This window comes from Carassius auratus, chromosome 1 (genome assembly GCF_003368295.1).
Source record: "Carassius auratus strain Wakin chromosome 1, ASM336829v1, whole genome shotgun sequence".
Taxonomy (NCBI): Eukaryota; Metazoa; Chordata; class Actinopteri; order Cypriniformes; family Cyprinidae; genus Carassius; species Carassius auratus.
Genome location: NC_039243.1, coordinates 16,657,126 through 16,795,847, shown reverse-complemented (window position 1 = coordinate 16,795,847; position 138,722 = coordinate 16,657,126). Strand labels below are relative to the sequence as shown.

General features: G+C 40.4%; 1 protein-coding gene across 5 annotated transcripts; it reads left to right on the top strand.

The window, feature by feature from the left end:
- The first annotated feature begins 62,521 nt into the window (after positions 1–62,521).
- Positions 62,522–132,464, top strand: crfa4 (cytokine receptor family, class I receptor 4). Of its 5 annotated transcripts, XM_026255923.1 has the most exons (11): positions 62,522–62,750; positions 69,621–69,751; positions 71,078–71,209; positions 107,501–107,595; positions 116,796–116,913; positions 117,113–117,282; positions 119,346–119,524; positions 119,651–119,804; positions 120,178–120,265; positions 129,918–129,987; positions 130,721–132,464. In XM_026255923.1, the coding sequence occupies exons 4-11, from the start codon at positions 107,508–107,510 to the stop codon at positions 131,330–131,332; spliced, it is 1,479 nt and encodes a 492-aa protein (XP_026111708.1). In that variant the 5' UTR covers positions 62,522–62,750; positions 69,621–69,751; positions 71,078–71,209; positions 107,501–107,507; the 3' UTR covers positions 131,333–132,464. The 5 variants fall into 5 exon arrangements, with proteins under 5 accessions (XP_026111708.1, XP_026111717.1, XP_026111641.1 ...); XM_026255932.1 differs by lacking the exon at positions 69,621–69,751; XM_026255876.1 differs by lacking the exon at positions 62,522–62,750 and having other exon boundaries at positions 69,253–69,751.
- Positions 132,465–138,722: the final 6,258 nt, after the last annotated feature.

Genomic DNA, 138,722 nt, shown 5'->3' with positions numbered 1-138,722 from the left:
CACATCTCTATGTCACTATGTGGGAAGATTTGCTAAATGCCACCCAAATGTTCACGCAAAGAAAGAAGGCATACCTTTTATTCTCTCTATTGCCACTGGCGCCATTTCAAGGAGAAGCTGTGTGTTTCATTGTAATAGTGAAACTACCCAGCAAACACAGAAGGTTGTGAGGACGTCGCCAGTTTTGTAAACTTGAATATAAACCACTGTATAAAGTTTAACGTTAATGGGGAGCGTGGTCCGAACAGAGGGTGAATTCCCGTCCCAGGAGATTATAGCGGAGGGTGAGGACGGCCCACCTGATGGCCCAACACTCCTTCTCCACGGTGCTGTACTTAGTCTCTCTCTTAGAGAGCTTGCGACTAATGTACAGCACTGGCCGTTCCTCCCCCTCTATCTCATGGGCCAGGACAGCACCCAGCCCCCTGTCCGACGCGTCCTACTGCAACAAAAAAGGGAGAGAGAAATCAGGAGAATGAAGCAACGGCCCGCCACATAGAGCAGCCTTCACCTGGGTAAACGCCTGCTGCCATGGCTTCTTCCACTGAACTGTCTCTGGTGCTTCCTTTTTAGTGAGATCAGTCAAGTGGCTGGCGAGGTCCAAATAATTAGGCACAAACCTTCTATAATATCCCGCCAGCCCCAAGAACTGTCTCACCTCCTTTTTGGTCTTGGGATGCGGAAAGGTCGCAACTGCTGCAGTTTTATCAATTTGGGGACACACCTGCCCATGTCTCAAGTGAAAACCCAGATACTTTACCTCCACACGCCCAATCGCACACTTCTTTGGGTTGGCCGTTAGCCCAGCCCCTCTCAGCGACCTCAGTACCACCCTCACATGCTGCATATGCCGCTGCCAGTCATTACTAAATATAATGATATTATCGAAATAGGCAGCAACATATGCACCATGGGGCCGCAACACCCAGTCCATCAGTCGCTGAAACGTAGCTGGCGCGCCGAACAGCCCGAACGGGAGTGTAACAAATTGGTGTAATCCAAACAGCGTCGTGAAAGCGGTTTTTTCTTTGGATAATGGAGACAAGGGGATCTGCCAATAACCCTTTTGTTAAGCCGTACCGAGCTGGTCAAGCAATTCGTCAACCCGTGGCATTGGATATGCATCGAATTTCGACACAGCATTCACCTTGCGAAAATCCACACAGAACCGCACTGAGCCGTCCGTCTTAGGAACCAAAACTATCGGGCTCGCCAGTTACTGTTGGATTCTTCTGTTGGATTCCCATTTCAAGCATCCCACCTAATTCTTCCTGAACTATTTTTTCTTGTTGAATGAGATTTGTATGGCCAGGTATGGGAGAAGACATGTCAGCAAACTCCGCCTGTAATGTAGTCAAATCAATGAGCTGGGAGGGCGAGAGATGATCTCCCCCGGGGACCAGAGCGGGAGATTGTTTTTTTATATTCGCTTCTGGTCCAAGATCATCCTCTCCACTAATCACCGTCGCCAGCATCACTGATTCTCCCTCATTTCATTTTTTTAGGAGATTGAGGTGATAAATTTGACGCGCTCCTCTCCTATCTGAGCATATTACCTCATAATCGAGCTCTCCAACTTGCCGTGTGACCTCAAACGGTCCTTGCCACTTTGCAAGTAATTTTGAACTTGACCTTGGGAGTGATACAAGCACTTTATCTCCCGGTGCAAATTTATGCAAATTGGTTCCCCTGTTATACAGCTGGCTCTGTTTGTCTTTGGACTGTAACAAATTCTCCATAGAGAGCCGCCCCAAAGTGTGGAGTTTTGTTCTCAGGTCCATCACAAACTGAATTTCATTTTTAGATTGAGAAGATCCATTCTCCCAAGTCTCTCTTATGACGTCCAGCACCCCCCTGGGCTGGCGACCATAGAGCAAATTGAAGGGGGAAAACCCTGTGGAGGCTTGCGGGACCTCTCGCACAGCGTACAACAGAGGTTCCAACCATCTGTCCCAATTTTTGGTGAAAGATGCTGGTTCGAATCGATTTAATGCCCAATTCGTACAGTTTGTGTAATGTCTGTGACATAAATGCTGTGCCCTGATCAGTGAGGATTTCCTTAGGAATCCCCACTCGGGAGATTAAAGAAAACAGTGTGTCAGCAACGCTCTTAGCGGAAATGTTGCGGAGAGGCACTGCTTCTGGATATCGTGTTGCATAATCCACAATGACTAATGCAAAACGATGTCCTCGTGCTGATCGCTCTAATGGCCCGATCAGGTCCATGCCAATTCTCTCGAAGGGGACCTGCATTAATGGGAGGGGGCGCAAAGGCACCTCTGCCGACTTTTCAAATAAGTCCAGAAATGTCTCCAGGTCGTCCTCAGGCCCCATTTTGTTTAGAGGGAGGTGGGCGGGCACAGCTTGTTGGACCGTGGCTCCCGACCGAACCTCCCGGTCCATCCAGCTCCGGAACCTCTCGCGGTCTTCCTGCAGGGTTTGGAGTATGGCTTGAAACCGCCTCTCCTGATCGTGACGTATGTCCAGCAGGGCCTGGTGTTGATCGTGTTGCATGACCGCGAGGGATGTAATCAGCTCCGCAAATGGTGCAGCGGAGGGCACAGGCATGGCGGCGGCATCCATCTTCCTTCCCGGGTTCCGGCACCAGTGTAACAATGTTCGTTGTGCAGGAAGGAAGACGGCAGGGTCGGCTGTTACTACTGACTGCTTTATTTAAAAAAATAATAACAAAACAAAAGGGCACGGAAAATAACAACTGAAACATAAATTCTGTGGTCCAAGAGTGTAGCAGCCAGCAGTCCTTCTCTCTCTCTCCCGCTCCTGTTTCTCCAGGTGTTTTATACTATCCACGCCAATTACTGCAAGCAGAGACAGGTTTTTGTTATTTGTGCTTAACCCACTCACTCAATGCGCGTCTCCTGACGCTCTCCCCCGCTGCAGGGTTCGCTAAACCACGCCCCCCCTGCCACATTTAATTAGACAGAGGCTGACGAAATCATGTTCAATGTACAGTACAGACCAAAAGTTTGGTCATAGTCATGAAAATAAAGAAAACTCTTTGAATGAGAAAGTGTGTCCAAACTTTTGGTCTGTACTGTATGTGGGATTAATAATGTCCCCCTTTCTGCCTCAAGTGACAGGCCTGTAAATTCTGTCATCTCCTCATTATTGGCGTTAACAGTGTTTTTCACATGCATGCTTTTTTAATGCTAGTTTAATTTTCAAATAGATCTGTTAAATTAGTTAAAAAAATAAATTAACAAAACGTTCAAATTTTTTAGGTCCTGACTGCCACAAGTTGAGTCAATGATTAAAGCTCCAATATGGAGGAATTTTGTAATAAAATTTCCGAAAATAACAGTGTGATATATTTCCTCCAGTTGTGTACTTACAATATCTCAAAAGTCTCCAAAGATTTTTTATTTCAGAGAAATTCCGATTTTAAATAACTGGCCGTCCTGGAAAAGAAATGTCGCCTCTCAGTGACGCAATGTCCGCTCTATACTTTGTTTCCGGTGTAGACCATGTGATGTTCCACCACACAGGAATATCACATGGTCAAATGCGGAAGTGGTGGTTATGTTATAGCCGCGCGTATGGTTTGGTTGTCGTTGTTATGGATCACGATTACTCTTTGGCGAGTATTGAAGTGCCAGTAAAACGTAAGCGTACATATTCGGATACACGCAGACTGTGTGACAAACGAAGGAATAAAACCAGGATAAATATCGGCCAGGCGTTTACGAGATGGAGAGAGCTGCGCAAAAATCTTGGACTTGACAGAGACTCTGCTCTCACGAGTGTATTGATAGACAGGTAAGCAAATCAATTATTTATTTTGTTATTGTACAAGTAACGTAATAGTTACAGTAAAGATGATTTGGTAACACTTTATAATAACTGCACACTATTAATCATTAATTAAGCATTAGTAAACATATAATTCATAATTTATAAAGCATTAATAGACAGTAATAATCAGTTTATAAATACAGATATAAACAGTGTTGTAGTCGAGACCGGCTCATTCGAGTCCGAGTCCAGATCGAGTCCAGAGATGGTCGAGTCCGAGTCAAGACCGAGTTCAGAAAGGGTCGAGTCCGAGTCAAGACCGAGACCAGAGAGATTGGGTCTGAGACAAGACCTAAAGAAATCTTCAAGAGTATGTAAAATGTATGATAGAAACAATAAAGGGTAAAAGGGCCACATAGTATGTGGTGTAAAGGTAATTTTATTAGAATTATGAATTGTTACTTGTCAATATTAAGTGCTCATTTTCACATAACATCGTTGTACCACTATACACATCCATATAACCTTTCTAGTACTAGTAACATTACTGTACGATTCTATATTGTAATTCCACATGTGTATTTTTTTTAGTTACGGAGGGCATACACACAAGAGCCGACTGACTGTCCAAGAAAATTTCATGCAAAAGTGTGTATGTGCAAGGGGAAGAAAGCTGGTTGAAATGCCATATAAGTTCAATGCCTTCTGTCAGACATTTTTTGGGGGGGGGAGATGTTTAGTGTTGAGACAGTCAGTCTGTGTCTGTATTCATTATATAATTTAATTAAACAATATTTGTTTTTTTTCTGTGACCATTTTGTCCTACTTTGTAAAAATAACACAGTTGAGAGAAATAATGTATAATGTGGCTTTCTGGAAAGTGGGATCACTACAGGCGGATGGCAGGAGGGTAACTTAGGCCGGTGACACACTGGCTGTGTGGCGTCTCTGCTGCGTGCTAGAAGCGTGGTGGCTGCTTCGCGTTTTCTGTGTCTTTACACACCAGAAGCGTGTCTGATGCAGCGCTGGCGCGCTGCTTCTGCTATAGGTGACATAGAGAGAGGCCGCCGAAAAACCAGGCTCTTGCAAAACAGAGTATGTTTGACAGGTGCAATATTTGAAAATCGATAATTATTTATTTATTTTTTTTAATTACATTTATATCTGAATTTATGCCAACCTATAGACTTTCAAATATCAAAATGTCATGAATTAATATGTATTTGTGTACATAATGACACAAGTGACATATAAACATATTTTCCTAGTTTATTTTGCCTGGAAACGCTTCCAACATGCGCGTGTTCGCGTGAAAATAGGCGTCGGTTCTATTTCTAGCATGCACGCGTTTTCCGCGCGGCTCGAGCTGCGCCTGGGATGCGCGTCTCACGCAGGCAGTCTGCAAGCTCTAACCTGTTAACATGGGAGCCGAATTAAAAACAGACACGCCACGCAGCTGAGACGCTTGCGCCATGCATCCAGTGTGTCGCTGGCCTAACGTCTCACGTCAAAAGAAAATCACCAGTCATTGGATGTATCAAACATACATCAATTTAAATAAACATTAACATACAGTAATAATCATGAAATATTTTGATTGGGACTCGAGTGGACTCGGGCATAAGTCCGATTCCTAATATGTTCGAGTCCGAGTCAATACCGAGTCAAAATGCACACGAGTCCATGACAAGACCGAGACCATTAAAATACGGTCTCGAGACCGAGTCCAAGACCGAGTCCGAGTCTCGAGTACTCAACACTGGATATAAATGCTTTATTTTTGATTTAAAAGCATATCTATAATGTGTAATTTCATACTTTATTCATGATCAATTTATCATTTCTCAATGAAGTATAGCATTATTTACAAACCAGTTATTTAGGAGTTGCCAGTGATTCATAAGATCACAAGAAATGTAGTAAATTCAGGTAGTTATAAAGAATCACAAAGTTGTTTTTTTTTTACAGGATTTTAAAGTTTTAAATTGGTTTTACCATCAAGAAAATACGAGCATTTCACACATAGACCATCCGTATATATATATATATATATATATATATATATATATATATATATATAAAGGATTTTGATGAGTGAAGTTGCTGTGGTGTGAAGGAGTGGATGCCGAGTTGCCATATCCTTCATACTGATATTAATTATATTATTACATGATTTCTTGTTTGACTATTAATCAAGTTATGGCAAGAGTGAAATGTGTAACCTTATGTGCGCTGTATTTCTTTTCCTCAAGATTAATGTCCACATATTATGTGTGTGTTTCCAGCTGTAATGATAAGACATTCGCCAGTGCTAGAAAGCCTTGAATTTTAGATAAGTTCTCTGTGTATGTGTGTTAGTATCTGTCTGTACAGGGAAAAGCTCAGACAGTCCCAGGACAAATGATAAACTGCCAGTGTCCAGCATATCAGTATATAAATCATATCAAAATATATATTTCAGTGTTCCTGTAGCTCAACTGGTAGAGCACTGCGGTAGCAAGCAAGCAAGCGCAAGGTTGGGGGTTCGATTCCCCGGGAACACATGATATGTAAAAATTGATAGCCTGAATGCACTGTAAGTCGCTTTGGATAAAAGCGTCTGCTAAATGCATAAATTTAATTTAATTTAAATTTAATATCAGATATACGTCTTTGGAGAGTTTATCTAGGTTTTGGAACAATCAGAATTTTGTTGACTTATGTATTGACGCAATTAGTATCCTCTGTCAGGGTATAACTGTGGTTGATTTTGAGTTGTACGGGAGCGGCCTGCGAACTCCTTTGAGAGTGTTGAAGCTGACTTCTGCTGATGAAATTGCAAACTATTTTCTTCAAGTAAAATTATTATTATTAATTGAACTCATCTCTGAGTCCTGGTCTTCATTGCGACATATCTGGTCCTTGGGTTTTAACTGTAAATTCCCCTACAGGTGAATATGAAATTTAGCAAGAAGTCATAATAGGTTAATAATAAAATATTAAATAATTTTGTCTTTTTGAATATTAAAGAAGCCAAACAGTACATCCTTAAAAAGCCGAGAGAAACCTTGCAGCACACTGCGATTGATAACACATAGAAAATTCAATCCAAAATAGATGTGTATGTGGACAATCCCAAAAGATCCACAAAAAGAAAAGTTTGTATCCATGTCTGATTTAAACCTTTTCAAAAACATTTTAGCTGGGTAAAATCTGTGTAATAATTTGAATGAGATTTCTCTAACCTTGTTAGTTATTATATATATTCAGAAGACAGAGTCCATTCTTTTTTTCCAATCAATATGATCAGTCGTATTCCTCCAATAAGACACCACATGGAGTTGATACAAGCTCCTTTTGAAAAAGCGATCTAATCTTATAGTAACGTGATGAAGGATGTGACAAAAAGTATAGTTTTCTTAATGGCATTTCAAATGGGTCTAAATATAAAGATAAAGTGCTTGATGATCTGAACTGGTTTCGTCTGGTCAGAGGAGAACTGGCTCCCCAACTGAACCTGGTTTCTCCCAAGGTTTTTTTCTCCATTCTGTCACCGATGGAGTTTTGGTTCCTTGCCGCTGTCGCCTCTGGCTTGCTTAGTTGGGGTCATCTACAGCGATATCGTTGACTTGATTGAAAATAAATGCACAGACACTATTTAAACTGAACAGAGATGACATAACTGAATTCAATGATGAACTGCCTTTAACTATCATTTTGCATTATTGACACTGTTTTCCTAATGAATGTTGTTCAGTTACTTTGACGCAATGTATTTTGTTTAAAGCACTATATAAATAAAGGTGACTTGACTTGACTTGATCTAATGAGTCCCTTAAAAGCATAACAGCTCCTTTAGGAATAGCGTCCATGACAATGGGAAATTCTTTTGGAGTTACTGGAAAATTACATTTACATAAGAATTCTTTGTAACCTAAAATAAGACCTTCTGAGTTATTTGGGAAACAACTAAAAAACTTTCTCAAACCAGTTAATAAAAAACAAAGATTTTCTCTTATATGAAATGTCTTGATTGTTTCAAATGAAATACCATTGAGGGGTGCTTAAAAACTAATGACCATGCAAGTAATGCCTGTTTATGAAAGTTAGATAAATTGTAAGGATTTCTAGCAATATTATAATTACAGATCAATAGGAAAGGGAGACCACCTCATTTGGAAAAGTAGTATAATTGGGGATAAAATTTCAGATTGAGTTTGGATTACACAAAAACTGTCTAATCCAATTAATAAAGTGTTGTTCAAAGCAGAAAAATCAAGGAAATTAAACCCACAATAATCACGTGTTCATTAATAAATACTCTTTATTACCTTTGTTACAACATTCAGTGTATAGAAAATAACCATCATGCCAGAAATTCACACATTTATAAACTGTAAGAAGTAAAAAGATACAATTTGAGACCAGAAATGCAGTAACTGTAAGAGTAAATATTAATTATAATAATGATGATAATGATGATGACTATGCACCCATTTGTAAGGAAGCTTGTAAATTAATTTCTCTATCCAACGCTGTCACATCACTTGACAAAAGACCGAACAATAGATTAAAGCTTTTTATACAGTCTTTTTATTATTATTATTATTATTATTATAAACAATATCCTGATCCTGGAGAACCATGTTCTGCAGAGTTCAGCTTCAAACAGTTTGCTACATTGCTACTGATCTTGAAGACCTTGCTTAGCTTAGGTGTGTTTATTTGGGGTAGCTAAACTTTGCAGGACACTGACCCACCAGGAGCAGTACTGAGAGCCCTGACAGTTATACAGCAATGCGAGTTAGAGGAGTCTGAAGATCTGAGCTTATAATTATGTTCAAATATGTTTGCTTTCTCAATTTTCAACCTTACAGGCAACACCTTACACCCAGATGAAGTAAGCCTTTTAAATAAGGGTTTGAGTTTTGTCCCTAGTAAACCTGCTGATTCCTTTGTCACCAAAATAGAACTGTTTAAATTTTTCCGCAATCTGAGACTGAAAACCTATTACAAGGACACTACAACTACCTCTTCTCAGATTTACAACAAACAGGAACGAGGTAAATTTAAACCTACAAGCACTTGTTGCCCTCCCATCTTTAACCCCTCATTGGATACTTTCTGTAGACTTGTTGAACGTGATGTTGAGCAGGTTTTTAGCAATGCTCATCCTCACAATGGCATGAATAATTTGACATTTTCTGAAAGACAGGCCCTTGGCAAAGTCATCAGCTATTAGATGAAGCAGGAGGGGGAGGAGGAGGACAAAGACGTGAGGAAAATGTTTTAAAAAGCATGCAAGAGTTAGATAAATTGTTAATTTTGATATGGCAGTATGACATTTTAGCAGTGGAGATATTAGCAAAGAAGGAAGATAGGAGTGACTGATACACATTAAGGTCATTATTATTTTTGGATTTGCACCACACCCTTTCAGCAGCTCTAAGCTTATAATGGTGTTCGCATAGAACATCAAATAACCAAGGGGCAATGATGTATGATTTGTGAGTAGCAGGTCTTGACACTGGGTTGAGATCAAAAGAGGCAAGCAGAGTGTGGAAATCAGTATACAGAGGTTTATCTAGTTGGATGTTGAAATCTCCAAGCATAACTAGGGGAGTACCATCCTCAGGAAAGTTTGAAAGCAGTACACCTAATTCATCCAAAAAGTTACCTAGTGGTCCTGGGAGTCGATAGACAACTACAAAATGTATTTTAACAGGGTAAGTAACAGTAACTGAATGAGACTCAAAGGAGCTGTTGATACCCAAAGATGATATCAAAGATGATAAAAGATTAAATTTCCAATCATTAGAGATGAGCAGACCAGTACCTCCACCTCTTCCAGTCAAACGGGGTGAGAAGTGGGAAAATGGGAAATTATTGGAGAGTGCTGCAGGTGTAGCAGTGTCCTCCGGTGTTACAGTTGAACAGTCCACAATTCGTTAAATAAAGTCTGCGCATCCTTAATAAAAGACATGTGGACTGTTCGACTGTAACACCGGTTGACTGCAATGACAGAGCTTTGAATAGCCAGGACAATTTTTAATATAACTGCGACTGGATTAGTCTGAAAGAAGAAAGTCATATACATCTAGAATGCTTTGAGGGTAAATAAAACACAGGCTAATTTTCATTTTTGGGTGAGCTTACCCTTTATTCTAAAATGACAAAATGTATTGCAGAGCATTTTACATGGATATGGTGTAGCAAAATGACTTTAGGCTATCCAGGCTAATAACAGTATAGCTTACATGGCTTGACATTAACATCTGCCAACCCGCCAAAAGTGGGTGGATTTTGCACATAGCGGGTAACACAGTGGGCCCTATCTTGCACCCAGCGCAATTGACTTTTTTCACCGACGGATGTGTCATTCCTATTTTGCACCCGCTCAAAGCGCACTTTTCCCTCCACAGAAGCACGTCGCTAAACTAGTGAATGAACTTGCGCTCCCTGGGCGGTTCAGCGCAAAAAAGGAGGCGTGTTCTGGCGCAAACAATCCCTGGTGCTATTTTGCTGTTCCATTAAACAATTGCGCCACTGACCAGAAAAAACCTAGTCTAAAGTCAGTGGCGCGTTGCGCGTTGTTCATTATGCTATTTTAGGGGCGCATGCTTGACCATCGCGCTTTGACACTTGCATTTCAGATCGTTAAAATTTGGCAGGTTGAATAATTGTTGTGTTTTAAAAGGCATCTGAAATAAGCCATATTGCAGTGTGACACTACGACACTACAACTCCCATGTGTATTACATGCACACTAGTGATACACGGGTCTGGGTTTTTTCTAACCCGCGGGTCCCACTTTTATGACATTATTTGGCCCAACCTGCAAATAAAGTAACATTTCCTTACACACCCCAACCTGACCCGCAGGTAATGAGGTGGCCTATTATAATTCAGCTATCAAACTGCCCAACTGTTTCACTTCAACACCGCATTTCACACATGCGTGCACAAGTGAGGATTAGCGCATGTAGCTGGTGAAGTCTCTATCCACAAACAGACGTACATTGTCTGCAGATATAAGGTATTTCATTGCACTTTAACAAGTAATCTGAATGGCCTATATATAAGTGCAATATTTTAAACGAGCCCTCACTAACTGAGTTTAATGCCAGAGTTATCTTAGAATGCATCTTATTCTTGTTTCTGTGGTGGCGCGTCAGTCTCGTCTTACCTGTTTTGAATAGCCTACTTTATATTTAACATGTTCGTTTATGTCAAATATTAGTGTTAAACTGTTGGACTTCAAATGAAATCTACTAGTGATTTCCACCATTGACTGATTTTGCAGAACATTTAGACTCATAACTTCCATGCGCAGATGTGGCAGATTTGTCACAGGACGCACGATATGACAGTTGCGTCTGACTATATATAAACTAGCTAGTTAGCTGTTTTAAATACAGTATTTTTATATGTGTCACACACCTGGACTCATTTAATGTGTTTTTGCCCGTGACCCAGTTTCTGTCTTTCCGTGTTTGATTAGTTCCCAGGTGTGTCCATTCTCTTCCTCATGTGTTCCATGTCCCTGCTAATTTATGATTCCATCCACCTGTGTTTCCCCAATTATCCTTTGTACTTAAGCCTTGTCCTTTCAGTTCTGTTTTGTCGGGTCTTCGTTTGCACTTGCTACTTACGTGTGTCTACCTCTGTGCTCCATGTTGGATATCCCCTGTGTTGGATATATTAAAAGCCTTATTCCGTTTATCCTCGACTCCGTATTCCTTCAGGCAGCGTAAGACCGTGACAGAAGACCCGACCTAATAAGAGAAAATAGAAAACTGCGTGTTCTTCCCTCCGTTTTGTTTTTGTGTTTTCAAAGTCTTTTCTTTTCTTAGTGTTTCTATGGATCCCCTCTATCGTCCCGAATTCCTCATCCTTCTGCTGAAGCAGGAAGAACGCTCTCTCGAGGACCACACCAGATGGTTTCTCCTATTAGCAAATGCCACCAGCTACCCGGACGGCGCGCTCTGCACCTTCTACAACACCAGCCTGAACTCCAAATGCAGAGCGTTGTCGTCCGAAGATGGTCCTCGAGAGAATTTCGCCGCATACGTGGAGTGGACTCTGGCGAGAAATGGCTCATCTTTCACCATCTGCCCCATAGAGGATCTCGCCAGTCCCACTCCCGACCCAGAGGCCAGCCAGCCACCATCACGCCACACGGAGCCAGAGCCCACCGCAGCCGCAGAGTCCGAGCCATCCACTGACAGGGAGCCGGATCTCGAGAGCGCGACTGACCAGGTGTGTGAGCCGGCAACACTGTGCATCGTGGGAGTCCTCGTGGAGATCGAGGGCGTGGAGGAAAGCCCTGCCCACACTCCTGCGACTGAGGGTGAGCTATATGCAGTCTCTGAAAGTCATATGGAGCAAGTTCTGGATCTGATGGACTGGTCTATGGAGGTAATCCCTAATTTTCCTGTTTCCCCGCTGGTTCCGTCCAGCCCTGATTCCCCTGTATACCCTCTCAGTCTCCCACTCCTACCTCCTCCAGTCATTTCCTCTGCTCCATTTCTGCTGGTTCCGCCCAGCCCTGAGTTTTCTGTTTCTCCGCTGGTTACGCCCAGCCCTGAGTTTTCTGTTTCTCTGCTGGTTCCGCCCAGCTCAGAGTTTTCTGTTTCTCCGCTGGTTACGCCCAGCCCTGAGTTTTCTGTTTCTCCGCTGGTTACGCCCAGCCCTGAGTTTTCTGTTTCTCCGCTGGTTACGCCCAGCCCTGAGTTTTCTGTTTCTCCGCTGGTTACGCCCAGCCCTGAGTTTTCTGTTTCTCCGCTGGTTCCGCCCAGCCCTGAGTTTCCTGTATCTCCGCTGGCTCCGCCCAGCTCTGAATCTTCTGTTTCTCCGCTGGCTCCGCCCAGCTCTGAATCTTCTGTTTCTCCGCTGGTTCCGCCCAGCCCTGAGTTTTCTGTTTCTCCGCTGGTTCCGCCCAGCTCTGAATCTTCTGTGTCTCCGCTGGTTCCGCCCAGCTCTGAATCTTCTGTGTCTCCGCTGGTTCCGCCCAGCTCTGAATCTTCTGTGTCTCCGCTGGTTCCGCCCAGCTCTGAATTTTCTGTGTCTCCGCTGGTTCCGCCCAGCCATGATTTTTCTGTTTCACCACTGGTTCCGCCCAGCCCTGAATCTTCTGTGTCTCCTGTATTCCCTCCCAGCCTCCCTCTCCCGCCTCCTCCCAAACCTGCTGGTCCCTCTACTCTTTCGCTGGTTCCGTCCAGTCCTGATCCTCCTGTCCTTCCTCCCATCCTTCTCCTCTCTCCTCCTCCTAGACCAGCCAGTTCCTCGCCATCCCTGCTGGTGCCAGTCAGTCCCGCAGCTCACCCTCAGTCCGCGCCATCGGGGCGCGGTGGTTCGCCGCTGGACTGCCAGTCTCCAGCTCCGCCTTGGCGTGTTAAGGCCCTGTCTCCGCCTCCAGCCTCCGAGCCCTGGACTCCTCCTCGGTCCTTCGACCCAGCGGCTCCGCCTTGGCTCTTAGCTCCCTCGTCTCCACCGTGGCCTGTCATCCCACCTGCTCCACCGGGCTCCCTCGTCCCTCCGGCTTCACCTTGGTCAGTCGTCGACCATCCGCCACCTCGGGACTCCTCTCCTCTGGTTCCACCTCGTCACTCCATCCCTCCGGCTCTGTCAGGCTCCTCCTTCCCTCCGGTTCCACCTCCATCCTCGGTCGCTCCGGCTCCACAGCGGTCTGCCAGGACCCCGCCTCTGCCTTGGTCGCCTGAGCCTTCTGCTCCACCTAGGCCCTCCGGAACCTCATCGTCACCCTGGCTCTGCGGCTGTGCTGCTCCATCTTGGGCTCCTCACCCACCGGTGCAGTCTCCGCCTGTCGGCTCCCTGGTGTCGTCGACCCTTCCTTCACCATGGCTCCTCCCGCCGTCGACTCCACCTTGGATCTCCGTCCTGGCTGGTCTCTGGTGGACCATCTGGCTCTTCCTGCTCCTGTCTCCTCCCTGGCTCCTTCCTCCGTTGTCTCCTCCTTGGCTCCTCCTTCTGTGGTCCCTGTCTGCTGGCCCCCTCCTGGAAGTCCGTCCTCCACCGGAACCTCCTCCCAAGTTCCCACCTACGCCTCCCCCTGTTGTTTCTACGGTGCGAGGACGCACCTACCGGGAGGGGGGAGTACTGTCACACACCTGGACTCATTTAATGTGTTTTTGCCCGTGACCCAGTTTCTGTCTTTCCGTGTTTGATTAGTTCCCAGGTGTGTCCATTCTCTTCCTCATGTGTTCCATGTCCCTGCTAATTTATGATTCCATCCACCTGTGTTTCCCCAATTATCCTTTGTACTTAAGCCTTGTCCTTTCAGTTCTGTTTTGTCGGGTCTTCGTTTGCACTTGCTACTTACGTGTGTCTACCTCTGTGCTCCATGTTGGATATCCCCTGTGTTGGATATATTAAAAGCCTTATTCCGTTTATCCTCGACTCCGTATTCCTTCAGGCAGCGTAAGACCGTGACAATATGTAGCATTAGTTTATCAGTATGTTTGAATGTATTTTTTTCGATTATTAGCAATTCCATAGGCTATCTCCCGGGCACCTGCGCGGTTTAAAACACCAAATAGTTATGCTATGACAAGAACAAAGAGTCTCTCTCTTGCTTCACCCATGCACGATAATATCGTGTATCGTGGATCTGATCTGATTTGAAAAATTACCATATTGCCCAACACTACAACATATATGGATTTTTTTTTTAATGACCCGCCCCAACACGCCCCGCAAATAAAGTGACAATTTATTTACCCACCCCAACCCGACCCGCGGGTAATGAGACGACCCTCGCATCACTAATTCACACAGTGTTGCCTTGCACTTGCGCTCTAGTAACAGAAACGAAGAGAATGCTGCCCTGCTGGAGTTACGTCGTTGGATGCCGGTGGAGCTATGTGGCGACATATAAAAGCTGTAACAAAACCCAGTGAGCAGACAACAAACAAGAGAAAACCTTACGATGAAACCAAAAAGGAAGAAGAGACAAAGGAAAACAAAAGTCTTTTCAACGAAAAGTGGAAGTCAGGTCGACAATGGCTGGTGTATGATATGAGAGTGTATTCACAACAACAAAAATGTGGCTAGTAAAAGTGCTGTGTGGCTAGTAATTTTGGAAAACCACTAGCCACATTGGCTAGTGAGCAAACAAGTTAATGTCAAGCCCTGAAAGCTTATAATTGGCAAAGTGAAGGTTCAAGACAATGCAAGAAAGGATGACAACAGCCAGAATCACAAACGTCTGTTAAAAGTATGGTAGAAGTAAAGTGATTATCTGCCAATATCTTTGAATAGCTTGGGTCTATTCATATTAGACCCATCAGGACTATGTAAACTCTAATGCAATGAGAAGATGTACATACTTTCATGTACATGTACAGTCTGGCCAGTGTGACCCAGGGCTTACAGTGAACCGGGCGGGGCTTATAGCCTCGGACCTCTAGAACAGAGGCCGAAATCATGCTGCATTTCCACTGTCGGGCCAGTAGCCTCACAGCACTCCTGTAAAACACGCCCTAAACACGCCTTCACTGGACGACGTCACACAATTCAAAGTTCCACCAGGCGAGAGGGACATATTATAAGTTTTCATTTAGACTTTATTTACAAACTTGGGCACCACACGTGGCTATTGACTGACAACGAATAGGAAATAGAACTAACTTGTGGCATTTTTGATTCTTGCCGTCTTGCTGTAATCTGTTACTGTAATGCATTACTGTTGCAATGCGTTACTCCCAACATTGCAGATCTCTGCATATTTGGACAGAATGTGTACAGAAAGGCTTCTTGGTGAAAGCCTGCCCATTCGTGACATCAACAGCAGTGAAAACACAATATGTTAATAGCCAGCACCCCGAAGCCCTCATCCTGAACGCCCTTCAACTTGCACGTGTCAGTGTTTATGAATAGATTAAATGAAACGGGACAAATTTAATCTTGACCAACTATGTATCATTATAAAGATCTAAGCCTCAAGCATCGAAGATCGCTGTTCTTCAATAGAAAAGACTGTATTTTCTACATTTGTGTAAGCAGTACACATAAAAACATGAACATTAGAAATGCAGTACAGTAAATACCAGATCCGTCGTAAAAACAAGTCATAAATACATCCACAGCTGTAAATCCCGGTTTAGTTAGAAAGGTAAGTGTCCGCTGAACGATATCTCATGAAGCAAGTTTAGCCCAACGAAGCAATAAGGTTGTAATATGGATCATAATTCCTTTGTTTACGTTTCAGTTCTTCAGCGACAGAACTGTTTTTGTCTGTTATGGAATAACTCACGGTCGGAAAGTGCGCCTTGGTAGTAAAAAAAACGGCATGGTTTTGCAGCGTACAGTGTCACAAACAGAATGAGACGATCCACTGGAAAAAAGAATGAATGAAAGATAGGCGAAAGATAGTATATTTAAATTTTGGCGCTCCCTCATGAGGGCTATAGACGTGCTCTGACGCACCTGTCAGCTGATGGAGGCAGAACTTATAGTGATCGCCTTTTTCTTTGTTTGTTTTATTTTTCAACAGTTTTTATATATGTAAGAGTGTGTTTTATGTTGAATGTGAATGTATCTGCATGATTACCATCTGTTTGAGTGCAAATCAGCCCAAATCAGCTCGCTATTACTGCATGATCACGGCTATCAATGTGAACTCGTATATATGAAAAGAGAGAGTGGATAATTTACTTTATGGCACATTTGTGTTATTACCATATGTATAAATGGCCATCAGCACATCAGCACTTATTTACATCATAATTCATTGTAAATGCTGCATTTCTAGCAATCTCAGGATTTTCTGTAATTGGCAAACAAAGTTTAATTGTTTCTTATTTGTCTTATTATTCTTACTCAAATTATTCTTATTGTATTTTTCTAGTGCTCAAATAAATCACTTATACGATGTGTAAGTTTCTGTCTAGTGTTTTATAATTGAAAAAAAAAAAAAAACTATGCAGTGGTTTGTAGAAGCCTTCAATACTATTGGGTAATATATTTTCTTATATTTGGGGGGTGGGGGGTGTAGACCTAGTCTAATAAAAATATTAGCAGGAGTCTAATTTTTGAGCATTGTCAAATCTGGTTGATAAAAAGTAAAGCCCAAAGGGTAGCTAACAGGTTTAAAGCTGCTGCAATGACACACACCTGTGTCCTTTTACTAACAGTGGTGGATCGTCAGGCGAGGCACGGCTTCCCCAAAATTTTGAGATGAAAATGGGAAGAGGACTATTTAATGTAAATATAATTCACAATTAATATTAGTTCATGTTTCAGAATGTGTATTTTTTGTTTGTAATTTCACAGCTGTAAAACCATAACATGTTACTTAAGTTGGAAAGCTCCACTTTTCTATCATGAATGTGCTGAATCTGCTGATGTAATTGCAACCGCTAATGTTAAAGAAGGGGAAGTGGGGCTGGGGGAGTGCTGAGCACTCGTGCCTCCATTGGTAAAAAAAAAAAAAATTAGCTAATCAGCATTGAGTGTTCGCTTTCATCCCTATACAATCATGGGAAAGACTGCTGATCTGATAGTTGTCCATAACACAATCATTGACAGCCTTCACAAGGAGGGTAAGCCACAAACATTTATTGCCAAATAGACCGGCTGTTCACAGAGTGCTGTATCCAAGCATGTTAACAGAAAGTTGAGTGGAAGGAAAAAGTGTGGAAAAAAGATACATAATTAACCGAGAGAAATGCAGCCTTATGAGGATTGTCAAGCAAATTCAGTTCAAGAATTTGAGTGAACTTCACAAGCAATGGATAGAGGCTGGGGTCAAGGCATCAAGAGCCACCACACACAGACGTGTCAAGAAATTTGCTGAACCACAGTCAACGTTAGAGGCGTCTTACTTGGGCTCAGGACGTCCAAAGTCCTCTTTTCAGATGAGAAAAAGTTTTGTATTTAATTTGGAAACCAAGGTCCTAGAGTCTGGAAGAAGGGCGGAGAAGCTCATAGCACAAGTAGCTTGATGTCCAGTTTTAAGGTTTCACAGTCTGTGATGATTTGGGGTGCAATGTCATCTGCTGGTGTTTTCTGAAAACCAACGTCACTGCACCCGTTTACCAAGAAATTTTGTAGCACTTCATGCTTCCTTCTGCTGACCAGCTTTTTGAAGATGCTGATTTCATTTTCCAGCAGGATTTGGCACCTGCCCACACTGCCAAAAGCACCAAAAGTTACTTAAATGACTATGGTGTTGGTGTACTTGACTGGCCAGTGAACTCATCAGACCTGAATACCTGATAATACCACCTCAGCAGTGCCACAAACCGATCACCTCCATGACAGGCCGAATTGAGTCAGTAATTAAAGCAAAAGGACCCCTACCGGGTATTGAGTACATGAACAGTAAATTAACATACTTTCCAGGTCAACAAATGAAAACATTTTCTTTTCTTTTTTATTACTTTATTTATTTATTTATTTTATTGGTATTATGAAGTATTCAAATTTTTGTAGATAGTGAATTGTGGGTTTTTGTTAAATGTAAGCCAAAATCATTACAATTAAAAGAACCAAATACAGAACAACTGAAATAAATGAACTTTTCCACGACATTCTAATTTATTGAGATGTACCTGTATTTTGAATTGAATAGCACGTGCTCTATTACACATGTGTATCACACTTATGATTCTCTTGGCATGATCCCAAACCAAATCCCAATATTTGCTACAAATATTCATTGTAGAAACACCTTCAGATAACTGGCGAAGGCTTTCTATGTCTCCTGGGGTTAACTGAACATAACATAAATATGAGATTTTTGTCTTGCGTCTTATAATAATATTACCTCAAAAATTTAAATATACAATTATCATTATACAATGTGATCTTTTTGCAAATGAAATCCCTTAGCTGCAAATACATGTAGAAATTGTGTCTCGAAAGGTTAAATTTAGCTTATAATTGTTCAAAAGACAGATGTTCGGAACCCTCAAATATGTCTTTTAGACCAGAGTACCAGAGATTAAAGCCTGAATTTTCAGTGCTAGGAGGAAAATCAGGATTATTTTGCATTGGTGCTGAAGTAAGATGAAGCCTACCCTCTTGACTTGAAAATAAAAATAAAAAATTATGTCATTAGTAACTCACTCTCATGTCATTCCGAACCCGTGAGACCTCCGTTTATCTTCGGAACACATTTTAAGATATTTTAGATTTAGTCCGAGAGCTGTGTGTATGGTATACTGTCCATGTCCAGAAAGGTAAGAAAAACATCATCAAAGTAGTCCATGTGATATCAGAGGGTCAGTTAGAATTTTTTGAAGCATCGAAAATACATTTTGGTCCAAAAATCGCAAAAGTGTCTTCTCTTCTGTGTCTGTTGTGAGAGAGTTCAAAACGAAGCAGTTTGTGATATCCGGTTCGCGAACGAATCATTCGATGTAACTGGATCTTTTTAAACCAGTTCACCAAATCAAACTGAATCATTTTAAACAGTTCGCGTCTCCAATACACATTGATCCACAAATGACTTAAGCTGTTAACTTTTTTAATTTGGCTGACACTCCCTCTGAGTTCAAACAAACCAGTATCCCTGGGTAATCCATTTACTGAAACAGTACACGGACTGAACTGCTGTGAAAAGAGAACTGAAGATGAACACCGAGCCGAGCCAGATAACAAACAAAAGACTGACTCGTTCTCGAGTCAAGAACCGTTTCTGTCAGACGTCTCCAATTCAAGATGCTACTTTTATGAGCCCAGGTAAACCAAAGGCTTGAATCAAGGACAATCATTGCCAACGTCGCCATTACGTCGAGCGCAAAAGAACCGGTGAACAGTTTCCTTCAAACGGTTTATTGAATTGAACTGTCCGAAAGAACTACTGGTGATCTGAAAACCTATGCAACCGGTTCTTGACTCGTGAACAAGTCAATGTTCATTATCTGGTTCGGCTTGGTGTTCATCTTCAGTTCTCTCTTCACAGTAGTTCAGTCAGTGTACTGTTTGAGTACATGAATTACTCCAGGATATCTGTTTGTTTGAAATCAGCAGGAGTGTTAGCCACATTAAAAAAGTTAACAGCTTAAGTCATTAGTGGATTAATGCTTATTGGAGACGTGAACCATTAAAAATTATTCAATTCGATTTGGTGTGCTGGTTCAAAAAGATCTGGTTACATTGAATGATTCGTTCGCGAACCGGATATCACAAACTGCTTTGTTTTGAACTCTCTCACAACAGACACGGAAGAGAAGACAATGCTGAATAAAGTTGTAATTTTTGTTATTTTTTGACCAAAAATGTATTTTCGATGCTTCAAAAAATTCTAACTGACCCTCTGATGTCACATGGACTACTTTGATGATGTTTTTCTTACCTTTCAGGACATGGACAGTGTACCATACACACAAACTTTCAATGTAGGGACTGAGAGCTCTCGGACTAAAACTAAAATATCTTAAACTGTGTTCCGAAGATAAATGGTCACGGGTTTGGAACGACATGAGGGTGAGTTATTAATGACATAATTTTGATTTTTGGGTGAACTATCCCTTTAAGGTTGTTGGCGGCTGTACTGCGTTTGAGCTCCGTCACTATATTCTTTTTATCAACTATTTTTAACTTAAAAATCTATTTTATACACCATCGTTTCCGTTTATATAACGTGTGAATATAGCCTCTATTTTATTCTACAACAAAAACAATCAGAGTGCCTCGCTATCACTAGTTTTATTTTGATCTCCCGGGTCCGCTATTAGCTTATAGCCCGTTAGCATCAGCGGCGTGGTTTCAGCTAACTGCGCTTACATTGCTAATACTCTATTCACACACATTACCACTGCTGTACTCACTGTCACTTGCTTTAATGACGGATGAATGTCTACCTTTGATTGCAGCTGGGGACACGCTCGAGCTGCATTCTGTGCAGATTCGCGACCTGGAGGTGAGGCAGGCCCAGCTGAGAGCGGTGAGCCACGCTGGAATCATCCCAGGCTGAAGCTCACAAGTCCGGTGTAAGTATACAGTGTGCTGCTAACAGTCCCACCACGTCTACTCCGTGTGTTTCTCTGCACAGGCCTGATGCACCCAGGACGCGATCTTCCCAGATGTCCATCACTCCGACGCCGGGACACCACGGACCCTGGGTGCATCCACAGCGGAGGACGCGAGCCGGGCCCCGGGCGACAACTTCTCCCCTTCCTGCCTTCGAGATCTCCATCCGGAACTGCTTCGCTCCCCTCCGCGAGACAGGACGCGACGCTGTGATCATCGGAGACTCCATTGTCCGACACCTCCTTGCTACGTTAGCCGAATGTAAAGTGCACACTCATTGTTTGCCTGTTGCTCGTGTTCTCGATGTTTCTGCACAGATACCCGCGATCCTGAAGGCTGACGAGAGCCCCAGAGCGGCCGTGCTCCACGCCGGGGTTACGCTGCGGCAGACGGAGATGCTGAAGAGGGACTTCAGCAGCCTCATCGAGACGGTTCGCAGCACGACGCCCGCAGTGACGATCATCGTGTCAGGACCACTGCCCACGTATCGACGAGCACACGAAAGGTTCAGTAGATTTTTTGCTTTAAATGATTGGTTGTTGTCATGGTGTAAAGAACAGAAACTGCTATTTGTTAATAACTGGAATCTTTTCTGGGAGCGTCCTAGGCTGTTTCGCACTGATGGATTACACCCCAGCAGAATCGGAGCAGAGCTGCTTTCTGACAACATCTCCAGGACACTTCGCTCCATGTGACTAGTAAGACAATTCTCAAATAACCATTATGATGAGTTTTGTTCCACCCGCTTAAATGATAAAAGTACTTGCGCTGTAAAAACTATTAAGACTGTGTCTGTTCCCCAAATAGTGAGGTCAAAATATAAATATAATGTAGGATCTAGAAAAACTCTTATCGTAATTAAACCAGAAAAATGTAAAGTAAATTAACAAAAACAATTTTTAAAGTTTGGGCTCATAAATATTAGATCACTCACACCCAGCAGTTATTGTAAATGAAATGATCACAGATAATAGTTTTGATGTACTCAGCTTGACTGAAACCTGGCTAAAACCAAATGATTATTTTGGTCTAAATGAGTCTACTCTACCAAACTACTGTTATAAGCATGAGCCCGTATACAGAATTCCTAAAATAATTTGCAGATTTCCTCTCAGACCTTCTAGTTACAGTTGATAAGGTGCTAATCATGGGAGATTTTAATATTCACGTTGATAATACAAATGATACATTGGGACTTGCATTTACTGACCTAATAAACTCCTTTGGAGTCTGGAATAACCTACCTAACATTGTTCGGGAGGCAGACACACTCTTGCAGTTTAAATCTAGATTAAAGACCCATCTCTTTAACCTGGCATACACATAACATACTAATATGCTTTTAATATCCAAATCCGTTAAAGGATTTTTAGGCTGCATTAATTAGGTAAATCGGAAGCGGAAACACTTCACATAACACCCTATGTACTTGCTACATCATTAGAAGAATGGCATCTACGCTAATATTTGTCTGTTTCTCTCTTGTTCCGAGGTCACCGTGGCCACCAGATCCAGTCTGTATCCAGATCAGAGGGTCACTGCAGTCACCCGGATCCAGTACGTATCCAGACATGATGGTGGATCAGCACCTAGAAAGGACCTCTACTGAACTGAAAGACAGCGGAGACCGGGACAGCTAGAGCCCCAGATACAGATCCCCTGTAAAGACATTGTCTCAGAGGACCACCAGGACAAGACCACAGGAAACAGATGATTCTTCTGCACAATTTGACTTTGCTGCAGCCTAGAATTGAACTACTGGTTTCGTCTGGTCAGAGGAGAACTGGCCCCCCAACTGAGCCTGGTTTCTCCCAAGGTTTTTTTTCTCCATTCTGTCACCGATGGAGTTTCGGTTACTTGCCGCTGTCGCCTCTGGCTTGCTTAGTTGGGGTCACTTCATTGTAACAGAAATGACTCAAACCAGACGAATTAAAGAGTCTATCAGGGCTGTGTTTGAAACACGGAGCCGAATTCCTCAGGAAGCCACAAGTCCCAAGCAAGATGAGCAACCAGCTTGTTAACACAACAGCTTTCAACATTAACACCACTAGAACAATTATTTACAATTTTAATTTGAAGAAGAGAAATTTGGTGTCAAATGTGTTGTTCGTAATGGAAATGCAACACTGGACATCACATGTAAACCCATGAGATCGAGTTAAACACTTCCATTGACTTCCCCCCACCTAGCAGAACCAGACTGAAATTCCTAAGGGGGGGAAGGGGCTTTGAATCTCTTCACAGAACATCCCTATGTCAGAGAATGACAAAGAAACTGCTTTTTGTACATATATATGGACCAGAATGAACTCAAAAAGACTTGAATGAATCAGTCCATCGCTTCACTCCATATTCATTTATGTGTAACCCACAAATTTGACTATCATGTTATAATCACTTATTGTGTATGTTTTTTTTTAAATAACTATGGCATAGCTTAACGATTCATAATTATGTTTGGTATGTGTGTGATCGAATTTGCTTGCTTGAATTAGCACAGACAATAATTTATTTGTCCCATGTATCATATTCGTGTTATAGGAATCATGTCCAAAATTACACCCTGCCAGAGCAGGAAAATTCGGACCACATGCTTGGTGAGATAAACATATGATTTATGATACCCCCGAGCCAAGACAATATCTGATTGGTCAAGACAACATTTGAGGTGTGGCCAACAGGCCAGTTTAAATACTTAGGACACCATAAAATCTTGCTTTTAGTTCTAGCCTTGCTTTTGCTATCAGTCATGCCAGCTTTTAGCCTCTAGCTGTGTTTCTGCTATTAGCCAAGCTGTTTAGTCATCACTGTTCTTTGAGCGCGGTTCCAGCGTGCTTCGGCCTGCAAGCCTGCTGCTACTTAGCCACGATGAGAAGGAACACAACCTTGTCTCATCAAACTTTATTTCTTTTCTTTTCCGTTTGAGAGTTTCGTGTTCTGAGTTAAGTTTTGTAACGTCGACCTCGTCTGCGCGTTTCAACTCCAGCCAGCCACACAACTCCATCTTCAGCCAACACCCAACAACCACGGGCTTCCCAAGACGTCACTTCAGCGACTACTGAACTTCCAGCCAATCAGCGACACCGGGATACCGCTTTCAACGGGACTCCCTTTCACAGGAAACCAAGGCAATGTACCCTCAGACATTTGTGCTGGTGTATCTAATATAATTTTAACCCCATTGAGGAACTCAATGCGAGCGTTATTTAAGTGATTGATGGTTGTTCATGTCTATGCAATTTAACGTATTGCTGTAAACTTGGGATTCCATATTTCCATTCTCTTAAACTCATCTTTTTCTAACTTTCGATCTTCCTGCAACTTGTGTGAATGTGTGAGTGCGTGTGTTTATGTGTTAGATTTACTTATATGTCTTAGATTTATCTAATAAAGCCTTATTCATATTGAAAATACAAGTATCTTGTGTTTTGTGCTTACAAGTTAATGTCTTAAACTGCCGATCTTGTTACTGTGCTAATTGATAGTGTTTCACTATAGTTTGGATATTAATATCCAGCGCAGATTTGATGTTAAACGGCTCGTTCAGTGAATCGCAGGGCTTCTCAGTGATCAGCCGTGAATCAGTGATTCTCTTCAAATTCCCTTTAAATTATTAAATGATTCCCTTTGAGCTAAATTGACCTGTTTCCATTACATCATCTACAGCGATATCATTGACTTGATTTCAAATAAATGCACAGACACTATTTAAACTGAACAGAGATGACATAACTGAATTCAATGATGAACTGCCTTTAACTATCATTTTGCATTATTGAGACACTGTTTTCCAAATTAATGTTGTTCAGTGCTTTGACGCAATGTATTTTGTTTAAAGCGTTATATAAATAAAGGTGATTGATTGATTGATTGATGGAGTCAAGCAAAATGTCACCGGGCCCACTCATCGTTTTAATCATACACTAGATTTAATTATATCTCATGGAATCGATCTTACTGCTATAGATATTGTACCTCAAAGTGATGATATTACAGACCATTTCCTTGTATCGTGCATGCTGCGTATAACTGATATTAACTATATGTCGCAGCGATACCGTCTGGGCAGAACTATTGTTCCAGCCACCAAAGAAAGATTCGCAAATAACCTGCCTCATCTATCTCAACTGCTCTTTGTACCCAAAAATACACATGAATTAGACGAAATGACTGACAACATGGGCACTATTTCCTCTAATACATTAGAAGCTGTTGCCCCCATCAAATTGAAAAAGGTTAGAGAAAAACGTACTGTGCCATGGTATAACAGTAATACTCACTCTCTCAAGAAAGTAACTCGTAGTCTTGAACGCAAATGGAGAAAAACTAACTTTAAGTTTTTAACTTCTAAGTTTTTAGAATTGCATGGAAAAACAGTATGTCCAGCTATAGACAGACTCTAAAAACTGCTAGGGCAGAGCATATCCACAAACTCATTGAAAATAACCAAAACAATCCAAGGTTTTTATTTAGCACAGTGACTAAATTAACAAATTACCAGACGCCACCTGATTCAAATATTCCACCAACGTTAAATAGTAATGACTTTATGAATTTCTTCACTGATAAAATAGATAACATTAGAAATACAATAGCGAATGTAGATTCTACAGCGTCTAACACTTCAGTTTCATCCATCGCACCCAAAGATAAACTGCAGTGCTTTACAACTATAGGACAGGAAGAGCTAAACGAACTTATCACTGTATCTAAACCAACAACATGTTTATTAGATCCTGTACCCACTAAATTACTGAAAGTGTTGTTACCTGTAGCTGAAGAACCGCGAAGAACTCGTCATTATCTTTAGGTCACGTCTCAAAACCATTCAAGCTGGCGGTTATTAAGCCTCTTATTAAGAAACCAAAACTAGATCCTAGTGTACTGGCAAATTATAGGGCTATTTCAAATCTTCCATTTATGTTTAAAATTGATCCTGCATAAAAATGATCTGTATGAAGAATTTCAGTCAGGTTTTAGGCCCCACCATAGTACAGAAACTGCACTTGTTAAAATTAAAAATAACCTGCTCCTTGCGTAAGATCAAGGCTGCATCTCATTTCTAGTCTTACTTGATCTTAGTGCTGCGTTCGACACCATAGATCATGACAAACTCACAGATCGATTACAAAACTATACAGGTGTTCAAGGGCAGGCTCTAAAATGGTTTAGATCCTACCTGTCCGATCGCTACCATTTTGTTTACTTAAATGGGGTGTCATGTCATTTATCATCAGTAAAATATGGAGTGCCACAATGATCCATCTTAGGTCCCCTTCTTTTTTCAATATACATGTTGCCCCTTGGTAATATTATTAGAAAATACGGAATTAGCTTCCACTGTTATGCTAATGATACTCAGCTATATATCTTAACGAGACCAGATGAAACTTCTCAATTTTCTAAGCTAACAGAATGTGTTAAAAATGTAAAAGATTGGATGACAAATAATTTTCTCCATTTAAATTCGGATAAGACAGAGATATTAATTATTGGACCAAAAAACACTACACAGAATCTTGTAGATTACAATCTGCAACTAGATGGATGTACTGTTACTTCCTCTACAGTCAGAAATCTGGGTGTTATATTAGACAGCAATTTGTCTTTTGAAAATAATATTTCCAATGTTACAAAAACTGCATTCTTCCATCTTAGAAACATTACCAAGCTACAAAACATGTTATCTGTTTCTGATGCAGAAAAGCAAGTTCATGCATTTATGACCTCCAGACTGGACTATTGTAATGCACTTCTAGGTAGTTGTCCTGCTTCTTCAATAAAAAAGCTACAGGTGGTCCAAAATGCAGCAGCTGGAGTCCTTACGAGGTCAAGAAAATATGATCATATTAGCCCAATTTTACAGTCTCTGCACTGGCTACCTATTAAGTTCCGTATCAGTTACAAATTATCATTACTTACCTATAAGGCTCTAAACGGTTTAGCTCCTGCATACCTAACTAGCCTTCTACCATGCTACAACCCATCACGCACCCTAAGGTCACAAAACGCTGGACTTTTGGTAGTTCCTAGGATAGCAAAGTCCACTAAAGGAGGTAGAGCTTTCTCACATTTGGTTCCCAAACTCTGGAATAGCCTTCCTGATAATGTTCAGGGTTCAGCCACACTCTCTCTGTTTAAATCTAGATTAAAAACGCATCTCTTTCGCCAAGCATTCGAATAATGTACAGTATTGTTCAAAATAATAGCAGTACAATGTGACTAACCAGAATAATCAAGGTTTTTAGTATATTTTTTATTGCTACGTGGCAAACAAGCTACCAGTAGGTTCAGTAGATTGTCAGAAAACAAACAAGACCCAGCATTCATGATATGCACGCTCTTAAGGCTGTGCAATTGGGCAATTAGTTGAAAGGGGTGTGTTCAAAAAAATAGCAGTGTCTACCTTTGACTGTACAAACTCAAAACTATTTTGTACAAACATTTTTTTTTTTCTGGGATTTAGCAATCCTGTGAATCACTAAACTAATATTTAGTTGTATGACCACAGTTTTTTAAAACTGCTTGACATCTGTGTGGCATGGAGTCAACCAACTTGTGGCACCTCTCATCTGTTATTCCACTCCATAATTCTTTAACAACATTCCACAATTCATTCACATTTCTTGGTTTTGCTTCAGAAACAGCATTTTTGATATCACCCCACAAGTTCTCAATTGGATTAAGGTCTGGAGATTGGGCTGGCCACTCCATAACATTAATTTTGTTGGTTTGGAACCAAGACTTTGCCCGTTTACTAGTGTGTTTTGGGTCATTGTCTTGTTGAAACAACCATTTCAAGGGCATGTCCTCTTCAGCATAGGGCAACATGACCTCTTCAAGTATTTTAACATATGCAAACTGATCCATGATCCCTGGTATGCGATAAATAGGCCCAACACCATAGTAGGAGAAACATGCCCATATCATGATGCTTGCACCTCCATGCTTCACTGTCTTCACTGTGTACTGTGGCTTGAATTCAGAGTTTGGGGGTCGTCTCACAAACTGCCTGTGGCCCTTGGACCCAAAAAGAACAATTTTACTCTCATCAGTCCACAAAATGTTCCTCCATTTCTCTTTAGGCCAGTTGATGTGTTCTTTGGCAAATTGTAACCTCTTCTGCACATGCCTTTTTTTTAACAGAGGGACTTTGCGGGGGATTCTTGAAAATAGATTAGCTTCACACAGACGTCTTCTAACTGTCACAGTACTTACAGGTAACTCCAGACTGTCTTTGATCATCCTGGAGGTGATCATTGGCTGAGCCTTTGCCATTCTGGTTATTCTTCTATCCATTTTGATGGTTGTCTTCCGTTTTCTTCCACGTCTCTCTGGTTTTGCTCTCCATTTTAAGGCATTGGAGATCATTTTAGCTGAACAGCCTATAATTTTTTGCACCTCTTTATAGGTTTTCCCCTCTCTAATCAACTTTTTAATCAAAGTACGCTGTTCTTCTGAACAATGTCTTGAACGACCCATTTTCCTCAGCTTTCAAATGCATGTTCAACAAGTGTTGGCTTCATCCTTAAATAGGGGCCACCTGATTCACACCTGTTTCTTCACAAAATTGATGACCTCAGTGATTGAATGCCACACTGCTATTTTTTTGAACACACCCCTTTCAACTAATTCAACTAATTGCCCAATTGCACAGCCTTAAGAGCGTGCATATCATGAATGCTGGGTCTCATTTGTTTTCTGAGAATCTACTGAACCTACTGGTAACTTGTTTGCCACGTAGCAATAAAAAAATATACGAAAACCTTGATTATTCTGGTTAGTCACATTGTACTGCTATTATTTTGAACAATACTGTATCTCTTAAATTGTGAGTGTAGTTGCATCTGATCAAATGTGCATTTTTATTCATTAGCTTGGGTTAAACTAATTTTACTTTGTTGGATCAGCAGCTATGCTAATGATGTCTCTATTTTGTTTCTATGTTTTGCCACGGGATGTAGGATTTACACAAGCTCCAGTCTGGATCCAGAACACCTGAGAAGAGATGACGCTGACCCTCAGAGGACCTCAGATGATGCTTACCCTGAATCAACAAACAGAACTAACACTTATTGCTACATGTGTGACTGCATCATATAATAACTATTAATTAATAATATTGGTAATGTTCATCGTCTAGCTGACTACGTCTTGTATTATTTATTTATTTATTTTTCTAAAATCCTGTCAAACTTGCACAAACTGACAGTCACCACCATAAGCTACTACTAAATATTGTAGAAACATAATTTTCTGTAAAGTTTCTTTGTAACGATTTGTATTGTAAAAAGCGATATACAAATAAACTTGAATTGAATTGAAAATTGAATTAAGGCTCAAATGCAAGCGTTGGGAAAGATGTATAATGTACTGTACATAGACCATTGATGAAAGTGTGATATTGTACAGTATATCAAGATGTTGGAAAAAATCTGTGATTTGACATTGTAAAACCCATGATGATTTTTTGCTCTTTGTTTTCAATAAAATAAAAAAAAGTATCTATAAAAAAAGCTTCAGAGAGCTTTACTGCCAAGTATGTTTACACACTAAAAGGAATTTATTATTGGTGACAGGAGCTTCCAGTGCAGAACAACTTACAGACAATGCAGAGAGACATACTGTAGCAATAAAGGCAAAAGGGAGCTCTTGGTTTTGGAATGAAAAAGAAAAAGAAAACTAATCTAGCAATATGGGTTGTTTTATGGGATGTTGCATGTCTGTCAGAGCTGTTGATAAGGTGTTTTTTTTTTGTTTTTTTTTGTTCTGTTGGTTCAGACCAAAAATGTTTTTGATAGAATCATGTATATTTTAACGCAGAATGCTGGATGTGTGATACTCAAATGTGTCTAGAGCTGATTAATCTGTGATTTATAATCATTCATCTATTAATAACTGTCCTGTCAATTTAATGATTGAACAAAACCACACATGAAATGTTAAAATGATGAGAGAGAGACATTCAGTATCAGTGTTGTAACAATTTTAAATAAGATGATATATAGTTTGGAGTTCCTGTAATTAAACAGTAAAGTTAATGATTTTTAGCTCTTCTTCATTCTGTGAAATAAAAGTCTGACCATTATCCAGTCAAAATGCTGTTTTTCAAACAAGCCTGTGTGTGTTTGTGTTTTGGAGAATCATGTTCAATAAGTTACTTGATGGATTCTTTTTTAATGCTTGTCAAACATTCATCATATCCTGGCTTTTTCATACAGATTGTGATTCTGTGTACCGTGATAATGCGTCTGTCTTTAGTGTGTTCAGTGATAAACATCCATACTGATTTTTTCAGTATGAGAATGAACTGATAATTACAGCATCATCTGCTCACGTGCATCATTACTGGGTTATTTTAAATCTGGCTGGTCTAATGAGTTACCTCCATCTGACAACTACACACGTTACTTTCAATCAAAACCTTTTAAAAATGTATTTCAGACTGTGGCGTAAATTAGGAATCGTAAAATACTTTGTCTGGGTTTTTGCTCTCTAATACATCTGTATCCACTGCAATGTTTAATTTATCACCAGGACCACAGAGCAAAGGTAAGAATCACATTATTACTGTTTTTAGCTACTTTACTTGATGCAGCTGTTTGAATAATAGCCTGCATGTAAAGTCTTTCACATCACCTTCCTTTGAAGATGTTGAGTACTTCACTGACATCTTAGACAGACTCTGAAAGCTTCATGATACTGCCATTCTGCTGTAGTCTGTAGTACGTCTCTCTGATCCATGTGTGATGTTCAATGCTTTCATTGTCTCGCTATGTGTTTTATGCTTATATGTACTCAATAACGTGTCAATAATTCTAATGGAATCTTAATTTTAACTCATATAAAGTTGTTCCGGCATCATACAGTACTTTTGTTCGTTATCTGGCTCGGCTCAGTGTTCATCTTCAGTTCTCTCTTCACAGCAGTTCAGTGAATGTACTGTTTGAGTAAATGAATTACTCCGGGATATTGGTTTGTTTGAACTCAAAAGGGAGTGTCAGCCACATTAAAAAAGTTAGCAACTTAAGTCATTTGTGGATTAATGCGTATTGGAGAGGCGAACCGTTTAAAATGATTCAGTTCAATTTGGTGAACTGGTTCAAAAAGATCAGGTTACATCGAATGATTCGTTCGCGAACCGGATATCACAAACTGCTTTGTTTTGAACTTGCACAAGACACGGAAGAGAAGACAATGCTGAGTAAAGTCGTAGTGTTTGCTATTTTTGGACCAAAATGTATTTTCGATGCTTCAAAAAAATTCTAACTCACCCTCTGATGTCACATGGACTACTTTGATGATGTTTTTCTTACCTTTCTGGACATGGACAGTATACCGTGCACACAGTTTCAATGGAGGGACTAAGAGCTCTCGGACTAAATCTAAAATATCTTATACTGTGTTTCGAAGATATACAGAGGTCTCATGGGTTTGGAACGACATGAGGGTGAGTTATTAATGGCATAATTTAGATTTTTGGGTGAACTATCCCTTTAAGTCAGGGTGTCTTAGAGGGGTGATGTTTCTAAGACACAACAATCTGCTACTAGGGTTCCTCAAGGCTCAGTACTTGGACCACTTCTCTTCTCCATCTACATGACGTCATTAGGATCTGTCATTCAGAAGCATGGCTTTTCTTATCACTGCTACACTGATGACACTGAACTCTATTTCCCATTACAACCAGATGACCCAATGGTAGTTGCTCGCATTTCAACCTGAGTGAAATTTCTAGCTGGATGAATGACCATATCTTCAGTTCAGTTTTACTAAGAACTGCTGGTGGTTCCAGCTAACCCATCGTTTCATCACAACTTCTCCATACAGCTGGGTTCGTCAACCATAACTCCTTCCAGGACAGCCAGAAACCTAGGAGTTGTGATGGATCATCAGTTAAGCTTCACAGACCATATTGTTACAACGACCCAGTCCTGCAGATTTGCCTTATACAACATTAAGAAGATTAGACTCTTCCTGTCAGAGCAAGCCACCCAATTTCTTGTCCAAGCTCTTGTTCTCTCCAGACTGGACTATTGTAATGCTCTCCTAGCGGGCCTTCCTGCTTGTACTATCAAGTGTCTGCAGCTGATCCAGAATGCAGCAGCGAGGGTTGTCTTCAATGAGCCAAAAAAAAGCTCACGTTACTCCTCTCCTCATCAGGTTATACTGGCTACCAGTAGCCGCTCGCATCAAATTCAAGGTACTGATACTTGCCTACAAGATGACCACTGGCACAGCACCAACATACCTAAACTCAATCTTATGTGCCCTCAAGAAGTTTGCGCTCTGCAAGTGAACGACACCTTGTGGTGCCATCCCAAATAAGTTCAAAATCACTCTCACTGACCTTTTCCTGGACTGTGCCCAACTGGTGGAATGACCTCCCATTCTCACTTCGAACAGCTGAGTCTTTACATATTTTCAAAAAAAATCTATAGACTCATCTTTTTGCCAGCACTTAACCAACTAATACTAGCAATTTTCCTTTCTTTCATATTCTCATATAAAAAAATAAATAAAAAACCTGGCTATGCGTTGTATATTAGACTAACTGAGACTTGTCATGGCACTTGTATACTGTTGTTGTTCTCTTGTTGATCTGATTGCATCTATTGTTCTCATTTGTAAGTCGCTTTGGATAAAAGCGTCTGCTAAATGATTAAATGTAAATGTAAATGTTTAACTCAGGTTAAGATTATTTGAATGACAACAGGATTTCCGGTCAGAACATTAGGTTTACACTAGGAGTGTACTTCAGGGTGATTTATTGTGCAAAGGTGTGTGTAGTTCTGTACATGTAAAACAGTATACAAATATAAATAAATATAACAAAAACAGATCTTTATAACACAGTAAATGGCATATTTAAAAGCTTAACATGAGATGAGCAATATGAATAAAATATAAATACAAATATAATCTCCAATGATTGCACTACTGCACTGCGTGTCTAGTTCACATGCCTAGTGTACATGTCTAACTTGTCATGTAAACAAGCACAAACATGTTCCCTGAGACACCTATCAAGTCTATGCAGTATAGCCTAATATATATGTAAAGGAGTTCAGGATTTTCTGGAATGTCTGGTTTGAGTCCAGCAGGGGTTTCTAGAAGAACACAGTGATACACGGTAATACAATGCCATATGACCACTTTATTTTATTGATTGAAGCAGGCTGATCACAGATTAACAAAAAATACATCAGATGAATACAGGACTGTATAGGTGTATGTAGATATGGTCTCTAAACAAGAACAAAAATATAAACAACTAAATAAAAAAAAAAACATACTAAAAGTTACATAGTCAAATATACACAATATAAATAAAGAAACAAACTTGCTTCTCTCATGTATATGCTAATGTAACCCCCACAAACTCTCTCTACCCAGGGTTTACAGGTTCTCTATTGGACTAAATACTTTAAGTGGGACAATATCCCAGAAAACACTCAAATACCCAAAACTCCTTGACTAATAGTTTTATTATTTTACAATCATAATATTAAAACCCAGGGGCAGCAGGTTAATGCAGTCATAACAGGTTAAATTTAATTAAGAAGCAATGAATGATTTCAAATATGTTAACTTCCAGCATAATAAAGTAACAACCAACAGGATATACTCAGCACAAGGAGTTAGTCAATACATGCATTAAATATATTCACGTGATCACCTCTCACACATAAGTTCATTACACTGCAAAACCTAATAGTCATAAATACCACACCAATAAATGCATATCAAATATTAATCACCACAAACTGTCAATCATACTCGTGCTAAATATCTAGCCGTCGTCAACTGTATAGGAGGCGTATGGGAAAGGTTAACCTGCCCACCCCCTTACACACGCACTCACTCTACACACAAATAGCGCCGGGGGACCATTGGGTTCATACATACATCAGGGCCTCCCCGGCAAACACAGCAGGAACAGACATTAACATCCAATACAATAATAAAAACAACATGTACTGCTGGCTTTCTTACCCGCTACCGGACATGGGTTCTGCGTCCAGTGAACTCAACGGCGGCCGCCAAATGTAAACGGGGAAAACCCCAGCAAAATATCCCTCCCGATCGATTCGCACGGGTCGCACAACAATCATAAACCCACGTCCCGGCACGGCAGCTTTGGCAAGGAACTCAGCAGCAACAACCCAAACAACCCTCCCGCAACAAACACATCATACATTTTGTCACGGGAGGAGCACAAGACAGACACAGTGGGCGTGGCGTCAGGCCTCGGATCGCGGGTCCGGCAGCTCACGTCTTGGTGGCACGGGAGTCCCTCAACGCACCCTTCCTGGACCCACGAGGACACCAGTGTGCATGCACGGGGAAGAGACCGGTCTCCTGAGGAGAGGCGCGTTGGGCTTTTAAACAGCGGCGGTAATGAGGCTCCACTTCCTTCAGGTGTGCCCCATCACATGCCGCCAGCCCTGACTCGTACAGCGCTCCTCCTCTCACACACCCACTCCAGTCGGGAGCCTGGTGAAGGGCGGCGATTTAGGACGGGGTGCCGGTGACAATCAGGGAGGAGGCAGCTGACTCGTCACATTCCCCCTCCCAAGCGACATCCCCGTCATCAGGGCACCGCCCACACGGGAGTGCTACCATCCTCAACCAGGCTCCAAACGGTCGGAGTGGGCGGGGATTCCTCTCCGGGCGGTCCTCCCTCTCGCAGCGCGCCGGAACAGGGATAGAGAAACCGGGTTTTAGTGACAGCCTCAACCAACCACAGGGCAAAATGACGATAACAGAAGTCACCTACCCTTTTGTGGCTGGGAGGCTGTCCCCGGTTTTCCTCCGTCCCAGTCCGTGTTCTCACGAACATTTGCAAGCGAGAGGGAGTGACGTCACCAGATGTTTCCCAACTGCGCTGTCTAGGCTCCGCCTTGCCCGCATTCTCCACCAGTGTCACGGGAGGAGCACAAGACAGACACAGTGGGCGTAGCGTCAGGCCTCGGAGAGGCTTTTATTAACAGAAATCATAAAATAACAGGGAATAAAAGTGGCCAAAGGGGGAAAGTGTCCAAAATAACAGGGAATCTGGTGTCCTCGTCGTGCTGCGGGGTTTGTGTAGGTCGGGCAGTGTTCATCGAGGAAGGGTCCAGGCAAGGGGCGGAGTCCGGCGGCCGCACGCGCTCCCCTCCTTGGCCCGGGACGCGAGGGGCGGCGGCTTCTCCTAGCGGCCGCGTCTCTCTCGTTGGCCGCGGCGCTGGTAGGGGATGGATGGCCCGGCATCCTGGCCCGTCGGCCGTGTATACGGGTGCGGTTCCCATCCGGATCGCGGGTCCGGCAGCTCACGTCTTGGTGGCGCGGGAGTCCCTCAACGCACCCTTCCTGGACCCACGAGGACACCAGTGTGCATGCACGGGGAAGAGACCGGTCTCCTGAGGAGAGGCGCGTTGGGCTTTTAAACAGCGGCGGTAATGAGGCTCCACTTCCTTCAGGTGTGCCCCATCACACGCCGCCAGCCCTGACTCGTACAGCGCCCCTCCTCTCACACACCCACTCCAGTCGGGAGCCTGGTGAAGGGCGGCGATTTAGGACGGGGTGCCGGTGACAATCAGGGAGGAGGCAGCTGACTCGTCACAATTTATAATGCTTCCCTCTAATTACTAATGCCACACAGGTGTTCCTTTTCCCCAGCGTATCATGAGGAACACAGAGGACGCTCTCAGTATTGCCACTCCCCTTCTTTAGGCATGAGCAGCTTACATCCGCCCCCCCTACTGTAAATGTGTCCGCACATTCCTACTCGAATAGCTCACATTCTATAACGTTGAGGCAACAGGCCCCTTGTGGCCCGAGTTGACCATCTGGATTCGGGACAGTTGACCGGTAAAGTGTTCAAACAAGAGGGGCTTTCCTCCTGTGGGGTCTGTAATGTTGCTTCCTCAAGGTCCACATTACCAACAGCCTCTCTATCCTTCTGTGTGGGTCCAGGCCGTCCTGTAAGACAACCCCCCACCCAAGGATACACGCACCAATTAATGTTCATGGGATTAACACCAGAATTAGAATGTGAAACCTCTTTTTCTCTCTCCTCTAAGGACAAGGACATTTCACAACTTACATGGGCTTAACATATTGCGGTGCAACACTCTCTCGCCACCATCACCCCTCTCCCTCTTAACCACGTAAACGGGAATATCAAGATTAGATTGTGATGTAACTATGTATACATTCCGTTCCCATTTATCATCCAATTTACCCTGGCCCCTGGCCCTCTTATTTAATACCATGACTCTCTGGCCCGCCAACAATGGTTCCCCCTTGACCCTACGGTCAAACCCCTTCTTTTGATACGCTTGAGCCTTCTGAACTTGCTTTTTGGCTTGATTATAGGCAGTCACTAGCTTTTCATGGTGGTAGTGCACCCAGCTGCCAACGGTGCCTGAGAATTCACTTCCCCGGCCCAGCATCACGTCAACGGGCAATTTCGCATGTCGGCCAAACATTAAAAAATAAGGTGTATATCCGATAGAGGGATGGGGTGAATTATTGTACGCCTGTACCAACTCCGCCACATGCTGATCCTCCTTCTGGTCATCCCTTAATGTCCCCAACATACTCAACAATGTCCGATTAAAACGCTCACATTGTCCATTTCCTGCTGGATGATAGGGAGTGGTATGCGACTTATGGATGTTGTACAAAGCACATAATTCTTTGATGACTTTTGACTCAAAATTGGGGCCTTGATCGGAATGCAGTTGATCAAACCCCCCAAAGGGCTGTATAAAATGTCCCCACAACACCCTGGCGGTTGTCACTGCTGTTTGGTCCAGAGTTGGCACTGCGACTGCATAGCGAGTAAAGTGATCCATCATTACTAAAATATTGCAAATTCCACTGCGTGCAGGCTCCAATGACAGAAAGTCCACCGAAACAATCTGGAGAGGGTATTCTGATCGTATAATGACAAGGGGAGCATTTACTGTATTGACTGGAGTCTTATGGAGATTGCAGCGGACACATTGGCGGCACCACCGTTCCACTCCTCGCGCCAGACCTGGCCAGAAGAAACGTTGACGGGCCAAGCCCAGAGTCTTTTCCACACCCAGGTGTCCTGCACGGTCATGCACCCATCCCAGAACTTGATTCTGCAGACACTGAGGTACAATTACTTGTTTCCATTTATCAAATGTCTTTGGGTCACATACCTGTCTGCACAGCAATCCTTGATCCACGCAGAGACGGGTCCACTGTCGTAGCAGCACTTGGGTAGGCCGGTCTTCAGCTGCTCGCTCTTTTGGAACAGGCCCTCTTCCTCTGTCCATATAGACCCACAGTCGTGACACCACTGGACAACCCCGCTGTGCACTCACCCACTCGGCCAGCAGGCTGGGGCCAACTCGATCTTCATTCATTTCTGCCCCTGCATCCATCATTCGACCCTCCTCCAATATGACCTCTTCAACCACCGGAACAAAAGCCTGGACACAGGCATGGACCACTGCAGATGCTACATAGCCACCCTCACCACATGGGGCACTCCCATCCTCTATAGTCCTGGCAGAGGTCTCATTCACAGGCCACCTGGAGAGGGCATCAGCATTTCCACTAGTCCGCCCCGGTCTGTATCGCACTTCAAACTGAAATCCTGCAAGCTGAGCCGCCCATCGCTGTTCCACTGCACCCAGATTTGCCGTATTCATGTGAGCTAATGGATTGTTATCTGTGAAAACAGTAAAGGGAGACACAGCAAGATATTCCCGGAACTTTTCCACTATAGCCCATTTCAACGCCAGCAGTTCTAGTTTGAACGAGCTGTAGATTTTATCATTTCTTTCTGCTGGACGAAGGCTTCGGCTTGCATAGGAAATCACCCTCTCCTTTCCATCTTGCACCTGTGCCAGCACTGCCCCCAAGCCTGTCTGACTGGCGTCAGTGTACAACAGAAATGGCACCTGAAAGTCTGCATAAGCCAGTATGGGTGCTTGTAGGAGATTCTCCTTTAATTTTTTAAATGCCATGTCCTGTGCCTCTCCCCATACCCAGCAGTCTTGTTTACCTCTGGCCGGTCGGGTGCGTCGTTTTGATGTCCCCCACATCATAGAGTTCAGGGGTGCTGCAATTTGGGCAAAGTTATTAACAAAACGTCTATAGTAACCAGCTAAGCCCAGGAAAGCACGCAGCTGAGTGATATTCTGAGGAGTTGACCAGGTCTCCACTGCTCGCAATTTCTCTGGGTCTGGTGACACCCCTCCTTCTGCAATCACATGGCCTAGATAATGGACTTCATTCTGGAAGAGAAAACACTTAGTAGGTTTCACTTTCAAGCCAAAGTTCTCCAAGCGGCTGAAAACCAAGTCCAGGTGGGCAATGTGGGCCTCAAAAGAAGGGGAGAAGACAATTATATCATCCAAATAGAGCAACAAGGTTTCAAAATTTTGGTCACCTAAGCAACTTTCAACCAGTCTCTGAAATGTTCCTGGGGCATTGCACAACCCCATCGGCATCCGATTAAATTCAAATAGCCCCATGGGGGTTACAAAGGCGGTCTTCTCCTTGTCAGCTGGATGCACCCCCACCTGCCAGTACCCATGCGAAACGAAGGGTGCCGTCCTTCTTTCTGACGAGCACTACAGGCGCTGCCCAGGGGCTATAGCTCTCTCTAATAATATCATTTTCAAGCATATTACTCAAAAGCCCCCTCATTTCCTGATACAACTTTGGTGGAATTCTGTTATACCGTTCTCGAATTGGGGCTGCATCGCCTGTTGGTATCACATGCAACACCCTATCCGTGTACCCATAATCTTCATCATGTTCTGAGAAGACCTTTTGATGCTTAGATAATAATTTAGCAATCCTCTCTTATTGTTCAGTACTAAATTGTAGTGGGTCTAAAGGAACAGCCACCGGCCGCAACACCTGTTCTTGTTCTACATCCTGCACCATATTCTGCCTCACCCCACTTCCACGGTCTCATCATCCAATGGTCTTAGCACTACATCTCCTTGCTGCCTTGGACACAACTCAACATCAAAAATCTGCCCTATACGACAGCGCTGAAAAAGAGTCACTGGAACTGGAGAAAGATTTAGAATTCGGACCATAACTCTTCCCTTTGAAACTGTGCTCAGTGATCTAGCTACCAACAGCTGGCCCGGCAATACATCTTTACAAGGTTCTACTAAGCCCACATAATCCTTCCTGTCAGGTCGTAGACGTGCACATGCTTCTATCACCACCTCTGACTGTGCTGGAATTGTCTTTCGTCTTCCCTGCAGCCAGTAAATTGAACTTATCTGTCCTACCTCATCACCAAACTTTAACAGGTCTTCACATACCGAAAACATCTGATGCCACATCTTAACCTGCACTTCACCTTCTCCTACACAACTATCCCCAGTCTGTGTCTCTACACTCTTTAATCACATTCATGCCGATTAGTCCTGGGCACAAAGATCCCTTTGAGTCTTTAACAATCAACACTTCCCTTTTTGGTATAACTTTCCCACATATATTCAAGTCCACCTCAATATATCCTATATATGGAATCATTAACCCATTAGCAGCTACCAAATTGAACTTTTGTATTGGTGGGTACACGGTTGGTCCGCTAGTCACAAAATATTTTTTAAAATAGCTTTCGGTTAATGTGGTTACTTGTGACCCCGTATCAATTAAACAAGGTGTTTTAACCCCCTGTATCACCACCTCCACCACTGGGCATTGTCCTATTAAATTATCTTTCTTTTCCGATTGGCCACTACCCAATGTACCCACTGATCGGGCCTGTACAGTGGGTTCTAAAAGTTTAAAGGCCCCTGTCCTCCCTCTACAGCCCCACACCGTCTTTCAATATGCCCAGCTTGTTTGCACCGTCTGCAAATAGGTCTTCCAAGCTGGTCAAATTGATCTGAGCTTCTTCGACCCCTCCTTAACTCATACCTAGGTCTTGCATTATCACTACTAGGTAATAAGTGCTGTACTCCTTCACAAATTTCTTTAATCATTCCAGCAACCATTTCCTTTATTTCTCCTTTCAACTGCAACACAACTTCTTGTTTAATCTCCTCAACCAATTTTGTTGCATCTGGGGCTGGCTTCAACTGGACTGTTGTAGCTACTGCTTGCCTTACCTCCCCAAACTCCTCTGCTCGTAGAATTGCTTCTTTTTTTTACTTCTATAAAAGAACTATCAGGGGCTCCTCTAACCATACCCTGAAGTTCCCTACGCAATCCTGCATCGCAAAGTCCCAAAATAAATTGGTCACGTAAAACATTACCCATAATGGTACCATCACCCCTATTATCCAACCGATTACTCAATTCTTGCAGTGCCAAGGCAAACTGCCTGACATTTTCATCTGTTCTTTGTTTACGAGTAACGATTGGGCACGAAGGGTTGCAAGGTGGACAGTATCTCCATATATGCTTTTCAAAAATGACAATATCTGTTCAGCTGTCATGCGCTGTGCTGCTGGTAATGCTAACACTTCCCTTTTTGCTTCCCCATCAAGATTACTTATTACAGCAGATACTTTTTGCACTTCCGAAAAAGGGTAAATATTGAACGTTGATGTCTGCATATTATACCAATCCTGAAAATTATTTCCCTGCGGCATTTGATCTCCATTAAACTTTTGACACCAGGGTGACCCCATCATTAATGGAAACATCACCATATTTGCATTTGTTGCTTGATTCTGAGCCATATCAGGTGCACCATCTACTCTCTGCTGCGCCCCACTAGATGTAGAAGGTAGCTCTACTGCTGGTTGTGTAGTTGACATTCTCCTGGTTATTGCCCACAGTCCAAGTCTGGCAAGACTACGCCAAGTTGTAACCCCCACAAACTCTCTCTACCCAGGGTTTACAGGTTCTCTATTGGACTAAATACTTTAAGTGGGACAATATCCAAGAAAACACTCAAATACCCAAAACTCCTTGACTAATAGTTTTATTATTTTACAATCATAATATTAAAACCCAGGGACAGCAGGTTAATGCAGTCATAACAGGTTAAATTTAATTAAGAAGCAATGAATGATTTCAAAGATGTTAACATCCAGCATAATAAAGTAACAACCAACAGGATATACTCAGCACAAGATTTCAGTAGTTAGTCAATACATGCATTAAATATATTCACGTGATCACCTCTCACACATAAGTTCATTACACTGCAAAACCTAATAGTCATAAATACCACACCAATAAATGCATATCAAATATTAATCACCACAAACTGTCAATCATACTCGTGCTAAATATCTAGCCGTCGTCAACTGTATAGGAGGCGTATGGGAAAGGTTAACCTGCCCACCCCCTTACACACGCACTCACTCTACACACAAATAGAGCCGGGGGACCATTGGGTTCATACATACATCAGGGCCTCCCCGGCAAACACAGCAGAAACAGACATTAACATCCAATACAATAATAAAAACAACATGTACTGCTGGCTTTCTTACCCGCTACCGGACGTGGGTTCCGCGTTCAGTGAACTCAACGGCGGCCGCCAAACGTAAACGGGGAAAACCCCAGCAAAATATCCCTCCCGATAGATTTGCACAGGTCGCACAACAATCCTAAACCCACGTCCCGGCACGGCAGCTTTGGCAAGGAACTCAGCAGCAACAACCCAAACAACCCTCCCGCAAACAACAAACACATCATACATTTATAATGCTTCCCTCTAATTACTAATGCCACACAGGTGTTCCTTTTCCCCAGCGCATCATGAGGAACACAGAGGACGCTCTCAGTATTGCCACTCCCCTTCTATAGGCATGAGCAGCTTACACTAACACCTTACAAACATCAGGCAGCTCCAAAGTCTCTGTCCCTGTCCACACAAATTGCAGGCATTTTCAAAACCGCAGATTTTTGAAAACTACTGCCAGAGTTAAGATTTTTTTAAACTCAGATTGTCACTGTTTTTGTGTAGACAGCGAAATTTTGGCTTGTGACATTGGAGTATACGCTGTTATCTCCACCTACTGGAAACATTTTCAGGCTTCTGATTGGCCAACATGGCTTTATTTTTAAGATTATATCATCGCCACCTGTTTGCTTGGCATGCTCTTGGCAGTGCTTCATAGCTTGCTTTTGAGCTTTCTTGTGGACAGAGATTATTTTTTTTTATGGAAAAAAGAAAAGCTGTTTAGAAAAATACCTGTGTATGTGTGGACATGGTCTCAATCTATTGTGCATTAATGCAGGCATTTATAAATCAAGACCCATAAGTACAAGGCTGCAATGATGGGCTATTTAACAAAGGGTGTATACAGGTCAATGAGCAGCTAATTAAAGGAAGAATCAGTACTGAGCAAATAAAATTGAAACGTATAAGAAAACAAAAGAACTCCATACAATGACAAATAAACTTCTAAACAATGGAAAAAAAATATTTGATACAATATAATATGACATTTATATTTATTTCCAGAAGAAAATCATTGACACCCTCCACAAGGAGGGTAAGCCACAAACATTCATTGCCAAAGTAGCTTACTGTTCACAGAGTGCTGTATCCAAGCATGTTAACAGAAAGTTGAGTGGAAGGAAAAAGTGTGGCAGAAAAAGATGCATAACCAACCAAGAGAACCGCATCCTTATGAGAATTGTCAAGCAAAATCGATTCAAGAATTTGAGTGAACTTCACAAGGAATGGACTAAGACTGGGATCAAGGCATCAAGAGCCATCACACACAGAGGTGTCAAGGAATTTGGCTACAGTTGTTGTATTCCTCTTGTTAAGCTACTTTTGAATCATAGACAACATCAGTGGTGTCTTACCTGGGCTTAGGAAAAGAACTGGACTGTTGCCCAGTGGTCCAAAGTTCTCTTTTCAGATAAGAGCAAGTTTTGTATTTATTTGAAAACCAATGTCCTAGATTCTGGAGGAAGGGTGGAGAAGCTCATAGTCCAAGTTGCTTGAAGTTTCAAGTTTCCACAGTCTTTGATGATTTGGGGTGCAATGTCATCTGCTGGTGTTGGTCCATTGTGTTTTTTTAAAACCAAAGTCACTGCACCCGTTTACCAAGAAATTTTGGAGCACTTCATGCTTCCTTCTGCTGACCAGCTTTTTGAAGGTGCTGATTTGATTTTCCAGCAGGATTTGGCATATGCCCACACTGCCAAAAGCACCAAAAGTTGGCTAAATGACCATGGTATTAGTGAGCTTGACTGGCCAGCAAACTTCTGAATGACCTAAAGGCCACTGTCAAAGAAACCTGGGCTTCCATGCCACCTCATCAGTGCCACAAACTGATCACTTCCATTCCACACTGAACTGAGGAAGTAATTAAAGCAAAATGAGGTCATTCCAAGTATTGAGTACATTAATAGTAAATGAATATACTTTCCAGAAGGGCAACTATTCACTAAAACGTTTTTTTTTTTTTTGGTCTAGTGAATTATTCTAATTTGTTGAGATGAATTGAATTGCTGGGTTTTTGTTCAATGTAAGCCAAAATCATTACAATTAAACTACTGCATTCTGTGTGCACTGAATTAATTTAATACACAAGTTTCACAATTTGAGTTGAATTACTTAAATTAACTTTCCACAACATTCAAATTTATTGAGATGCACCTGTATGTTTTGTCCTTTACTTTGATCTTAGCTGATCTGATCCTGTCTTTGCGAGAGTAAATCTGAACAATAGTTTCAACAGGCCAAAGAGGCCAACTACTCGTAGATTTTCTCTTTCTGACATCCATTTCTGTCTGGTTTGAAGGCTAGGTAGGTAGTTATGGGTGAACTGCCTCCGAAAGTAATCAGCTAACAGCTGACTATGCCTCCATCTCTGTTGACTCAGAAGCTCAGAATCTTTGTATGTCACTTGTGGAAGTCCCACCACACCATCAACAGGATGTTGGGGGAGACTGGATCAGGGTCAGTGATGTCTGAAGATGTTTAACCAAGGGGTTTATCATTAAGGATTCCCTCAATTTCAATAAAAACTGTTCTCAGTATTTCTTCAGTGACTGTCTGCGCTCCGAGAGTCACTTGCTGGGCTGTTTTCAGAGATCAAATCTCCCACTCCCAATATCCACCAAAATGTGGGGCATTAGGTGTGTTGAACATGAACTTGATTTGCTGGCTTGCAAGTTGAGATGAGGTTGAAGAGCAGAAAAAGTCATCCGGAATGCTCTTTTTCCCCACCTTTGAATTTCATTCCCTGATCTGATATGATTTCAAAGGGTTTCCTTCATCAAGCAATGAAGCGACGAAGGGCTTTCAGGAATGAATCACTGACCAGGATTTTAATATTGCCTAAAATATCCAGGTTGTGTGACATTCATGAGCTATAGAGAGCAGAGCAGACAACTCCTAATGCTTTCGATTCACTCTCACGAACCTACTTTGGTGTCTTTTTTTGACTGGTGTACAGCAACGATTCAAGTCAAACGATGAACAAACACATGCTTTGCATCGCTTTGATCGTTCCCTGTAGTTCTCACCTTATCACACGCAGCCCAACAATTGGTCAATTATGAACAACACCTGCATGTTATTTTTGCTTTGGATGTTTTAGGCAATATTAAAATCCTGGCTGGGACGTGTCCTGTATGAACGGCGCATATGGCCACACTACTGCTTGGGTTATCATACACTTGAAAATTATCACCCATCTTTTCTCATATCGACCTCCTACCTTTATGAGATAAAGACTTAAGCAATATATAATGGTTGAATAGAAAATTGGCTGGTGAATTCTCAACCTGGCAGATGGGAGGTCTGCCATCCTGGGGGGATGCATTTTGGCCCACCATTTTCAGTAATTAGTGCATTGCCGATGATGATGTCTGACTGCTGCTCATCCTCTTAATACACAGTATTTCATCCTGAGCTCCACAAACACCCTTTCTAATCCAGGGTGATGCAAACAGTCATCATAGTCTTTTATGCTTAATTTTGTGAGGAGTGAATAATGTGGGTCAAGGACAATGAGGAGAATGGTATCTTCTTCTAGTCAACTGATCTGTCAGAAGGGTCCACCAACCCTTTGTACTGAGATTGATGAGATTTGTACTGTTATCTAGCTCAGGGGCTAGGAACAGCAGTTGACTATTGCTTGACAGGGGTTTACTAAATTTTAAGTGGGACACTTCTTCAGAATATTGAAAGCTGTGAGCTTGGCTTCTTTATAATCTTCTGTACTTTCAATGGAGACAGAGCTTTCAGCTCATGGTTGTATAGGAGTCTTTAGGTAGTCTGTGATGGTGAGAAATTGCTGAAGATCTGGCAGTGACAGTGCAGAAGTTAACATTCCACAGAAAGTTTACTTTTCAGTTCACTATCTTCATTGGTGTGGACTAATGGAGACATTTCAGGCCAGCTGACTGGTGTTTGTCTGAGGAATGCTGGCCCTTGGTTCCATCTGCTCTCTCTGTTGAGTTCAGAGATAGACTTTCCTTTTGTATTGGTATCTGCATGGTTATTGACAGACTGTTTATAATGCCAGGTGTCGGATTCAGCACCACTGCCACTCTGGTCCCCACAAACACATTACAGCGGCGGTAATCTGATAAAAGTCAGGTTAGTACTGTACTGTACTAGTAATCAAACCACAGAGTTAGGCCTTGGTGTGCTGCACACAGCTCAAGATGAGGAATTCTCTGTTTTTTTTTGGGGAGCAACACGGGACCTACCTGTTACAAAGGCCACCTCCACTTTACTTTGAGGGTTCTCTGTTTTTAAGTAAGCCTCAGATACATACACTTTCTGTGAGGCATCACAAAAGATGCAAAGTTGCTTAATAGTAGTCAAGCAGTCCAGTTCTTTGTTGCAGTAACATCTGGCCAACTAATATTGCAGCAGATCTTCCAATTCACTCTCCTAGTGTTTCCAAAAGTCTAATAAGGTCCTCTGGCAGCCGTGGATCATCCCACTCCCTCAGTTTGTCCCAGAAGCTCTTTACTATGACCTTGGCTTGATTGGTTAATTGTACAATGTAGCCAAGGGGATCATACTGGCTGGCAAGGAGCTGGTAAAGACTTCACATTGTGTGAGCTGATTCCTGGGCTTCTTGGTGGCCTTCATTGAACCAGAGGATTCTACTCTGAAACTGAATGTTGGCTGGCAAATGGCTGATAACCGAAGGGTCATTGCTCTTGTAGATCTAAACCACCAGATGCTAGAAGGCTATAGAGTTTGTCTACAAGATTATTCAAAGTGTCACAGGAAGCAAAGCTCTGAAGACAGTTGTCCACATAAAATGATTTCTCCACTGAAACTTGTGTGTCTTCTAAAGGCTGGCTGTGATCTAAAATGCTTCCGTAAAGCAAACGAGGCACAACATGGTCTGCAAGTAGTCCCAAAAGGCAGGGATCTGGGATTTTGTCTCTTTGCAGGTCTCTCCAAATGTATCTCAGCAGTGGATTATCAAGAGGCGTACCTAATAGAATATGCCATGAATGTCACTGCTGAAAAGAAGAAGGACTGCTAGGAGTGACAGACCAAGTGTTGGACCAGGGCAGGGAGTATGAACTCATTCAGGTTGTGCCCTTCATATGAGAATGAACAGTTGAAAACCACCCTATTCCCATTATGATGCACCATGTGATGCGGGATAAACCAGGACTCTCTGAAACTGTCCACCTGATCCTGACTGAGTTTCAATACATAACCAGCTTGCACTAGCTTAACCATCTCCTCTTGGTATGTTGCAGCTAAGATGTGGTGTCTTTCCAGTAATTTCTCAATTCCTTCCTTCCGTTTGTGCATAGAGATTGACACAAAGCAGAGGAGTAGCATAACGCTGGACACCATCAACATCCACTCTCACAGTGTTTTCCTAAAAAAGTTGAAAGTACACACAAATCATGCCCTGAAAGAGGCGTATGCCACTTCCTACACAAAATATGGGATTTATAAAAACAAACTTGATGGGACAAATTTGCAAACCTGCATGCAAACTCTGACCCATGAATATGTACTGTGCTGTTACTTATGTCTAGAAGTGTTTCTTTTCCGCCTCCTACTGGACATTTAAGGTACTGCACTGTATTTGCCGTTTACTTTCGGTTTCTCTAAGTGAATGCAGTCGGGAAGAACGTTAATACAGTTCCTATGGGCTATTGATTCCATCGTTAAAACCTTGGAAATATATGTCTGTAAGTGCTAAGTTTATACTAAATAGTGCTTTAAGTGTTGTGTAGATTAAAGTAAGGTGTAGATCAGTATTATTGTTGTATTTTGTTATATGCAGATATGATACGCATTATTGGTTCGATACTTTGTTTTAGCATAATGCTAATTTCTCTTCTGTTTGTATAGAATCTCATTTGATTATAATTTCTTGGCATGTACAAAACCGAACTGTAATGTTAACTGGATGTGTATGTAAAGATGTACATAATGTTCATACATATTTATTCTTGTTTGTAGTTTTACATAAAAGAAGTGAGAAGAACAATCACCAGTGAAGTCACTAAAGTTACGAAGACTGCTTTCTGGAGTTCTTTTCTGAAATTGTACGCTATCTGTTAAGCCTTTGCTCAAGCAACGCAATCGGTCAGAACAGAATAGTAAAAAGACATTGACACAGCGGGTTAAAACAGCGGAATTACACGACCATTGTTACATTGCATTGAACATCTCTTCAGCAACAAGTATGGAGTCACACTGTGATGAGAAAGAAACCTCTCAGGCCTTTGAGATTAGATCACAAGCTTCTAGCTGGAAATCATCACAAAGATCAAGTCAGTCATCAGCCAGTGCGGCAGCGACTCGGGCTCGAGCTAAAGCAGAAGCAGCTCGAGCTAAAGCATCGTAAGCAGAAAGAGAAGCAGCTATGATGAGGAAAAAAGCAGAAGTAGAAACAGATCTATACTTGCTACAATCTCATAAAGAAGCGACTGCAGCATCCGCTGAAGCGGCAATTTATGAAGCAGCAGCTGACATTGAGGAAGGAAATATAGCGGAATTGGACCATGAGACACACTCAGTTCGTACTCAGCGTACTAAGGAGTATGTTCAGAAGCATGCAGTGGAACAAAATCAGCAGCAGTATTCTGGTACTCCGATTCTACAGTCATCCTTAAAGAATGCTGAACCTCTTCTGTGTGAAGCAACAGTAACAGCTCCACATGTATATCAATCTTATGGAATGGAGGGATTAAAAATAAAACAGGAGACAATGGATAACCAGAGAGATCATGGACATCTCTCCGCTTTTCAAACATCTCCAGCTCCCAGCATTAAAGCTCCCATGTTTAGCCTACCATATACATCTGATTTAGCAAACTTACATGGTAAGAAAAGAGATGGTGAGTTCTGATCTTGTGAAGTTCGATGATCATCCTGAGAACTACTGGGCTTGGAAATCATCTTTCCAAGATGTCACAAAAGACCTCGGACTAACAGCCAGAGAAGAGCTCGACCTTCTTACAAAATGGCTCGGCCCAGAGTCATCAATGCAAGCCAAACGGATCAGATCGGTTCATGCACATTTTCCTATAGCAGGTGTCCGTATGCTTTGGCAGCGATTGGAAGAGTGTTATGGTTGCCCAGAAGTAATTGAGAATGCACTGTTGAGAAAACGTCTCAGGTTACGAATGTAACCATGGTTCCCTGAGAGGGAACGAGACACTGCGTCCTCTGAAGGGACACTATGGGGAACACCTCGTCGTGACCCGTGTCTGAAGCATACTTTGAAAAACGCCAATGTGTTGGCCGGCGACAGCCTCTGACGTCGCTACCGGCGCGACTATAAATACGCGCCCGTAGGACCCGTCACTTATCTTCTTCGTGAAGCTTGCGTCCGAAGCATGGCAGGGAGCTAGAGGACGCAGTGTCTCGTTCCCTCTCAGGGAACCATGGTTACATTCGTAACCTGAGACGTTCCCTGTCAAGGGAACTTCGAACTGCGTCCTCTGAAGGGACACTATGGGGAACAGTATACCCACGCCGCCATGCTGAGGGGAGTGCAGGCCAGAATCATGGCAAACACTAAGTACCAACTCTACCATTTCACCGGGAGTCGCCCCTGGGACGGTTCGACGGCTGTCCATGACATTATCCCTTATGGCCAAAGGCCTAAGCTACATACCCAACTTACCTGAAGGGCCTCGGCCCGGGGTAGAGCTGAAGGCTTGGAATCACGAAAGATTCCTTTAAAGGGATACGGCTAAGAACTTAGCACTGTTTATTACCAAGTCTTGCCTGTCACAAAGGAGGGGCTCTCGTGGCACTCTGATAGAGCAGCTCGTAGATGGAATGGCCCGGGAGCAGAGCAATTGGAGGACGGAACATACAGATGAAGCCTCGGCCCCACCTGTACCATGGCGTCCAGCCCCAATGGAGCTGGATGAGTCAGAGGAAGCCAGAGGGGATAGTGCGACGCTCTCTTGAGCCGCAAAACCGATCCACCCAGGTCTGGCCAACCTCTCTAACTCTACTTCAACACCTTGGTGCGAAGGCGCCATTCCCCGAGCCTCAGCAGGATGTCTGCTCTCACAGTGCGTCTCAAAACAGTATGTAGTACTGGAGCGCTCTGATGAAAAAACCGAGAATTCAGTCTCCCATGAGAGGAGGACTCCGAGCTCCGAGCAGCATGCTCATAGGCGACCCTTTTAGAAAAGGGGAGCGCTGCTAAACTACCGCGAGAATTGCCCACACAGCCCCCCATGTTAAGGGGCGGTGCTTAAGGTGTATTACAAATACACACTGGTTGGATGAAGCCCAAGGAACCCCGGGGCTAATCATCTTAAGAAAGGGAACGAAGCGGAGCGTGTAACCCTTACCGTACAGGATTTTAGAAAGTGCGCAGAGCCTTGCGTGCACACTTACCACTTACGTGGATTTGAGACAGTGCACAAAGTGTTCACGTGCACACTGACCACCATGTGGTTTTGAGAAAGTACACAGGCTTAGCGTGTGTACAGAAAAAGGTTACCTGACAACCACTGTATGTGGGAGCTCACCTTCAGAGAGACCTGTGAAGCCTACTATCTGATAACCACAATATGTGGGAGTTCACCTACAGAGAGGCCTAGAGAGGCCTACTACCTGTTACCTGATAACCACCTCAGTGGAAGTTAATATGGAACTCGACTCCAGGGAGGCCTGGTGAGGCCTACTACCTGACAACCACAAACCGTGGGAGCTTGTTTTTTTTTTTTTTTTTTTTTTTAGTGGAAACGCACAGCATGTGGGAGCTAAATCTCCAGGGAGGCCTGGTGAGGCCTACTACCTGACAACCACAGTATGTGGGAGCTCACCATCAGAGAGGCCTGGTGAAGCCTACTATCTGAAAAGACCACAATATGCGGGAGTCCACACAGCCCCTCATGTTGAGGGAAGCGATGCTTGGGGTGTATAACAAATACACACTGGTTGAATGAAGCCCAAGAAACCTCGGGGCTAATCATCTTAAGAAAGGGAACGAAGCGGGGCGCGTAACCCTTACCGTACAGCATTTTAGAAAGTGCGCAGAGCCTTGCGTGCACACTTACCACTTACGTGGATTTGAGACAGTGCGCAAAGTGTTCACGTGCACACTGACCACCATGTGGTTTTGAGACAGTACACAGGCTTAGCGTGTGTACAGAAAGGTTCCTAAGCATCGCAGAGGCGCTGGATCGCACGGGAGAGGCGAGCTCCAACCCTCAAGCGAGGGGAGCATCACCTGAGGCAGTACATACAGAAGGACTCCGTAACTACCACCTCCCCGGATGCGCCAAGCGGCCAGGCGGCCCCTCAGGGTGACCTGGCCGGATATCCATGAAATTCCCTGCAGTGCTATGCCAGTTCTGACGATCAGCCAGGCTCCTCGGGAGGGGTGTGGGACGAGCAACCGCAGAGCGCTTGCTTCCCGCACGTGGAACTCGCTCCGCGGTGGGTGTCGCGCCCTGGGGGGGGCGAACCCACGCGGCACGGCCGCCTGCCGAAAGCGTGTGATCGTGGCCAGAGCACAAGGCTGGAACTGAGCACTGTAAAAGGAAACTCACAGAGTCTGTTAGAAGACATAACCACCAGCAACATAACACCCATAAGCAGAAAGGGTTACATACTCACCCACCCTCCTGTACTGGAGTCCCGCTTTACGGGGCGTCCCCTTTTGGTCCGGACCGTCAGTAAGGAGGTCACTATGAAAATAGGACCAACCAAAAACATAACAGGTCCAGGATAGGAGACTGTTATGTGAGAAACTTTCCACCTAACCACGATCAGGTGGAGCGCTGGTGGCTACAGGGGAATTAGGCAGGGGAGAAATGAAACAGAATTTAAAAACATCCAAAAGGAAGTGACAAACTCCTAGGTATCGTTCTGATCCAGACGAGAACGCTGCCCCGTCTGAATCACATCCTTCAGACCCTGCTTACCTCTTCGTGACCCGCGATTCCTCTTGCCCCTGCCCTCAGGCGGGGGAGGAGCACGAGCCGCGACACTAGCCTTCTGCGCCCGTCTTCGATCCTCAGATCGAGATGGGCCAGGACCCCTTTGTTGTTCGGGCTCTGCTACTGCGTATGATTTACCATTTAAGCGGGATGTATCCTGGAAGTGCTTAGATGGCAAAGAGGGAGATTTTAGAGAGGATGTTCCCCCACTGAGAGATAGCAAGCCAGCATCTCTTCTACAGGGGGCATCCTCTCATAGCCGTCCTCGTGCATGCCATCGATATCAGCATAACTCGTATGCTGAAACCGATGGATGCAAGAGAAAACGGCCTCTTCCATTCCTTTTCAACTTCTGCATGTAAGTCAGGCAAGAATGGAAGGCTCACCTGGGCTGCGGGCTATGGTCAGAAAAATAACACTCATCGAGTCTACCTCGCGACGTTACCTTTCTGGCACACTTCCATGGCAAGTTTATTTATTTTTATTTTATTTAAAAACAAATTTTTTTTTTTTTTTTTTTTTTGGCCGCGGCGCGATCCATAACCTCTAACAGCTCCCCATACGCAGAGCAGGAGAAATGAGCGGCTCAGCCTCAGCTTCTTCACCACTCTCAAATATCTCCTGCTCTTTCTGGTTAGAACCCAGCAGAGCACTAACTTCAGTGTCAGAAAGGGTTAATGACAACGCATCTTCCTCTCGAAGTTCGCTCTCGTTTGCCGCCGGAGAGTGTGAGAGGAAAGTCCCTCTCTAAACTCCTCAGCGAGATCCACCTGCGATCCCCACGAGCTCATTCTCCTCCGTGCCTCGGCAACGGCGGGTCCTGAGCCGCGAGATCCAGATGACAAACGAGAGCGGAGCTTTTCCACAGAAAAACGCTCGCAGTGCGCGCAGATTGCCCCCTCAAGGACATCGCGCGCGTGCTCTTTGCCCAAACAAGAGACGCAAAGACTGTGTGTGTCATCAGGTGTCAAATAACGCTGACATGGATGCACACACTGTTTAAACGCCTTGCTAGTGGATGCCATGATAACCATAATAGATCGCTCTTACCATTCTGGTCGTTTCTCAGATGCACGCTTCAAACAAAACAGTCAATGAAGACGAAGAAGATAAGTGACGGGTCCTACGGGCGCGTATTTATAGTCGCGCCGGTAGCGACGTCAGAGGCTGTCGCCGGCCAACACATTGGCGTTTTTCAAAGTATGCTTCAGACACGGGTCACGACGAGGTGTTCCCCATAGTGTCCCTTCAGAGGACGCAGTTCGAAGTTCCCTTGACAGGGAACTGGAAGAGTTTCCAAAGATTTCCAACAGGGATGGACAAAGGCTCAGAGAGTTAGGAGACATGCTTATGGAATTGGAATCTGCAAAGTCAGGCGGACATTTACCTGGATTACCAATTCTTGACACCGCGAGGGGAGTAAATCCCATCATTGAGAAACTTCCCTTTAATCTACAGGAAAGATGGATCACTCATGGTGCTAAATATAAAGAGGATTACTGTGTCGCATTTCCCCCATTTGGCTTCTTTGTCAAATTCATTTGCGACCAAGCAAAAATAAGAAATGATCCCAGTTTTTTGCTATCTATGCAGTGTCATCCCAAACAGGAGAAATTTCCACGGGTCAGCAACAAAATACCTGTGTCAGTGAGGAAAACTGAAGTGCTAACCACAGTTCCTAATTCTAAAGCCAACCAACCTCCAGATCCTGGTAAACAATGTCCAATTCACAATAAACCACATTCGTTGTCAAAGTGTCGTGGGTTTAGAGGAAAACCCCTCGATGAAAGAAAAACGTACCTTAAAGAGCAGTCTATCTGCTTCAGGTGTTGCAGTTCCACTAAACACATAGCAAAGGAATGTGCAGCAGCTGTTAAATGTAGAGAGTGTAACAGTGATCGCCATGTCTCTGCAATGCACCCAGGATCAGCTCCATGGGCAGTGGAATCTCCAGTAACACAGCAAGAGCAGGGCGGGGAGCCTGAAGGTGAATTATTATCTGAGGTTACTTCTAAGTGCACAGAAATCTGTGGCAAAGCTCTAAGACCTAGATCATGCTCAAAAATCTGTTTGGTGGATGTTTACCCATCTAACTCCCCTGGAAAGGCTAAGAGGATGTATGTAGTTCTGGATGACCAGAGTACCAGAGTCTAGAGACCAGAGTACCAGAGTTGCTAGAGACCAGAGCCTCTAGCAAAGTCCGACTTTTTCGAGCTGTTTGAGATCAATGGAGATTCTTTTCCCTATACTCTTCGTACACGTGCAGGTACAACAAAGACAATGGGAAGAAGAGCAGATAATTTCTTTGTTAGTTCACTGGATGGGAAAACTCAAGTGTCACTTCCCACACTCTTAGAATGCAACATGTTGCCGGAAGATCGCGACGTAATTCCTACTCCTGCAGTAGCACAATACTTCTCTCATCTCAAGCCAATGGCTGACAAAATACCACCTTATGATGCAAACGCTCCCATTCTTCTTCTTTTTGGAAGGGACATTTTAAGTGTGCATAAGGTTCGAGAACAGTGTAATGGATCTGGTAACCTGCCATATGCTCAGCGTCTTGACTTAGGCTGGGTCATTGTGGGAGAGGTTTGTATGGGAGGAGTACACAAATCTGAGACTGCAAATGTTTTCAGAACAAACATATTGCAAAACGGACGTACATCTTTTTTCACACCCTGCTCAAAAGGAATTCAGGTCAAAGAACAGTTTGGTACTCCAAGTGATCAATACCAATCATGCTGTCCTGTCTCAAGCTGTTTTACAGATCACCTGGGTGATAAAGTCTTTCAGAGGACTCCTGAGGATGATAAGCTTTCACTGTCTGTTGAGTATAACATCTTCCTTGAGGTTATGAACAGAGAAATGTACATGGATGAGTCAAACCACTGGGTAGCTCCATTACCATTCCGTTTACCTCGCAGCCCACTGCCGAACAACCGAGACCAGGCAATGAAACGTCTTAATGTCCTCCAGAGCACCTTACAAAGGAAACCCGAAATGGCCAAACACTTTGTGGAGTTAATGCGAAACTTGTTCATCAACCAACATGCAGAAATAGCTCCCCCACTGCAGCCTGATGAAGAATGCTGGTATTTACCAATATTTGGTGTGTACCACCCTCTGAAACCTGGGAAGATTAGGGTTGTCTTTGATTCTAGTGCGCAGTATGAAGGCGTCTCGTTGAATAGCATTCTTCTTCGTGGACCAGACCTAAACAACAAGCTCCTGGGGGTCTTGATGCGCTTTCGTAGGGAGCATATTGCAGTTACAGCTGATGTAGAACAGATGTTTTACTGTTTCAAGGTCAGGGAAGATCACCAAAACTTTCTGAGGTTTCTGTGGTTCAAGGATAATGACCTCTCCAAAGAAATCACAGAGTATCGAATGACAGTTCATGTTTTCGGTAACAGCACGTCGCCAGCTGTGGCAATCTTTGGGATGAGACGAGCAGCTGAGTTTGGAGAAGACGAGCATGGAAGAGAAGCCAAGCACTTTGTCCATAAAAATTTTTATGTGGACGACGGCTTGATCTATGTATCCAGTGTCGCTGAAGCCATCAGTCTACTGAAAAACACCAAAAACATGTTAGCTGAGTCAAACATCAACCTTCACAAGATTTCATCAAACAGCCATCAAGTAATGGAAGCATTCCCTCCATCTGAAAGAGCAAATGACCTGAAGGATCTGTATTTGAGTGTCGATTCTCTTCCTCTCCAAAGAAGTTTAGGGTTGAGCTGGAACTTAGAGTTTAGAGTTAGAGTTTCACTTTTCAGGTGTCTACAGAAGTTAAACCATTCACACGATGGGGCATACTTTCAACAGTTAACAGTCTCTATGATCCTTTGGGATTTGTTGCACCTGTCACCATGCAGGGTAAGGCCTTAGTAAGAGAGCTGTCATCAGAGCAGTTTGACTGGGACACGCCACTCCCATCTGATAAAGAAGCCCAGTGGAAAGCATGGACAGATTCATTAGCAGATCTCAAGGAAGTCCAGATTCACAGACCCTATGTTCCAGTCTCGATTTCCAACACTTCCAAGAGAGAGATAATCATTTTTGCTGATGCCTCTACATTAGCCATAGCAGCGGTTGCCTACCTGAGGGTTGTAACTACAGACGGTCAGTGTCACATTGGGTTTGTTATGGCCAAATCTAAGTTGGCACCATACCCTGCTCACATAGTGCCACGTCTAGAGTTTTGTGCGGCAGTTCTTGCTGTCGAGCTGGCAGGTCTGATTAAAGAAGAGCTGGATGTGGAACTAAAAGTATGTACACTTTTACTACAGTAAGCAAAACAATGAAGTATTTTAAACTTTGTTTTCATTTTAATATAAACAACTAGATTAGACACTCATTAATAGAGATTACATAAAGTCATTATGTAGAAGTTAAAGATTATATGATTATTCATTTGTAATGGATGCGCTATATTTTTGATGACTTTTCCTGTGGCATGCTATGTTTTAATGACAGGGAAAAGTGCTAGGTGCACAATAATTCCTCCTTAAATTGAACTGCAGATTTCACGTTATAGGAAAATATTTTTTGTGAGATATATTCTGAAGACTTCTGGATTCAGTGGATGAACGGTTCATCAGCCGGTTTGAACAGGCCCAATGAAAATACCACACAACTACTGCTGCACAGATATATTGATGTGATAGTCACATACTTGAAGGACAGAATTTAAAGGAAACAGTAAGATTTGCACATTTTGTTTATTTTATTTTTTATTTTTTTGTCAGTGACACCTGAGTCAGACAAGTGCATTAGGTAACCCAGCAAGATGCTTGAATTTCCTTTGCAGGACACTGACTGAGTGTGTATGCTCTACCAGACCAAGTGCTTTGGCTCTGAAGGCATTGCTGATCTTCTAGGCTTTATTGGAGTTAACAGTTGTGGACACAGTAAAAGTCACAGCAGCCGCGTGAATGACCTGGGTATCCTGTCTCACTGTACAGAGTACAAGGTCCTCTGGCCACCATAAGTATTAATTTCTACACCACTTGCAGAATGATCTAATCATCTAATATGGTGTAGTTCTATTTTATTCTTACTGACCGCCAGAGGCAGTGCTTCACACAGAATATTACAGCTCTTACTCATGCATATGTCGAGTCTAATTACAACAAAGTCATCACATGACTCAGAATGTCATGGAGATCTTCCCTATTTATAATCCTGTGACATCCGGCAAACTGTCTCTATAATCTTCTTGAAAACATGCAAAACTGCAGGTCAAAAAGAAACTTTAAATTAAATACCATTGATTCTGTCTTTAACAACCTCATAACAAAGATTTTGTTGGAGCTGCACGAAAAGCATCCTCAAGGGGTTGTGGCGGATCAAGTTCACTTATCATCAGAAGTATGATATTTGTCTGTTTTTTTTCAGGCGCGGAAGGTAAGTTTGTGGACATATGATTGAGAGTGTGTTTCGCTCCGTGGAAAGTCAAGTTAGGTTAAACAGGGCTCAACATTAAGCTTTGACAAGCAGTTGTCCTTTAAAAAGTAAAAAAGTAACTTTTTTTTTTTTTTTTTTGGAACAAATGTAATTTATTCTGAAGCAGTCTTTCAGTGTTCTATTAGATATTACTTTAATCAGCATATTTTTGATATCTGCCTTTAATCGATTGCTGTTACACTTTTTAACTTTATGAAGGACAATATTTTCTTAAAATGATTAAATGTACATGTCTCCATTTACATCGAATTCTTGTGATCACATGTGATCAATACATTAAGTTAGAATAATAAGACACTTTATGATTGTTACTATTAAAATGAAATCAGAATCAACAAACTCCATCTGTCTAAATGCATAAATCATGTTATTAGATTAATGTTTTACTTTTTTGACATACAAATATGAAATGTTGGAAAAATGCAATGATTCTTTTAAATATGAAATTAAACCACCAGTAGGTGGTGGCAAGTCACTGTCTTAATGAGTAAATCGTTGAATCAACTGATTCGTTCAAACAGCTGATTCATTCAATAGATGAATTGTTTTTATAAATGGCTGTTTTTATAAATGGCTAATTGAATTATTGACTCATTCAAAAATTAATAATTTAGCAATGAAAAACTGCTGTGTGTTGCTCACAGATGTGCTATTGTTCTGCTGTGGCCTGAGAGCATGTTGAATTCCACAGTGAAGCTACCGTATCCACTTCCCCTGGTCCCTGCTGTCCTGGAGAAACTTCGGGTAGCCCGTGTCTCCAAACTGGACCTGTGGGGTGCAGACTACCTTGTTCATATCTGTGAAGGTGATGAGGGGAAGATGGCGTTCATTCCCCCTGCAGGCCACTATAAATACCGTGTTATGCCGTATGGCCTGTCAAACTCTCTGTCTTTCTTCCAAGGCTTCATGAACAAGGTGTTCCGGGAGTTCCTCAATAAGTTTGTGATCATCTGAATCAATGATATTACCATCTACTCCTGGAACCTGGCCGAACATTGCCACCATGTCACTCAGGTCCTCCAGAAGCTCTGTCAACATCAGCAATATCTAAAATTTGAGAAGTGCTAATTCCATTGTTCCTCTGATATGTCATCAGTCAGAAAGGTATCCAAATGGACCAAAGCCATCAGGGAATGGCTGCTTACACAGTCGGTGAAGGAAATGCAAAGATACCTGGGATTTGCAAACTTTTCTCGATGGTTTGTGAAGAATTTTAGCATGCTTGCGGCTCCTCTTACTTCCCTGCTATGAGGTAAAAACCAAATCCCTGTCCTGGAACAGCCATGTCCATGAAGTATTCGACCAGCTCAAAGAGAACTTCAGTATGGCCCCCATTCTTCGTCATCCGTATCACCAGGTACCATTTGTAGCGGAAATAGAAGCCTCTACCACCAGTGTTGGGGCCGTGCTGTCACAGCAATGTGGTAAACCTTCAATCCTCCATCCTTTGCTTACTTCTCTAGAAAACTGACCCCGGCGGAGCAGAACTACGACATTGGCAATTGGGAACTGCTCATCATCAAATTAGCCTTGGAGTAGTGGCATCACTGGCTGGAGGGAGCCATCCTTTCTCAGTGATCACGGATCATAAGAATCTCCAATACCTCTAAGAAGCCAAAAGACTTAACCCTTGTCAAGCCTGGTGGGCTTTGTTCTTTACAAGGTTCCGATTTACAATCACTTACAAACCCAAAAATCGCAACTCCAAGGCTGTTGCTCTATCCCATTTACATTCTCCTGACACACCAACTTAACCAGAACTCCTTCTCCCTCTAGCCCTGATCGTCAGCCCCATACAGTGGAAGATCAACCAGGAATCCATTATGCCACTCGCACCGAACCTGCTCCGCCGGGCTGCCCAGAAAAGAAGATTTATGTTCCCACCTCTCAGTGTCAGACTCTCCTGGGCTTGGTGCACAAAGTATTGGTCTCTGGGCACCCAGGCAGCCAACGAACCCTCTTGTTCCTCCAGGCTTGGTACTGGTAGTCTAGTATGGCCCAGGATGTCAACCGGTTCGCTTCTCCAAGGCCTGTAAATTCATCCCTCTCAAGTTTACCAACAGCACTGGAAACAGCAGAATACCTATTTACTCAGGTCTTCCGGAACTATGGCCTCCCGAAGGAGTATGATCATGAAGATCAGCACAGCTGGAACAGCTACCTCCCTTGGGCTAAGTATGCACAAAACTGCCTCCGTCAGAATACCATTGGCCTGACTCCTTTCCAGTGCATACTCCGCTACCAGTACCCGCTCTCCCCATGGATGGAAGAGCCTTCAGAGGTTCCAGCTGTGAACTACTGGTTCCGAGAGAGTGTGGGACTCTGCTCATGTCCATCTTCAACGAGCAGTGCAGAGGAATTTGAGCTTCGCAGATGCCCTGCGTACTGTTACTTGTCATTATCTAGGATTTGCAGTACCGGGGAAGCCGATTGCAATATCTAGTCGACTGGGAGGGATACGGACTGGACGGAAGGTCACTCATACAGCCAGCTATATCTCCAAACTCCATGCAGTATCACACTGTCTGGTCTATCGTTCACTACCTGAACAATACCGGACTCCTTTCATGAATAATTACCTGTTGTTCCCTTATCTCCAGTATTCTCCTACGTCTCTGTGATCCTGATTCTCCTCTGCAACTCATAATCTCCAGGATTTCTGCAAATATCAGACCCAAGATTATCAAGAGCTAAAATACTCAGAACCTTCATATCTCTCATACTAACTTGCCTTTGATCCTCACCATTTCAACATTGTCAATAAACCCTTCTGTTTACCTGCACTTCTCTTGGCTCTGGCCTGTTTGTAACAACTGCAGGGTAAGGCTAAAATAGTATGTTAGTAAACTAAACATCATAAACCCACCTGTTTAGACAAGTACCAGATAGGATGTCCAGAACTTTCATATCTCTCATACTCACCTGCCTTTGATCCTCGCCATTTCAACATTGTTAATAAACGCTTCTGTTTACCTGCACTTCTCTTGTCTCTGGCCTTTTTTTATGACAACTGCAGGGTAAGTCTGATAGTAAGTTAGTAAACTAAACATCATAAACCCACCTGTTTAGACAAGTACTGAGAATGTCAGGAAACATTTTAATAGGACTGAATTTTTAAGCGATCACAACTTAAAACATTCTAATGTATACAAATAATGGATTATCACTGACTTAATTGTATCCAGAGTTTAAGCACTGTAAAATTCCGGTTAAAATCAAGAAAATCAACTCCAAATCCACACACTGTATGATAAAATTATATCTTACTTGCATAGTTTATACATCGGCACTCTGTTGCTTATGATGAGAGAATTTGCAAGTTGCAGTCAGAATTCTTTCAGCACACACACACTGAAAAAAAATAATAAACCTAATCTGATTGGCCATTGTGAAAAAGAAATATGATGTGAACCGGTCTAAATTTAATTCTGTAATCAATACTTCATTTAATTTTCAGTTTCACTAGTTTCATATTCCAAGTATTATAGTCAAGTCACCTTTATTTATATAGCCCTTTTAACAATAGAGATTGTAACAAAGCAACTGAAAACCTCCCTTCCCAAATGTACCCTTACTTATCCGATGTCCCCTTTTCTATGACTATATAGGTGTGTTCTATTTGATGCAGCACTGCACAGACCAATCAGTGTACGACATCAAAGTACTGCAAGAGCAATTCGAAAGCGATATCTGCTGTCTAATTGCTCTCACTGTACTTTAATACCATATACCGATCGATCTGTCCAGTGCCACTTCAAGTCGAACACACACAATGTGTACCTGGGCTATTATGCTGACCAGCTTTACGCACACTGTATGGTTAACAAAGAGATATACATTGCAAGATGATGAGATAATATACCCCAACAACCACCTGAACCAGAATATCATAATTTAAATTCACTTTATTCATTTTCATTGACATAACATGTATACACTTATTTAATTAGTAGCCGTTAGCAATAAAAAGAGCTTACTCTAACGCTATGTGCAGCCAAAGAGTGTATCCAAATTTGAATACTTATTTCATTTAAATCTGTTGTCATGTCCAGAATTTGTCACGTGCCCTCATGGTAATTACATAGGCCATGTTCACACAGCAGAAGAATACAGTTGTCCATCCTGTATTTCAGTCCTTAATACAGTTACGTTCACACACAATATGGTTATTTTCAGGCATGCAACTGCATTCTGCAAACAAACTCTCACCTGTAAATTTTCAGGACTCACAGCCATGGCCGTAGCCGGGGTTTGAAAATTAGACAATTGTGTAAAATAAATGCTACCGCTTATATGCTTAGTATTTTGCTCCCACATACTGATGCAAGACTGTAAAATATGAAACTTGGTTTAAAACTTGTATGGTTGCTCATTTAAAATCTAATATGGCAGACCACACACTATGCAGTGAAATGGCGTAAAAGATTGTTCACTTAGATTCTTTTTGTAACGTGCTGCAACTGCTCAGCAAGCACTATCAAAGTATTTGAATGTTGAGTAGCAAGCTCATTGGCTGCTGATGTGAAAAAAAAAAATTTTTTTTTAAAAAAACCAATCAGCTGCTTGAATAGTGATGTCATTGTCAGATTAAGTCAAAATCGCCATGCCATCTAGAGTTTCATGACAGAACTTTACATTAATTATTCATTTAATTAAGATTATCTGTAAACACAGTTAGATCTTTCAGTTCAGATCTACCCTCATTATATAGTGACTCTTAACTAAATGTCAAACTGTGAGGATGCTGTAATTTTAGAATATAATTCACAAACTTTGAATAAAAAAAATATATTTGAAATCACTATACAAAAGCACTGCTTGAGAAATCAAGCTGATTATTTATTAGTCTTGTTTCTTCCCATTCAGAAATGTAGGTGTAACAATATTAAAACTCCATATACATCGGGAAGAAGGAGGCGGGAACCAGCGCACAATCAAAAATCACTTTAATATTCAAAAATAAACAAAACAGCCAAATAAAAGCCAAAACATAAAATAATGTCCCAGGCCTGGTCCTCTCTCGTCCTTCACTATAGTCGCTCCAGTTTTATATCCTTCCATCTCCTACGTGGGACTCGATACTGGTGGTGGGGCGCAGGTGTAGCTCATCTCCAATCACTACACCTGGCCTCACTCCTCGTTCCCACGCCTCTCGGCCCCGCCCCACTCGCCACAGTAGGCCTATAATATCCTATAAAAATTATTTTGCAATATATGTTACCTATAAGGTGATATAATTTTCAGATATGTACATTCTCTAGTTTGATGTAGATACAAGTTTATAACATATAGAAAACACCCATACATGTGTTAATATCTAACATTATGGGGATACTATTTAGAGAGTTTTACAGTTGGTTTGATATCTTTATCTCAAACGGTTTCAGAGTTTAATGAATTGAAGTAGGTACAGTATAGTAAACATATAAAAAAATATAGTTTCAGTACTGTATATACAAAATAATACAGGCATAATCTTAAAAAAAAAGCCTTGTGCATTATAGGGAATAATTTAGAGATTTTTACAGTTGGTTTTATATCTTTAGATCACATGGTTTTGTCGTTTATAGTATTGCATACATTAAAAGTTTTACAATTATTATAAAACATATAAAATGGCAATTCCAAAAACGGAGCCTTGTGGAATAGCAGGGATGTTTTTCTGGGAATATATTTTTTATATATATTTCTAGAAATTAAGCCTCGTACGTGCAACGAAAAGGGCATATATTTATGTCTGAGTTAGTCTGGAAAGAGTTTAATTGGTATGAAACTGAATGTCTAATGAATGTCAACGTCAAACTAAGTTTCAAGTTCACCTCCGTTGAGTGTCGCATCCTAACATCAGTTAATTATTATTATTATTATTATTATTATTATTATTATTATTATTATTATTATTATTATTATTGCAAGTTTGTGTGGAAAACAACAACCAATGCGCGCGGCGCGGCGCAGCCGCGGCAGGTTGACGTGCAATCAGGTGGAGCGACGCAGATCTGCTGTTAGGTATCGAGCGGCGTAGCTCCGGAATTCTGATTCCTGAATATTGAAGTAAACACGGAGCCGGGAGTGTACTGCTGCACATTTGATTCCCGAACATCTGAAGGAAACAAGGAGCCTGGCGTCTGCTGCTGTCGCCGTTACTGTCGCGGTTCGTACGAGGATCGCGGCTGCTTTAATGGTTTCTAGGCAAATTAGGAACGTTTTCAAGGATTAGTAAGAAGGTAAGACATTTTGTTGTTTCCAACAAATGGGCTTTAACATTTGAACACAACATCTGAGACACTTGTTGAACTTGACACTTAAGCCTATGCGAAATTTTCTGCTTTTGTTTGTGCGATAAAAGACGCCTTTAAAAGTGATGTTTATACTTTTTGTTTCACTTGAAGAGATGTCAGTTAGACAGACACTGTGTTTTCAGTTGATATTTAATTGGGTGACAGTCTGTTATTGCTTTATATAGTGTGTTTACCTTCGAGTTGAGAAGCAAATGTTTGATGAGACGCGTTAATTCATCCGACGCATACGTCCGTGTTTACTTGCGAGTCTCATTATTTCACCTTTCTAATCACAAATATAATATCTTGCATTACCAGTCACAGAATAATTAAAACATAACTCATCGCGTTTATTCTTGACATTCGATGTAAAGTATCCGAATAGTTTCGACAGATTGTTTTGAAGGAAAGCCTCATAAAATCTCATATTAAGGAACGTAGCTATGTTCTCGATGTTTGATAAGTAAATAGCCTATAAAAAAAAAAACGTTTTATCGGTCAAATCATGTTTGCTGTAAAGCTAATGGCAACATGTTTGGGTTCGTTTGAGCTGCAGAAAGAGTAAATTCATTATTCCACACTAGCTTCAGAAGTCCGCGTGTGTTCAGTGTGTGTGAACCTGTTGTGCTAATCTAATCTCGCGGCCGGGGGCGCGCTGCATTCCATCCAGTTTGCAATAACCGACACGCAAACTACACAAGCCCTTCATGATAACATTTATCAAAAATCCAACAATGGCAGCAGCGCAGGAATCGGCATCAATATTACCCAAGTCCGCGCATCAGGGGTCGATGCGTCGGGCTGAAACTGTCAGGACGCACATGCGCTTGTGTTAAACAGATAGCGCCAATCACACATCCTCTGTCACGAGTCTCTAACATTAACACATGCAAAAGTACATAACGCATATACACACATGTACGTGTACTGTACATAATCTCTCCCACTTTTGCAGAACTCAGAGTTTGGGTTTTTAAAGTCAACTTGAAATCCAATAGGACTCTATTTCCCTGCTTTTATTCATCAGTGCAAACATGAATTTTTCTTGTTTTGTAAGTAATATTTATATTGTGAATAATCTGGGAATACTGACATCAGATGATTTGTGATATTTGAAGATAATTGTAATATTTTGCACAAGTGCTTTGATGGATGTCGCCATAGTGCCCTTAATTTGTCATTTAGTTATTCATTAGTAGGCCTATTATTATTTTTTCACCAACAGTAAAATATTAATTTAATTTAATCAGTCATTGAACGACTAGTCCACTGTCCCAACTAATAGTTATTCACCAGATATGGACAGTCTTGAAATGTCGGAGACGAGTTTGAACATGCTGCCTTTAACACGGAGTGTGTTCATATAATGCTGTGGTTTAACACGGTGTCAGATTGTTGGTTTCTATGAAGGCGAGAAACCTCATTTTCTTGAAACTAATTGCATAATGACATCATTCACAAACATGTTCCACACCACACATAGAGGAAAGTCAAAGATTGTACCAAAGAATTAAAACAGATAATCATCGTTATATAATTTGATTTCATTATTTTGCGTCTCAAAATGTGCAAGTGAGTATAGTTACAACAGTGGTTTTGTTGTGGTTTTTCTTCAGGACCCTGATTTTACTTTGAATTAACTTAAAATCAAACATTGACATATTAGTATTAGATGTTGCTATCCAGCAATTTAACTTTAGAAAACACATTGCATTAAGCACAAAGTTAAGAGTTTAATTAATTAAGTGAAGCCATAGTAAACATCACCTGACTCCTATGTTTCTGTCATCTTGAATAGTTTTGTTAGTGGTTTTTGAGGATGAGGGCTTCACACAACCTTTCCATGTTGACTTCTGCGTTATTTTACCCACAATTAATTTGTGTTAAAATGACATTTTATTGGACACACAGACTTAGATAACTAAAATCTATTGGAGGCATTGAAACAGACCTAGGTAAGTGTAGAGTAATGGATCAAGGTTGGACTTCACACTATATACATATTTACAGCATACAGAATTGGACACAATCCTAGTAATAAAAGTTAAGCAATGTTTTTTTTTTTTTTAAGTATTTGTTATAAACTTAATTCATAGTAGCTGTGAATTGATACTTGTATATGCCAAGTCTTAGTCATAATAATTTTGTGTCCGATGGCATTTCATTTTCTCCAGTACAGACTTCTGATCCTTTGAATTTATTGATTGTAAGTATAAAAACAGTGCATGTGAAGTTCATTATAAAATATTCTGCTGCATATATAAGTAGTTGTAATGTTGGTAGGTTGATTCTAATTATTATTTATTGACCCATTGCTGCAGAGTGGTTTCACCATTATTTGTGCTTTCATGGTGACTTGTCTGTCTGACTGTGATTGGTTGATCTCTCTTCAGGCTTATGGGTAATTTAGTTCTTTGTGAGCTGAATAATGGCTTTTCTGTTTTTGGTAGAGCTGCTTTGAATTTTATTTTAAAGTTGAACTTCACACACTGTTCAAAACTAAACTACCGGTAAACTGAACTGAACCAACACTGAACTGTCTTGAGCTGAGAAATGACACTATTGTCTTTTTATAGCTGCTCTACAACAGAATCTTTATTTTCTTTGTTTTGATTCAGCTTTTTTCATGTTTATCACTGTGAAACTGCTTTTGACACCATCTGTGTAGTATAAAGTGCTATAAAGTTGGCTTGAACTCACTGAGGGTTTGTGGATTAGACATGATTTTATGGTCTCTGATAAATCTCTGCTTCCAAAAATATCTGTTGTGCTTTCCTGTCAGGTTAACCAGATCATATTAACAGATTACATTATTGAGAACTGTTGTTCAGGCATCCACTGGGACTGTAAAGGTCAGTCTGTTTTCATCATCTGTGGATAAATCAGATCACACTCTCATGCAATTAATGCATATCACAGTCTTATGGTTCAGAAAGATCTAAAATTATGGATAGCAGGTTTTTATCAGATGATGGTGAGGTGTGTGTGTGTCTGTGTGTGTTATATGGTTTAGTGGTTCTCACTGACCCAGATGGAAATGTTGACTGTACGCTGAAGTGTCCACATGCCTCAATGGACAGTGAAATGCCCCTGAAAGCTATTGATTTTTCTTGATTTTTCCTTTATGACATAAATAGTTCAAACTCCTCAGATTCAGAACTGGAAGTGATTTTTGTTGCATGAATTGATTGCAATCACCAGTAGGGGTGCTCCAATTTATCGGCTTCTGATCACTATTGGCCAATAATTGTGTTGGGATGTTTGATCTACAGCAGTCAAGATGGCTGAAAAAATTTATATGAATTTTGTATTTAAATATCATCATAATTCTAAATGTATTTGAATTTAAAATGCATAATTTCAGTTAGGGTGAAGAAAAGCTTGAAGAAAGGACACTAGAGGGCGCATCGAGCAAAATATTACTAATGCACGTTTATTCCAAGCAAAAGTTGCTAAAACAACTATAAACAAAACAGCATCATGTATGTATGCCTAGTTTAATACAAAGGGCAGAGAGCCAATCACACCGATTAAATTTTTTCATTTAAAAATATCAGATGCATTGGGATGGGGGAAAAACCCCGCCATACAGTATCGATATATGTTTTTTTCAAAGTTAAACTTGAATTCATTTTACATGGCTTTCTAAACATGCTGCTCCTTTGTGTGAGATACAAGTGCAATGGTGATAGATGTCCCTCTAGAAAATTCACAAAATATGTGTTCTGTGTGAATGGCTTGGTTTTGATGTAAACAAGATCTTCTCAAGATCTATTCAGGCCCTGAATAAATGTCTAAAAATCCTGATTGAAGTATTACTATAAATAATTCTTCATGATAAAAATAAGGCTTTTATAAGATTGGTATCTGTGATCGTATCGGGAGATAATGCATTCTGTGAGTGGCAATCGGTGATCAGCCTCAAAAATCAGATAGATACTGTTCCTTACACAACTAACCTACTGACAGATTTTGACTATAAATACTATGTATAAATGTTTGCTTATACATAAACAAACAAAAAAAACTATACGAATGCTTCACATAATACTGTATACTGGAGGTGAGATGGTCAATGTTTCAGGAGGTAGGGGGTTGGTGTGGGGTTACAGAGGAGGCAAGGGTGATTTGAGTTCAGGACTCTCACAGCCTGGGGGAAAAAGCTGCTGAGCAGTCTGGCGGAGCAGACTATGATGCTCTGGGACCATCTTCCTGATTGTAGGAGCTGGAAGATACAATTCCCATACCAGACAGTGATGTAGCTGGTCAGCACGTTCATGGTGCCCCTGTAGAATGTGGTGAGGATGGGTGTAGGGAGGCTTGCTTTTTTCAGCCGGCAAAGAAAGTGTAGGTGCTGTTGTGCCTTGGAGAGTGACATGGTGTCAGTGGTCCAGGTGAGATCCTCTGTGATGTGCACCCCCAGCAATTTAGTGCTGTGCTGACTCTCTCCACAGTCGAGCTGTCGATAGTCAGTGGGGTATGGTCAATGGAGTTTCTCCTGAAGTCCATCACATCCTCCTTTGTCTTACATGGATAGACAGGTTGTTAGCGCCACATCATTCAGCCAGCTGTGCCACTTTCTCTCTGTAGTGCATTTCATTACTGCTGCTGATGAGACCTACCACAGTTAGGGAACTTGATGATGTGGTTGGAGCTGAACTTGGCAGTGCAGCCGTGGGTTAACAGCATGAAGAGCAGCGGGCTGAGCACACTTGTGGAGCACCTGTGCTCAGTGTGTTAGTGCTCGAGGTGTTGTGGCCAACACGGACTGACTGAGGTCTTCCAGTTAGAAAGTCCAGGATCCAATTACAGAGGGAGGTATTTAGCCTCAGCAGGTTTAATTTATTAAAGCTGCAGTAGGTAACTTTTGTAAAAATATATTTTTTTACATATTTGTTAAACCGGTCATTATGTCCTGACAGTAGAATATGAGACAGATAATCTGTGAAAAAAATCAAGCTCCTCTGGCTCCTCCCAGTGGTCCTATTGCCATTTGCAGAAATTCATCCACTCCCGGTAAGAAACTGTCTTGTGTATGTTCACGCGGAGGCATTAACCAGTTCGGTTGATTAATTGAGGCTTGTGGAAAACATACATACAACGCAACACTATACATGTGCTCAGTCTCCCCGCACACACACACTTCTGCTGCTGTCTTACTCAGCTCTCTATAACTCCCTGAGGCCCCCTAGCGGGTGGATGTTGTAACACATACCAACAGTATATAATACCTTGACACCTCCCCCTTTTAGTTAAATACTTCAGGGACATATTTCTGTTAACAATATGAACTTAACAATTCACATTATTTTCAAGTAACTTTACAACACCATATTTGTACTGTTAATAACTCACAATTTGTTTCTTTAAACCATAAATAACATTACCATAACAGTAACTGATACTGCTTCTATGGCTTTACATCAAAACTCAGATATGTTTTACCATGTTTATATTTTAAACCTCTTAGCAAAATTAAACATTCAACACATTGTAAACATTGTCCACTGAGAACATTTGTTACCCTTTCCGACTTTCTTATAAGTCAAGACGAACAGCAGGTTTGCTTACCCTGCCTGACCTAGTGACAAAAGTTTTTGTTGCCATAGTTTCAACAGGTAAATCTGAGTCTACACAGTGAGGCACTTTCTGTGTGGGCTGTTCTGAACTTGTCAGTGTTTTAGTCTCTTCTGGAGGTTCTTCAGGCAATAACTGAATATGTCTGCGGTTTCTCCTTTTCTCCCCCTCTTTCTCCTTAAAGACCATGTAAGATCTTGGAGCGGAGCTCTCTGCCATAACTGTTGCTGGTCCTTTCCATTTAGATTCCTCATCCAACTTTAACACCACAGAATCTCCATGATTTAAAACAGGTAAGTCCTTCACACCGTGTCTCCTGTTGAAATAGTATGCTTGTTTTTCTTTTGCAGTTTTGTCACTCTCTCTTATCTTTGTTTTGTTAGGCCACTTTGGTTTGAGGTTTTTCTGTAGGGTAGGTAGAGTTGTGCAAATTGTTCTTCCCATTAGCAATTCCGCTGGGCTTACACCTGTAGATGTGGTAGGTGTAGCTCGAAAAGTCATTAGTGCTAATAGCGGGTCTTCCTGCTTTAGTATGCGTTTTGCTGTCTGTACAGCCCGTTCCGCATGTCCGTTTCCCTGTGGATTGTGTGGGCTGGATGTAATGTGCTGGATGTCGTACAGAACACAAAAGTTTCTCCAAACTTCACTGGTGAACTGTGGTCCATTGTCGCTAACGATTTGTTCGGTTATGCCAAACCTCGCAAACAAAGCTTTAAGTTTCTGTACAACTTGCTCTGATGTTGTAGTATGTAACAGAAGGATCTCTAAGTAACGAGAATAATAGTCAGCCACTATCAGGTATTGTTTTCCTTGATGCATACACAAGTCCATGGCTATTCGCTGCCATGACCTTTCCGGCAGTGGTGTAGGCTTTAGTGGTTCTTTGTGTTGTGTGCGTTTGTTCTCAATGCAAAACTTGCATGTTTCTGTCCTTTTCCTGAGATCTTCAGAAATCCCAGGCCACCACACAGTCTCTTTGGCCCTTGCCCTGCACTTCGACAGTCCTTGGTGTCCCTCATGAATTCTGTTAAGAACCTCATGTCTCATTACTTTAGGAATTACTATGCGATTCCCCAGCACTAACAATCCATCACTCACTGATAAGAAGTCTTTCCATTTGTAAAAACATTGTATGCTGTTTGGGATGCTTTTTGTATATTCTGGCCATCCTCCTTTTACAAATTTCTCCACAATCAGTAACTCTTCATCCTTTTTTGTCTCTATTTTTATTTCTGTCAGCTTCTGCTGTGATACCGGCAAACCTCCGATGACTGCATTCACATGACAACTCACGTCGGCTGTCAAGAAGTCCTCTGTGACGTTTAATGGACTGCGCGATAGTGCGTCCGCAACGACTAAGGTTTTGCCAGGTGCATACTCTGCTTTTACATTAAACCTCATTAGTCTCATCAAAAGCCTCTGATATCTCACAGGTACTGTGTCCAAGTCTTTACTATTTATTAGCGGTATTAGCGGCTTATGATCAGTGATCAGTTTGAATGTGTCCATACCTACTAGGTATTTGTAGAACTTTTCACACGCCCATACGCCCGCAAGGCATTCCTTCTCAATTTGGGCATACCTCGTTTCTGAGCTTGTGAGTCGTCTGGAACAATATGCAACCGGTTTCCAGTCTTTATTGTCCTTTTGCAGTAACACGCCGCCGACCCCGTAACTGCTAGCATCTGCTGATACCACTGTTTCTTTTCCAGGATCATAGTGTGCTAGAACCGGAGCTTTGATAAGTGCGTTCTTGAGGTTCCTGAATGCGCTTTTCTGTGCCTGATCCCATGTCCACGTGCTACTTTTCTTTAGCAGTTCATACAAGGGACCCCCTTCCGTTGCCAGGTTTGGAATGTATTTGCCCATGTAGTTTATGAGGCCTAATGCTCTCCTCAGTTCATTTACATTTTTAGGTTCTTGCAAGTCTTTTATTGCACGTACCTTTTCGGGGTCTGCTCTGACACCCTGTGCATCCACTATGTGCCCCAGAAAACTCAACTCTGTTTTCCTGAACACACCTTTTTCTTTATTCAGTTTTAGAGCCACACTTTCCATTTTTTTCAACACTTCTTTTAGGTGCTTGTCGTGCTCTGCTTCATCCTTCCCGTACACAAAAACGTCATCCATATACATAGCCACTCCACTTACGTCTCCCAGAAGCTCACTCATTTTTCTTTGAAAGATTTCTGGAGCTATGCTAATTCCAAACGGAAGTCTTTTGAAACAATAGCGCCCCATAGGGGTGATGAATGTAGTCAACAGACTGCTTTCATTACTTAATGGAATCTGCCAAAATCCTGATGCTGCATCTAAAGACGTAAAGACGCTTGCTCCTGCTAGTTTAGCTAAAATTTCTTCTGTTGTGGGAAGCATATATCTCTCTCTTTTTATGTTGTCATTCAGTTTGTTCAGTCCCACGCAAATTCTTACAGTCCCGTTGGGTTTCATGGCTGGAACCATGGGTGCACACCAGTCTGTAGGCCCAGGTAAAGCTCTCATTGCTCTCATCTTTTGCTCTCACAGTTTTTGATTTACACATTCTTGCCCAGTGTCCTTTCCTTTTGCACTTTCTGCACTCTGAGCTCTCTGCTGGACATTTTCTGATATCTTTGTGTCCTGTTTTACCACATCGGCCACACTCTGTATCTTCTCTTCTGTTCTCACCACCTCTTTTGTATTTGTCTCCCGTCCAGGGCCTATTTGCTGCCTTTGTTGACTGTTTGAAAGTCACTTCTTGCACGCTGCCCGTTGACTGACCCTCCTGCTGGCTGATTTGCTTTGCCACATCCTCGGCCTGCCGTGTCATCTGCACCGCCGTTTCCAGGGTAAGTGCTGTCATTAGCTGCATTTTTCTAGGTAGCTCTTTATCCTTAATGCCTACTACGAGTCTGTCTCTTATGTGTTCATTTCGAGTAGTACCAAAATCGCAGTACTCACTCAGCTCATAGAGCGCTCTGATGTAGCACTCCACATTTTCCCCAGGCTTTTGTACTCTTTGATGGAAACAAGCCCGTTCGTGTATAACATTTCTCTTTGGCATGAAATATTCGTCGAACTTTCCCAGAACAGTCTCGTAATCCTCAGCACTTTCTCCCTCCACAAATGTAAACGATTTGAAAACATTTTCCGCTTCAATGCCCAATAGCATATATAAAAGTACTTATCTGTACGTCTTTATCCTCTTTACTCAGTTTTGTAGCGGTCCTGTAGCGTGAGAATCTCTGTCGCCACGCCGGCCATTCTTCTGGACGGTTAAAGCTGAAGTTTTCAGGTGGATTAAACTTTGCTATCTCTCTTTTCTTATCCGTATACTTCTGACACCATGTCTTGCGTATATTCACGTGGAGGCATTAACCAGTTCGGTTGATTTATTGAGGCTTGTGAAAAACATGCATACAACGCAACACTATACATGTGCTCAGTCTCCCCGCACACACACACTTCTGCTGCTGTCTTACTCAGCTCTCTATAACTCCCTGAGGCCCCCTAGCGGGTGGATGCTGTAACACATACCAACAGTATATAATACCTTGACAGAAACAACCAATCAGAGCTGCGGTTCGTAACTTTGTTTGTGTTCAAAATGTAGAAAAATGTATATAATAAGCGAGTACACCATGAATCCATTTTCCAAACCGTGTTTTTAGCTTTAATAAGTGTTTATATTCGGACTATTTTAGATTGCTTCGGGGGTACCGTGGCGGAGTAACCCAATACCTTTGTGATTCTTCATAGACATAAACAGAGAGTAGTAGTTCCGGCTACGATTTTCTTCCGCAAGACGCAAGCAGTTCTGTTTATTAACCGCTAGAGCGTCAAAAGTTACCTACCGCAGCTTTAATGAGCTGTTGTGGGATTATTGTCTTGAATCATGAGCTAAAGTTGATACACATCATTCTAACTAGAGCCCGACCGATATGGATTTTTGGGGGTTGATGCCGATATTAACTCGAAAAGAGACAATTTATAAGCCGATATTTTGATTTTGATAATAAACTGGATATTAGACCCATTTCCTATAAACTGCATTTACACAACATTCACATTGGACCTGTAAGTTATATCTTCTCCTCTTCTCTTTGTGCAGTCTGAATCAAAACATCGTCATGCGCTGGCGAACGTAAAGTTGGCCTACTGTTACCGGAAGATTACGTAATCAATTTGAAGTTGAATGGTTAAAGTTAGTGTCATGAACACACCGCTGTCAATTTTGAGAAGAACCACCTTCAAACAAGTTAAAAGCAAGCATTTAAGGGGCCTGCTATAAAGGAAGCTATATTAGCGTTAGAATAACATAACAGTTGTTGTTTTTTCGAGGCACGCTGTACATAACTTCTAGTCATTGACTACATGCGCCCCCCTGCCACAATTGCGTGGTCATTATGTGGGAAACACTGCAGATATATTTAGAATTAGTTAAACGCTAACGTTATAGTTAGACCTCTTTATAATGTTCGCGCTCTTCCACTGATAAACATGGTATTAGCTTTGTGGCTAATCTAATATAGCAATGCATTAGCGACTGTAAGTGATGTTATAGAATATTTAGAAGTGATAATGATAGGACCATTAGCTAGAACTACCACACCGTTTTTATATACATTGTATGAACTAAATCATTTCACATGACGAACGACAGACTCACCGTCAAAACAGTACATCTCCGTGGCTTGGCTGATCGCTTGCTTCTGTAGTGGTTTTCTGGCGCTGTTGTCAATTGGGGAGTTGCAGAGCTCCTTCTGGTGGGCAAACTATGCAACACTCATAACATGAATGAAGCATGAGACTCTGTTTCTCATGTTTCATCGGCTTTTATATATATTTAAATGCAATAAGCTCATATCGGCCGATAATATCGGCCGGCCGATAAATCGGTCAGGCTCTAATTCTAACATACCAGGGTTTTTCCTGGGTCAGAATTGGTTTTCGGTGGTGGTTGACCGACATGGTCATCCACACACAGCAAAGATTACCCTAGTACCCACATGATCCGCAAGCCCAATATTGACAATAAATGTTACATTTAAAATAAATACAAAGAAACTAGGGGTGGCACGGTTCAACTTTTTCACGGTTCGGTTTGTTTAACGGTTATAGAGTCACGTTTTCAGTACAATTTGGTATGTGCTATGTTTATGGAAAAACTATACTTTCTAATAAAAAAAATATATATATTCTAGGCTTGGGCGGTATCCAAATTTTGATACCGTCAAACATCCTCCCTATTTTACCTCGGTATACGGTATTACCGTGAATAATTAAAAAAAAATATGACGTAAGGCTGAGACACCATCACCAAACTGTTGGCTTGTGCCTAAACCATTCAGAAACTGAATAATAAACACTAATACTGAAACAATATCAAAATGACATGCACAACAATATTAACAACTTTTATTAGCAACAAATAGCAATAGTCAAACATAATTAAATTAACATAAACATACAGAACAGTTTTTGCGCAGAGATGTGCACACAAATCAATAAAATCACTAGGGGTGTGCACAGATATTATATTATAATATTCGTTTGGCTCTAATTATTCGATAAATAAAAATGATATTCGAATTTCGACATAATTTTGCTTGCCACAAAGAAAAGAAAAAATGGAAAAAGGTCCACAATAAAACCTAATTCGGTCACTTTCTGTGATTCTCCACGGCATATTTGAAGATGTATGAAAGCAAAAAATAATTAATGAATTAATAAGAACTGCGGTCTTCTACAGTACTTCAAATATGCCGTGGAAAATCACAGAAAGTGACCGCATTCAAGAACATTGTTCCGGCGTCTCTCAAGCAACAACAACGCTAACTTGGAGAATGCAGTGAAAACTCCTCTTCTCGCATCTGCCCTAGACCCTCGGCCCAAAGATCTCAGGTTTCTCTGTGTACATCTGTGCCATCAGAGCGCGTTTTCTCCGCGGCCGGACTTATTTTTAACAGACTAAGGAGCCGACTTTTTTTATTTTTTTGCTTTTAATCTGTAGGCTACTTTTGTTTGTTTGCGTTGTTAAAGTTTTTCAGCTGCAAAACACGATGTGTAATGTTCAAGCTTATTGTGTGTAAGCTTGTTCCAAAATGACAGAAACAATAAATGTTGCTGAAAAATAATGTCTGTCTCATTAAAATTAATTTAACCTGTTAAATGTCACCCCGTCCAGTATACGGGACACCTACGTTGACTATACTATATTACAATCAAATCTAATCTAATGTTGACAAACTATATATCGTTGGAAAGGTCTAAGACTCCCAAATATATATTTTACCAATATTTTTTGTTAAAAATTATGTAGGAAAAGTAATAGATGAATTTATGGCAAGAGTGCACCCTCAGAAATCTACATTACAAAAGGAGCTTTGACCTTTGTTTAAAAAAAAGACTTCCTCGTTGCCTTTTTCTCTATCACTTTTTAGAAATCATCAGAAGTTATATATCACTTGAAAACATAAAATCTCAAAATTCATCCTTCAAAACCCATTTTAAAATCAGACATTGCATTACCATGTAAATGGTACATCATGATGTTACAAAATGTTTTCAGTCATGAATTATAAAAATGTAGGTTTGTATCATGCACATTCATCTCTATCTTCAAAAACGTGAGTGACAGTTATCAGGTTAAATAAACGAATATTCGAATATTCGTTTTTGTGAGCTCAAAATTATTCGAATGTGATATTTGCGGAAAAACGCCCATCCATAAAAATCACACTGCACGAACAACTTTTAATAACAAAGAGCAGCATATAAAAAAAGAGCGAATAGACCCACAACACTCAACCAGAGTTGAATTTAAAAAATATAATAATAATAATAATAATAATATATATATATATATATATATATATATATATATATATATATATATATACGTATATGTGTGTATATATATATATATATATATATATATATATATATATATATATATATATATATATATATATATATATATATAAAATTATTGAAAAGCAATATGTTTAAATAAAAACAACTTCTTTCCAGTCTTCTTTCCAAAATAGTGTTAAATGAAAACCAAATAAAAATACCCGAATCCATTAAATAAAAAAATAAATAAACAGTGCTAATAGGAACGAATGGCAAGTGGCATACAATCTAGTCAAGATTTTTTGCTAGGGCACGTTGTGGACCGACAACTTTACCTGCGGAGCTGAAAACCTGCTTCGCTGGTGTGCTTGTGGCACAGACGCACAGGTACTTTCGTGCCACTCGCGACATCTGGGGAAAACACCAGTCAGCATTTTTCCATGAATGAAGTGGGTCCTCGTCTCCTTGACTAACTGGCTCTAAACAGTAGGCTGTTATTTCAGCTCCGACTCGGTCCTCTATGTTGCCGATGCCGACAGGACCTGCGATTGCATCGGCTTTTTTTTTTTTTCTATTTTTTTTTTTTTTGCAGCATATTCCCAGAGTCATCTTTTTTCGTGAGGGCACAATTTGCAAATAACCTCGTCCTTATTTACCACCTCTCCCTTCTCATTCGGTCGAAACCCGAAATACTGGCAAACTGCAGAATTTATGTTCTTTTTCGAGACCAGGTCACTCGGTGCGCAACTCGCCATCTTTTCCCCTCCTCTCTCTTTCTCCTCGTCTTGTTGTCACGCGATGACAACCACGCATACACATTTTTAGGCATTAAATAAATTATATTCAATATTTAATCCTTGTCTCCTATAGAAGTGCATTGTTTTTTTTTTATTTGTTTTTTTTTATTAACGGTATGACTGTATTGGAAATGATACCGTTGCTATTTTTAGATCCCGCGGTATACCATATTACGGTATTACCGCCCAAGCCTAATATATTCTATTACAAACAAATAAATACAATAGAGTAAAGATACAAACAGTGAGGGGGGGCAGGTTCAGCATAAGTTTTTAGGTACAGAAATTGAATAAAGTAATCAAATGTAAAACAGCATTGCATATTGGACTGTATAAATTAAAAATTGTTCTTTTATCAAAGTTATAAAAGCTTTTTAATCAAGAGCAGTGAGTGATTTATTTGTTGTTGCTTCAGAGAGATCTTAATATGTGTGCGCATTCTGAGGCGCGGGTTTGCGCGGAGCACATGCACAATTCTTCTCACTGCGTACGCGAGCTCGCGTTCTTTGGCTCTTAAATGTTTAAACTGACAAAGCTTAAATGAGTTTAGTTTAAAGACATATTAACGTGTGCCAGGGGCGTAGCCATCTTTTCAGAAGTGAGGGGGACAAAAAAAAAAAAAATATATATATATATATATATTTATATATTTATATATATATATATATATATATATATATATATATATATATATATATATATATATATATATATATAACATTTCTGTAATCTATATAGCCTACCAATCAACAGTTTTTAACTGTAAGATATTTTGTTTTTAAAGAAGTGTCTTCTGCTCACCAAGCCTGAATTTATTTGATCCAAAGTACAGCAAAAACAGTAATATTGTGAAATATTTTTTATATATTTTTTTTCCCTATTTGAATATATTTTAAAATGTAATTTATTCGTGTGATCAAAGCTGTATTTTCAGCATCATTACTCCAGTCTTCAGTGTCACATCCTTCAGAAATCATTCTAATATGCTGATTTGCTGATTATCAATATTTAAAAAATGAGTTTTTTTCGGTATTCTTTGATGAATATAAGGATCCAAAGATCTGCATTTATGTGAAATAAAAAGCTTTTGCAACATAATGCACTATATCATTCAAAGCTTGTTTTTTTGGAAAATAAATTATAGAAATGAACACTTATATTTAGCAAGGACTCTTTTGTGGGTTCGAGTCTCATACCAGCAACACCACTCCTCCCCGGGCACCGCAGCATAAATAATGACCACTGCTCCGGGTGTGTGTGTTCACAGTGTGTGTGTGCACTTAAGATGGGTTAAATGTGTGACTGGAGTAATGATACTAAAAATTCAGCTTTGAAATCGCAACAAATTACATTTTGAAATTCAATTCAATTCAAGTTTATTTGTATAGCGCTTTTTACAAAACAAATCGTTACAAAGCAACTTTACAGAAAATTATGTTTCTACAATATTTAGTAGTAGCTAGTAGTTTGTGCACATTTGACAGGATTTTAGAAAAAATAAAAATAATAATAATAATACAAGACGTAGTCAGCTAGACGATGAACTATCAATATTATTAATTAAGTTATTATATGATTCAGTCACACATTTAGCAATAATTGTTAGTTCTGTTTGTTGATTCAGGGTTAGCATCATCTGAGGTCCTCTGAGGGTCAGCATCATCTCTTCTCAGGTGTTCTGGATCCAGACTGGAGCTTGTGTAAATCCTAGTTACATCCCGTGGCGAAACATAGAAACAAAATACAGACATCATTAGCATAGCTGCTGATCCAACAAAGTAAAATTAGTTTAACCCAAGCTAATGAATAAAAATGCACCTTTGATCAGATGCAACTACACTCACAATTAAAAAGATACATTATTCGAATGCTTGGCGAAAGAGATGTGTTTTTAATCTAGATTTAAACAGAGAGAGTGTGTCTGAACCCCAAACATTATCAGGAAGGCTATTCCAGAGTTTGGGAGCCAAATGTGAGAAAGCTCTACCTCCTTTAGTTGACTTTGCTATCCTAGGAACTACCAAAAGTCCAGCGTTTAGTGACCTTAGGGTGCGTGATGGGTTGTAACGTGGTAGAAGGCTAGTTAGGTACGCTGGAGCTAAACCATTTAGGGCCTTATAGGTAAGTAATGATAATTTGTAACTGATACGGAACTTAATAGGTAGCCAGTGCAGAGACTGTAAAATTGGGGTAATATGATCATATTTTCTTCACCTCGTAAGGACTCCAGCTGCTGCATTTTGGACTACCTGTAGCTTGTTTATTGACGAAGCAGGACAACCACCTAGAAGTGCATTACAATAGTCCAGTCTAGAGGTCATGAATGCATGAACTAGCTTTTCTGCATCAGAAACAGATAACATGTTTCGTAGCTTGGCAATGTTTCTAAGATGGAAGAATGCAGTTTTTGTAACATTGGAAATATGATTTTCAAAAGACAAATTGCTGTCTAATATAACACCCAGATTTCTGATTGTAGAGGAAGTAACAGTACATCCGTCTAGTTGCAGATTGTAATCTACAAGATTCTGTGTAGTGTTTTTTGGTCCAATAATTAGTATCTCTGTCTTATCCGAATTTAATTGGAGAAAATTGTGTGTCATCCAATCTTTTACATTTTTAACACACTCCGTTAGCTTAGATAATTGGAGAGTTTCATCTGGTCTCATTGAGATATATAGCTGAGTATCATCAGCATAACAGTGGAAGCTAATTCTGTTTTTTCTAATAATATTACCAAGGGGCAACATATATATTGAAAATAGAAGGGGACCTAGGACGGATCCTTGTGGCACTCCATATTTTACTGATGATAAATGAGATGACTCCCCATTTAAGTAAACAAAATGGTAGCGATCGGACAGGTAGGATCTAAACCATCTTAGAGCCTGCCCTTGAATACCTGTATAGTTTTGTAATCAATCTATGAGTATGTCATGATCTATGGTGTCGAACGCAGCACTAAGATCAAGTAAGACTAGAAATAAGATGCAGCCTTGGTCTGACGCAAGGAGCAGGTCATTTGTAATTTTAACAAATGCAGTTTCTGTGCTATGGTGGGGCCTAAAACCTGACTGAAATTCTTCATACAGATCATTTTTATGCAGGAAGGTGCTCAATTGAGCAGACACAACTTTTTCTAAAATTTTAGACATAAATGGAAGATTTGAAATAGGCCTATAATTTGCCAGTACACTAGGATCTAGTTTTGGTTTCTTAATAAGAGGCTTGATAACTGCCAGCTTGAAGGGTTTTGGGACGTGTCCTAAAGATAACGACGAGTTTATGATATTGAGAAGCGGTTCTTCGGCTACAGGTAACAGCTCTTTCAGTAATTTAGTGGGTACAGGATCTAATAAACATGTTGTTGGTTTAGATACAGTGATAAGTTTATTTAGCTCTTCCTGTCCTTTGGTTGTAAAGCACTGCAGTTTATATTTGGGTGCGATGGATGAAACTGAAGTGTTAGATGTTGTAGAATCTACATTCGCTATTGTATTTCTAATGTTATCTATTTTATCAGTGAAGAAATTCATAAAGTCATTACTATTTAACGTTGGTGGAATATTTGAATCAGGTGGCATCTGGTAATTTGTTAACTTAGCCACTGTGCTAAATAAAAACCTTGGATTGTTTTGGTTATTTTCAATGAGTTTGTGTATATGCTCTGCCCTAGCATTTTTAGAGCCTGTCTATAGCTGGACATACTGTTTTTCCATGCAATTCTAAAAACTTCTAAGTTAGTTTTTCTCCATTTGCGTTCAAGACTACGAGTTACTTTCTTGAGAGAGTGAGTACTACTGTTATACCATGGTACAGTACGTTTTTCTCTAACTTTTTTCAATTTGATTGGGGCAACAGCTTCTAATGTATTAGAGAAAATAGTGCCCATGTTGTCAGTAATTTCGTCTAATTCATGTGTATTTTTGGGTACAAATAGCAGTTGAGATAGATCAGGCAGGTTATTTGCGAATCTTTCTTTGGTGGCTGGAACAATAGTTCTGCCCAGACGGTATCGCTGCGACATATAGTTAATATGAGTTAAATGTATCCAAATAGGAAACAGTTAATTTAAATAGGTTAGTATAAAAATATTTCAAAATTTTTCTGTTTTGCTTTACTTTGGATCAAATAAATGCAGGCTTGGTGAACAGAAGAGACTTATTTAAAAAATATTAACAAGCTTACGGTTCAAAAACTGTTGACTGGTGGATACTAAGCAACTTAATTTTTTCTCTAATTTCTAGCTTTTAAATGGCTTAGAAATCTACAACTGCTGGACAATAACAAATAATAATGATTTGTTTATATACTAAAAACAATTTTTTTGATCACATAATAAGGCAGAATAGTTTCTATTCTGTAATAAATGCTATGTCAGTTGGTACTGCATTGTTCATACTTTATCACCTGCTGGAGATTACTTGAAAAGCCATATATTGTTGCAAATGTATGTTTAATGTCTTCGTGTTTGAAAATGTTTGTGCTTTTGCCCATATTAGGAATTTCCTGAAATGACTTTCTGCGCGAGAGTGCCCTACGGCTTCGAGTATGAATGAAACGCACACTGCAGGAGTGTTTGCGCTCTGTGATGTCTATCTCGCTGTATTCTGGGTCCGAATAAAATATCAAATCATATGCAGACTATCCTGTCTCTTTGAGTTTAAATTTATATTTATTCACACCAGCTCTTGAAAACCTCTATGAGAACAAACTTGACTGAAAAAGTGCGGGGGACGAATTTCCATGATATTAAAAATGGGGGGGACACGTCCCCCGCGTCCCCCGTGTAATCTACGCCCCTGACGTGTGCTGTTCAGATCTCATCTGTGCTCACGCGCTGTCAGCACCCGGGTGATTATGGAATAAATGACTGCTCATATTCCAGCATTAATTCACATTGATCAAGAGTGAATGGTTTGTCCAGGGTTTTTTTGTTTCTATTTTTTTTCTCACTCATCACTATTGTAATGTCTGGGAATCCAGAATGCGCATCCATCAACAGAAACATTAGTTGAACCCAGTTTGTTTTACGTGCAAATTTAAATTTGCCGAGCCGTGTGGGGTGAACCGAATGGTTTGTAAAAAAAAAAAAAAAACAGACAAAACTGTTCAAAAGATATTTTGAGGAAAAAATATATATTTTTATTAGGAGTCTAAGGGTATTTTTGGGGCCTGGAGAAGTTTTGTCATGCCCCGACATATGTGCTTTTTTCAATCTAATCTAACTGTAATCAGCACAAACTGGGCTATAATAATATGTGAAATATATATATATATATATATATATATATATATATATATATATATATATACAGAATCTGAATTAAAATGTGTTTGATTTAAGCCTAAATTTCAAAATTTTGTGTCAGAAAATTTATTGTTTTTAAGCCTTTCGCACGTACGATCACACAGGTGTAATCAGTCTATGCTGGTCCCTGGAGCGTACGATCAAGTGCATCACATGATCAACTGCTTAATTCAAATGTTGAATTTAGCCAGAGACAGGCGCGCTCAGAGCTGTCATATATCACAACTTTTCAGTGTTTTCAACCACATACTGTCTATTTTAGGTTTCAAACATATAAATTCACATAAGTACTAAAAAAACAATACATTTAGAGTTTGTAAAATACACAATGATGTTTATGGAAGAGGTAATAATAATCCTTTCCATTATAATTCGACACGTTTTATTCATAACAGATACACATTGTGTAAGTAACTTCAATGTTTACTCTATTCTTTTCCCAGTTCACCAGCCACTTACTTTTAAGTATTTCGGGAGAAGTGGATGAATTCACGCGTTGTAAACATAGAGGTTGTAAATCCAACAGATCCGACTGCTCCTGCGGCAAAAACTAACACGGCGGCACCCATCGCGAATACAGCTCAACTAACGCGATCGTTATAAAGGTGTTTAAACAATAATATACTTCCACTTGCATGTATTTGACAATCGGAATATCAGATATTTCATGCCATAGCTAACACATTTGTGAATATTCTGAATAAAAAAGGAAAAATTACATAAAAGCAGATCATCATTCATTCAGCGCTGTTGCTGCTGGGGTGTGTCACGTGACAAGCAATGACGCGTCACCATCGAAATGCCGCCCCCCCCTCACAATATAGTTCCCACGTCCCTGCCACATCACATCTTTTTGGGGTGAATTATGTCTTTTTCCTCTCATCACGAAGCAAACAGTAAAATAAAAAGAACTTGAAGAACAGTCTCACTGCTTTTTCTTCTGTGTGGGCTTATTCAAGCCACGCACTTCAGTTTGAATCTGAATAGCGCATTCAGCGTGGGAGCGTGGTATCATTAGATATAATGAAGGGAGACGTTAAAAACGGACATTGCCTTGTTTCCATATGGATAACTTTATCACAGAACATTTGTTTTCGGCAGCACTCATTTAGTTTAAAAGTAGACATGTCAAGCTTTCTATAGATATCTCTCTCATGTCTCTTCTTTGAGTATTCACTGAGCTACAGTTAAATTTAATGACGTGTTTGTACATGACGATCAGCGCAGACAAAGGCTGCAGACAGCACACATTGTTTGTTATCTTTATTTTATAAGTGCACAAAGTTTTTTGTTATTATGTCTGTATCCAAAAAAGTTCTTTTCGTGGACCTACATATCGAGATTTCGGTTTCATATCGCATATCGTTACAGCACCAGTTAAAAGGTGTAATAGTGTTATTTTTTACCATATCAAATTTAATAAATTAAGCAGCTAGCTAGCAACATCTTGCTTTGTGCTTTGATCTAGTTTCATCTCACTCCAGTCTAACTTTAAACTAAATGGTTTTATAGGTAATTAACTGCACATTGTTTTAGGCCTATACATACTGTGGATTATTAAGGCTAAATTTTACTAAACACTCTTGCTAAATGGGGGTAAGCACACTTACTTTCTCATTTCATTATAATGAATCGACTCAAAAGTGTCAGTAGGTCGCGAATCGGACTTTAGCGGACGTTGTGTGGTAATCCTGGCTGTTAGGACATCACAAAAGATTTGTCAACACACACAAACATAAACAAACAAACACTTCATATCTGGATTTTTTTTTGTTTATTTAAAGTTATGTCAGCTGCATGTGCGGAATGCTTGTCACAAGTTGTAAGAGAAGATAAGGTAACTTTTTTTTTTACTGCAATTCCCACCCAGCGGTAATTCAGCAAAAAATATTTTCCGAATACACCACGTGAAAAATGGATTCGGTCTTCCGACCTTAGGATGAGTTGATTTTGATGCGAGGAGAGAGCAAAGATAGAACTGAAGAAGGAGAGTGCCCGCGCGGGGGTGGGGCACTGTGCTCGTTCTCTTCGTCACTCCGTCAGTAGCCTGCTTCACTCACAGAACCCAATTACAGATCAAATAAGGCTTTGGCGGGACAAAAAATCGTTTTGGCGGCCGCCAAAAAATGTTCAATGTAGGAAAAACCATGCATACAGTTGGAGTCTTTATTCTCAAGGTGGGTAAGAGCCAGGTGGAGGGTGAAGGAAATTCCATCGTCTGTAGAATGGTCTGGACGGTATGCAAGTGTCACAGTGTCTGGTCTGTGTTTCCCTGGGTGTCCACTAGTGGTCTCACTTCCCAATATAGTCACCCCACTGCAGGCACTATATTTGCCACAGAGCCTTGTTCCTTTCATCACTGTTAATTGCACACCTGTTAATTGCATTCTCCACTTTCATCGTTTTCACCTGTCTATATAAGGTGTCTATATAAGGTCTGTTTCTATCTGTTTCATGGAGTCCTTGTTTTCCGTCACCCGGCTTTCTCGTGTTCCCTTGTGTTTTTCATGTTTCTTGTTTTTTGGACTGCTTTCGTTGTTTTTAACCTCCTGCCTGTTTTGTATTTGCTTTTGGATTATCCTATTAAAACACTGCAATTGGATCTCTCGTTTCCTGTGTGCATTCGTAACAGAAAGCTGGATCGAGTTTGTTGGGGAGGCTGGATGTTGATGTTGTGCATGACTAACCTCTTAAGGCACTTCATCTTGATTGCAGTCAGTACAGGTGTTTTCTTTGGTACCGGTATGATTTCTGTGGATTTGAAATCCTGATTGGAGACCCCCTTATCACCAGCACTTCATTTGCTGGTCAAAGATAAAATAGTATTAAAAACTTAGTTGTTGTGTTCATGTTAATTAATAATTATTTAACAACTGAAGGAAATTGCTTGTGAATCACCACTGATAAGCTACTACTAAATATTTGTAGAAACTTAATTTTCTGTAAAGCTGCTTTGCAATGAATTGTATTGTAAAAAGCGCTATACAAATAAACTTGAACTGAATTGAGTTGAGTTGTGAATACGAGAACCAGTGAGAAGCATGTGTTTTTGTTGTATAGAGAAGAGCAGTGTTGATATTTTGTTATTTACAATAGATTTACAACATAAGGTTCATTGTTTCATCTAGAAGTAAAACCGACAGTAAGACTTCAAGAAAATCTGTTTGTTTACAGTTGCATGGACACTGAAATGTACAATAGCAACATGATGACACACATTTATGTTCAAGTTTAGAGACTGATAAATATGTACAAATCCTGAATAGAGCTTCATGAAATTCATAGATTCATTGTAAACATAATAAAATCAGTTCTGTGTGATTTTATAAAGGCTGATTACAGTAACTCCCATTTAAAAACTTTATACCTTCAGAAAGTTTCATTAATAACAGTATAAAATCCCACTTTACAGTAATGGCAGCAGTGTTTCACAGTTTCTGGTGAACTCCATCGACAGGAAAAACATTTGTATTTTTGTGCAGATGTTTCTATCATGTTTGAAACTTTTCAGTATACTACTCTGAGACGTGTGCAAGTGAATCTGATCTGACTGGTTTTAGTCTCATTGCCGGGGACATGCTGAGTTTCCTATTTGTAAACTGTTGTCATATGATCTGGGGTAAGTATCTGGGTTATTCCATTGTCTCAACTCTGAAGTTGTCTTCATGAACAAGGCACACAGATACACGCAGCACGTCACTTTACGCAGTACCGTGACATCGGCAACCATTAGTGTGCTGAGATATTGTAATGTAACGGCTCGCTTTTGTGGGGTTTTCCACTGTGTACAGCATCTGGTACCTGGTACTTTTTTCAGTACCCCCTTGGCTGAGGTTCCAAGCAAGCTGTACAGTTACCAAAATGTTATATGTAAACTCTGCTGATCACTGATGGTCAGAGTGAAATGTCACTAATGTCATAGAAATTGCAACACTAGTGAAGCCAGCATTACCAACCCCACTCTTTTTTACCAGTCAACTTAAAAATGCAACTACAACATGATTCAAGTTACTTTGTCATTATTAACCCTCTAGTTAAAGAAAATTCTATTCCAAGTGCAGCACACATGAAGTTGTCATCATGATGTAGACCTAAATGTTAAACAACTCGCTTGTTAAATATCTTTGCAGAAAAGATGCAAAAACTACAATTAAAACTACAATTGCACCAACATGTGATTGGATCGTTATTTTCTCTTTACTGTTATCTGCAGCATATTGTCAAAGTGTCTAATTCTAACATTTGGGAATATTTCTGTTCAAAGTCGCTATTCCTTGATTAAAATAAAAAATAAAAAATTCTGGTAAACCAATACATTTGAATTAATCAGGAAAATCACCCAGCCCTACTGCCAATGCATTCTTTGTACGTAGTCAGTTCTCAGTCAAGGCAGTTCTACTACAACCGTGAGTATGCCATGCAGTTCCCCACACTAGTGGCAGTCAGCAGATGGAACGAGAGTGCTCAAATAACTGCCTGCTGTCAGAATCTTAATCCCATCATCCATCAACAGATGGCTATTTATAATAATGGCATTGGGCTAGATAGTTAAATTCAACAAACTCTCTGAATTTCTCAACACCTAATTGCCTGCATGATGGATCAACCAGCTCACAGTCCTTTGCCTACCTCCTCATCTGTCCTTCTTCCAGCACCAGAGCCCATGCAATTAGACTCATTCCATGTGTGTAATGCAGAGCTTCAGAGCCAAACTTTCGATCAGCTGTGTCTGTATTGTGGTACTGAAAGTTTTTCAACCCAACTGACTAATTCAACCCACATGCTCGGTGGTGAGTACCATCCATATTTGTCCATGACTGCATCTCTAACGAAGACACACATTATAGTAACCTCTCGTCAATCCTCTGTTTCAGCACAAGCCCTCATTGATTCCGGATTGGCAGGCACCTTCATCTCATTTGGCCTAATTAAAAAACTCTGTACTAAAAGAAAATCCTGCTTTCAAGTAATAAACATCCATAAAATTTGGGGAAAGTCACTGGGCTGAGGGTTTATTCGATATTGCACCCGCACATTGATGTTCCGCATAGGAAATCTTCATCGGGGGAGATCTTCTTTCTGGTTATGGACAGTTCCACTGCTGATGTCATCCTGGAATGACGCCTGTGGCTGTTACAAGCACCTATGATCTGTTGGCGGAGCAGAGAGATCCAGCGCTGGGGAGATTCCTGCTTTGATACATGACTGGATTCAATCAAGAAGCCCAGAACCAAGAGGTCAGTCAATATCCAATCCGATCCATCACAACCCCTCAATCTTAACTATTGAAAGCCCAGAGGTAACAGTGTAACAGAAGATCCCCTTTGAGTACCTGACATTCCAGGAAGTATTTAGTTAGCAGCTAGCCACAAAACTACCAGCTCACTGGCCATGGGACTGTGCCATCGACCTGCTGCCTGGGGTAACTCTACCTAGAGGAAAGATCTATACCCTTTACATCCTGGAACAGAAGGCCATGGAGGAGTACATCAAGGAGGCACTGCAAAAGTTCATCCATCAATCTACCTACCTCCCCTGCCATTTCAAGTTTCTTCTTTGTAGGAAAAAGGAAGGTTTGTGGCCCTGCATTGATTACCAAGCTCTCAATTCCCAAACCTTTAAGTACTAGTACCCCCTTCTTCTGGTCCCAGCCACCCTGGAGCAGTTATGAGATGCCCGGATCTTCTCCAAGTTGGACCTGCAGACCAAGTATAACCTCATCCACACATTTGAGGGTAATAAATGGAAGACTGCCTTTGCTACTCCATCTGGACACTATGCATATCAGGTCATGGTGTATGGCTGGCAGACTCACAATCAATATTCTAAGGATTTATGAATAAAGTGTTCTGGGAGTTCCTCCCAACGTTTTGGCATTGTTTATATTGATGATTTCCTGATCTACTGCGGAAACCTGGCTGAACATTGCCACCTTGTGACACAGGTCCTCCAAAAGCTCTGTGATTACCATCTATCTGAAATTGGAAAAGTGCGAATTCCACTGTAGTACCATCCACTTCCTAGGAAAGCTTATCAGTAAGTGAGACATCCAGATGGACCAGAGAAAGGTGCAGTCAGTCAAAGATTGGCCCCAACCATCAACAGTCAGAGTTTTAATAGCCGCACTTCCACTGTCGGGCCAAAAGCATGAGTGCTAGTGTTTACCAGGGCCATTCATGTTTCCACTATCACTTTCCACTGGTGCTTGATCGTGCCTCGCCAGTGCTTCCTCGGGCCAACGACACAGGTTTTTTGGCCTGACGAAAACCTTGGGCCAGCCAAAGTGTCCAGCTGGGGCTAGAGGAGTGGTTATGATCAAAGTGGTTATGAAAAAAGTTTCTCTGCGTCTGGAAGAGCATCAGCGCTGCGGATCATTTCATAAAGCTAACAGATAACACCAGAATTAAAAACATTTTCAAATAAGTTGAACCAAAAACTCACTTTCAGTCAGCAGTGAGTGTTTGAAATAACTTGATCTGATGTAGATTATATTCATTATACAAGGCAGAAATATTTATATGAAATATTTATATGAAATATAGAAATATTTAAGTGATGCAAAAGACTATGGACATTAGACATTAACATTACCATGATAATTGAGACTGCTTGAAGAAATCAGATGTTAGCTTCACAATCGTGTATTTATGTAGTAACATATTTTATCTGTCATAAGTCTCATCTCAAGAGTTTAGCTCCATGTATATGTCATAAAAATATAATAATGTTTTTTGTTCGGGAGCTTTTTTAAAAATATAGAAATGGTCATTCTTTCTAAATGTGATTTAGCTATATAGGCTATTGTGACTTTAAATAAACAGAAACAGGCTCAACTGAATAAGCAGTTTATGTTCATAATGCTTTATTTCTGTGTGACTAATTTTCAATCCTGATAAATTAATTCATTATGATTAATGTAATCATGTGTTATATTAAAACATTGATGCTTTTGGATTTAAATATTTAACAAAGCATTCAAACAAACGGTCATTCTTATCATGTTCGTTTTGTGATTACGCTAGTTCCAGTGACCTTATTTCTTATTCGTTTACTGATAACTTCTCTTTGTTGGTAAATGATGGGGTTGCATGATGTTTTTCCTGAGAGGCGTGTAAAGGGCGGGTTTAAGTGAAGCGCAGTGGAGCTTGTGGCCCGACGTTGGAAACGCAGCGCTGTTTTGGGCTCGATGCTACAGATCTGATGCTATAAGGCCCTCCTAGTCCGTTTAACCATCTGAGGTCTAAGGGGGTTTTGGGGGCATGGAGAAGTTTTGACATGTTTGTGAAATCACAACGTTTGTGATTATAAACATATATATGGCTAAAGTCTGAAAACACTGTATTCATTACAAAGTGGGCTACAATAATATATAAATAGCATGTATGTACATGATTGTTTTTGAGAAAACAACGTTTATGCATGGTTAGTGAAAAACTAAAATTTTGAAGTCACTGAAATAAGGTCATAAAACACATACAGAACATCTGTTCGCAAGACTGTCAAACCTGGAGCTTGTAGCCTAGAATTTTTGCTTCAAAATGATATGAAAATCATCTTGTTTGCTCACTCCCAGAAAACAATAGATTTATTTACATTTTTTAAGACACTTTTTGTTTCGAAAGGGTGAGTAGGTGTCAGCTATCATCAGGGCCGGCGCGTGCCTATAGGCCAGTGATCCTCAAATCTGGCTCGCGAGATCCACTTTCCTGCAAAGTTTAGCTCTAACCCTAATCAAACACGCATGAGTTGGTTAATCCGTGACTACGTTTACAAGCTGTTAAAATTCGGGTTAAGGTCACTATTTGGGTTACTGAAACATTCGGGATAACCCGTTTACATGCGTGAGCGGAGAGAGTTACTCCTGTATACATGGAATGTGTAATCAGTCGCCAATATCCCGATGTAAACGGCGACGCACGGTTAGCGTCTGGACATAAGACGCAATATGCCTCATTTCCGATTCTTCTTCCTGTATCCAAAGACTCAAAAGACCAATATTCCTTGCGAATAGAACATGCGCAGAATATACATTTTGATGGGTGGGGGGTGGGGGGGGGGGGGGGGGGGGGGGGGGGGGACTGGAGAGAAGGCAAGAGAGAGAGAAGGTGAGAGAGAGAGAGAATTATTAATTTATTTGTTTGTTTCACATAGGTTACAATTATCGCACTTCAACACAGTCACTGTGAGATCTGGAGAACGCCGTTTCTCAAAGCTTAAACTGATAAAAATTATCTCCGAAGTACAAGTTAAACTCGAGGACGCAATCAAAGCGTTTGCCGCTGCGAAAGCCCGACGCGCACGCTTCTGAAATATAGGTGTGTGAATGTGTGTATCAGTCAAGAAAAAATCTAAACCTCCAGTTTTGTGAGCTAAAGAGTTGTGTGCATATGTTTAGTTTTATTCTGTACACTATCTATTAGCATGTAAAACAGAAATTATACGCAGCTGTTGCATTGTGTACCTTTTCACCTTTTTGCAGAATGAAAAAAAAACTCTGAAAATATGCTTGCACGTTTTTATTTTAGTGTAATTTCATAGATAAAAAAAAAATAAGTTTTTTTACATGCATCTTAAGGATCCCTAATTGTGAATGTGAGGTGGGGGCGGCACAATCGTGCTCTGCCTAGAGCGGCATTTGAGCTTGTGCCGGCCCTGGCTATCATGAATTATTGGTTGATTTACACCTGAGAAGACAAAGCTGATATAATGATCCTTTCAGTCAGGTGTGTGACTGAAAAGGAAGAGTTACAAGAAAGAATGTGAGAACGAAATAAATGTATATATTTTTTATGTTTGTAGTTTATTTTGAATATATTTAATTATCCCACAACATAATTTGAGATTCACTTGCAGTGCAGTTAAACAGTTTTTAGGAATAATCAAAGCTGACTTTCAAAGCTGAATTTTAAGCATCATTACTCCAGTCACTCGATCCTTCAGAAATCCTTCTAATATTCAGATTTTCTACAACAACAACAAAAAACTTGTTATTATTATTATTATTAATGTTGAAAAGAGAGAAGAATATTTTTTAAGTTTTTTTTTATCATTACATGTGCACTAAATAAAAGTTTTAATTTCTATGTGTACTGACTACCAAGTTTTTGAATGGTATAGTGTATATTGTTACACTTGGAGTAAGACTGGAATAATGATGCTGAAAATTAAGCTTTGATCACAGGAATCAAATAAATGTTAAAATATATTCATATATAAAAGTATTTTAAAAATATACAAAATATTTCACAATATTACTGCTTTAGCAAACTGGTATTGACTGGTATTGTGTCATGTTGAAATATATAAATGAACATCACATAACTAGCATTTGCAAAAGTTATATTGTTTATGTGCTCTCAAATAAACTAAATGATAATCTACATTATTAACATTATTGTGATGGTCACTGATACTAGTAGTACAGTCGAACATTTAGATGATGTGAATGAAACTTCATAATATTTCATTTGATTATACATTTAGTCAGGAATTATAGATTGGAAAAAGTTTAATGTGAAAAAGTAAAATGTGTACACGTTATGTGAAAACTGAGACTTACTCATGTTTATGATCTCTGCTGGATAAAGCGCTTCATTCTTTTTTCTGATGAAATCCAAAACTCAAATCCTGAGGTAATCCTCAGCACATCTTCTTGGGGTTAATTATGTCTTATCCCTCTCAGAGCGAAGCGAACAGTCTTGCTGCTTTGTTTTCTGTGGTATCAGCATTTACATGCTGCATGCTTCATGTGGAACATTATAATATCAATTATAATTGTGGAAAAGCGGCTAATGTTTCTTAGGATTCGCCAACTTCCACAAACAATTCATGTCTAACTGGTGTCAGATTAGTTCATCACTCACATCTCTCCCTTGCAATTGGCCCAAAACTCTTTTCTGGACCCTGGAAAAGCACTCTCTAGCTTCTTGGCACTCAAAGAAGCCTTTAACAAACTATCCATGGCAGAGTTCAAATGCAATATCAGCAACTCTTGGCCATAACCTTCATAACCTTCAGTCCGTGGGCCCCAGTTGGTGTGCAGTTTGGCAGGCCTTCTTTCAACTTCTGGGAGTCACAATATGTTTGTCTTTAGGGTACCATCAGCAATCCAATGGTCAGACTGAGCGGAAGATCCAGGAAATTGGCAGATACCTAAGGTCATATTGTCACAATCATCAGCACAGCTGAAGCTGTTGATTTCCCTGGGCCGATTATGCTCAGAATTCTGACTTAAGCTGAAAAATTTATTATCACAGAGTCCGTTCAATTCACTGAACTAGATTCCTCTGCTCCTCCCATCCGATCTGAGTCAGTTCTTAACCCCTGCACCTGCCCCAGATAATCAAGAACTGAATATAAGCAGTCACTCTCCATCTCCATTACTGTTGTCTGGTCTTGTCCCTTTGAACTATGTACTTAACTCGTGACTGTGATAACTTACCTTCTGTCCTTCAGTATGCATCCCAATCAACCTTATCTGCCTCTTCATTGTGTTCCTGCAACAGAAAGAGCTGTCAATTCCTGAGTCAAGTCATCCCAATTTAACCATCATCTCTGTGCTCACCAGTGTGCTTCACTGTGTTTTCCGAATGCCTGCCCATAAAACTTCGAGTTGACTTACCTGTTATGGATCCCGGTTTGATTTGTGACAGGTGTAATAAGTACTTGAAAATGGATCCAGTGTGGTCTCTATAATAAATGCATGTTTCTGGATCCAGTTTGGTCATAAAACGGCTGATTCTTTTCTTCCTTTGAGATTAGGTTAATTTAATTATATATATATATATATATATATATGATTTCCATTCAAATTACTAATATGTATTGTAGTTTGACTTTTTTGTATGACATATATCATTCAAGAAATAAAATAAAACCATTTTTATCAAAACTGAATCACAGACAGTAGATAATAACCAGGATTCTGGTTAGGTATTTTCTAATTTAAACTGACAATGTTTTCACTCAGAGATATGTTTAATGAATACTAGTTTTGTATTAATGTTAAATGACTTAAATTTTTTATTTTTTTTATTCAAGTACTGTATGATGAACAGCGATTAGATATATGGACACTGAACTTCAGGCACTTCTGGCAAATGTAGCACTGCCAGTTGTTGTTGTTGGAGATTCTTAATCCTCCTTTCCGTTCTTTCCATTCTTTCATTCGCTTTGGGTATACGTCGACACTCCATGTCCATTATTTTGAAACCCACGAGAGACAACAAAAACACAGCTCCAATTACAGTGTCCTCCATCCTCCTGTTGTTAATATTATTCCTCTCTGTTAACTTTGTTGAACGTTGTGCACAAATGACATGGTTATCTACCAGCTAAGTCACGTTCTAGTACACACGGTCGGTGTGAATGCAACCTTAAATGGTACTGGGAAATAGTCCTAGTATTTTAGTACTGTACATTTAGTTCTGTGCAAAAAGGCCATTTAGTTTGGTGCGATGTTGTTTGTTCCTCATACAGGATGTTAAATACCAAACGTGTGATGATTTGTACCCTAAAACAGTTAGCTGATATTCCAGAAAGCTCACTGTTTGCTTACTAGTCACCTTTTAGAACAACAGACAGCATTTGGGAACCAAAGAGAAGAGGAACACATAATTATTGCTCCTTCATCCTTCTCCCTTGAGTCTTGAACCTAGAGGCAGAAAACTGAAAGATTAAATTATTTACAGTGGTGTTTTTGTTTTTGTATACAGCATTTTGAAACATGCCAGTCAGTCTGTGTGAATCTCATGAAACCGGAGAACTTCATGTCCAGCTCACTTTAAACCCTAAAGCAAGAAAATGACAGATTGTGTTGCTTAATGAAAGGTAATCCTTTTTTTAAGAGCATCATTTGCATTGAGATTTATTATTTCATTTCCATGACATTTAAATCCCCCTACATATTTTTATTATTGAAATGTGCAAAAAATAACTCGATATTATTTAAATTGTAAAATGATTGTACCGTACATCATGGTATTTTTGTTGAACTGCCTTTAGTTATTAATCACAACTGAGAAAACTTCATGATCATTACATGTTTTTTAATTCACCCATTTGTCTCTATTGCTTCATGCCATTGTTGTTTTTTAACTGCTGTTTTCAGCTTTATGTCACAAGTGTTGACAACTGTGAAATATCTCCAGCTCAAGAAGCAATGTAAATATGAAGTGTAATTAGCAACATGAGAAGTCATAAATTCAGTCAGAGATGGGGCTGCATTGATTTTCAGCATCTAGCCTAAATGTTTTTTCATCACATTCACAGACTATTTTCTCCTGTTACAGCAGGAGTCTTGAGAATGAAGCAGCAGATTCCCATGTCAGATGTTGCCCTAGTAACCCAGTAGTTTAAAGGCAATTAGGTTAAAAGTAGATCAGAAGTGGCTTTAAGTGCTCACAAACAGCGGATCACCTCAGTTTAAATCACAATCAGAGATGTCAACCATACACGTGACACTGTATGGGACATGCACATGCAGTTCATCCAGTTTCAGCTGAAGCTTTTAAAGTCAGGCTGAAGTTCTGTCTTTATTACTACATTTATTACACCTCTATATGAAGATCTGGTTCAGTGAAAGCTGCCTGTTCTGTTTATCAGTGTATGGTGGTTGTTTGACTAGTCTAATGTGGGTGGTTTAACGGTAACATGCAGCAGTAAAAATGTGTCTCTTGTTAAGTCTTTACAAAATCTGATCATCTGAAATCTGTGATGCTAACTTTGGGTTTGTCACTCTCTTGCAGTGTAGATGCAGCTAGAGCCCAAACATGCTATTATAGTTTAGGTTAGTCAGGGTTAGTTAGTGTTGGTGTTGTAAGTCTGGAGCCGGACCGTCTGGACTGAGGGACGACTTCTCTCTAAGAAAGCAAAGGACTTTCCTGATAATTAACATTTTAACACTCTCTTGAATACCCTCCATCATAAGTAACGGTGCCATCGAAGATGCACCACACCTAGCAGTTCACACCTCACCATCACACTCCCTCCACTTAGTTTCACTCAGAATTGCCAGTAGTATAATATTCTGCATTAATGCAAGTGATATTTACAGTCATGTTTGGTGTCATTTGAATTGTCTCAGGGCGACTGGTACAATGGTCTCAACCTTAGAAAAGTAGATTAAAAGATAATACAAATCCTAAGAGTTAAGAGATATTTTGATTACTGTAATGGGAGTGCCCTTTTCCAGGGTCTTCCATGTAAATTACTCTCTGTTCCCATTGAGGTGTAAACTACCCTGGTCTTGAACCTGACCTAATCAAATTCCAATTGTTAGTTTCTGTCTTCATCTCGGGGGATGTTTGTCTTGGTCTGAGGTATTTAAAGGATTGCAGCAAAAGGATCAGGGCGATTTCTGTAGCCAGAAAGCCCGTAGTGTGTTGTGTGTCTCTTCACTTTATACTATGTATTTTCTAAGGTCAGGTATGCATATTTTACTTTTAGATTCATCTTTGAGAATTTGATGTTTTGTATTGATATGATTTGATGTCTTTCAATTGGATATGTAATTGGCAGAATACATGAAAGTGAAAGTGAAGTGACATTCAGCCAAGTATGGTGACCCATACTCAGAATTTGTGCTCTGCATTTAACCCATCCGAAATGCACACACACAGAGCAGTGAACACACACACACACACTGTGAGCACACACCCGGAGCAGTGGGCAGCCATTTATGCTGCGGCGCCCGGGGAGCAGTTGGGGGTTCGATGCCTTGCTCAAGGGCAGCTAAGTCGTGGTATTGAAGGTGGAGAGAGAGCTGTTCATGCACTACCCCCACCCACAATTCCATCTGGCCCGAGACTAGAACTCACAACCCTTCGATTGGGAGTCCAACCCTCTAACCATTAGGCCACGACTTCCCCACATATTTACCTGACTGATAATAAATTGTTACATTTGATTTTATTCTGTTTTACTCTATAATTATTGACTCTAGTAGATTACGTTGAATCCTTGTTAGCGACATGAGCACCCGAATGAACGAGTTAATATAAGAGTAGGAGTTAACTAGAATAATCAAATGTCAGAAGAATACTAATTAGAAACAGACGTACAACCAATTTCCATTCCAACCTAAATTCAAGGTCATACTAAAATGGAGTCAGTTTTGAGTTTAGCCTAAATTGAATAACTCTACGTGCTGAAAGACCTGGACCTTACAGTGTGATCGTGTGATGAAGATGCTGATCAGTAGTGATCTGTTGTTTCACTACAGGACTGATGATGAGCACAAATTCTCTCCATGATCTAGTTATTCTGTGCTCTAAATCACTCACAGATCTTCTGACAGTTTGAAAATCTCTATTCAGTTTTGACAGAATATTAGTTGTTTTCATGCTTTTCATCTTCAGAAAGTTTTTTTTTTTTTTTTTCATATTGCATGAAATTGCATTTCCATTTACCTAAGAAGGCCTGGCAAACTATTTAACAAACCTGTTTGAGATTGATGCAGTCTAAAAGGATATCTACAAAAAATATTTGAATGTTAATTATATTGAAATCCTTTTGACATCCTTACACATATTATAATAATTTTGTATTATATGTATTATTATGCATAATAATTTGGAATATAGTGTATTGGCATATATTTGAATTATATTGTGGTAACAAAAGAGAGAATATATACATATATATTTGCCATATAGGAGGAAAGCATGTATCAGCGGCTCCCGTGTCCTTAAATTTCCACACGTTTGAGCTATTAGACATGTATTTAGACATACGGTTTACAGAAGCAGGGACTTTGAACCGAGAGCACATAGTTATAGTAGTAAAAGTCATTTTCACTTACATGTCTGTGACTTCAGGCCTGATGTAGTTTGCTAATGATTTTCAGCTGTGATTCAGCTCAAATGTGTGTGTAAATGAGACATGTTTGTTTTTGTCATTATGACCCTCAGTAGACAAAAGCAGCTTATTTAGCAGCTAATTAATGGAGTGTTATTGCATGAGCTCAACTCTAGACGTCCATCTGGCCGTTTGCTGAAGTGACATGATAAAGGTCACCAGTGACCGTGTGTGGACCAATCTGGATGTCTGAACCTGTTCAAGCTCACATTAGTGCCAGAACTCAAAGAACAATCAATCCATAATCTGAATTCTTCAAACACAAAATGGGATGGAAACAAACAGGGCAAGCAATGCTTGGTTGGGAGAGATCAGTCTTAAACTCTCTCACTCACTAATCAGCTATTTTACTCTGGTACTGTATTTGGTTAAGTGATAATCAAATAAACACTAAAATGTATTCAGTAGTTTCACACAAATTATCTATAGTAGGAGACATACAAATTCACAATATCATAATGATATTAAGAACTACACACACTCATAATTTCATTTCTTTTTATTAACTGCCACATGGAAAGAAAAAAATATGTGTATAATGGATCATGTCTTATCAGAAGATAGTTAATGTATAATCTATAAAATAAAAAAATAAAAAATAAACTATTGGAAAAAAATAAATACTGAAAATTATATCATGTTAACATGGTACATTGTGCTGTTTTTCTACAGATATTTCTTGGAATGCACTGATATAAATTTTATTTATGAATTTATTATAGTTATGAATTTCAAATAAAGAATTACATTCATAATATTTTATTATCAGGCAATACTGATGTTCATTTGATTATCAGGCAATACTGTTGTTGAGTTAGTACAGATGTCTGTTAAAGATCTTTTCATCTGGAAAGCAATGGCTGTGTAAACACATCTGATAGAAAACTTTAAGATGTTAGTTTTACATACATTCTAAATTCTAAACTTCTTAAAGACATCTTATTAAAGTCTAGTAGACATCTGACTGGAAACGTCCCATAGATGTATTGCAAATGAGAAAACACTCTAAAAAATGTCTTGCAGATGTAAAAATCACACGTCTGGGATGTGTGCTATTAGGGGCAGTACTGGTTAGTAGAGTGATGCTGTCAGTATTGGGTGCCTGGATTGATCGGACACAAATAAAGATTATCTGTCATGTCGGTTTAATCCAGTGACAATAGTGGTGGGCAGTAAATCTCGTGTCATTCTTGTTGTTCTTTTTAAGCTCTTAAGCTCCTCCAGATATTGGAAAAGCTTTAGTCAAAATGCATGCGTGAGCATCAAATGCGGCTGTGAAAGACTGAATTCGCTCAATAAAGGTGCTTTTCACTTCTGAAGCTCTTTATGTTTGTGTGTCTGGGATTATTGAATAGATTTGAGTTAATAGAAATACAGATCTGCATTGTGGGGATCATGACTGGCATGTGCATAGAGAGCATTAGCAATCCTTGCCTCTTTGCAATCATGCCTCACCTAACTTCCACATACACTGTCGCATTCAGCACAATCATGGCTTTCATTACTGGGCTTTACTAATTAAAGACGCTTTTATAACACATGCATGTGGTCACTCTGCTTTTGTCCCACATTATTAGATCAAGCTTAGTTTTTTCGAGGAAACGGTGCGGAGATTAATTAAGAGATTACATTCACTAATCTGAGTTTCATTTGCATGATCAGATGTGAATGAAAGAGTCTTTAATGTTAATGGACAAATTACTCTCTTAATTCACTTTCTTGCTTTTTCTGTGAATTAGTTATTATGTAATATTTTGTCATAACATAATAACTTGTTTTACCTCTGATGTCATTTTTTTTTTTTTTTTTATGTAAAATAATAGTCAAATATGAGTTTAGATATTTGAGGCTGTTGTAAGCAGTGTTGGGAACGTTACTTTAAAGGGGGGGTGAAATGCTCGTTTTCACTCAATATCCTGTTAATCTTGAGTACCTATAGAGTAGTACTGCATCCTTCATAACTCCAAAAAGTCTTTAGTTTTATTATATTCATAAGAGAAAGATAGTCTGTACCGATTTTTCCCAGAAAAACACGACCGACTGGAGGCGTGACGTGTGGGCGGAGCTAAAGAATCACGAGCGCCAGTAGGCTTTTGCGATGAGAGCGTTTGGAAGCTGTGACATTACCCAGAGCCGTTGAAAAACATATTTAACGGCTCTGACATTACCTTGAGGAAAAAAACATCATCCAAAATAAACCATGGCTAACAGTCAGATTCGGCCGTTTATTTATGATCCAGAATCAGATCACGAGGCTGAAACTGAACGAGAGCAGCAGCAGCAATGACTCGCTCCGAGCGGGGCTCGAACCTGACGCACTAACAAGGAGGCAGAGCTATTTTAAGCAGTTTTACTCACCGCCTGCAGTTCCAACACACGATCGTGACCCTTTTTCATTGGGATTGCATCATCCTTAAGAAATAAACGATACGCAAATCCGTCATCAAACTGGGCCTTGTTTGTAAAACAAGCATCTTCGAAATGCAGGGAACAAACACAAACACTTGCACAACTCCGTTGATGCTCTGTAAAAATAAACTCCATCCACTGGTCCCTTAATGCTGTTTTTTTCTTTGGTAATCTGTGCAGGGTTGTCTTGCCCTAGCAACCAAAAACACTCCTTTTGTGACATTTCGCGACGCTCTCGCTCTGATCAGTGATTGTCTGTGCACAGCCTCTCTCTGCTCTGCTCTTCCGGCATAAGTGTCCTTAGCACCCATATAAGGAAATTCCGCTCCATCTAACGTCACACGGAGCCATACTCAAAAAAAACTTTCCAAAACTTGTGACAAACCGGAAGGAGTATTTTTGGAACAGAAATACTCCTTCAAACGTACAACTTAATTTTTGAAACTTTGTCCATGTTTAGCATGGGAATCCAACTCTTTAACAGTGTAAAAAACTCAGTATGCATGAAATAGCATTTCACCCCCCCCCCCTTTAAAAAAGTAATTAGTTATAGTTACTCACTACTTGTTCCAAAAAGTAACTGAGTTAGTAGCTGAATTACTCTAAAATAAAAGTAACTCATTACCAGGGAAAGTAACTATTTGCGTTACTGTAAAAAAAAAAAAAACGTTGCTACATTTTTTTTTTGCAGTTTTCATAAGTCAGTTGAAATGAGTAGAACAGACAGGTGTTCGTACATAACTTTCAATATTTATTACACGTCAACACACAGCGAGAGTTTTATCCTACACTTCAAGTATCATCTTTGTAAGAAAGGGTGTTTTTGGCCACTATCTTTGTAGATGCGTGTCACACATTACATGTACACATTACATGCACGTTCTTGCCTTTGACCACAATGAATTTGAAGTAGTGCTTATATCTTCACCTTGAAAATGCCAACTTTTCATCGGATTGCTCCTGACTCGCCATCTCTGCTGCGAATCTCTGTGTAGCTGTTGCGCGCGCGCGCGTGTGTGTGTGTGTTTGGCGCCGCTGGCGCTGCCGCGTGTGCCGGCCATGTGTGTAAAAACACCGGCACTGATTGGCTACCATGAAACACATGACTCTGCCTTAGCCAATCACAACCGCTTATCTCGTCATTAACCCACCTCCTCACTCGCTGTGTGAGCCAGGGGTCCGTTCGGATTGCATAGTTTATTAAATCAATTAAGTCATAGTAACGCACCGCATTTAACGTTCAATACCGTTAACGGCGTTGTAACGACGGGAAAAGTAATTAGTTAGATTACCGCGTTACTGAAAAAATAACGCCGTTACCTAACGCCGTTCTTTTAAACGCCGTTATTCCAAACACTGGTTGTAAGTGATGCTGGATTTCTGAAATCACACCAGTAGTTCACAACTATTAATCATGTTTAATGTCATGAAGGTCACAGCGATGACTTCTTCCTCTCGTTTTGACATAATTTTTGTACAAATTTATGTATACTTTTGATATTTTATGAACTACAGTTAAAGTACATTTGAAGCATCATTTTAATGTGCTTCAAGTACATTTCAGTTGTATTTTTAGCTCATTAGAAATGCATTAGCATTTCACTACTAGTATATTATAAAGCTGCTTTTTTTGTATATACACACATACACACTTTGATATCTAGAAAACTTTAATGTACTATATATTATATAACTTTAGAGCACTAGACAAAGGAAATTTTGTTTGCGTCCGCTTTTTCGAACTCCATTTCCCATCATGCCCAGGGGGCCAGGGTTTCCTATTTTATTGAAGCATCCCTGGGCGCCGCCATTGGCTAGCGGACCCCCACCTGCTGTTAGCGTTCCATTGACAGCAAATAACTTAACATCTGAGGCATTTAAAGACTCCATTTGTCCATTCATTATTTCTAAAGAAACACGAAAATGTATGAAAGACCCCATTACCTTATGTTGTGGCCCGTAGAGGCAGTTTTTGTAAAAAATAGACTAATTATTGACTCATACCTTGCGACTCTCTGTCGCACAGTAGAGAAATTACCATATGGACAGGAGGGAGAAGCTCGTAGGCAATCTTTTACGGTCTATGTGGCTATCGGGGGGACATGGAGGCATGAAGTCAAGGGAGAAGCCCATAGAGAGTGCATAAAAGCAACGGGACAAAATTATTCAACAACATCTGCAAGATTTGGTGGGGTGATTCAGATTTCTCTTGGCACAGCTATTAGAAGACTTACAATTGTCAGACAGGTTGCTCATGTGACATCTACCTCATCAAGCTCAGTTTGAACCTGCGCAGTACGCTCGACCCCCAGGAAGTACGTGCTTCTAATTGACTTCACTTGTCTCCGTTGAATCCAATGGGGTCGCTGTGTACATTTCTTTTACTGTCTATGATCCTGCCTCATTCCTCGAACTGATTGCACACACACAGCTGCATCTAATTAAACACACACACCTGCAGCTAATACACACATTTAAGCAGAACAGTCACTCTCAGTCTGGGCAAAGTCTTGTTTAGTTCTGTCTAGCATTTCTGAGCATTTTCCCTGTGTTCATTCCTTCCGTGTTTGATCTTGGATTGTTTAAACCGACTCCAATTCTCTGCTGTCTGCCCCAACCTCTGCTTGTTAATGTTACTGATTCTGGATATCCCTGACATACCTGACGTCATTCCTGATTACTGCCTGTCCGACCATTCTTATAATAAAGTTCTGCATATGGATCTGAAAGTCTCTGACTCATTATAACAGAAGACTCAGGATCAAGCAGCTTTGTGACTGTTTCTAGGCCAGCCATGAATCCAGCAGCCCAGTTAATGACTCTTTGTCAAGATGAGCTGCCCATTGAGGATTATGTAGTGGACTTTATTGAACTGGCTCACTTAACTTCATTAGATGAGGTATGTTTAATGTTTTTTTTTTTTCCGTGGAGGGCTTTCCGAGCCACTCAGCTCCCTTATGCCACTAAATGGGCCTAATTGGATGCTTGAACATTATATTGACATTACATTGCAAATTTGTGGTTCACCCTTCACTGTGGGAGTTGCTGAGAAGACTTTTTACAAAATGGCTGCCATACCAGAGTGTCAAGTCAAGTCACCTTTATTTATATAGCGCTTTAAACAAAATACATTGTGTCAAAGCAACTGAACAACATTCATTAGGAAAACAGTGTGTGTCAATAATGCAAAATGACAGTTAAAGGCAGTTCATCATTGAATTCAGTGATGTCTTCTCTGTTCAGTTTAAATAGTGTCTGTGCATTGCAATCAAGTCAACGATATCGCTGTAGATGAAGTGACCCCAACTAAGCAAGTCAGAGGCAACAGTGGCAAGGAACCGAAACTCCATCGGTGACAGAATGGAGAAAAAACCTTGGGAGAAACCAGGCTCAGTTGGGGGGCCAGTTCTCCACTGACCAGACGAAACCAGCAGTTCAATTCCAGGCTGCAGCAAAGTCAGATTTTGCAGAAGAATCATCTGTTTCTTGTGTTCTTGTCCTGGTGGTCGTCTGAGACAAGGTCTTTAAAGGGGATCTGTATCTGGGGCTCTAGTTGTCCTGGTCTCCGCTGTCTTTCAGGGATGTAGAGGTCCTTTCTAGGTGCTGATCCACCATCTGGTCTGGATACGTACTGGATCCGGGTGACTGCAGTGACCTTCTGATCTGGATACAGACTGGATCTGGTAGCTACGGTGACCTGGGAATAAGAGAGAAACAGACTAATATAAGCGTAGATGCCATTCTTCTAATGATGTAGCAAGTACATTGGGTGTTATGGGAAGTGTTCCCGGTTCCTTTTTACCTAATTAATGCAGCCTAGAAATCCTTTAACGGATTTGGATATTTGAAGCATATTAGTATGTTATGTGTAAACCAGGTAAAAGAGATGGGTCTTTAATCTAGATTTAAACTGCAAGAGTGTGTCTGCCTCCCTAACAATATTAGGTAGGTTACTCCAGAGTTTAGGCGCCAAATAGGAAAAGGATCTGCCGCCCACAGTTGATTTCGATATTATAGGTATTATCAAATTGCCTGGGTTTTGAGAACCCAGCGGACATAGAGGATTGTAATGTAACAGGAGCTCATTCAAATACTGAGGCGCTAAACCATTCAGGGCTTTATAAGTAATTTCAGCTGATAATAACTGCAAACACACTACACTTTATATTTATATACACATACACTTATTTATCTAACACACATACTTAGTATACACTTAAATTTTGCACATAATACACATGTACATACATAACTGCATTTTGTAACATACCTGCCTACAATTGTCAATTTGTATATTGTCATTCACTATATACTTATTTGTATTTTTTATTCTTTTATTATGTGTTCTATGTTCTGTCGCTGTCATTCTGTTGTACTGTGGAGCTTCTGTCACGAAAACAAATTCCTCGTATGTGTAAACATACCTGGCAATAAAGCTCATTCTGATTCTGAGTAATAAGCAATATTTTAAAATCTATACAATGTTTGATAGGGAGCCAGTGCAGTGTCGACAGGACCGGGCTAATATGGTCATATTTCCTGGTTCTAGTAAGAACTCTTGCTGCTGCAAGAGATAGCAACTCTCCAGGACACTTCACCAACTCCACACATTCTCCTCAGACCATGCATTATAGGCTTTGACGGACATCAGTTCTTGGCAATTCCTCATTTGCCCTCTCACGACTGGCTCAATCGAAATTACACTGCTGCGGGCCATCATACATGTTGGCTCTTGCCACCTCTTCCTCATTCCAGTCAGTCGCTATAGTTCTGATGCTGCGCACGTTACAGGGAGGTTTTTGAGCTCGTAATCACTATTTCATACCACTACTAATGACTTGGTACCATTCCAGGCAAGTTACGCCAAACTTTCTGAGCACAAGGAATTGTAACTAGATTTATTTTATTGCAACATTGCATTGACCTAAAATTGTTTTTTCAACGTGTACTACTTGCATAAACACTGCATCCGCAGGCAGTATTATTCGTAGGGGCTGCCATCGTTGTTTCGCCTGCTGTGTGACCTCGGAATTTGGAGTTAGAGTCCTGCACGGGTTCGGGTACCCACCAATTTGGCTGATACGAGTGAAAAATATCCAACTGTGTCGGATACAGGTGCGGGTCGGGTCGGACACAGGGGAAACACGGGTCTAAACACGGGTTCAAAACAGTCACGTGCAAACTTAAAAATAGGCCTATGTTCCACTTTTTAAAAAAATCACAACCGCGTGAACGGCTGCATGAGTCATTAGTTAACAGACGTAAAAGATCAGCCAGCTGTTTGTTTTTTTCGTAGTTTTTTCTGTTATATATTCTGTTATATATATATACACAATTTCTTTTCTTTTTTTTTCTTTTTTTTTTGCATCTGAAAATGACTTTGTGCAGCTCATTCACATGTGCGCTCTGGCGCAGATCCGCCTCTCACGATGCTCAGCTGTGAACGATTTAAAAATGGGTGCATTCGACTTTAAGCACAACCTCAGACGGTGGTATGATTCGCTCTTTTGTTGTTCTGTTTTCTTTCAGGATCAAAAATACAACAAATTAAAGCGTTTATCTGTATTTCCAACTGATGAGAACTATGCATATACATTCATAAATCAGTCAATTTTGTATTTTATTATGAGATATTTTATTCTAATGTGATCAGTGACTCAAGCACTGATGTACCAAAGAGCACGTATTTCGACATTTGCAGTAAAAACATGAAATATAAATTCTCAGAAAATGAATTTAATACCAATATATTGAAACGTCTGTTTATATAGTCCATTAATAAAGGAGTCCAGACATTGGAAAAATATCAGTCCACATGTGTTTTATATTTAATATGAGGGAAATAGACATGCATGCATGCGTGACACAAAAAATATTTAACTTTTAGGTAGCAAAATATTTTTTAGTAATTCTGTCAATTACACTAAGGTTATTCCATTGTCTGCTATACAGTATTGTTCAAAATAATAGCAGTACAATGTGACTAACCAGAATAATCAAGGTTTTTCGTATATTTTTTTATTGCTACGTGGCAAACAAGTTACCAGTAGGTTCAGTAGATTCTCAGAAAACAAACGAGACCCAGCATTCATGATATGCACGCTCTTAAGGCTGTGCAATTGGGCAATTAGTTGAATTAGTTGAAAGGGGTGTGTTCAAAAAAATAGCAGTGTGGCATTCAATCACTGAGGTCATCAATTTTGTGAAGAAACAGGTGTGAATCAGGTGGCCCCTATTTAAGGATGAAGCCAACACTTGTTGAACATGCATTTGAAAGCTGAGGAAAATGGGTCGTTCAAGACATTGTTCAGAAGAACAGCGTACTTTGATTAAAAAGTTGATTAGAGAGGGGAAAACCTATAAAGAGGTGCAAAAAATGATAGGCTGTTCAGCTAAAATGATCTCCAATGCCTTAAAATGGAGAGCAAAACCAGAGAGACGTGGAAGAAAACTGAAGACAACCATCAAAATGGATAGAAGAATAACCAGAATGGCAAAGGCTCAGCCAATGATCACCTCCAGGATGATCAAAGACAGTCTGGAGTTACCTGTAAGTACTGTGACAGTTAGAAGACGTCTGTGTGAAGCTAATCTATTTTCAAGAATCCCCCGCAAAGTCCCTCTGTTAAAAAAAAGGCATGTGCAGAAGAGGTTACAATTTGCCAAAGAACACATCAACTGGCCTAAAGAGAAATGGAGGAACATTTTGTGGACTGATGAGAGTAAAATTGTTCTTTTTGGGTCCAAGGGCCACAGGCAGTTTGTGAGACGACCCCCAAACTCTGAATTCAAGCCACAGTACACAGTGAAGACAGTGAAGCATGGAGGTGCAAGCATCATGATATGGGCATGTTTCTTCTACTATGGTGTTGGGCCTATTTATCGCATACCAGGGATCATGGATCAGTTTGCATATGTTAAAATACTTGAAGAGGTCATGTTGCCCTATGCTTAAGAGGAAATGCCCTTGAAATGGTTGTTTCAACAAGACAATGACCCAAAACACACTAGTAAACGGGCAAAGTCTTGGTTCCAAACCAACAAAATTAATGTTATGGAGTGGCCAGCCCAATCTCCAGACCTTAATCCAATTGAGAACTTGTGGGGTGATATCAAAAATGCTGTTTCTGAAGCAAAACCAAGAAATGTGAATGAATTGTGGAATGTTGTTAAAGAATCATGGAGTGGAATAACAGCTGAGAGGTGCCACAAGTTGGTTGACTCCATGCCACACAGATGTCAAGCAGTTCTAAAAAACTGTGGTCATACAACTAAATATTAGTTTAGTGATTCACAGGATTGCTAAATCCCAGAAAAAAAAATGTTTGTACAAAATAGTTTTGAGTTTGTACAGTCAAAGGTAGACACTGCTATTTTTTTGAACACACCCCTTTCAACTAATTGCCCAATTGCACAGCCTTAAGAGCGTGCATATCATGAATGCTGGGTCTCATTTGTTTTCTGAGAATCTACTGAACCTACTGGTAACTTGTTTGCCACGTAGCAATAAAAAATATACTAAAAACCTTGATTATTCTGGTTAGTCACATTGTACTGCTATTATTTTGAACAATACTGTATATTTGCTTCTTATTTATTAAATACGGGCAATTGATTGATAAAACATTGAGCAAAATTAAGATAAAATGTATAAAAAACAAATATCTTTTAAAAAGAGTTTTCCATAAATAACTTCTGTATGACCTGGCAATAAAATTAGAAAAAAGTGTGTCTAATGTGATTGGCTTAACTGATTTGATTTCAGGTGTGGGTCGGATGTCAGTTCTATTTTAAGCGGGTCGGGTCGGGTGCGGATTTTTATTAGTGCTGCTGTCGGAATATGGGTCAGATGCGGTTTTAAGCACTGCGGGTACGGGCGGGTGCGGATGTACAAAATCGGACCCGTGCAGCTCTCTGCTCGGAGTACATCGATCTAGTACGAGACACGAGTTCACGGGTGGGAAGTCACGGGTTTGATTGCCGTTCCAGTGCACTTTCACAGGTTTAAGGTTGGAAAAACACGGGTTATGGGTTGCCTGGAACGCGGCATCATACTAGACTGAGGCTACCTTTCCTCGACTTCTCCCCAACATGACGTCATCACAGAGTTGCGTAAAAAAAACGTTAATACCAAAAACTTTAAAAATCCCTTTAACATACATACATTTTGTGCTAAACAAACATACATTATATGCTAAACAAATCCTCTGTGGAGGATGATTGAATATTGAATTAATGGGGTTTATAGATATGATTTTACTGTTTTATTAACTATGATTTTAAAGAGGACGAATAGGAGGCCAAAGCAAATGTTACTGCACACCATGCCTTTTTTTTTACCCATTTGGGCTTTTTTTGCATTTGAAACTTTATCAATAATGAATTATAAACTAGCTAGAAAGTTTGGGAAGGTTGTGTAGATGTTTAGATTTCCCTGCTGAATTAAAGTGGACATGCATAAACAAACTCATCATTGCTTTATTTTCTGCTATGTGTGATTTCACATTCATGATTCATTATTCATGAAACAGTGAATGACTGAATTTATAAATTCATTTATTGTTATAAAAGTATTTCCTCATGAGGATCTGCTACCATTTAAAGATTAACATTGAGTCTGTGTGGTGTTTACTCTCGTGAAGTTCCATTATTTCCAGTCCTTCAGCCTTTGTCAACAGATCACAGGATTTGTAAAGATAGGTACATCTCTGAACTTGTACATGTTTTAAAAGAGCTGACATTTGAAACATAATCATTATGTTGACATTGTGCATATCATTATGTGTTTAACTGTTATGTGTATGTGTGGGTGAAGATGTTAGGGATCATTCTGTGTACTGGTATAATATGCAGTGAAGTGAGTATCTGCTGGTCTGCTGACACGTGTGTGTGTGTATCTGTTTGTGTTGCAGACACGTGATGCTGTGCTTTTTGCTCCTGACACTCCACTGGAGGACAGTCACTGCAGCACTGCAGCCATCCACACACAACACCGCCCTTCAGGAAGGTTGGTGAAGGTCACTAGTGTCAGTGAACACACTGATCGCTAGTCCTCATTAGTGGAAAATAGGGGTGGGCAATATGATCAAAATCTTATTTCCCGGTATGAGAAATTTTATTTCACAATAACGATATATATCTCGATATAGCTATTATGTTAGATAGTATATATAAATTAGAAAAAGGATTAATTAGTTCCATCAATTAGTGAAGAAAAAAATTGCCATGCTGGTGCAAACAACACGAGACCATGCTACCGTGACAGTCAAGAGTGGCTTGACTGTGTTTAGTGTGCAGCAGCAGTAGCGTACCATCAGCGCAGCTGAACAGTTCTGTGTTCAAATGTATGAAATAGGCTTAAGCTTGCTGCAAAACACTGGCAAAAGTAATTAACATAAATGTGACAGGGGGAGAAAGTAAGGGGATATTTGAATTATTCACTAATAAACTACTGTTTTTAAGTTGGTGTCACAAGGATGAAGTTGGCGATCCTGAATCCAAAGTAATTTAAAGCTTGCTATAGATACATTTTGTGTCTTTGAGGCATGTATTCGCTGAGTTTCAGTTAATTTTCGAACTCCTGTTAAAGACAAGATGGCAGAAAGCGCATCATTTCTTTTATAAAAGTACAACATTTTGTTGATATTGTGATAGCACACAAATAAAAGTAGACCCTTTGCAGTTACGAATGATTACTCTTACCTTCATAAGTAAAAATGACAGTTTATCCACTTAAAAAAATGCAAGTGATCGCACTGGCACTTCAATGTCCTACAAAGCTTCTCAAGCGGCACAAACTATTGGATAGTACATATTTATCTAGGTTTAACATTTAAACTTTGTTATAGGCTTGAACTGTTTTATATCTATAGATTTTATTATAGGCAAGTCATGATGATTTTAGAAAACTGAATTGATCAAACATACTGTAGGCTCACTGTCTACCACTGTCCGCTTGGTCAGTACTTTAAAAAACAAAAAATTATATTTAACGAACAAAAAATGCTCCAAACATTTTTCTAAATTAACTGAATAAAAAAACAAATACAATTTTATAGTTCCGAACAGAATCGAAAATTTGAAATGGCCATTAACCGGTTAATAATGTAATTTTATCGTTCAATTAAATTTGCTGTCAACCAATCACAAATTCCAGTAGTACAGCATATGCAAATGTGACGCTGAAGCCAATGAGTGAAATGTCCACTCAGCTGTGAACTCATCATAGGCAAGTCGCAATGGCAATGCACCAGGCAGACCCGGTCCCAGCCAATCATCAACGCTCACACTCCCCTGAGTACTAATCACCTGCACCTGATCTCCATCACCATGGCACTATATAACACTCACCCATGCACCAGTTCACCATCAAGCCTCCAACAAGAATTGACCTCACGATCTTGTCTCCTGCTCACCTCATTTTCAAAGAATCACCAGCAGTAGCGTATACTTACCTTTTGATAAGCTAAAGCTGTGTGCCTTTGTTCTCCTGTCTCCAGAACGCTTATGGCATTATCTGTGATCTGAATTCTCCTACGAACCTCTATCTCCTGAGTGCCCATGTGATTCTCTGAGCATTCATCTTCGACTGCAAGAAGAGGAGACAAGTATTGATATTCATGGCTTTCACAGAAACGAACTCCACAGAACCCCACCTGAAATTACCCTCCACTTACCTCTCATGAACCCTTATCTCAAAGATTTTGTGTTGAATTCAACTGCCTCTGTCTCCTGAGTACTATCCTGACACCGCCCTTAGAATTTATGAGTATAGTGTGAGATGAATTCAACAGATCACACACACCTGCAGCACTGCTGTGAATGTAGAAAACAGAAAAATGAACCCCTATAGGCTTACATAAAAAGGAATATAGGCATATACATTATATATATTTCACTTAAATCATATTGACAGATTAATGAAACAAAAGAAAAAATTTGCTAAATTACAGTTCATTGTGACAGATTCTCAAGTTTTTGGAAAGAAACACGAAACCGCAACGTAGTTTTCTTTATTTTGCAAAAGCTTAACCCCTTTGAATAATGTCTTGCTTCTGTATAACCAGCTAGCTTTGGTACGACCATCGCACTGACAAAACATAATTTTGCTATATTGAAGCCTGTTCATTGTCAAAATAAAATGCAGTTAAAGAAACAAATAAAAAAATTACACTGCTCCATTGTACAAAATGTTGCGTTAAGCCTGACTGCGCCTCTGTGCCCATTTTATGTAGCCGAGATGAAGGATGATGTTTTATGTCGATTAAAGTACAAACATATATACTATTATATTATATATAATATAATCATTTGATATTCAGCAGATCTACAGCTTGGAGGAAACATCAGTTTCTTAGTTCAAACACACATTTGTAAAGGGTGTATCAATTAATAAGTCTACTGTAAGTTTGATACTTGCACGTCTCGCCATGTTTGAAAGAGAGTCCTGATGCACTTTGGGTCTCCAGTAGGTTGGCTGAAGTTAGGTGATGAGAAAGAACCATTTTAAGTCAGAGGATATTGTTGAATGGAAAGTCCAAAGGCCTGGTGAAGACTTAAGGGTTGCAGAAGAGTTTCTAGCTCATATCCTCATTTTCTTTCCATCCTTATCCACTGAATTTAACAGAACCGCAGACTGCCTGAGCTATGTGTTGTGGCCTACCAGGCACGCCCGCACCAGCCGGACACAGAAGACTTGGCAGAAGAAGAACACTATCCAGGACTCCTCAAAACTCTCTCCTCTTGAGTTTGATTTCCTATCTTCAGAAGAACCAGACGAAAATCTCCAGCTTATTTCTAAAAGAACTCAACAACCTCCATACTGCATCAGGACGCTTGTTCAGCAACAAAGCTATTGCAAGTAACCGTTAACAACTATTTAGATGCATGTTCAAGTTTGAGCCCCTTTTAAGGATATTTTTGATTCTTTGATGATTCTCATTAGGTTATGGTTAAGTGAAAGTGAAGTGAAGTGACATTCAGCCAAGTATGGTGACCCATACTCAGAATTTGTGCTCTGCATTTAACCCATCCGAAATGCACACACACAGAGCAGTGAACACACACACAAACACTGTGAGCAAACAGCAAACACCGGAGCAGTGGGCAGCCATTTATGCTGCGGCGCCCGGGGAGCAGTTGGGGGTTCGATGCCTTGCTCAAGGGCACCTAAGTCGTGGTATTGAAGGTGGAGAGAGAACTGTACATGCACTCCCCCCACCCACAATTCCGTCCGGCCCGAGACTAGAACTCACAACCCTTCGATTGGGAGTCCAACCCTCTAACCATTAGGCCATGACTTAACTGATGTGAAATACTGCCATTCTTTTGTTTTTCCCTTTCTCTTCCTTACTTTCCTTTATTATGTATATATACATATGTGTTTTGTTTGGTTTAGTTATATGTTAGTTATAGGTTAGTTTATTAAAGGGTTAGTTCACCCAAAAATCAAAATTATGTTATTAACTCACCCTCATGTCTTTCCGTGAGACCTCCGTTTATCTTCGGAACACCGTTTGAGATATCTTAGATTTAGTCAAAGAGCTCTCAGTCCCTCCATTGAAACTGTGTGCACGGTATACTGTCCATGTCCAGAAAAGTAAGAAAACATCATCAAAGTAGTCCATGTGACATCAGAGGGTCAGTTAGAATTTTTTTAAGCATCGAAAATACATTTTGGTCCAAAAATAGCAAAAGCTACGACTTTATTCATCATTGTCTTCTCTTCCGTGTCTGTTGTGAGAGAGTTCAAAACTGCAGTGTAGTGATATCCGGTTCGCAAACGAATCATTCGATGTAACCGGATCTTCTTGAACCAGTTCACCAAATCGAACTGAATCATTTAAAATGGTTCATGTCTCCAATAAGCATTAATCCACAAATTACTTAAGCTGTGAACTTTTTTAATGTGGCTGACACTCCCTCTGAGTTCAAACAAACCAATATCCCAGAGTAATTCATTTACTCAAACAGTACACTGAATGAACTGCTGTGAAGACAGAACTGAAGATGAACACCGAGCCAAGCCAGATAACGAACAAAAGATTGACTCGTTCTCGTAAACTTTGTAGTTATCAGTAGTAACACAAGGTTCAGTCATGTTCACTTGTCTCCTGATGCAGGAAAGGCCAGTTTTTCCAGTTTGGTATTGAATGGAATGGTGAAATGCAAATTGATCATGTAATCATCTGGAGGATCATTTTTGTTGTGGTTCTTGTTTGCTATGTTCTTTATACATGTCCAGATTTTTCCAGAAATTGATTCTGCTCGTCTCACACAGATTCACAAGGTTTTTCTGCTTCTTGTCACCGTCAGCTGCTGAATTATATACAGTATCGCTGGTTATCTGAGAGTTTTTGTGAAAAGCACCATGGACATTTGACCTTGAATGACTTTACATCACACAAATACATGGTCTAAATCAATTAGTTAAGATCTTTTAATTTTTAAAAGAAGTGTTTAGTATTTTTTCAGTAACCTGTTTTTATTCATCTGTGATTCTGTGTGAAAGAAGTGTGTGTGTGTGTGTGTGTGTATGTGAGTATTCTGTGTTAAATATGTTCTTGAATATTTCCTGCTGATAGAAAGTAAATACAGTGTTTCTGTGGGTTTTATGAAGGTAAATTTAAGACTTTTGAAGATGTTTTCAGGATCTACATTACTTTTTAATTAATTTTACAAAATAATAGATTAAGGCTTGGATATCTCTTTTTAAGACCCACAGAAACCCTAAAAATAGATTCATTTAAGTGGGTGTACAAACCCGTGAGGACCTGAAAGTGGTTGATGTTTTTACTGCTGTCCAGAGGTGCTGAGAGCCCATACATCAAAAATGTTCTTAAAAAAAAAATCCTATTTATTATGAAGTTCCATTTATTTTAACCGATCTTAAACACAAAAATTGATGGGGCTGTTCTAAGTTGAAGAGGAACACCATTGATTCTCCCTCTTACAGAACTCACTTCTGGTGAGATTCGCTGACCACTGTTGCTCAGGGCAGCGCCAAAAATTGTTGAAGTATGTTATAGACCTATTCAGAAACATGAGCCTCATAAACAGACTTTCCTCAATGTGGAATTTTCTCCTCTTGTCAGAAGAGATTTGCAGATTAAGCTGCTGAGCTTTTGATCTAGGTAATGGAGTGCCAGTTCCATGTTGAAAATAACTGTCAATAGCAGATGAGTGAAGCAATGTGATTCTGTGGCATTTTCACAACATTGAACTGTTTGAGTGACACATCAACCAATCGCCTGAGTTTGGGACAAAGCTATCTGACTGACTGACCAATGATGTACAAGTGATTGGAAACGTGAATCATTATTTGAGTTCTGTGTAGATGTAACAATGACATACTTCACCAGTTTCCTGCTCCAAACCAAAATTAATCATCAGTTTGCTCAAACTTGCCTGTATTTTGAGGGCCATGTAATGAAATGTGGCTTGAAACTAAATGCAATTAACTGATTCATGAGCATGTTCAGATGAAGACATGGTCATAGAAATTTGTTGTTCATGTACGTGAAAGGTCAGATGGTCAACTCAGATGAAGACGGATCACCATGGAGACTGGAGAGAAAGACCAGAGGGGAAATGTGTCATGACTGCACTTTTTCATTGTGTGCATGTGCGTCTCACAAATACAGTCATTCACAGCTGTATATTCCATAATGTCAAACATAAAGATGTTGTAAGTTCACAGATGGATGTTTGTTAGATCAGCCGTCAGTCATTCCTGTAGCTCATCTGCTGAGTTTGAGAGTGATCACTGACCCAAGATCAGTGCTGGATGTAATCTGTGTCACAAGGCTCCGTTGCTGAAGTTCCAGTACAAATCAGTTTACTCCGCTTCATAAAACTGAATGTGTGCGTGTTCATGTTCTGTCTTGCTGGCCTGTAAGGGCAATGTTAAATGAGATTAGTTGTTGTTTTTGTATTAACTGAAAGGCGTCATATGATGTGATTTCAATTTTCCCTTTATCTTGCGTAAAGAAGATATGTAAAGTTGGAAAGAATTAAATGTAAAATCCAAAGAGATAAAAATTAAGACTTCTCCACGCCCTCCTAAAACAGCTTGTTCAAACACACCCCCACATATCTGCGTCACTGTGTGGGAAGCTTTAAAAAAAAATGCACAAATGTTTATGCAAAGAAAGGAGGTGTAACTTTTAATCTCTGCCATGTTTTCGAGATGCTTATGTTTCATTGTGAAAGTGAAACTACTTTGTTTGGCCTTCCAAAAGAGGACAATATCCACTTCGTCATGCCTAGAGCTGATCCGTGCTGGTCGCTGAGGAAATACATCAAGTTCGCGCTGTGGATCGCCGGATCGTCTTTCACCATGGGTGAAGCGCCGTCCAGCCCGGGGTCAGCAAATGTGGTTGCCGCAAGCCTGCCGGCCGCTTTGTTCTCAAGCCAGCTGGCCGTTCCCCACTCAAGCCTGCCGTGTGTGACACTGTGTGTTTCGTTGTGAAAGTGAAACTACTTTAGAAATCAGTGGTTTACAACACTGATCCAGAACAGTTCAACCCAAATATTCAGATGTGTGCTGGGCATTTTATGGAGGACTGTTTCCTGAACCTTCAGTAGTCTACAATATGTCTGTGCTAATTGGCTGTTTCTGTAAAGTGGGGCAGTTCCAACTTTGCAAGGACAGTCTGGCGCTTCTGACTCAGCCTGTAAGTATTTTTTTTATATTTAAATAATTTGCCACTGATGATTTAAAGAGTGAGTTTTAAGCAGTGTAGAGTAGCGCTTGTTGTTTGTCATTTCTCTGATCACGAATGCAGACATAGTTTATCTTTACTTGGCATGATACACAACGCAGCATGTAGAAACACAGTATAAGTCATTATTGCAACCAGAGAGCACCCTCTCCAGAGTGTTAGTTTAAAGAACTGCATTACCCATAACACCCTGTACCTGAGACTGATTGCCAGCACTGGTGTTTCCCATTTCAGTGACCTACTTAAGCAGTCACCAGACTCACAGTCACTGTGAAGTCTTGTTTTGCCAAAGCTAAGACTACTGAGCATTTTCCCCTGTATCCTGATTCTCTGTGCACAACCTTTGACTGTTATTGTTACTCTGTGATTCTCTGCCACCTGCCCCGACATCTGCCTGGAAACCCATTTATGAGTTTGGATTTGTCTCTGATACCCGTTGCTGTTCTCTGATCTTCGTATGTCTGACACTGCTCCCTAATAAAAGCTGCAAATGGATCTCCGTGCCTCTGGACCCTCATTACAATTATAATCAGTATTTTTTTTTTCTTTTTTTTTATTGGTTTTGTCTCGCCCGTGCCGGGAGATGGACCACAGACCACAGTATGTTAGTGGGCATAACATTTCCATGACACGCTTGAGGTATTCAGCCAATCATAATGCACTGGATAGCTGGCAAATCAGCATACACTTCACTTTTCAGATCGATGAGCTCTGTAAAAATCAGAAAGGCAGGGCATAGAGGAGCAACAATAATGTACATTATGTGGAAAATAATAATTATTATTTTTGTTATTTTTTTTTTACCTTAAATCGCATAAACACAATGCATTACACCAAATACACAACATAATATTCTTTTTAGCAATGTCATATGACCCCTTTAATATAAAAATGACCAATCTAAAATTAAACAACTTCTCAAGTGATTCTGTATGAACCCTATAGATTTTGCTGAACCTTTAAGCCATTTTTAACTGCTCATTGCTGTTTATTACTCGGTCACAACGCGCTCTCTGTGTCTGTGTTTTGTAGGAATGAGTAGCGGCTTAATCAGATAAGCATAGTTGCTAGCATTAGCCCACATGTCGTAATCATGGTCGTAATCTCAAATAGACTGAAGGTGCCTGGTGCCTTTGAACAGCAGAGAAACCCGCTTAATGGAGTGTTTTGTGTTGAATTTTGCTCTCAGTAACTAAACTGAAAACTGCAATAAAAGAGTCAATATCAGTTATTGAACATGTGCTTGATCTGATTACCACATTTAATTCAAAGCAGCAGCTGTGAATCAAATAAAATAGCTGAACAAATCTATTTGAGTTTGACTGTCAGCAAGGATCAACCTGCTAGTTCGACTTTGACTGGTTTCTCCCAAGGTTTTTTTCTGCATTCAGGGAGTTTTGGTTCCTTGCCTCTGTCACCTCTGGCTTGCTTAGTTGGGGACACTTAATTTCCAGTGATATAGACTTGATTGCAAAGATACTATTTAAACTGAAATTAGCTGGACGATGACATCACTGAATTCAGTGATGAACTGCCTTTAACTGAAAATTTAGTGTTTACTATTGTGCTTTTGCGTTGACACACTATATTGCTATTTTGATACTGTAAAGCTTCTTCGACACAATCTGTATTGTTAAAAGTGCTATATAAATAAAGGTGACGACTATCTATCAAACTTAAATTCAGCTCTGTCTGCACCCACTAAGTCAAATGGGTTAGTTATTATGTGTCATGTTTATAATCGACTATAGCTAATCAGAAGAAAGGAACAATGAACACCAACACTGTTTTTAATTGTCATTAATTTACCACAATAAGATGTTTCATATTTCACTTATCTGCTTGTAGTAGAACAACCTCATCAACCCAAAAGAGATTGATTTATCATGAACAAGTTAAGGTCAACCCTTGAGTTGTTTCTGCACCATTTAGAGTGATCAGTTCCTAAGCAAATGATCAATTATTATAGAATGAGAGATGAGAACCATTGCCTGAATTTCATCACTCGTTTTTGAGACCTAAGCTGGTTTAGTTTTGGTTTAGTTGTGCTGACTTTGCGGACCACCAGTAGATCAGTGCAGCAGTCCAGTCTTGAGATGACGAGAATGGACAAGTAACAATCTCCTTAACTTTAACAGATTATTGAAGTTCAACTATACAGTCACAAAAATAATAACTAGAATTACTTTCAAATCACTTTTCAAAAAAAATTTCCATCTCAGGATCGATAAAAACATTGAAAGCAAATCAAACTCCACTCAACATTAAAGAGATTGAGCATTTAATAGCCATAGACAACAAAACTGCAGCATTCACTCAAAATAAACAGAATGGTATCATGCATTTCTGTGGATGCTAATACTGTCATTATAGTTTATTGTGCCTTGACTTTAAAAAAGGTTTGAGTTCAGGATGTACTTTGTCACTGCTATGATGAAATAAGCTTCTTCATTGGAACCTTAAGTAATTCTTTCTTACATTGCAGATGGAACAAGGCCATACATTTACTACTGTCGCTCGCCTAATATGGAGATCTTCACCTGCTGGTGGCGGCCAATTGCTAATCAGGATAATGTCACATACACGCTCATATATACCACGGGGTGAGGCATGAATAAAACACACTTTATGGCATGTCAAACTCTTCGAATTATCTGTTTAATATTCAGTCACTTGGATTTATTTTCTCTTTTCACCAGATTAATGTTGTTTATGTAGAGTGTAAATACTGCTTGTAATTATATAATGCAGTGATCCTTGTGAATGCTGTGAAAGGTGAACAGATGCCCTGTCGTCCCGCAGTGAACACGCTCCTCAGGAGTGTCCCGATTACGTGAGCGGTGGCATCAACAGCTGTTTCTTTGATGCCAAACACACTCAGATCTGGGAGATGTACTGCATGAACGTGACCGCACACACACTCACTGGGCCCATCACCTCCAAGAAACATTGCCTGGATGTGGCCGATATAGGTAACTTTAAATCTCCTGCAGTTTTCCCAGTATCAACCACTGAGCTCAGCACAGACTTTCATTTATCTTTTTCAGCTCATCATGCATGCAGTTTTCCTGTAGCAGATATTGAAATATCCCAAAGACATTGAGACTGTGTGTTTATCTTGCCCTACACATTTTTTTTTTATTGCCATCAATGTTTCCATGAAGAACCTTTAACATTCATACACTCTTAAAAATAAAAGATCCAAAAAGGTACTTTTTGTTCTATATTTGCTTTGAAATTTAGAGAACGTACTGAATATTAATTTGATTTAGGCTACAAAAAAATAATATATTTGGGTTTAATTCAACATTTAATTTTGGCACTCAGCCCCCAAGTTAGATTTTTGTCCCTTAAGGGGATACTCCATCCCAAAATGAAAATGTTCTCATTAATCACTTACCCCCATGTTGTTCCAAACCTGTAAAAGCTTTGTTCATCTGCGGAACACAATTTAAGTTATTTTTGATGAAAACAGACTTGAGACTGCCCGTAGACTGCCAAATAAATAACAGTGTCAAGGTCCAGGGAAAGTATGAAAAGCGTTGTCAGAATAGTCCATCTGCCATCATTGATTCAACCGTAACAATATGAAGTGATGAGAATACTTTTTGTACATGAAGAAAACAAAAATAACGACTTTATTCAACAATTTCTCTCCTCTGTGTCTCTCCAAATCAGCTTAGCAGCATTTTGACAAATCTAAGCTTTACGCTGGTGGTGTACACTCTTATGTATCGGCCATGCCACAAGGATACAAAGATTTTTTTTACGTGTGTTTACACTTTGGTTTAAAAGACAACAGCGCTGACACATAAGAGCTTATGCCACTTGCGTACTGCTCAGAATTGCCAAAATGGGGCTACGTTGATTTTATTTTTATTTTTTCTTAGCATGAGGAACATTTAAATAATCCCAAGAACCTTTTTCCAATCTAAAGAAACTTTTGTGCAATGAAAAGGTCCTATGGATGTTAAAAGTTTTTAAAGGTCCCATTTTTCGTGCTTTTTTGAAGCTTTGATTGTGTGCAATATAACGTGTTCATGTTTCGCATGTAAAAAAAACACAGTATTTTTCATAAAAATGGGCTGATGACTTCCTTGTTCTATAAAGCCCTTCCTTCAGAAATACGTAAAAAGTTCTGATTGTGCCAGCGGTTCCTGTGTGGTTCCAACATTACACAAGATCTCCGTTCATCTTCGGAACACAGATTAAGATATTTTAGATTTAGTCCGAGAACTCTCAGTCCCTCCATTGAAACTGTGTGCACGGTATACTGTCCCTGTCCAGAAAGGTAAGAAAAACATTGTCTTCTTTTCCGGTCTGTTGTGATATTTCAAAACACTGAAGTTTAATGATATCCAGTTCATGAACGGACCACTCGATGTAACCAGATCTTCTTGAACCAGTTCACCAAATCGAACTGAATCGTTTGAAACGGTTCGCGTCTCCAATAAGCATTAATCCACAAATGACTTAAGCTGTGAACTTTTTTAATGTGGCTGACACCCTCTGAGTTAAAACAAACCAATATCCCGGAGTAATTCATTTACTCAAACAGTACACTGACTGAACAGCTGTGAAGAGAGAACTGAAGATGAACACAGAGCCGAACCAGATAACGAACAAAAGACTGACTCGTTCTCTAACCCTTTAAGTTTTAAGAGTGAAAGCAACTACAGCCAACCTCCTCAACCACTAACCAAGTCATTAAACTACTGATCTCTCTTCAGACTGTCCAAGTATTGGACCTAGTGTACATACAGACTAAATGGCCTCCACACAGTTGTAAGCTTTCAGGCCTTCACAGCTTAGTTACTTCATGAACTTTCCTGTTCTAGGTTTCTCATGAGGTTTCCTGAAGATCATAATCAACACTGATGTTTCAATTCAATTCAAGTTTATTTGTTTAGCGCTTTTTACAATACAAATCGTTACAAAGCAACTTTACAGAAAATTATGTTTCTACAATATTTAGTAGTAGCTTATGGTGGTTTCATCATGTTTGTTAATGAGTCTCATGTGTTTCTGTCCACAGTGGAGATCGACCCGCCCTTTAATCTGACTTACATTATGCTGAATGAGAGTTTCTGTGAATCCGGGCACAGTATTTTGTTGTCATGGTTGTATCCAGTTGCCTCTCAAGTGCGTGAAGGATGGATTACGCTCATCTACGAGCTACACTACAGACATCTTGCTCAGCCAAACAACTGGAGGGTACAGACACTGACTCCGTTATCATAACTATAAAGCAGACAGAAGTGAAAACAAACATTTTACCCTTAAAAGAAGGAGGAGGACTCGTAGCTGAAGCTTGTCGTCTGTGTGGTTTGGTGTCTGTAGGTGAAAGAGCGTTTGCGTGAGCCTCATGTGGAGTTGTTGGATCTGCCGGTGGGAACATATGAGTTCATGGTCCGCTGTCGCTCCACTAACAGCAAACACTGGAGCTCTTGGAGCGAGTCCATTAACATCACCATCAGCGGGAGACCTCTGTCCAGTATGTACACACACAGATATGCATGTCTGGTTTTCTATCCTTTTGGGGACTCTCCATAGGCGTAATAATTTTTATACTGTACAAACCATATATTCAATTGCCCTACACTGATAGCTACCCCTCAAAGAAAACTTTCTGCAAATTTACAATATAAAAATTAAAAAAAATATTCTGAAAGAATTATAAGGTTCTTTCACCATGGGGTCCTCAATTTAGGTACCCACAGTGAAGGAGTCCACATGAGTTGTTGTGTATTCAGGTTTAAGTCCCCAAAAGGGAAGAAAAATATGTACACATACACACACTCACAGACACGCAATAACGTATAAACCCGTCTGTAACGACTGACAGCTGCAGTCTGTCTGTCTTTCAGATCGGATGTTGGCCTTCATCCTTGTGACCAGCATTGCCATTATGGCCTTCCTTATTATTGGTTTTGGCATCATCCCACGAGGCAAGAGGTCAGTGAAGTCATGAACCTTGTAGCTCTGTTTTCAGTATTGACAGACTGTCAACATGACATGACTGTCGACACGGATAAATCCATAGATCTGCATGATAGGGTCATGTGATGCAGAGGCTTGATCAGATGTTCAGTTTGTTCCCAAAGAATCACAACCCAGCATATATGTTTCACATTTTCTCTTATTTTGAGTGAAAATCTGCTGTACATTATTGTACCATTTTTAGCTTTGAGGAACACATATAAAACATAAAAAACACAATACTTGAGTAAAAACATGTAAAATATATTAAAATAAGAAAAAATCTCTTCAATCTTTACTTAAGAAGAAAAAAATGTTTTAGATTAAGAAAAAAAAAATTCTTCCTGATATGATCCATGTTTCCACCTTTCGAAGATGGTTCTGTCCGACCAAAAACCTAACCTTAAGACAGTCCCTTTCAAGGAAAGACTTAACTTACTGTTAACTTGGTGGCCATATTTGCAAGTCCTCAGGGCAGTTATTTTAGGCATCCAAAACCTAGTACAATCTAAATTAATGGGGGATACTGAAATCTCAAAAACTGGCAGCTGAACACACAATTAAATTAAATCAGCAACAAAATCTGAAATGAATTGTCCCATTATTGTAGTTCCTTATGCTAAAGTTTATTTTTCGGGCTAGACCAGCCAGTGCACATGTGCAGTCATAAGCACGAGTCTCAGGTTTTTATGAGACAGGCAACTACACTAACCTTTTCCACTGGTGGCACTTGTGCGACTAACATTTTCAGTTACTGGCGCAAAACATGATTTGGTCGCACAAATTTTTTATAGTAAGCCACTCTGGATAATAATGAAACCGTATTGCATACAGATGTGCTTTTAACTTTACTTGCCATCTGTAATGATAAAAACTCCCTAATCATCGGGAAGGAGGCGGCGGGAACGGGCGCACAATCAAAATTAAACTTTAATAATCACAAAATAAACAAAACAGCGCATCAGCCCCTCACGGACGACTGATGCGCACAAATAAAAAGCAAAACATAAACTAAACGCCCAGGCCTGGTCCTCTCTCGTCCTTCACGGTCATCGCTCCGAGACTGGTGGTGGGTCGCAGGTGTAGCTCATCTCCAAATCACCTCACTCCTCATTCCCACGTCCCTCGGCCCCGCCCCACTCGTCACATACCCCCATCGCCCCTCGCAGGCCGGGGGGGGTACCCTCAAGACTGCGCTCTACCCCCCCCCCTTCCCTCAGGGAGGGACCACTCATGGGGACCTGTGGGAACCTGGGGGTAGGACAGACAAGGCGAGAGAAAAGGAGATGGAAGGAGGAGCGACAGAGACGAGAGAGGGGAGAGAGAAAAAAAAATCCGGTTTCCAGACGCACTGCTGCTCGGCCCTCCACCAGCTCGGTGGTCTCCTATGCGGTGCCTGGCGGTGGCACTGGATGGTCCTTGGCGGACGGCACAACACTCCTCCGGCGCCCAGTGGACGGCGACGGCTCAATCAAAATGAAACTTTAATAATCACAAAATAAACAAAACTCTCACGGACGACTGATGCGCACAAATAAAAAGCAAAACATAAACTAAATGCCCAGGCCTGGTCCTCTCTCGTCCTTCACAGTCGTCGCTTGAGTTTTATATCCTTCCATCTCCTACATGGGACTCGAGACCGGTGGTGGGTCGCAGGTGTAGCTCATCTCCAAATCACCCTACCTGGCCTCACTCCTCGTTCCCATGTCCCTCGGCCCCACCCCACTCGTCACACCATCTTTTAAACCACATGTCTTCTTGTTTTATTTCTTACAGTACCCACAGTGCATTGCTCCGTCTTGGTACCTTAACCCAGGGCCGCAGCTTGGGTTAGAGGGGCCCTGGTGCAGGTTGTACCAGTGGGCCTTTGTTTGAAATGGTTTAATATTAACTGTATGTTCGTTCTATTTATTTATTCATTTGTGCTATTTACACAATGTCCAGAAACTAATTTAAAATAAACAGTCAAACCAAAATGTGTTCAGACACCGTCAACATTTCTCACATTATCACACTTTATTTGTTATAGTTTAGAAATTGGTAATAATACAGTATTGTTCAAAATAATAGCAGTACAATGTGACTAACCAGAATAATCAAGGTTTTTCGTATATTTTTTTATTGCTACGTGGCAAACAAGTTACCAGTAGGTTCAGTAGATTCTCAGAAAACAAACGAGACCCAGCATTCATGATATGCACGCTCTTAAGGCTGTGCAATTGGGCAATTAGTTGAATTAGTTGAAAGGGGTGTGTTCAAAAAAATAGCAGTGTGGCATTCAATCACTGAGGTCATCAATTTTGTGAAGAAACAGGTGTGAATCAGGTGGCCCCTATTTAAGGATGAAGCCAACACTTGTTGAACATGCATTTGAAAGCTGAGGAAAATGGGTCGTTCAAGACATTGTTCAGAAGAACAGCGTACTTTGATTAAAAAGTTGATTAGAGAGGGGAAAACCTATAAAGAGGTGCAAAAAATGATAGGCTGTTCAGCTAAAATGATCTCCAATGCCTTAAAATGGAGAGCAAAACCAGAGAGACGTGGAAGAAAACGGAAGACAACCATCAAAATGGATAGAAGAATAACCAGAATGGCAAAGGCTCAGCCAATGATCACCTCCAGGATGATCAAAGACAGTCTGGAGTTACCTGTAAGTACTGTGACAGTTAGAAGACGTCTGTGTGAAGCTAATCTATTTTCAAGAATCCCCCGCAAAGTCCCTCTGTTAAAAAAAAGGTATGTGCAGAAGAGGTTACAATTTGCCAAAGAACACATCAACTGGCCTAAAGAGAAATGGAGGAACATTTTGTGGACTGATGAGAGTAAAATTGTTCTTTTTGGGTCCAAGGGCCACAGGCAGTTTGTGAGACGACCCCCAAACTCTGAATTCAAGCCACAGTACACAGTGAAGACAGTGAAGCATGGAGGTGCAAGCATCATGATATGGGCATGTTTCTCCTACTATGGTGTTGGGCCTATTTATCGCATACCAGGGATCATGGATCAGTTTGCATATGTTAAAATACTTGAAGAGGTCATGTTGCCCTATGCTTAAGAGGAAATGCCCTTGAAATGGTTGTTTCAACAAGACAATGACCCAAAACACACTAGTAAACGGGCAAAGTCTTGGTTCCAAACCAACAAAATTAATGTTATGGAGTGGCCAGCCCAATCTCCAGACCTTAATCCAATTGAGAACTTGTGGGGTGATATCAAAAATGCTGTTTCTGAAGCAAAACCAAGAAATGTGAATGAATTGTGGAATGTTGTTAAAGAATCATGGAGTGGAATAACAGCTGAGAGGTGCCACAAGTTGGTTGACTCCATGCCACACAGATGTCAAGCAGTTTTAAAAAACTGTGGTCATACAACTAAATATTAGTTTAGTGATTCACAGGATTGCTAAATCCCAGAAAAAAAAAAATGTTTGTACAAAATAGTTTTGAGTTTGTACAGTCAAAGGTAGACACTGCTATTTTTTTGAACACACCCCTTTCAACTAATTGCCCAATTGCACAGCCTTAAGAGCGTGCATATCATGAATGCTGGGTCTCATTTGTTTTCTGAGAATCTACTGAACCTACTGGTAACTTGTTTGCCACGTAGCAATAAAAAATATACTAAAAACCTTGATTGTACTGCTATTATTTTGAACAATACTGTATATGACAAGAACTCAGAGTTAAACTGTGTCAGAACAAATACCTCTTGATAATGTTAGATAACTTTGATAGAAAGATATGTAATGGAATAATAATAATAATATAATGCATTTTATTTCATGGCGCCTTTCAGAACACCCAAGGTCACCTTACAAGCAATATACAGGTCACTACATAAGACAAAATAAACAACAAAACAAACAGCATATACATATAAAGTCAACAAGCAATCGCTATTGCGAACATCGAGGGGAAGAGAGTTCCATAGGCGGGGGGCAACATAACTAAAAGATCTGGCACCCATAGTAGTAAGTCAAATCCGAGGTACCACAAGAGAAATTGAAGATGAAGATCTAAGTGCACGTGAAGGAGTATAAACTTGGAGAAGTTGAGTAAGGTATTGTGGTGCAAGATTATGAACTGCCTTATAGGTGAGTAGCAAGATTTTGAATTCAACTCTATATTTTACTGGAAGCCAGTGCAATTGCTGGAGAACCGGAGAAATGTGATCAGTATAAGGTGTTCTAGAGAGAACACGAGCTGCAGAATTCTGAACCAATTGAAGCTTATTCAGCAATTTGGAGGGACTACATGTGAGAAGAGCATTGCAGTAGTCTATACGTGAGGTGACTAGTGCGTGAATGAGAACTGCAGTATTATTATTTGAAAGAAATGGACGTAGATGATTAATATTGCGCAAATGGAAGTATGCAATCCGTGTGATATTATTAATCTGAGCTTTAAAAGATAGTGTGCTATCCATGGTGACACCCAAACTTTTAACCTGAGAGGAAGGACAGATGCAGTATTATCAATGTGTAAAGAGAAACAATTAGATTTAGACACAACAGATCTAGTGCCAACAAGCAGAGCCTCAGTTTTATTGCCATTTAATTTCAAGAAGTTTGCTGAAAGCCAGTCTTTAATTTCAGCTAAACAGCTTGACAAAGATGGCGGAGGAAAAGAACCGGTAGGTTTGGCAGACAGGTAAAATTGGGTGTCATCCACACAACAGTGAAAATGAATACCATATTTCCTTAAAATATTACCAAGAGGAAGCATATATATAATGAAGAGAAGTGGGCCCAAAACAGAACCTTGGGGAACACCAGTGGTGACTGTATATAGTCTTGAACTAAAACCTTTTAATTGAATACGCTGACTGCGTCCAGATAGATATGAACTAAACCAAGACAGAGCAGTGCCAGTAAAACCAATGGAAGCTAATCTGTCAAGACGTACGTTATGTGAGACAGTATCAAAGGCAGCGCTCAAGTCAAGAAGGACAAGTATAGTTAAAAGCCCAGAGTCAGCTGCCAACAGTTGATCATTGGTTATTCTGACAAGAGCGGTCTCAGTGCTGTGGTGGGGACGAAAACCAGATTGGAATTGTTCATACAAGTTATTATTGGACAAATTTGAATTGCAATACACTTTTCAACTACCTTAGAGATGAATGGAAAATGTGAAATTGGACGAAAATTTTCAAAATCAAATGGATGACACCCTGGTTTCTTAAGTATGGGTGTAATAATAGCAGATTTAAGAGATGGAGATACAAAACCAGAACCAAGTGAAGCATGAACAATTTTAGTAATCAACGGCAAAAGGGCTGGTAAACAAGCTTTTACTAAAGGAGTTGGTAGAGGGTCTAATTGACAAGTCGAAGATTTAGATTTACCTATCAGACCCACTATCTGTGAAGTAGTTGGTAGTGTAAAGATAGAGAAGACAGAGTGGGGAGGTGTATGAGTGATAGACTGACAGGAGTCATTGTGAAGAGTACCAGTAAGTAATTGCCGATGTACATTTTCAACCTTAGATGTAAAAAAAAGTCAAAAAGCGATCACATAAGTCAGTGGAATACATATCAGATGGCAAAGAATCAGGTGGTTTCAGAATATTGTTTACCACCAAGAAAAGAGACCTAGAGTTCCCATAGCTAACTCCAATTACATTGGAGTAGTAATCGGATTTAGCTGTAGTCAGTGCATTTTTATAATTTTGAATATGTTCAGCATACATGTCTTTATGAACAGTAAGGCCAGACCTGACGTACAGCCGCTCTAACCTACGGCCTTTAGTTTTAAGTTCACGCAGTTCAGGTGTAAACCAAGGAGCTGAATGCACAAATGAAACCCTTCGAGTTTTCACGGGTGCGAATTCATCTAAAAGCATGTTCAGTCCATCATTGTAATATTTTACCAGTTCATCAACAGTAGTGAAATCAGATTTACTGAAAAAGATGGCAAGTTCATCAGCAAGAGTAGGCAAATCAATGTTCTTAATATTCCGAAATGTAATCGGGCGACACAGGTTTACCTTAAAAATGGCCAGTTTGGCACAAAATGAGACCAGAAATTGATCTGATATGGATAGATCAGAAACAGTACAATTCAAAGGTGTTATACTAGAACAGCAAACAAGATCAAGAGTATGCCCCTTAGTATGAGTGGGCAGTGTGTTAAATTGTTGTATACCAAAGCAATCCAAACATGATAAAAATTTGCTTGTAAATGCATTACTGACATTATCTGTATGAATGTTAAAATCACCCAGAAGGATAACATTTGAAGATATGGAACATAGATAAGTCAAGAGTTTAGATAATTCAGTTAAAAAGGCATTATTGCTCTTGGGAGGGCGGTAGATAGTTATGAGAATGGTGGGAATCGCACCATTGATTTTTATGGCAATTGACTCAAAAGAAGAATATGTAGACAAAGTTAACTGAGATACTTTCAATTTATTTTTATAAAGTATTGCTAGCCCCCCTCCCCTTCCCGTATCACGAGATTTACAAACATAACTATATCCTGGGGGAACACACTCGTTTAGATGGAAAAAGTCGTCTGGTTTCTGCCATGTCTTAGTTAGACAGAAAAAGTCAAACTCCCGGTCAGACAGTAGATCGTACACCAGGGGTCCTTTGGTGAAAAGCGATCGTATGTTAAGTAATCCAAAGAAAAAATTGTTTTTACCAGAATCGTTGCCAACCGATCTGGCCGGGTTGATTAATACACTGCTATTGACAGTCCGTGTAAACCTCCTAGGCCGGCGTGGTTTAGATGACCAAAAGGACCGTATTTGACATGAGTCATCGGTGTTATCAACCAAAACTTCAGACAACTGTCAGCATGACAATATTTACACAAATATCCATACTTTGTTGAACAGTTACCAAGCAAGCAATGCTTAATTTTGTGAAAAGGTTGCATTAGCAATTAAAGAAAGAAACACTTAAGCAAAATAAATGGTCAGGTCCCTAATTAATTAATTAATTAATAATTTTTTAAATCAATTTCACTGGTAGTCTACAGTATGAAGAATTTGAGGGGATAATATTTCACAGTTCGCTGTATTTTGCTATAATCACTTACATAAATGAAGTAGTGTTTTTTAAAAAAATATAAAAAATTATATTTGATATTATATTTGACAAAGATATTTTTGGTTTGACTGTGGATAAATTCATGTTAAAACTACAATGTAATTCAGTCAAGAGCAGTAAGTGATTTACTTCCATTTTCATACATTAAAGACACTGACAGCAGAGCTAGTAAATTAGGGCCGGTCACTTTAAGAGACAATGCATCCATTATAATGCAGAAATCCCAAGTCTCCTGGAAGTTCCGGGAGTCTCCCGCATATTGAAAGCGGCTCCCTGAGACCCGCAAATGAGTTAAAATCTCCCGGAATCTAGACCGAGCGAGCAAAAGCGTGCATGCGAAACAGATACTGTGTTTCAAACCGTGTAGCGCGCGCACGGCAGCGAGGGAGAGGGAGCGAGAGACCTTGCGTGTGTGTGCGAAGCGCATGTCAGACAGAGAGCATCCTGATTGGCCTGTTTCTGCAAATCAACCAATCAATTGTCAGTGTGGGCGGGCTTTTATCTCTTCTCCCGAACAAAATGGGGGAATGAGTCTTCGGGATACCTCCCTGAAATGACTTTTTGCAGGTTGGGATGTCTGATAATGATACATATCCAATTTCTCTCCAACTCTTTACTTTCACTTAAGACATAACCACAGACTTTTCCAACACAATTTCCAAGACAGGTATCTTGACATATTTAGTATATGTTTATCGGTACAAAAGCAAGAAGACCTTGAGAAGCATCTCTGTGTGCGCCCTGAACACAACGGTGCTGAATTGGGCTCTTTCGGTTTTCGCTCTTTTTTTTCTGTTTAAACTGAGATTTGTATTTGTTCGTTCAGGTGCAGGAGAACGCTAATGTCCTGAAGGAGAGCTCGGTTCATTGATGCTGTCCGTGAGATGCGGCAAAAAAAAAATTTTTGGGTCACAATGTCATTTCAAAAGGTCGCATATCCGACCATTTTGTTTGCAGTGTAGTTCCCTATGAGGACTGGAGCTTCTAATGGCAGCTGCAGTGATGCAATGACTTTACCAATTAGTAATTGACTCTTTCATTAAGTAGGCGGGGCATTGCTTGTTGCATTTTCTCCCATTCATAAGTAATAGGCGTGAACTGTCTTTTTATATCTGTAATCTTTGTCAAAGATCACCTGCATTGTGGGGAAATGGATTTATAAACATACAAAATGATGTTAATCTGAAAATGAAAAAATGCAAAAAGGTATCGGTGAGGGTAAGAGTTAAGGAGATACTGTTAGGTAAGTATATATAAAAAAAAAAACAGTACAAGTCTATGGCAAATCCCCACTACGAGACCAAAATAAAAAATGTGTGTGTAATTAGTTTATATATTTAGAAATGAATTACTTATATATAGTGCTGGGCAACGGTTAAACTTTTTAATCGTGATAAATCGCATGATTGTCTGTGATTAATCACATTGTTATGCACAAAACTAATAATGCCTTCAAAAGTAGTGTATTTCATTTAAAAGTATTGCTATATGACCAAAAGTGCAATAACATTGGTTTCCAAGAACTTTAAAACAAATAAGGTGCTTTTTTACAGCAGTATTCCTTTTACATCATAGCAGTTAAAATATTTCTTAGAAGTCTTAACTTATAACATTAATGTAACTAATGACCTGCAAGATCACAGGACTCGACTCGGTGCGGGACAACACTTGATGTGCGGGTAGAGACTCGTCTGTGCAGGATGTGGGAGAATAATTAGGCTCACTCTTTGCAATCTTAACCCCCAAAACCTGGTTCGTTTGACTAGTGTGACCCTTTTCGTTTAGCAGTCCCTGGCTCAGTTGGAAGAGGTGGGCAAGAGCACGGTTTAGTTTTATATAGATCAGTGAGTGTGAGCCCAACTGCACCAAAGTGCAGATCTTCTGATACGTACTGCATGATTGTGTGAATATTTATGAGCAGCAAAAGCACTAGATGTGTACAGCAATATATTGTGAGAGGGCTGTGTTACTGCATCCCATACGACTCAAAATAATAAACCACGAAGTTAACAACACAATGCACTCCACTGTGCTGAGAAAGCGCTTCTCTGCTGTCTTCACATGCTATCGGAAACTTCCTATTTCCCATTTATGAAGTCGTGATTACAAGCTTGTTGCATTCTTTTCTGTTGTTGGTGAATGCTGATGCTTAGCCTCAATAATTTGACCGGGAGCATCCCCTCCTGTGATCCAAGATTTGTCTGTATGTGTATTCAGAGCCAGTGAGCAACGGACTTTCATAATAATTAAAAAAACTGCATTAACGTGCGATAAAATATTTGTTGGTATTAATCAATTAATGCATTAACGCGATAATAATGCTTGCCTAGCCCTACTTAAATATTATGAAGTGATTTAAATCTGACAGAAACCTGTTTTTGTAAAAATGGTATAAAAATTCAGTAAATTAAGAATTTAAATTGTAAATTTTTTTTGTCTGTAATGGTTAGTGTGTGGGTTAGGGTTAGGTTACATTATTTATAAGTAGCTGTTTATTATCATTTATATAACAATGTCTGTGTGTTTTCTATTATTGTCCAATTGACATTTTACTCTCCTCGTGTTCTTTCTGCAGAATTAGATCATTCTTCCTGCCACCAATTCCCAAACCGCGCATCCGAGGGCTTGAACCTGTTCTGCTAAAGGTCTCACTGTTCTGTCAAATATCACACACCTGCTCAGACTTACACTGTTTGAATTATTAGTAGTGTTAAGATGAACCATAACTAGCACCATTACTGTTCAAACCTCTAACAATCAACTGCATAGCAACATCATGACAACCAGCAGAACACCTGCTATGTATACATGCACAATTTGTAGTTCAATCAGACTGAATTCATTCCGATTGATGAATCTGAATGTAGTGTTTACATGAACGCTAAATAAAGTGATTGGGTTGATGTGTGTATTTATATGTCACAAGTTTAAAATCTGAATATATATTTTTTTAAATGCGGACACTGCACAAATACAGAGTTTGGCACTGTTTGCACATAATAAACACTCTTCCACATGGTTTCTTTATTTGTTTTTAACAGCAGAATTCATATTTATCCATTTATGAAGAACAGCTCATTCAGCACATCATACTTCATTACACTATTTCTGCATCATTGCACATGCACAGTCCTTTCCATTTCGGGGTACAATTCAGTCGAGTGTATACATGCACTCTCAATCATATTAGAAAAGGAATAAACAACACCCTTCAATCCAATCAAAATTTAATTTCCGATTTAGCCATCAATCCGATTACAAATTAATTATTTGGCTGCATGTAAACCTATTCACTGTTGAATGATTTATTAGAAACCATGTGAGGAACTTAATCTGAAGAAGCATTTGCTTTACCTTTGTCCTTTCTTGTCCCTCCAGAAGGGGAAGATTGACGAGATCAATCGTCATTTCTCCAGTTTTCACGGCTATAAGTCACCACAGTACTGCATGGAGACGTGGTACCAGGTGAGCGTGGACATGTGTCCGCCTTCGATGGCCAACAGTTTCCCGTCTCATTATAAACACGAGGATGTGTCGATCACACAGCACGTCACCTGCCCCGATGGACAACAGTATGTTCAGACAACCTGCAGTCCTGCTCCTCACTGTTGTAGCCCCGCCTCCTACTGTGAGGGAACCACGCCCCCTCAAAACTCTGGTCACGCCCACCCTGAGCTTGTGTCCACTCCAGGCATGGACTACAGCATGATTCTAAACTCGGCCCCTGCACCACCTCCGATTCAGGACTTCTATACATGTGTGAATGGCTTGATGCCTGGTGGGGTGCTGCATCTGGTACCCTGCCTGCCTGACATGCTGAAAAACATGCCCTACCTGCAGTTTAAAGAGGGAGCGGATGATGGCATGGACAAGAGCAGTCAGCTAGCGGTACTGCTGGAGAAGCAGATGGAGGCGCTGTTGAGCGTGAGTGAAACAGACCCAAGCGAAGCTGCCAAGCCTTTGCTACCTCATTCATCAGACACAAACTGAGAGAAAATAAGCAAATGCTGCAGTGTCTGGTAATGCACATGTGACATACAATCCCACCCACTCTGCCTCATACTCACACTAACACAGCCCGAGAGTTATGCAGTCTGTGCTGGTTTGTTTTGATAGGAAATATTACTGGTGTTTTAGTTCAGAATGAGTACATTCGCATGCAGGAAGGCTGATTCACAGCACAAGCGTCAGCACAGCATATTTTTTCACTGCTTATATTAAGAAATTAGGTTGTTCACATTGAAGCATGAGTCTACTTTTGCAACGATGGTCCTGCACAATTAAAGTAACAACACATTGTTGATGGACTAAATGAAAAATTTTTTGAATTAGAGAAAGTCATGTAAATTATTTAGTTACCATTCAGATGCATATTTCCATATTTATGTAAATAAGATTTTACAGGTTATTAAGGTTGTAATATTTATCAGCAACTTAATTCTGATGACTGTCATAATGCTTGTTTCTAAGTAAAACAGTCACTGTAGTTAACAGTTCACGTGGTGTGAAACAGGCAAGAGTCACTGTCGTTTATTTCATACAGAGAGCAAACAGATAATCACTAATCATTGTTGAGTGTTTGTAATGAATCTTTCAGTCAGGACAGTCATGGTGTTTAATAAATGAATGTTAGGCTGAGAGAAACAGACTGACTTTTAGTTCTCATGATGATCCTTCAGCCGATGAAATCAATCTTTCATAACTGCGGATCATGTTAGGAGAGAGAAGCATCAGTAAATCACCATATAAATGGAGCTCGAAGCCAAAACATGAGCTTCAACAGAATCTGCTGTTTGGTGGATGATGAGCCTAAAGGAAGCAAGAGAGAGAGATTATTAGGGCTGAAATGATTCCTCGATTAACTCGATTACAAAAAATGGCAATTTCCTCTGCCTCGAAGCTTCTTTTAATTTATTTTAAATCTCACATCAGGTTCTTTCGCAATGATTTTTTTAATGTGACACAATTTACACTTTAACGCGGAATGGCACAGAATACATTTCAATTTGAATTAATCAAAAATAGGTCATTGTACTTACATCAGTTCACGATATGGACTAATATCTGTAAATATTAAGATGGAACAGTCTATTGAAATATGAATCCTGCATGTTCTGTGTGTCTCTGTTAATGAATGGAGCAGAAGTGCGAATTCCTTTATCACACACACTGAAGCGCGTGCCGCTTGCGGTGATTTCAGCATCTGCTGTCTCACTAAATAAGGACGTGAACACATGAACAACATCTCCAGAACTGCTCTGAGAGTCACTTCATCAGCATTTGATTTCATCGTTTGATTTGAGTAAAACTAGTGTCACATCACATACACAGAACTGTAAAGGTATGTCAACCCGTCAAAATAAAAGTCCAGTTAAAGACTATTGTTTAGCAGAATGTACATAGCCTAAAAAAAAAACTAACATTTTTGAGGTTTATTCACACAATATTGCTTCCATGTTTTATTTTTAATAGTAAATCCCCTTTGTTTACCAAAAAGTTAAGTTAATTTTCAATAATTAAAAGATAAATTAAATTAATGTTTAATGTGTTTAATATTTAATGTGTATCTCAGTACAGACAGAGAAACAATGGGTACTAATTAAATGTTTATTTTTGATGTAAAAAAATTCTAAAAAAGGAAACTTAGTTGTTCATTTTAAGAGACCCATGAGTCTTATTTTCTCTTGCATAATTAATATTGCACTTTAATTAAGCAAAAACACATTTTATCCGATTACTCAATTAATCGATGGAATTTATGGTAGAATACTCGTTTACTAAAATATTCGATAGCTACAGCCCTAGAGATTATCATATAGAGGAGATGAGATCACAGACTTCATGGACAGAGCAAATTCTGGGGTTGAACTAGAAACGACTCAAATGAGGAAATCATGTTTATTTAATGGACAGAAGGAAGATTAAAGAGGGAAATCTCAATCCGTCACATGTCATCCATGACCAGTTACGCATACAACTCTCAATTTATAGTGGAGAAATATATAGCTTTATTTGAATAAAGATGTCATGGACAAGTGTCCTCTTGCAGTCATATGATTCAGGTTTTATTCAGTTTCAGTTATTCAGTTATTCAGAGCCTGAGTCTCATCCAGATGTGCTTTATGGTGAATTGACATGAGAGCAAAGAATGTGTCACTCAGTTCATATGCTGAGGAAAATGAAGAATATGGAAAAGATGTATTCCAGTGCTCAGATTCAAACCATCACTCTTCATGTCTTTGTCATTTCAAATGAAACCATGCAGACTGCGTAATCTCTCATAGACTACACTGTCACACACAAACACACACATATATAGCTGAACTCAAGGTTTATCATAAGTGATCACAGGGCTGTTCATGCCAAACCTGCTGCTGTGTGACAGCCTCTTGCTTGATGAATTTCTGGAGCAGATGTCAGGAAACAATCGGCCGTTCAGGCTGGAGCTAAAGAACACTTTCAGACCTTGAAAATCAGATAATGCAGGAATATTTTTTAAATATTGGACAAATGAGAGAACTGAAAAATATTCTGCCATCCACACACTTCACTGTGATTCTCATCCAGTGTCTGCTGTTGGATGTCTAGATGTAATTCTTATTTTATTTTCATTTCGGGAACAAGAAGCATTTACAAGCCATGAATACAAAAATATGCACACTAAAGACAACACTATGACAACACTTCACGAGATGAGTGTGATTACATGAGTGTGCTAAATGTCAAACACTAACAGTGACCTGCATGAAGCAGAAATTTGTTTCTGATTTCCATCAGAATAAATATTTAAAAAAAAATAAAAAACTCGTTGAGCAAGTGATGATGTAATGAATGTGTAGTTGGGATGATGAGCCACAAGACGCAATCTCATTAGTGTTCTACTGATGCATTGTACTTTATACACTGATCCTCAGGCAGTGAATAAAGCAAAACAATCACTGTGTTCATAAGCAGCATCAACAACAGGCTAAACTGAATAGTTCATAATGGCCTCACGTGGTGAATGTTGAGGCTTTATTATATTAGACTACAGCACTTTCAATGAATACAATGAACTCTGGAGTTAGTGTTTAAAGTATTAGACCCAAACCCCACATAATACACAAAATTAAACCAGCATGAAAAGTAGCTTGTTTGAACTTTGTCAAATGTTTGAGCGACAGATTTTATTGTAAGCAAAAATGTTAATTGAAATCTCTGTTGTAATGTGTAAATGTGCTTGTTATTTGATCACTTTTAATTTTGACATTTGTTTAATGTTCATTGCTAGAAATCAATCAGGGTTTTAATTGTGTAACGTATCCCCAATGTTGCAGAAAGTTGTACCTAAATCGTGTTTCTGCAGGTTCAGCACCTTCATTCGCTATACATTATTCCATTTTGTACTGTATTCTTAAAGTGTGCCATATATGAAGTGTGTATGAGTATAAGCATGTGTGAAAAAGAGGGTAAATGTGTGTGTAAGCGTGTTTGCATGTGTGCACATGGTTTTATATCTGTGCATTAGAAAGACTGAAGCAGGATTTTTTTTCTCTCCAAAACTCATGTCAGTTCATTTTTCAGAAATATGTCTTCTTGATTTTCCTCTAGATTGTTTGTCATTGGCTGTTTCTCTGTGGTTAATGTTATGTGTCTGTGCCTTACTCATGTACGTTTTTCCTGTTGTTATAAATGTTATCAACACTCCACTTGATACCTGCAGATGAACTATAGAAACACACTAGAAAGGTGCGTATATATTTTAAGAAAGATTAATATAGTAATATGTCTGCTATAACAGAATTATATATTATAATTATAAAGTTTTTGTACATTAGATGATTTTTGTCTGCTTTCAATAAGCTTTTGTTTCTAACATTCCCATACGGTCAAATAAAGATGAACTGAAACACGTGTGTGCATTGTGTTTTTTTGGTTTACACAAAAACAAAAACTCAAAATGATGTTCAGACATAGTGTTTGTGGCATCCACACACATTGAACCATGTGAAATGTTGGAAGGTCAAAGGAATCAGTAGATCAACTCATTTCAGACTGCATCAAATAATTAGAGAATAAATGTATTTGTATTCATGTGGAGCTTTGACATTTAATTATGAGAGCAAAATGTGTGGTTTCAGCAGATGAGAAGCGTGGGGTTTATCAGTTCTGGACTCACCATCAGCCGGGAGCAGGTTATTCTGACGCAGACATTTGGCTCACTGATTAGAGTGGAATTAGATCACTTTGCAGGTTATGCAAGCGTTTGAAGATGTGTTGGATTTTTATAGTCTAGAAAAATATTCTCTATGCTAAATTATATAATTAAAAAAAAGTTGAAAAAGAATATAGTAAACAGTAGGCTAAACAAAGCATAAAATTAACCATTAGAAAGATTAAGAACACTGATATGTAGATGATTTCTGCTATTTAGGCTACTGATAATAAAAGATGTCTGAGACTGTATGTACAGGTAACACTGGTCTGAACAAAGAGATCAACAAAGTTAATTTCCCTTTTGAACGTTCACTTCACGTTGCGTATGAGGACAACTCCTGTTTACCATGGTACTGAAGCATGATTTGTTAACTTTTGTGTAGTTACACAAACTAGTGGCTCTCTAGTCCGCCAAAATAAGTGTAGCCAACCTCTATATAAGTTGGCTCAGACCAGCATTTCATCAGAATCTTCTCCTCCTTCAGGGGCAGCTGTGGCCTAATGGTTAGAGACTTGGACTAGTTACCCGAAGGTTGCTGGTTTGAGTCTCGGTGCTGGCATGAGTTGTAGGTGGAATGAACAATACTCTCTTCCACCCTCAATACCCATGGCTGAAGTGCCCTTGAGCAAGGCACTGAACCCCCAGTTGCTCCCTGGGCACTGGATATATAGCTGTCAACTGCTCCAGGTGTATGTTCACTTCTCACTGCTGTGTGTGTGCATTTGAATGGGTTAAATGCAAAGCACCAATTCTGAGTATGGCTTTCACTTTGCTGACCCTATGCTGAAAAAAAAAATTGTTCACTGCCTTTGAAGAGCCCTGGCAGTGGAAGAAAGTCTTCCCCTGAAGCCATTGGAAGTCCCAGCTCTGTCTACATGGTCTAGTGTGGACTCAACTAATCCGGGTTCTGACAAGGGCTGTGGAGGAACTCTACCTCGATTGAGTGGCCCCAGAAGAGCCCACCCCCGGCCTCCTCGACTAGTGGTTCTTAAAGAGACATCGTCAACCATCCTCACGACAACAGCCAGTTTCATTTATGACTGCGATCCATGACGAGCAATCATACTTGCCGCATGTTAATCCTTCTACTACAGCTGCTCTCACCGCTGAAGAGAAATGGTACAGTAAGCTCTCCTCTCTCGATGAGGCAGTGGCTGCCCACCTCTGCCCACCTCTGCCCACCATTTACTCGAGGTCTAAAGACTTCAACACATCCATCTAAGCCCTGCAGGTTAACGTCCTCCTTGGCCAATAGGGCTTATGCAGCAGCTGACCAGGACAGCTCAACCCTGCAGATGATGTCGGTGCTCCAGGTATTTCAGGCCAAACTTCTCAGTGATATGAATCTGTGCATTACCAATGTGACTGTTCAGGTGATCAGCAAAGCCATTGCCAGTCTGGTGGTGTTGGAGTGCCACCTATAGCCCACCTCAAAGAGATAAGGGATGAGGAGAAGATGGTCTTCCTTGACTTCCTTGTCAGCTCCCCATTGCCACATGGTGATGCCATGCTTTAGAGGCGTCATTCAGACTTCGGTACTGGACAATGAAAGACATGTTCTGTGGTATGAAGTAAATACACTGCTTGCGGGGGTGCCATAGAATCGGTCCCCTTAGCAGACAGAGAGTGGGGTGTTTACAGCTCCTTCCACATTCCCAAGAAAGATGGTGGGCTCAGTCTGAAGTGTCTCTCATGAGAAGGCCATTCTGAATGTTGACTTAGATCCTTGCGCAAATTTGTCCTGAGGACTGGTTTCTGGATTTGAAAGACGCATACTTTCATATACTGATAACCCCTTGTCACATTCTTGAGATTCACATTCGATCCTATCAATATACAGTCCTGGCTTTCAGGCTGTCCCTGGCCCCCTGCTCTTTTACAAAGTGCGTTATCTCTGCAGCTCTTTCCCCTCTGAGACAGATGGGAATCCACATTTTTAAATACTTCAATGACTGGTTAGTACTAGCCAGGTCAGAATGGGAAATTACTGATTACAGGTCGTTGTTGCTCAACCATCTGGAGCATCGTGAGTTGAGAATCAATTCAATCAAAAGTTTTCTGACTCCCAGACAACAAGTCTCCTTTATGGGAAAAGTTATAGACTCAGTACTAACTACTAAACATGTGGGCCCTTCTATATTGGCTGAAAACTCAGGTACCACCCCACGACTGGAGCCTGAACCAACATTCTGACAGGGTAACCCAACGCTGTGTCAAAGCTGTGGCCCCCTTGGAGAACACTTCGCCTGTTTTTACCAGGCATACAGCTGGGAATGACCTCCAGGAGGAAGGTGGCCATGACGGATGCCTCAAGCTCAGGATTATCCTGTTTTGGGCACAGAGCTCTCTCACTAAGAGTGGTTTGTGTGCCAGGCAAACTGAAGAGTGGAGAGGGAGACTACATCCACGGTTCAGATGATTTGGTCTGTCTTCGGCTGTCACTGCCCAATCTATTTCTCAATACAGCAGGATGCTCTGGCCCACAATTGGCCCAACACCCATCTATATGCATTCCCTCCGATCACTCTGGTCCCTCAGGTTATCAGGCAAATCAGGGAAATTAAATGTTCTCTCATCCTTATTCTCTTTACGTACCTAAGGTGCCCTCAGACCCGATTGGAACCCAGGTTATTTACCGTCTGTCCCTCCCTGTGATGGATGATGAGCAGGGTCTAAACTTACTCTAAAAAAAGACAACCGGAGCAGCTCTTTGTGTGCTTTTGAGGCCACCCTAAAGGGCTGCCGGTCACAAAGCATAGACCTTCTTGGGAAAAGTTGTGGCCTAGTGGTTAGACAGTTTGACTCCTATAACCATAAGGTTGTAGGTTCAAGTCTCGGGCCGGCAATACCATGACTGAGGTGCCCTTGAGCAAGGCACCGAACCCCCATCTGCTCCCCGGGTGCTACAACATAAATGGTTGCCCACTGCTCCGGGTGTGTTCACTGCTGTGTGTGTGCACTTTGTATGGGTTAAACGCAGAACACGAATTCACCATACTTGGCTGTATGTCACTTTCACTTCACTTCCTGCTGGTAGTAGATGCTATAGCCCTGCTTCGTTTAGCTCACAATGCCCTATAGGTGTGAGGGCCCATTCCACCAGAGGAATAGCCTCTTCCTGGGGGTGTTCCAGTGGTATTTCTATTGGTGAGATTTGTGCAGCTGACAGCTGGCCGTCACCAT

Bases quoted from the DNA above. Each gene is read 5' to 3' on its own strand.
- crfa4 (XM_026255856.1), top strand. From the start codon at position 107,508: ATGCTGTGCTTTTTGCTCCTGACACTCCACTGGAGGACAGTCACTGCA. The intron at 107,596-116,795 runs GTTGGTGAAGGT...CTTACATTGCAG, and splicing joins CAACACCGCCCTTCAGGAAG to ATGGAACAAGGCCATACATT. The intron at 119,525-119,650 runs GTACAGACACTG...TGGTGTCTGTAG, and splicing joins CTCAGCCAAACAACTGGAGG to GTGAAAGAGCGTTTGCGTGA.